This window comes from Apodemus sylvaticus, chromosome 17 (genome assembly GCF_947179515.1).
Source record: "Apodemus sylvaticus chromosome 17, mApoSyl1.1, whole genome shotgun sequence".
In the NCBI taxonomy this organism is placed as follows: Eukaryota; Metazoa; Chordata; class Mammalia; order Rodentia; family Muridae; genus Apodemus; species Apodemus sylvaticus.
This window is the reverse complement of record NC_067488.1, coordinates 72235863-72377454: the sequence shown is the minus strand read 5'-3', so window position 1 is coordinate 72377454 and position 141592 is coordinate 72235863. Positions and strand designations below refer to the sequence as shown.

General features: G+C 51.5%; 3 protein-coding genes, 1 long non-coding RNA gene and 1 pseudogene across 12 annotated transcripts in view; 3 read left to right on the top strand and 2 right to left on the bottom strand.

Annotated features, from left to right (window-relative positions):
* Nucleotides 1–3300, top strand: part of Slc48a1 (solute carrier family 48 member 1) — an 8047-nt gene extending 4747 nt beyond the window's left edge. Inside the window, exons 2-3 of the mRNA XM_052161547.1 lie at nucleotides 1381–1548; nucleotides 2108–3300. Of these exons, the coding sequence (XP_052017507.1) occupies nucleotides 1381–1548; nucleotides 2108–2244 (305 nt within the window). The 3' untranslated portion in view covers nucleotides 2245–3300. The remainder of the gene's footprint in view (nucleotides 1–1380; nucleotides 1549–2107) is intronic.
* Nucleotides 3301–4231: 931 nt separating this feature from the next.
* Nucleotides 4232–56826, bottom strand: Hdac7 (histone deacetylase 7). 9 transcript variants are annotated; one of them, XM_052161540.1, is made up of 26 exons: nucleotides 56340–56826; nucleotides 55309–55453; nucleotides 22654–22844; nucleotides 22479–22569; nucleotides 22069–22180; nucleotides 21134–21249; nucleotides 20616–20741; nucleotides 20206–20297; nucleotides 19903–20013; nucleotides 19590–19770; nucleotides 19207–19403; nucleotides 18812–19006; nucleotides 17866–18067; nucleotides 14886–15019; nucleotides 14632–14752; nucleotides 14286–14335; nucleotides 12906–13013; nucleotides 11517–11572; nucleotides 11307–11394; nucleotides 10082–10201; nucleotides 9635–9732; nucleotides 8030–8148; nucleotides 7289–7422; nucleotides 6941–7025; nucleotides 5334–5469; nucleotides 4232–5141 (listed from the first exon to the last, which is right to left on the bottom strand). In XM_052161540.1, exons 3-26 carry the CDS (start codon nucleotides 22795–22797, stop codon nucleotides 5096–5098), a joined length of 2862 nt encoding a protein of 953 aa, XP_052017500.1. In that variant the 5' UTR covers nucleotides 22798–22844; nucleotides 55309–55453; nucleotides 56340–56826; the 3' UTR covers nucleotides 4232–5095. The 9 variants fall into 9 exon arrangements, with proteins under 9 accessions (XP_052017500.1, XP_052017502.1, XP_052017499.1 ...); XM_052161542.1 differs by having other exon boundaries at nucleotides 55309–55397; XM_052161539.1 differs by lacking the exon at nucleotides 55309–55453.
* LOC127668113 (uncharacterized) lies at nucleotides 37388–39274 on the top strand. The gene is made up of 2 exons (XR_007974010.1): nucleotides 37388–37641; nucleotides 39143–39274. It is a non-coding gene; the product is annotated as an uncharacterized LOC127668113 (long non-coding RNA).
* A 12848-nt stretch (nucleotides 56827–69674) lies between the features above and the next one.
* Vdr (vitamin D receptor) lies at nucleotides 69675–122237 on the bottom strand. Its single transcript, XM_052161004.1, has 10 exons — nucleotides 122163–122237; nucleotides 101137–101214; nucleotides 97444–97591; nucleotides 89562–89692; nucleotides 81928–82112; nucleotides 81579–81684; nucleotides 79748–79925; nucleotides 71522–71673; nucleotides 71208–71324; nucleotides 69675–70064 (listed from the first exon to the last, which is right to left on the bottom strand). Exons 3-10 carry the CDS (start codon nucleotides 97587–97589, stop codon nucleotides 69805–69807), a joined length of 1275 nt encoding a protein of 424 aa, XP_052016964.1. The 5' UTR covers nucleotides 97590–97591; nucleotides 101137–101214; nucleotides 122163–122237; the 3' UTR covers nucleotides 69675–69804.
* Nucleotides 103747–104599, top strand: LOC127667409 (40S ribosomal protein S2-like; annotated as a pseudogene).
* Nucleotides 122238–141592: the final 19355 nt, after the last annotated feature.

Genomic DNA, 141592 nt, shown 5'->3' with positions numbered 1-141592 from the left:
TCCCTCTGTCTGAGAGGTCACAGCTCTTGTGCTGTGCCTCTGATGATTTGAAAAGCCCCCCACCCCCACCCGCACCCCCTTCTGGAGGCAGGAGGCTGCGGGGCCTGCCTGCAGCCCACGGCTGCACTGAGAGCTTACAGCTGGCCTGCTCTCCTCCCTCCAGCTTCCTTGGCTTGGCCCCACAGCTCTGCTCCAAGGCCTTGCCAATGGCACTGGCATCTGTTCCTCCGTTTCTTTGAACTGCACCAACAGGCACTGCCTGGCACGGAGGGTTGCACTGGAATCTATTGTTATAGACTGAGAGCAGCTGGCATCCTAGAAGTGGCCACCGGGCCCAGAAGCATGCCCAGAAGGGTCTGGGATGTCAGGCCACACACCGGAAGAATGGTAGGAGGCCTCGCCCAAAGCAAGTAGGCCACTTGAGTGGTGGGTGGCCCTGGGGGCCTTATGACAGGGCTTCCCTCCCGCCCTTTTTTAAGACCAGTGCAGAAGCCCTGGTGCCCAAGAGTTCAGCTGCAGGCTCCAGGGCCCAGAGGGCATGGTCCCAGGAGAGTAGGCAGAGGAAGAGTGGGAGAAGGCCTTTTTTGCCACACATCTGTGGCTTCAGGTAGGCATCAGGAAGTCTATATGTAAAGTTCTCATAGTGAAACTCCAAACAAATACTGTTTAGGGAGAATTCTATCTATGGACATATGCATATTATAAACTTAAACTGACATTCTTTTAAGCATTTAGGAGAAATATTTAGCATTGTTTTGTATGATTTGGTTTTTGGTTTTTGGAGATAGGGTTTCTCTGTATAGCCCTGGCTGTCCTAGAACTTGCTCTGTGGACCAGGCTAGCCTTGAATTTGGAGATCCACCCTCCTCTGGCTCCCCAGTGTTGGGATTAAAGGTGTGTGCCACTGCTGCCTGGCTACCAGAATTTTCAAGATGGGTGCCGTGGTGCACACCTTTAACTCCAGCATTCAGGAGGCATAGGCAGGTGGATCTCCAATTTTGAGGCAAGCCTCGTTTACACAGAGAAATTAGAAAAACAAAACAAAGACCCCGTTTCTCTCAAAAGAAGAAGAGGAGGGCGGCCGGAGAAGGAGGTGGTAGTGAAAGTAGAAATGACAGAGGTCTGCTGGTTTTGTTTTCCACATCTCTTTAATGTCTGATGTTCTGGAAGGCAGCTGGAGTCTCACGCCCCCAAGTTCAGGTGGTAACATCACATCTCACAGATAACACGTCACGGTCACGAGAGCCGGTCCTGGTGTCATCGTGCGGGTAGATCTGGCCTAGCGGACCTCAAGGGTTCTAGATGGGCGCCACTGGGCTAGATGCCAGGTGACATGTCAGGCAGGTGCCTGGGTCCCGCTGACGGAGTCTGTCCCCGCAGGTGTCCTGGCCCTGTGGGTCTTGGTGACTCACGTGATGTACATGCAGGATTACTGGAGGACCTGGCTGAGAGGGCTGCGCGGCTTCTTCTTCGTGGGCGCTCTCTTCTCGGCAGTCTCCGTTTCCGCCTTCTGCACCTTCCTGGCATTGGCCATCACCCAGCACCAGAGTGAGGACCGTGGCGGGCGGGGAGGAAGGGAGGGGCCTGGGGTAGCTAGCAACCTACCCTGGTTCTGCTAGGGACTGGATGGCTTGCTTGACCTTTCCCCACTGCCGGGGCTCCTTATTGTTAAAACGGGGAGAATGAGAGCCCCCAAGTCCTCCAGGGTAGGAGGGTTCGAGCCTGATATGAGTTGCTGGGGTCCTTTCATCTCTGCGTAGCTTCAGGAGGGCAGCGCCCCCTGGTGGTGGTGGTGGTGGTGGTAAGAAACATCAGAGGCTGTCCCTGTGTGACGTAGGCTGGAAGGGGACCCACCGGGTGTGTGCCACCGAAGCGTAGTGGATAGCAGACCTGCTGGCAACTCTGACCGCCTTTCATGACCCAAGCTTTGTGATCAAACATGCAATGTTACTCTAAACCCGCACTGCCCTCCTGCCTCTATTGATTGGTTGATAGCATTGATTCAGAGGTCAGGAGGCTGGAAGGATATGGAGTGGGGAGAAGGGGGTCCTGGCTGTGGTGCTCTGGGCAGATCTCTCAAGTTACCGTCTGGCTCTTTTCCCTGCAGGTCTCAAAGACCCGAACAGCTACTACCTCTCCTGTGTCTGGAGTTTCATTTCCTTCAAGTGGGCCTTCCTACTCGGCCTCTACGCCCACCGCTACCGGGCCGACTTCGCCGACATCAGCATCCTCAGTGATTTCTAACCCGGGGAATGAGGTCACCACAGCCGGGGGAGGGGCCCTCGGGATCTGGACTCCGCTTCTGAGTCATCAAGGGAGCTCACCCCAACCCCTGGGGACTCCAGGACCATGGCAGAGTATATGGGCCAGTTCAGTTTCCCAGAAATCTGTCTGGTCCCCTTTTGGGGAAGACATGGAGCTGTTAGAGGGGTGCTGCCAATATGCTCACTAGCCCGGCTAGAGGGCAGGGTAGACCTTTCCAAATGGATCTATTTTCTTAGCACGCTGAGGGATCTTTGTAAGTAGGGCCATGACAATGAATTCAGTGGGTAGGATTGGAACTACGGTGAGCGGCAGGGCTGGGACAGGCTTCCTGGCTACCCCGGACTTCATTGAAGCTGTGTGTGGAGGCCTCAAAGGTCCAGGCACGTAAGGAATCTTTAGTACAAATCTCCATCCCAGGTCGCCCACCCTATTGTCCTAAAGGGTTGGGTAGCTAAATTCACCAGTCCTTAGGGAAGTGACAGTTGGCTTTCCCTGAGCAGCACAGTTGGACAGAACCCAGCGTCTGTCCCTCCTACCTTCCCATCCAGAGTTTGTTTCCCATGAGGGTGCTAGCGCTAGCCAACCATTCCCTTGTGTCACACATGACCACATATACCAGAGCAGGACTCCTCGGATGAGGCTCGACTTGAGGACCACAGGAAACACACCCCCTGTACCTAGAAGGGCTTTGGGATCGGGGCAAGCGGGAGCTTCCTTCCCATCAATGTTCAATCTCCAGCTTTGCACCTCACCTGACCCTCGCTGCACAAGACGACCCTGACGCGAGGACCTTCTTCCAGCACCGGACCCCAACTCTGACCTTTCACCTTCTCTCTCTCCTGAAGGAACTCTTCAGGACATGGGCCCAAGGCCGTATCTAAGCGGAGAGGGAGGGCAGGGGCTGCTACATGTATCCTTCTCTGGTAGGTTGCCATTTTGCATGTCTACGTTTCCACCTACTGGGCACTGCCCCCAGCTCTCTGCCTTACTTGTGTCATGGGCACTTAAGCAGAAATACAGTGGCTATTTTAACCAGCCTCAGGGTGTTTCTTTAGGGGTGGGGGGCTCTTCAGAGGGGACAAGAGTGAGCAAGATGGGGGCTCTAGCTATGTTGTCATCTCCCTAAGTTTGGGGGTACTGGGCAGCTCCTCCCCCCATCTCTGGTCCCTCTCAGTATGGGGAGACTACTGGCTCAGATCTCCTTTGGTCTCCCAGCTCTGCCCCAGCGAGGGTTAGGATGCTCACAGACTCTACAACCCTGCCGATTCCATCTCCACACCCTAAGCCAAGGTAGATGGGAAAGGGGATCTTTCTTTTTCTACCCCAGCCAGATTGCTTGGGGCTCCAAGGTGCCTGGTGACCAGGATGTGCAAACTCAGAACCAGAAAGGCTGGAGCCAGCACCTCTCTCTCTCACGCTGGGTACACTTGTCCTGGCCTGTGTTTGCCTCGCCTGTCCTTTACTGCGCTCAAAACATCAGGGTGCTTTAGAGAGGGGAGGGACAAGGAGCGTGTCTACTTCTAGAGCCTTCTGGTAGACGCCCCCACTGGGACAGGAGGCATTCGAATCCCACAGGGCCTAATGTGTAGGGCTCAGCCCCGGGCCCTCTCCTTATTCACCTGGGTTGGCAAGCATGTGTTTGGAGTGGTTTCTCTCTGCATGCAGTAGCCATGGAAGGACAAGGGACTGGAGGGTCCGAGTTAGCCCCAGACTTGTCCCTTCTCCCCAGCCCACCAACAGGATGCTGGATGCACACCCACCCCACTGACGATGTCCCACCGACATCCAGGGGGCGTTCTCCCAGGGACTTTAAAGCAAATAAAAACATATTTTTCAGAAGGTTTTTTTTTCCATTTTTTTTCTTTTTTACAAAAACATGCATACATACACAAGGTATGGTAGGGTTGGGGGAAGACACACACACACTCTTGCACACACTCGCGCTCTCTCTCTCATACTCATACACACACACACACACACACACACACACACACACAAATACTCTTTCTTGATCCCAGGCCTAGACCTCAAAAGCCTCAAAGACTTCTGGGGTGGCCTCCCCTCCCCCATGTCCGTCTACTCTCCCACCTTTTTCCCCTCAGCCAAGGTAGCCCTATGTGGGGCAGCAGCCAGAGCTGAGGGGTGGGGGAACCCCAGAAACAGAAGGCTCATACTGGGGACAGTCAGGCACCCCTGGGATTGTGTTGTGCTTTCGAAGGGAGATGAAGTTTGGCACCGTTGGATTAGGAGACACAGGACTCAGAGAACACCTGTCTGCTGCACCGGGGCACTGACATGGTCCACGTAATGTGCCCTCTGGTGGGACAGTGACTGGTGGGAGACTTGCAGGTGACTACTCACAGGGAGAGAGCAGCTCAGAACGGCTCTCAGAGCCCAGTGCTACCAGAAAGGCATCTGAGGAAGCAGGCGAGAGGAAACTCTCCTGTACTTAGGAATAGGAGACCCTTGGCTCCTCCACTCCCGGCCCTGGGAACCTGGGAAAGGCCACCGTGGCTGAGGCCAAGTTAAGAATAGTGGTTATGGATGTGCCCAGTTGAGCTAGTGCCCCCTCTGTGCCGTCCTGAGGGATGGAGGCCTAATCTGTTCTGGAAGGCCCAAGTGGGCCCCAGTGCCCAGCCTGCCTCCTCCCAGAGTCCTCCCTGCTCCCCATCCCAGACCCAGTGGTCTTCTCAAGTTCCTTGGGATAGCTGTCAGGGTAGGCTGTGTTCTAGACCTGACTTCCTGCCCAGAGGATCTCTGAAGACCCAGGATCAGGGCTGACAACAGAGGTGAGAAGAGCCACGTCTGAAGGGTGATCTGTTCTGAAACCCTAGAGATTCATGGGTTCTTCCTCTTCCACCAGCTGCTCCGGGGGCCTGGGAACAGGACAAGGGTGGAGTGTGGGGGGGCCACAGGTCCGTGGGCAGGTCTTGGTGGGGTTACCCTCATAGTTCCGCCTTAAGGGCCCGAGAGATTAGCCTATGAGAGTCTGAGGTCCTCAACGAGGACCTCTTGGGAGAATCCAAGATTAGATGGCCATGGGCTCAGGACTGGGGACCTGGTATTACCTGTCTTCAGCCAGGATGCCCACAGAAAGGGATGCCAGGGCCGTCACGGCTTCTACTTCTGCATCAGCTCCCGGCACTCTGGGTAGCCAGGAGTCTGGACAGGAAGCCAGGCGCTGCATACAGCCCCAGTATTTCCCTAAAACGAGAAGCTGGGTCAGTTGGGGAAGGCAAGCTGAGTTATACCCTAGACCAATGCCAAAGCTGGGGACTCGGGCCCAGAGCCCAAGAATCACATCATCAGCTTGGGGGTCAGCACCCCTCCTGCCCCCACCTCTCGGCAAAACACCCTCCCATCTCACCCCTTCCCTACAGCCCTGGGCAACAGCAGATTCAATATGGCTATGAGGCCAACTCCACAGATAACTAAGGCCCTTCCCATCCTCCCTGGCTAAAATTCCACTCTAGAGGGTTGGAGAGAGAGATGAGTGGTTAAGAGCACTGGTTGCTCTTCCAGAGGATCTGGGTTTGAGCTACTAAGTAGATGCTGAGAGTCAAGACAGCCAGGACTACAGAGAAAGATCCTGTCTCCAAAAGTCCTCAAAATAAATAATAAAAGGCCGCTTCATAGGTGTGTGGAGGGCTTGTCCCTACGTCTTGGCTTATGTCAAGGTTTGCTCCTATGCCAGTGCCTTAGCTTCCTAGAGCATGGGGTCCCCTCAAGTGGCCACCACACTACCCAGTCTAGCCCTAGGAGCCTGCAGTCCCAGCAGGCAGAGGCTGAGGTAGGAAGATCACAAGTTGGAAGGCAGCCTGGGCTACATAGTGAGACCCGTGATCAAACAAAACCAACTAAAGACCTGGGGCTGTAGCCCACAGTAAAGTAAATGCCTAGCGAGACCCCTGGTTCATCCCCAGTACTGAAGATGGGTGAGGGGTAATGGGTAAGAAAACCAGGGCACAGAGAAGGGGCGAGCATCCCCACAGCCGCTCTGCACAGCCACCTCTGGTCCGTGGGACACTCATCATCCTGTTATTTTGACACAATGAGACATGGACCCACTCAATGCAGAACGTGGCCCACAGGAGGTTCAAAAGTCAGCTCTGTCTGTGGCTTTCTGTCTGGTTCCCCAACCAAGCCCTGAATATGAGGAGTCTACTTTGCCACTGTATCCCAGCAGAGACTCTGGGCCTTCCCAGAAAGTGTTTAACACAGAACAGTGTTTCACTGGCTTTAACCTGGCGGAAGCTGAGTCTTGAACATGCTTTCCAAATGTGGGCTCGTTGAAGTGTTTATATTCTGAGACCCAGGCAGGCCCTTCACACGGCTTTCCAGTCCCTGTTACCAGCACTGAAGAGGTTAAGCCAAGCCTTTTTGGCAAACAAGGCCCCCTGACCCAAGACTGTAGCCAGAGATGGAAAGCCAGACCTTGTCATAGGAAGCCTCTGTTTTGTCCGTGGTACTCCAGCTGGAGGGCTAAGATACTCAACCATGGGTATGCGCCCGCCATTGCTCCTTAGGTGGTAGTACCTGAATATCCTGTTCAAGACTATCAGTGTGCATCTAACCTGGCTGACACTGGAGTCTCTGGGACCCTTGTCCCCAGGATGGTGAACCCTGCAGTTCTCCCGAGTTTGGACCCAGCAAATGCCCCAGGGAAAAAACTCACTGTGCACCCTGACCACAGCTTCCAGAGAGCGGATGGCACTGAGGTTGGGTTTCTGTTTCCAGCTTTCTTCTGAAAGAGGATCCACCTACAGAGACATTCCATCAGGCACCCCAGACTCAGCTTTTGCAAACAGGCATGAGCTGTCAGCTCGCTCTGTGACGTCAGAAGACACTGGCCCTAGGTCTGACCCAGGGAGGTTCCCACTGTGCCACCTACCAAACACTGCCAAAAGAGGCCAGTCCCATCCCTACCCCTTCCCGTGTTGTCTTCCCCGGGGTCTCCCACAGCTGTGGGAGCCAGGCTCACCTGCACTGTTGAAATGTAGCTAGCTGCGGGCCGGGGGCTTACCTTGTTGCCCAGGAGAGCGGCCACACAGGCCTCAGAGGCATCACAGATGGCTGTGAGGTCATGTCCGCCCTCTAAAACCAGCACCACAGCACCTCCTGCCAAGTTCATCAGCTGCTGTGTCATGTACCCAAAACCTAGATGGTTGGGGTGAGAGAGAATGCGGGCTGGAGGCAGGGCAGACCCATTTCTGCCTCCCCCATTCCCCTGCTTGAATCTTCCTTTAGAGACAGTGTCTTAAAGACTAGAACCCTATGCGAAACCCATTCATATACTTCATTCTGAGCTTTGAGAAGCTAAGGGTCTTGTGTGCAAGGTCCCACAGCTGGGAGGTGGCAGGGCTGAGACCTGGATCCCCGCATCACTGCCAGCCCAAGTCTCTCTCCCCGGGCCACAACTACCTCTTTGTCCCCAGGCCCTGGTGCATCGAGGCCTACACAGACAGATCCGTTCTGAGACCGCCGACCTTCACACTTCCTCCCAAGCTCAGTCTGGAAACCTGGCTTCTGCCAATGGGCTTCCATCTGGCCGACCCAGGGTCTGATCGATGAGGTCAGGCCTGCTCTTGAGAAGCAGGTCTGGGCTGCGAGGCTGTGGTAGCCTGCAGGCCTACTCCAGACCTTACCGTTAGCCCTGGACCGTGGCCACTGCCTCCTGCCCCTTTCATTTTGGCAGGGCGTTCCTGTCCCCACACAGTCTGGCTCTTAGACCCCACAACTCCCCCCACAGCTGAGGCCCCCTTACATTTGGCAGAAACATGGTAGCCACCCAGCGGGGCTGGATGACCCTCTGCAGCATCAAACCCAGCAGACACCAGGACCAGGTCTGGAGCAAACTCTCGGGCAATGGGCATCACCACTATCCTGAAGTTGCAAGGAGAGGCGTCATCAACCTGGCCCAACACATGGTGCATGCCAGCCCCTCCCGCCAACTTTGCCGAGGACACCAGCTGGTGGGACACCAAGAAGCACAGTGTCCTAATGGGATTAGTGGTCTGATCTCCGTCACCCTGGCGGTGGCTCTGGTAGCCCAGCCTTGGACTCAGCCATACAGAGAATTTAATGAGCAAGAGGCAGAATGGAGGCAGAGATATCAAGGGCAGGACAAAGACGTGTGGGCTGCCAGCACAGTGTGTGCTCCACACAGCCAGCTCTGCAGGACTTGCTCGGGTCACTAAGCCCTGGGGACTGAGTCACCCAGCACTGTGGCTGAACCTGAGCACACTCTACGTAGAGCTGACCTAGGTGACTTGCTGCCTGAGAGCACACAAGGGTGACTAGACCCTGGTCCCGGGTGGCCAAACTCCATCTTTCCTCTTCCTCCCTTGCCTGCCCCTGGCCCAATGCTGGCATCCATTTAGGCCAGCACAGAACCAGCGAGGCCCACCCAGGGCTCCTGCAGAGTCAGTGTTCATGGAGAGAACCTCCAGAATAGGACTTACGGATCTAACTCTAGGGTTCCATTTTCCTAAACAGTTGTGGGGAACCTGGGTGAAGGAGACATGGACTCCTTACAAGAGCCCAAAGCCCAGGGCAGTTTCCTAGAGTAAACCGATCCCTCCATGTGGACAACATTTAAGGACACCAAGTTTCTACTCTCACCAGAGATCCACCTCCTCCATGCAGCCCTCTTTAACTAAATGTGGCAGGTTTTTGTTGTTGTTGTTGTTTTGGTTTTTTGGATTTGGTTTTTTTCAAGACAGGGTTTCTCTGTATAGCCCTGGCTGTCTTGAAACTCACTCTGTAGACCAGGGTAACCTCGAACTCAGAAATCCACCTGCCTCTGCCTCCCAGAGTGCTGGGATTACAGGCCTGCACCACCAATGTGGCAGTTTTGATCTCCGTAAATGTCCTCAAGATGTATGACTCTGACTCTCTCATTATTATGTGTCCCATTTTGTTGTTGTTGTTTTTGTTTTTTAAGACAGGGTTTCTATGTGTCACCCTGGCTACCTAGAAACCTACTTTGTAAACTAGCTGAAAACTCAGAGATCTGCCTGCCTCTGCCTCCCTTGGATAAAGGCATGTGTCCCCTTTTTTGTTGTTGTTTTTTCGAGACAGGGTTTCTCTGTGTAGCCCTGGCTGTCCTGGAACTCACTCACTCTTTAGACCAGGCTGGCCTTGAACTCAGAAATCTGCCTGCCTCTGCCTCCTGAGTGCTGGCATTAAAGGTGTGCGCCACCACTGTCCATCCCCCCCTTTTTAATTGGATCTTGCCTACAAAGTCTAGCGACCAAATGGGAGCAGGCTGACATGACATCCCAACTGATCACTTCCAACCTAGGGCCATGGGAACAGGAGGAGAGGTCGTCTTGCTGGACTGGCTTCCTTTAGACCCCAGAGGACTCACCTGAAAGCAGCCAGGTACTCAGGATCCCCCATGGGCGGATCCAAGCCCCCAGCCCAAGCCACATTGACGTTGAAACCCTCGCCACTGCCGGTTCCCACCTGGAAAACAGGATGCAAGGCAGCGGTGAGGAGAAGAGTCCCGAGTGACTTTTTCACTTCCAGATCGGGAAGCTGAGGCTCAGGAAGGGTAAGCCACTTGCTCAGAGTCACACAGGACAGGGGCAGAGAGTCGTGTGTGTGTGTGTGTGTGTGTGTGTGTGTGTGTGTGTAGTCAGTGGACTGGAAGACACGGAGCCAGAGCGCACTCACCTCATCCACCGCGCACAGGACAGGGGCAGAGAGTCGTGTGTGTGTGTGCGTGCGTGCGTGCGTGCGTGCGTGTGTGTGTGTGTGTGTGTGTGTGTGTTTAGTCAGTGGACTGGAAGACGCCGAGCCAGAGCGCACTCACCTCATCCACCGCGCCGCTGCCTGGGAAGAAGTTACCATCGTCATGGCGGTGAAGGGAAATGTAGAGCACTCTGGGGTCCTGGTAGAAAGTCTGCTGTGTGCCGTTGCCATGGTGAACGTCCTGTACAACACAGCGGCCAGTGAGGAAGGGAAAGTCCAGACAGATGAAGGTAAGGAAGGGCATGGTGGGAGGATTTCAAGGTCAGTAACCATGCTGCGACTCTAGACCCGTAGGGTCAGGAAACTATGGTTCCTAGGATCACCTAACACGAGATGCCCCAAGTAATCTACTGTCTGGCAGTGATTCCCCATCTCCACATGGAAAGATTCGTCCTGTCTTGTGACAGGCTTGACTGGCCTGGGCTCATGTCCACCAGAGTAGCCAGAGATTTACCATGTAGACCAGAGTGGCCTGGGACTCATTATGTAGACCAGGCTGTCCTTGAGTTCACAGAGACCCACCTATCTCTGACTCCCAAGTACTGGGATTAAAGGTTTGTATACCATACCTAGCAAAGACACTCTCTCTACATAGGTGTAGGTGTAGAGGTGTGTAGGGGTGTGTGTGTGTGTGTGTGTGTGTGTGTGTGTGTGTGTGTGTGTGAGTATCTCTCTGTGGACATATCCTTCTCACTGTCTTGCACAGTCGTGAGGCAGTATACATGGTCAGTGATCAAGCTCAAAGGGACCCAGACCCAGTCCTCTAGGAAGTACTGGGTTTTGTCTGCCCTCAACTCACAAGACCACACTAGGTTCAGATGTGGAAAGCTTCTCCAGTGTCCTCAGGATCTACTTAGAAATATCCCTGCAGGGGAGACCCAGCTTGGTGGTCAGAGGCACACTCCAGAGCTGACTGACCTGGGCTCCCATCTCATGAGAGGACTAATTACAGTAGTAATCTCAGTCGGTGCTTTCCTCATCTGTGAAATGGGCTACATCAGGGCTATAACTGGGCTACTGTCAGGGTCTGGATGGTAGAGCTGTGACGGTAAGTGAACTGCTACCTCCCCCCACGGAAGTGTACACTGTGCACGTCAGCAGCCTCGCACACACCAGCACTGTTTGGGCCTCTTGGAGTTGTATGATGTGGGCGCGGCATCTACCCAAATGTTAATACGGTAGAGGCTAATGCCAAACCCTGACAGGCAGCCACACCTTCAACGGCAGGCTCAGGGTTCTTTCTGCAGGCGGGCCCGGCTCTGACGACGCTGGGAACCAGAACCTACCCAGTCAACAATGAGGATCTTGCTGGCTTTGCCGTGTTGCTGTAGCTGTCGGCAGGCGATGGCCACGGAGTTGAAGAAGCAGAAGCCCCTGGAGGGAGGAAAGAGGGTCCTGCCAGCCTATCCTCATACTTCTCCGCCCGCGGGAGGGCTCCGGAGGCCTGTCCCCGCCTCGCCTCACGCCACCTAGGCCCACCCCCTCGAATGCCTTACATGGCTGTAGAGTGATCTGCATGGTGTCCTGGAGGTCGCACCACAGCAAAGCCGTTCTGAAAGGGGAGAAGCAGTCGTCAGTTCAGTAGCCATCTCTCAGTCCACATTCGCCCCAGCCTGCCTCTCATTCCATCCGCTTTCTCTAAGGATTAAAAGGCAGGAGCCGGGGAGCTGGGGAGATGGCTCAGTGGTTAGGAGCACTGACTGCTCTTCCAGAGGTCCTGAGTTCAATTCCTAGTAACCACATGGTGGCTCACGACCACCTGTAATGGGATTGGATGCCATCTTCTTGTGTGTCTAAAGTCAGTGATGCACTCACATTAAATAAATAAATAAATCTTTATAAAAAAGGGGGGGCAGCATCTCCAGTTGAGATGTTCAGACCGCTCCCTCCACGCTGTTCCCCTCCCTGGTAGGTCCAGGCTGTAATCACAGTGACATCTATTGACTGATAGATAAAACCATGTGCCCAGCCCTGCGCTGAGTACTTCATAGACACTGCCTTTGCTCCTCACGGCATCCCTAGGGCACAAAACCTCATCACCCTCAACTGACGGGTAAGAAAGAAAGCTCGGTGAATTAAACAACCCAAGTTCTGCGGCTGCATGCAGCAGGGCTGGGATTTTCAAATCAGGAGAATTGTCAAGCCCTGCCAAGCGCTTTTGATACATACGGAGGGCAGTGCCTGTCTTGGGCTGTGAGCTCGCAGACGACGGGACTGTACGCTTCAGGGGGGTCATCCCCAGGCCACTATCCGAGAACAATGAGCACAACCCCCAACTTAACAGGCAGGATCCCCCTCTAAACAGCCTGGAGTATTCAAAGAAGGGCCGGGCAGTGGTGGCGCACACCTTTAATCCCAGCACTTGGGAGGCTGAGGCAGGAGGATTTCTGGATTCGAGGCCAGCCTAGTCTACAGAGTGAGTTCCAGGACAGCCAGAGCTACACAGAGAAAGCCTGTCTTGAAAAACCAAATCAGGGGCTGGAGAGATGGCTCAGTGGTTAAGAGTACTGACCACTGTTCCAAAGGTCATGAGTTCAAATCCCAGCAACCACATGGTGGCTCACAACTATCTGTAAAGAGATCTGACGCCCTCTTCTGGTGTCTGTGTACTTAAATATAATAAATAAAATCTTTTAAAAAAAACCACAAAACAGGTCTTAAATGATGCCAAGACTGTCAAACACCCTAAGGTCCAGTGTCTTGATTATGTAACTGACATGAACTTGTGGGTCAAGCCTCACCTCGGTTCCAGCCCTGATTTCCCTTTCAAACCCTTGTGGCAATATCCGCAAGGAGTGGGAAGTGTAAAGCTTAGGACCTGGACTCACTTTTATCACCCCGGCACCAACTCTTTAGCTTACCAGCCTTTAATGTAAAGTTCCTACCTTTAGCTCTCGGGAAGCTACTTTGAAGGCAAGGTCGGTGACGCTGCCTGCCGCCCAGCGGGCTGCATTGGAGGAATGCAGCTCATTCCAGATGGTGTCAGTATCTACCTGTGGGGGCCAGGGTCAGGACTGCATCATCCTGTGCTTCCCATAGGAGCCAGGGCCCAGTGAGGCGGTACCCATCCCATGGCCAGGACCCCAGGGGCAGGGAGCTGGGCAGACAGAGCTGCCTCCCCAGTGCCCCACCGCCCAAAGGCAAGGCCTCCTGTGTCCCCAGTCCCAGGAGGACTTCTTCCCAGAGTCAGTCCCAGCACCAGCTGGTGGGTGGCCAGCACTCTGCCTCCCCAGTCAGGGGAGGGGGCATGGCGTTACCTGGGCGGGATTGGGGTTTGGGCCCGGAGGGGTTTTAAGCCCCAGCTGACTCTGCTCAGGCCCCGCCGGACGGTCGGAGCTGAAGGGGCCGTCTGCACCACTGTCTTCCACTCGGGGCCCCTAGCCCAGGCTGGGAGGCCCCCCAAACCCAGTCCCTGGGCCTCAAGGCTAGGGAGGGGCCGGGGGGCATGATGGGGAGATGGGAAGGGCGAGGCGGACCGAGAGAGGCGAGCGAGGAAGGCAGAAAGAGTCGCAAGAGGCTGGAGAGAGAGAGAGAGAGGAAGGACAGAAAGGGAGAGGAGGGAGGAGAAAACAGAAGCAACAACAGTTGGAAAAACCAGAAAGTGGCAAGAAATGGGGAGTTGTGAACAGGGCGCTGGCTGGCTCCCCAACAGCCCCCCCCCCGTCAGCCCTCCCCCGTGCCCTCCCGGACTCAGCCTCCACCTCACTGCCACACCCCTTGCCGGGCACCATGAAGCGGGCCAAGGCACCAGAAAGCCCTCCGGCGGGTGGGGAGGAGGCGAGCAGAGCGGAAGCTGTGCCCTGGGTAGGGACGTCCTAAAGCTCGGAGTGCGTGGGAGGTACGCGGGGCCCACACGAGGTCTGGAGGTCAGGGGGGGCTCGCCTCGGATTCCCGAGAGAGCCCGCTCCTGGGCAGGCACAGCTGCCAGCTCCTGGAGCGTGGAATGGCCAGTGCTTGCCCACTGGGATCTGACAAAAAGGGGCGTGTCAAGCCCCCGTGTGGCCCTACCTCGAGCCTCACTGAACACCTGCCAAATACCTTCTAACCGCGAGGCACCGGGCTCCGCACTCACGTGGGACATTCACGGGGCCGGGATACACTTGTCACAAGGAGCTTCCGGTTAGAAAAGTGTAAAGGGGAAGGCCCTGCCCAGTCTGGCAGAACCCCAAGTCACAGGTGGCAGAGGGGTGGAAGCGGGCCGAGAGAACGGAACGGAGGCTGAAAGCCCTTGGCAATGCCTACTTGAGATCTCTAGGCATACTTACCCCAACCCCGCCACAGGGTAGCATCACAAACGTCCGTTGTGCCAGGAGTCCTGTGGGGGAAGATCCAGGTCATGTGAGTAAGGGGCACAGATGGCCTAAGAGAAGTAGGTACGGGGGCGGGGGGAGAGGCAATACAGGGAGATATGGAGGTGGAGGCGGGCAGCGCATGGGGGTGAGGGAGGGGGTAACTACGGATGGATGGATGGTGGGGGAGAGGAGACACGACACCAGAGCAGCAACCTGGCATGGGAATATCCAGGAGCTGAGGGGTTCAGCTGGGACAAGCGTACAACGTGGGGTGGGATGGGCAGGCTTGGGGTGATTCAGGGCCAGATGCCTCCCCTACCTGTAAGCTTCCCGTTATCCAGTTTGAGGCGGCTGAGTGGGTTCGTGCCGTAGAGGAGCACGTGCCTTTCAGAGTGGACTGACTGCAGCTCCTCTAGGGAAGCCTTCCGGCCTCGGAGACACTGAGGAAGGGCCCACAGAGCTCCTAAGCCTCGCTCACCCACGCATCTGCCACCCCCAGACCACCCACTCTCCCATCACTTGCTGGCTCGAAGGCCTGCCACCCCTTCTTTTGCATAGCCCCCCCCTCCTTACCTCACACTGGCTGCGGAGACCCCGTTCCTGCAGCCGGGACCAGATGCTCTGGATGCGGCCTGCGTGCTCAGGATGCTTGCTGTTGTCTCCACAGGAACACTGGTGTTTCAGCATCACCGAGTCATAGACCAGCCCTGCAAGAAGCAAACGCCAGGGCTGGAACGCCAGGGAGACCTCCACCCTGCCTACAGATGGAGACCCGCCCTCTGCCAGGGAGCCAGGGAGCCAGGCATGCACATCCATTGCTGTCCTTTCCAGGCATGCGCACGTCCGCATTCCCTTTCCAGCTTTCTGTGGAGAGCTATGTTTCTCTATGCACATGCCTAAATGCTTCTGACAACCTGATATCCACACGAGGACAGTGCCCGCCGCACTGCTGCGCAAGGCCTTCTGGGCACTCTTACTCCTAACAAGGCCAATGCATCTCCTATGCCTTTGAGAGTTCATGCCCTAAACCCAGAGACACTTAACACAAGACATCTCTGTAGTGGGTTGGCTTAAGGCCGCTTGTATTCGAATGATAATTTGGGTCCCCTAAAACTGTTTGACTTAAAGATAGTCCACATGTAAGACACTGAGGGACCCTGCCCCCAGTTAATTCTGATTGGTAAATAATAGCTCGGAAGAAGAGACATAGGTGGGGTTGAGTTTTCATGGGTTTGGAGTGAAGAGATCACTAGGAAAGAGGGACAAAGAAACTGCCATGGAAGGGAAGTTAGAGGAGGAGGGAGGAGAAGGAGGTGGGAGAGGGAGGAGGAGGGAGGAAGAGGAGGGAGGGAGAGGGAGGAGGAGGGAGGAGGAGGGAGAAGGAGGGAGGAAGAAGGAAGAGGGAGGAGGAGGGAAGAGATGAAGATTCGCGAAGGGCTAAGGGCCAAGAGACCCTGTCCCAGAGGGCTGCCCAATAAGAGCAACCAAGATGGAACACAGAAATTAGTTAAGTAGTAATTCGGACTTAGCGGTAGGAAAATGGATTCTAACAGCATGGAGGCTAGGCAGTTGCACGGCTATTGTGCTGACTAAGACATTAAAATATAAAGGCTGATATAAAGGCTGTATGTGTGTCTTTCATCTGGGAACATAAATAGTCAAATGTGGGTAGTAGAAACCACCACTCTCCCCGTGCTGGGAATTTAAATATTTATTACTACACATCTCCCTCTGGGTGTCACAAAGTCAGGGCCTCCCAACACGGAGAGGAAAAACAATTCCAGGTAAGAAAACCTTAAAAAAAAAAAATACTGGGAGAGGGAATCCCCCTATAGTCAGTCACTGGCTGCATGGTTAGTCTCCCAACTGCACATGGAAAACAGCCAGAAAACTATTTTACCTTGTAAACAATATGCTAATAGCATGAAAACTATTTACATAGCATCCACATTGTATTAGGTATTAAGAGCAAAACGAACGTGGTGTAAATATGTGGAGAGATATGTATACTTTAAAGCAAGCACTGTGCTGTTTTACATGAAGAATTTTGAGCATCTGTGGTTTTAATAGGTTTACAAGATGGTGTTGAGGTCCCAGAATCAACCCCTTGGGGTACTCAGGAACTGTGTTTCAGTCTGCACCAAGGGAAGTCTCCAGAAGCCAACCTTATACACACACACATTGCTGCTGGAAGGGTCTGTGTCTATGCATCTCAGGATATCAGGGACTTTCAAAATGCTCACTGTTTTTCCCAGGAATGCTACTCGTTAAGAGTGACCCTGGACACTTGGGAGGCAGAGGCAGGTGGATTTCTGAGTTCAAGGCCAGCCTGGTCTACAGAGTGAGTTCCAGGACAGCCAAGGGCTACACAGAGAAACCCTGTCTCAGGGGGAAAAAGTGACCCTGGAGAGAGACTCCCAGACCAAAGTAAAGCCCTAAAGACCAGGTGTGGTGGTACACACCTTCGATCCCAGCACTCGGGAGGCAGAGGCTGGTGGATCACTCAGGCCTGTGACTTCCAGGCCAGCCAGGGCTTTATAATGAGAGCCTATCTCAAAAACAAATGAAGAAAATTAAGCTAAAGCCTGGTGATGCCCGCCGTGGATCCAGCGCTCCAGAAGCAGAGGCAGGCAGAACTCCTGAGGCTGAAGCCAAGCCTGGTCTATAGAGGGAGTTCCAGGACAGCCGGGACTACGTAGAAAAGATCTGTCTTGTTAAACCAAAACAAAAAATAAAAACTCAACAACAACAACAAAAACAAGAGAAAGAAAATTAAAACTAAAAATGTTTAAACACCCAACTAATAAGAATTAGTTAACAACAACAAAAAAGAATTAGTTAACACTGATCTGGGCATGGTGATTTATACCTGTAATTCTAGCACCTGGGAATCTAAAAGAAAAACAGCTACAAGTTCAAAGCCAGCCTGGGAGGGACAGCCTGGCTCAAAAAGCTAAACTGGGGGGGGAAATGAGACTCTCAGTTTTAAGGATTCAAGAGTTTTTATAATAGCATGCTGTCTGATCAGATAAGCCAGAGTGCAGCACTGGTAGTAGCAGGCTGTCTGGCATAAGCAGGATTCTAAGTCCAATTCCTGACACTATTAAAAAAAATTTTTTTTTTTAAATCAATCAAGTAGGGTGCAAAATCTAGCTTCATGCTTGTGGCGTTAGGTAGGTAGGATGGCTCTCTGAAACTTGGAATGAGGGACAGCAGAGTCTAGGGCACGAAGACGCTTGGTGATTTTCTTATTCTTATATTTTCCTGTATTTCTCCAATGTTTGAAATATTTTCGAGCTCTTTTTACAAGCACAGCAATACTAAGTAACATTCTTGGCTTTTGTTTCCAAGTTTGCTTTTGTTTTTGAACGGCTGGTCACAGTAGGAGACTCAAATTCCTGTCCTGGCCCCGACTGCCTGCTTTTTCCCTCAACCAAAAGCTAGTCACTGTCAACTCAGGTTCCCTAAGTCCTGGTAAGTCTGCAGGCTGCATGGACACCAGGGGGCTCAAACAAGATGGAGGACGCTCTGGAACGATCCTGAAAGGTCTTACCTGTGGCAGGTGTCTCTGAGCTGTTGAGGACTTGGGTCTGACAGGTGGGCTCTGGGCTCAGCAGGGAGACAGGTGCCGCTGGGGAAGACTGGGTTCTGGACAGTGGCCGGTGTCCAACCTGGGCCAGAGGTATCAGCACAGAGTCCCCAGGGCTTCCCTGAGGGAGCCGCCCGGCTAGATGCTGCTGCTCCCAGAGTGGCACCTGAGGGAAACATGGCCACAGGCTCCAGTTTCTCAGACTTGACCACCTGTTCTTACCCAAGGTGGAGGGACCCTCCGAAGAAATTCCAGATGAGAGCTCTTTGACCTTTTAAGCCTTGTACCCAGACGGATATTCTGATTTCACAAGAACTCCTTGGGCCCTGAGTCTACTGTCTGAGATCACCTCTCACCAGATGCTACTAGCCACAAGCGACTGCCTGAGACACTAAATGCATGCTGTCGGTCACTACCAAGTACCTCTGCTGGTGGAATCCCAGTTTCCAATTCATAGAGCCCTAAGGCTCTAGCTCTGGAGACAGGGTCTTTGCAGAGGGGAACCAAGTCGCCCTGACATGACTAGGCAAGTCTTCACGAAAAAGGTTTGCTGTCCTTGTAAAAGGGACTAATGAACTGCCTTGACCCCCATCTATTAATCTCAAGCCAGGGACCTGCTGCCCTCCCTCATCTTGCCCCTGCTACCTTTGGGTACAAGAGAGCCAGCTTCGGAGAGAAGTGTGAAGATGGGATAGGTGTGGTTCTGTGAAGGGCCAAGAAGCAGGTACAGGGTCTACTTGAGAAGGCAGGCTGCTGGGATATATGCATAGACACGCGCACGCGTGTGCGCACATTCACATCAGCACCTTGGTGTGGGTCTTGATTTCCTATCTCCTTCCCTTCCCCATCCTATGTCAAGCCCCAAGCCTTCTGACTGAACTTTCTTCAGGGTCCTTAGGCACAGCCATACCTGTTGGTGGTGCTGCAGAGAAACGGGGCTTCTGCCCTCAGGATGCCCACGGCCTGACTCCCTATGTTCCAGGCCATCATTCGCCACAGGTCCCACTCCCCCACCATCCGTCTCTAGGTCCTCAGCAGAGGGTATCTGGCGCAGCCGGGGCTTCTCGCTGGGCTTGGCAGGCCTCTGGGGAGGGGAGATGACTGGCTGTGAAGTGGGACAGAGAGGAGGGCGGGCGGGCGGCGTGGAGGGTTGGCTGCGGCTACATTCATTCATTTTGCTAAGTCAGCCTCCCGCAGCCATTTCTCTAGCCTTCCACCCTTTCTTCCGCCTAAGTTAGCTTCTTTCAGTCCACAGGGGCTCAGTCAGGCAAGCCCTTAGCACCTCCCCTGGCCGGTCCCCCTCACCTTGATCAGCTGGACATGAGGTTTGAGCCGATCCTGGCGGGGCTGCAGGGGGCCCAGAAGGGGGGAGGCAGTGGCGCTGGGGGGCAGGGGCTCTGAACGGGTCCGGTTAAGCGGCCGATGGAGCCCTGACCCAGAGAGCCGCTCGGTGCTCAGTAAGGGCTGGGCAAAGTGGAAGGGCAGGGGCCCGAGCCCGGGCACTGGAAAGAATGAGATGGATGTAAGGAAGGAACCCGGGGAGCCCCGGAAGGAGACGGGGCGAGTGGAGGCAGGCTTGGCAAGGAGACAGAGACAGCGACGGGTTGGAAGGTGGGCTCTTCCCAGAGCTTGGCCCCTTGTGAGGGCGCACAAATCCTGCCCATTCTGGGAGAGGCAGCAAGGCTCACCAGTCCACAGCGGGGCGTGAGAGGCTGAGGGGTCCAGCAGGAGAATGGGCTGCAGGCGAGAGGGTAAGGTGCCCCCAGCCTCTGGCTCCAGACCGTGGTGCAGGAAGAGGGGGGCATGGGGGTTCCCCAAGACAGGACCCCGAGGGCCCAAAGTTGAATGGGTCCTGCGGTCACCATCAGCCTGAAAGAAAGGTAAAGTCAGAGTTGGAGAGGATTCTGGGAGAGAAAGATGAAGGAAGGTAAGGGAACAGGACACAGGCAGGAAAGAGGCTGGGGAGGCACGGAGTGGGGGCAGGGTGCCCCAGCCACTCACCCTGGCAGGGGCAGGCAGCCCCAGTGTGATTGCGGGCAGCAAGGACACTGTCGGCAAAGCGAACGGGGCCAGAGAACTCTCCTGCAGCCGCAGCCGCTGGCCCAAAAGCGCCTGCCGTGGGGAGCAGGGTGACGGTCACCAGTCCTGGAACTCTACCCCTGGTATGCCGTCCCCAGAACACCCAAGAGGCCCTGCCAGGGACTACCCAGACCCTGAAGCCTCAGGCCAGGCCAGGCCACTGGCTGGAAAAAGGCCGAGACTCAGAACCGGCCCCAGGAGACCCAGTGCCCAGCAAGGCCTTACCTCCGAGCCGAGGGCAGGGTTAGGGCCATGCTCGCTGTCATTGGGGGAGCTGCACCCAGACGCAGGCGTGCTGCTACTACTGGGGGAGGAATCTGAGAGCAGAGGAAAAGGGAAGGCGTGGTCGGGGGTCAGGGGTCACGGCTACTTCCCTTCCGATGTATCTTTGCTTTCTTCCTGGAGGACTAGAAGGCTGGCCCGCAGTACCTTCGAGCCGCTCCCATTTCCCCAGCAAGTGTCAGCTCAGGAGATTCTGCAAGGTCAGGTTTTAGCCTCCCCTCGCCCTCCCGCAGGCAGGTGTGTGAGATGCACCGGGTACGGAGTCGGCAGTCCCGCGTGGGAGGAACCACGTGGCCCAAAGAAGGGACCACACGGTGGATAGCCACTGGGGGTGGGGCTCGCTAGGCTCTTACCTCCAAGCGTCTCAGCAGGCCTCCTCCGAAGGCTGGGCGGGGCACTCTCCTTCCTGAGCAGGGGATTCTTGCGCCTCTCCAGGGATTTTTTCGGTTTGTAGCGCAGCTTCAGGTTGGGCTCAGACACTGCCGAGGAACTAGTGTCACAAAAGGCCAGCCACCCTTCTCCACTTTTTTCCCTCTGTCTCTGTCTCTCTTTCTCTCTGGACAGGTCTCACAATGTAGACCAGGCTGGCCTCAAACTCACAGAGCTCCCCCTGCCTCTGCCTGCTGAGTGCTGCACTACCATGCCAGGTCTCTGCTGTGCCCTTTAGCACCCCTCCTCTATGGGCTAAAGAGAGAAAAGGCAGAGCCAGAGCCAGTGTGTGTGTGTGTGTGTGTGTGTGTGTGTGTGTGTGTGTAAAAGAGATAATCAGTGTGCTAACTGCCCCAACCCTCCTCAACCCCAAACTCCGGACCCGAATCTGAGGCCCTTTGTTCAATCTGAGCCCCTCCGAGGTCTCTCCTGCCCAGCTCACCTGTTTTCCGCAGGGGGAAGTGCTCCGGGGGTTCCGGGGGCAGGCTGGGAACCGGAGGCAGGAAGCTGCTAAGCACGGAGCGGGCAGCACCCTCTGTGTCCAAGGGCTCAAGAGTTCTGCGGGGTGAGTGTCAGGGCTACTTCAGAAGCCCAGGATGCCCCAAGGCCCTGCAATCTCACTCTGCATGGGCACTTTCTGTCCTAAGCATGCCTGCTCAGAAAGCAGCCACCAGCAGGTCTGGGCACTGTGGAGCCACTGACAGGAGTCATCTCCAGGTGGCAGTAGTCGGTCACCCACACTAGTGCAGATGCCAGGCTCCAGGTATAAATCCCAAGCCTTGGAGCTCAGGGCTCCCTGGACACTCAGTGTCTCCTACGCTAGGAGCCCTTTCTAGGAACCAGCATTTCTGTGCTTGTGAAGGGCCTCAGGTGGGATGTGGGAGAAAACTGAAGTGGGGAGGAGGGCAGATATGGGTTGAGGGGGGTTGGAGAGATTGTACTTAGGCACAGAGTAAGAAACAGGTGATGGGGGAGGGGAGGGGCCATGTGTATACCCATATGTGCATACCCACAGGTGCACACCCAGAGGTGCACACCCACAGGTGCACACTCACAGGTGCACACCCACAGGTGTATACCCACAGGTGCACACTCACAGGTGCACACCCACAGGTGTATACCCACAGGTGCACAGTCGCAGGTGCACACCCACAGGTGCACAGTCACAGGTGTACATCCACAGGTGCACACCAACAGGTGCACACTCACAGGTGCATACCCACAGGTGCACACCCACAGGTATATACCCACAGGTGCACAGTCACAGGTGCAGACCCACAGGTGCTCACCAACAGGTGCATGCTCACAGGTGCACACTCACAGGTGAGTATGTAGAGAAGAGGGAGCACAGAAAGGACCCAGGGGACAGCGAGCTACCTGTAGGGGATACTGGGGCTGCTGGGATGGACTGTTCTCTCAAGGGCTGCCTGCTGTTTCTTCAGGATCACTTCAGCCAGCTTCTGCTTGACCACACTGCTGGCTACGGCACCTGTAAAGGCAGAGAAATGGGGAGGCTGGCGACAGGTGGATAGGAAGAAGCCTTTTGGGTACATTCTCTGCAAACTACCAAGGCCACATTTTCAGTACCCGATATCTCAGGGACTCCTCAGGCAAGAGAGCTAGCTAAACCCGAAGCCCCACCCCTCCTGTAAGGCCTCTAGACACTCCCACACCTGCCTCTGTTCAGAGGCAGAACCAACGGAGGGCATCCAAGTAAACGGTGCCCTTCCCACTCATCCCTCCCAGACACCCAGGCACAGGACGGGGGAGAGGAGCCCGACCCTTACTTCGCTTGCTCTTGTCCTTATTGAGAAGTTGCCGAAGTTCTTGCTCCTGCTGTCCCCCCTGCAGCTCCGGCACTGGTGGGTCCATGGAGAGCTGTGTGCAGAGCCAACAGCTCAGAGGGGTCAGGGATACAGGACAGAGCTAAGGTCTAGGGAGGCTGGGGACTCCTGTGTTTACCCTCATGGGCTCAGCTGAGCGCTGTTGCTGTTGCAAGCCTGCCAGGAAGAGATGGCGGTGCAGGCGCTGCGGGTGCTGCAGGGTCAGCAGCGCAGGCTCTGGTGGGGGCTCCACTGTGGGCCGCTGGCCCACTCGCAGGTCCATGGGCTGGGGCTGAGAGCCTGGTGTGTCTGGCTGGAAGGCAGGGTAGCCTGGGGACACAGAGCAGAGTCAGGTGGAAGACTAGTCTGGAGGAACTTGGTCACAGGCTACTGAACCCTCTGGGGCTGATTCAACATCAGTCAAAATACCCTCGGGGCCTCTTCCTCACATAAGCCAGTTGGCGTTGGCGAGCTACAGGTAGGAACTGGACTCTATTCTGTCTGTGTGAAAGGAGGTCTACAGACTACAGACACGCTCCCTTCTAGCTGATGGCTAGAACTGAGGCGTCTGACTGGAAGCATGGTGTCTTCCTCTAGAATGCTTATCCACACTGGCTTCGGGCTAAGGTTACAAGATTTGATGAAATGGTGATGCAGTTCTAGGCTCTATTCCCTCCTTGCCCTCGTCCTTCCAGGAATGTGGCCAGCCTGGCTTAGAGCGGAGCCATCAGGCAGGTAAACAGGCCCACTCCGCTCAGCCCCAAGTTCACGGGTCTCACACACCCTCGGTTATCACCCTCTCGCTCCCATCCTCTGTGTCATTCTGGTCCCGGGATCCAGACATCGTGCCCAGAGTCTACCATCAGCCCTGGCTGGCCCCCTAGGGCCTACTGAACCCTGTTGTCAGGGTAGCCTCCTCAGCTCACCAGGCCCATGAGTGTGTTCTGCCTACTCCAGCCAGCTGTGGGCCTGGTCTGGCAAGGACAGCAGGCTCAGCTGCCTCTTCTCCAGTGTCCTCTGCACCCACACCAGGAGCACCTTGCCAAGGCCGTGGGTGCGGGAGCTATTTATAGCTCACCAGCAGACCAGGGGCTGTGCCAACATAACCAGCTGGCCAGGCTGAGCTGCCAGGGATGCGGAGATGCAGAGAGGCGGGGCTGCTTCAGGGTAGGGGGCGGTCCTACTGAAGGGAAAGGATGGAGATTACAAGGGAGGGGGAACCTCCCCACAGAGGCCTTCCTCAGGCATCCCACACACAGAACACCACAGCTATCCGAGGGGTCTGGCACTGACAGGAATTAGTAAGATCCCCAGCAAACCACTGATGAGAAAGTCCGAAAATGTAGCCTGCAGTCTGACGCGACCATAGAAGTTATAACCTTAACCGTTGTGATATGTGCCTGCAACAAACCCCTCAGCTCCTGGTCCACCTGCCTAGGATGCTAATGATTGCTATCTGTTACCCCAGAGGAGGCAAGTGAAGGCCAGGGTGTGGGCCTGCAGCCACCCAGCCAGGGGCAGAGAGACCTGTCCAGACCAATGCTCTATTTTCCCAGCAACACTCAGGAGATCACCTCCTTTGGAAGGGGTTCCCACTGGGCAAGGAAAGAGCGTGTGGGAAGTTGTCACGAAGGGGTGTCACACCAACAATGACTGTGAGATGGGCGTAAGAGAAGTGTCCAGCATGGCCTACTGTGGCCCTCCAGTTACTACGCACTCTGAGAGGCTGTCTGTGCATCCAGATGCCACCCACAGTAGACAATGCCTGCATTTGCTGCTCTCAGCTCGGTTCACGTGGCTACCCAAGAAATCATTCTGGTTGTGTATAGGCCTCCATCGGCAACATATTCTTGGCCCATGGGAGGCCTTAGCCTTCCCGTTCTGGTGCACCGGCTCCCTGAGGTCACTCCCTTGATGACACAGGGCTTAGGAGAACCCAAGGTGGTTTTCCCACACCTGAGGCCCGTGGTTTCAGTCTCACCAAACTAGGAGCAGCCGCCTAACAGCTGCCACCTAGTTCATTCAGCATGGCTACCGCCAGAGCAAAGGGATGCTGGGAACAGAGGACTGTCTCCAGAACTTCCGCAATGCCTGTTTGGGAATGCACTTGGGGAGGAAGTGCCCATCGGGCAGCCCCGTGGCAGGGTCTAGGAGTGGGAAGGTTCTCTGCAGAAGCTTCCTTTAGGTCTTTCCCCATGAACACCACCCTCAGCTTGGTCTGCCCCACCTGGACAAAGCCACCAACCCCGGCAGTGCCTTTTATCCCCTGGCCTTTGGCTCAACAGTGTCTCCTACCACCGCGTCTGCACCCCTGCACTCCATCTGCCGCTCAGAGCCTGGCTGGACGCAGGCCAGCGTGCAACACCCTTTCCTCCTGGACTCCACGTTGGCTGCTCACAGCACCGCAAGAGCCCCACGGCAGTGCCAGGCCGGGTATGAGCTCCAAAGGCCTCTGGTTTGCCACTGCTCATCACCCAGGATTTAGGTTGTGCCCTGCCTTAAGTCAGACAGTGGGCAGAGCCGCGGGGGGCATCGTGCTAATTCTCCTCAGCAGCCTAGGCTAGAGCTTTGCGGGGGCTGAGGGTCATTAACGATTCCAAGCTGTAGGAAGGATAAACTCAGGTTTCTTTCATTTAGCAGAGGTCACACGTTGCTACCATTTCCACTCCCCACCCCCCACCCCCGCCACCGCCGCCGCCACACACCCACCCTTCTTCTGTGTGTCCTGTCTTCCCAAGCTTTGGGACAACTGAATTAAGGTTAGGATCCTCTGGCCTTCTGGGACTCTGTGCTATGTGGAATCACCGCTCTGTACTCAGTAGATCCTCAGTGGGGGTCATCCATTGGGACGTAAGGAAAAGGGATGCCTCCAACCTCCATTCTAGACCTAGCTCCATGGGCACATTCTAAATCTGGGCGGCAATGGGACTGCAGTCCAGTCTCTCGGGAAGAGTGAGTGGCAGTGGAAGGCCCAGGCCAGCAGGGAGGACCGGGGACAAAGTCGGCTCTCCAATAAGAGACATCTGTCCTCCCTGCAGGGCCCATATGAGGTTGACTTGAAAACAGGAACAGGGGGCTGGAGAGATGGCTCAGCAGTTAAGAGCACTGTCCCAAGGTCCTGAGTTCAAATCCCAGCAACCACATGGTGGCTCACAACCATCGGTGATGAGATCCGACATCTTCTCCTGGAGTGTCTGAAGACAGTGACAGCGTACTCACATATAATAAATAAATGAACCTTTAAAAAAAAGAAGAGGAAGAAGCCGGGGCGGTGGTGACGCACGCCTGTAATCCCAGCACTCTGGGAGGCAGAGGCAGGCAGATTTCTGAGTTTGAGGCCAGCCTGGTCACAGAGTGAGCTCCAGGACAGCCAGAGCTACACAGAGACACCCTGTCTCGAAAAACCCAAAATCCAAAAAACCAAAAAAGAAAGAAAGAAAGAAAGAAAGAAAGAAAGAAAGAAAGAAAGAAAGAAAGAAAGAAAGAAAGAAAGAAAGAAAGAGAGAGAGAGAGGGGGGGGAGGGAGGGAGGGAGGGAGGGAGAGAGAGAGAGAGGAAGGAAGGAAGGAAGGAAGAAAGAAAGAAAGAAAGAAAGAAAGAAAGAAAGAAAGAAAGAAAGAAAGAAAGAAAGGAAGGAAGGAAGGAAGGAAGGAAGGAAGGAAGGAAGGAAGGAAGGAAGGGAAGGAAGAAAGTAAGGAAGAAAGGAAGGAAGGAAAATAGGAACAGGGCTCACCCACTGCCTGACTGGGGCGGTGGGGGGTTGGGGAACGGGAGGCGGGGTCTAACTAGGCGGGGCTGACTGGGGCGGGGCCCGACTGGGGCGGGGCCCGACTGGGGCGGGACCTAACTGGGGTTGGGTGTCTGCGCACAAACAATAGATGGCGGCTAGCTTTCCCTTTGCCGCTGTGCTTCCCTAGCCTGGACCCAAAGATGCCTCTCCCGTTTTTTACCCTTCTGGAGACCTAACTTTGTCCCTTCCCTGGAACCTTCAGCACCCAACTCTCTGGCCAGCTAAATCCCCGCTTGTCAAACCCTCTGGCTCACCTTTCCTAGCCTGTCTGCCACCCTCGTCCTCCCCTCCCCCTCCCCCTCCATCAACCACTGTCTCCCAGCCCTGACCTATACCTGTGCCGGGGAGACTGGGGCAGCAGGCAGGCACCCAGGCTTACCTGGGTCCCATCTGAAGAAAGAGAGGTGAAGGTGTCTGTGGGACGAGGGAGGAGGGCTGCTGCCTGCGGAGGGAGGCAGGCTCCCTGCCGCTCCAGGCTCCTTTTTTGCAGCCAGCTACTGAGTGACTCAAGGAGAACTTCAGGAGACCCGAGCTCACCCAGCAGTGCCCTCAGCCCTCCCTGATGTGGAAGATACCATCTTCCCTGGGCAGCCAAAGCATGCTCCCAGCAGCCTGAGGGGAAAAGGCAGGTTGGGAGGTGCAGTGGGGCCAGAAGCGGGAGCGTGGGGCTGGAGAGGTCAGGAGAGAGCTGGGGAGAGCAGGCCTGGAGAAACATTCAGGGAACGTCATCAGGGAACAGGAATGGCCCTGGCAGCGGGAAGAGGCTGGGCTGTGGCTTCAGGTCAGGAGAGACCTGTTAGGAGCTGTAAAATGCTGGAGATACACACCCCAAGGATCCCAGGGTACGGCCCTCTCCCCTAGCTGCCCATTCTGTGTCTCCCACCTTGATTGTCCAAGAAAAGAGACCCACTAAATCTCAGGCCTCTTTCTGAGATGACCTCAGCTAGAAATACTTTCTTTGGAAATGAAAGGATTTCTTTCTTTTCCCAGGCCCCTAAGCCCACCCAGAATCCACGAAACTACAACAGAACCTTAGGCTGGTTGGCAACACAAAGACCAAGGCGGGCTGGGAGAGGCAGTAGATGTGAGTTCTCACACCACTGTCCACAATGAACACACCCTCCCGCCATCCCAGCTCAGGGCCAAAGGACTGAAGGCCCTCTCAGAAAGATCGAGGAATCGGGCTGTGGTGGCACACACCTTTAATTCCAGCATTTGGGAGGCAGAGGCAGGAGGATTTCTGAGTTCAAGGCCAGCCTGGTCTACAGAGTGAGTTCCAGGACAGCCAGGGCTACACAGAGAAACACTGTCTCCAAAACAAACAAAGAAAGAAAGAGAGAGAGAGAGAGAGAGAGAGAGAGAGAGAGAGAGAGGTCTGGGAACTTCCCATAGGCAGCATTTAAGTGACTCTGCTCCTCAGACGGGAAGGCTACTTTCTGAAGGGAGCTGCTTCCTGGACTTGCAGTGGGCATTGCAGTGGGCAGCTCCAGGCAGAAGAGACATAAGCCAGCGGCCCATCATAAGTTCGCACCGTGCCTCAGTACACAGTTCTGGGCCGACATGCTGCCCTTCCCACTCACCTCTGCAAGTCCGCCCAAGCCCGTATCAGCGAGGGGCTCATCCTGACCAACTCTCTTCACCCCTCACTTACTCACAGGAGCCCACACCTCAGCATGTATCGATGGTAGCGTAGTTTATCCGCCATTATTATCTGCAGGAGCACCTCCTTAGGCCCTTTTGGGAACTAATGAATCACACACAATGATGCTCTCACGACTTCCTGCCTACGACACAAATATTTCTCAAGGTTTCTGATCCTCAGGGAACACCTATGCCAAAAGCAGCTTCCTCTCCCCAGAAATAATCGGCATTCTGGGCATCTTCGGACCCCCTTTCTTCTCTGGGCCCTGGTCTGGAGAGGTTTCTACATTGACTTTTTTTATTTTGGAGACAGGGTTTATGTAACTCTGGCTGTCCCAGAACTAGGCCAGGCTGGCCTCAAACTCACAGAGACCCATTTCTTTCTGCTTCCCGAGCACTGGGATTAAAGGCATGTGCCACAGTCCAGCTCCTGTATAATAACATTTAATCTTGGTTGTCATCTTGACATACCTGGGAAGAAGAAGGGACCTCGATCAAAGAATCGCCTTTATCAGACTAGCAGGTAGACATCTCTGTGAGGCATTTATTGTTGGGTTTTTTTAGTTGCTAATTGTTAGAGAACAGCGCCACCCCTAGGTGCTGGGTTGTAAAAACAGGCTGGTTAAGTAGGAGAGAGCAAGCAGCATTCCTCTGCGGTCTCTCTTCAGTTCCTGCCTCCTGGTTCCTGCTTGAACCAGCTTCCCTCAATGACAGATGCACTGTGACATGGAACCCTCAGCCAAACAAACCCTTCCCTCCCCCAAGTTGCTTTTATTTTTGATCATGGTGTTTATCACAGCAACAGAAAACAAACTTGAATACTCTGCCAGGCCCAGAGTCCTACATCCTGGGACTTGCACTTCCCCTTCATGGTAAGACCTGCCCTGCCTCACACCCCTGCTAACCACAGATCTGGGCGCTGTGCACTACGTGGATGGGAGAGAAATTAATAACCTCGGGGCTTGTGGTTTGTTATGACGACTAGAAGGGATAGTTTGTGGCTGTGACCTATGACAAAAACTCCGTCCAGAAGAGACACGTGGATGGGTGTGCACGCATACTGGCCAAGAGGCTGAATCCAAAAGTACTTTCTAGAAAGGGCCTCTTTGCCCCCTAGCTCTCTGCTAAGTGCCATGGAGTTCAAACACTGGGCCTACTTCTCTATGTGAAGAGGAAAGGCATCTTCCGGTACCTTGATGAGGCTGAGCTGAAGAGAAAAGGGGGATCTTCTGCCCCTCAGTACCATCCTGAAATTGGGGACTCTCCATTCTCAATCCCTTGATGCCTTTCTCAGGAGCTAGCTGTCATTCATCTAGGGTCAAATCACATGAAGAAGAAGGAGGAGAGAACTGACCTGCAGGACCACAGGGCCACCGTCCAGGGCCTGACCCTTTACACTGCACTTGGCTAGGTTTGGGGCTCTCCTTGGGAGCCTGGCTACCCCTCACTTCCACCTCTTTGGGAAGCAACTGCAATCAGGCCTAAACAGGTCACTCAGTGTGGGGAACCTGGATGGTACCTTCAGGAAGTTTCCTTCCTGAACCTGAGCACCGGGCTCACCCAGAACAGAGAGCCCCAGATATCCTGCCCTTGTGGGGACATCTCAGCCCTCAGTAATCCCCAGACTAGAGTCAACACCACACAGCTCCACCCTGAGGCCCCAGTACAAGCTGGGCGTCTGGGCCTTGCATCGAGGTCTCAATCTGGCCCACAAGGTGACAAGAAGCCTGAGCCCCAGGTTACTCCCAGCTCCCTAGTTCTGGATATTATGAGAAGGGAAGCTCCAGGAAGGCCAGGCCTCAGCTGCGAGGGGGAAGCAGCTGGGGGCAGGACGCCAGAGTCCTGGGTTCCAGACAAGCCCCCCACACTCCACCTCAGTCTCTAGCCATGATGCAGGAAGAGCACAGCCTGGTTCCTTGTGGAGACTGGCAGAGGAGGCGAGAGGGCCTCAGGAGAGTCCAAGAATAAACAAGGAGAAGAAGAAATGTCGCGTTTGTCATGGCCTGCAAGAGCCATGGAGAGAGGGCTCTTCTGACTGAACCTAGGACACTAGGAGACGCTGGAGCATCAAGAGACTGAGCACTCAGGCCAGTGCTGTCATGGCGGAGGGAGGTGTGTTGGGGGTGCTAGCTCCTACCCAGCGGGAGCCTAGGCAGACCAGCGTGAGAGGTGACTCCGAATGCAGGTGCTGACCCCGGGGCGAAATGCAGGTGCTGACCCCTCCAGAGGCCACCAGCGGGGGTGAGGGCTGAGGAGGCCGGCAGATAATGACCTGTTTCCTGCTTTCAAACAGCCCTCACCTGTAATCCCAGGCTGAGGCAGGGGAATCGATCCTTTGAGGTTTGACTGTACTACACAGTAAGACCCTCTCTTTCAAAAACAATCAAGCAAGCAAGCAAGCAAGCAGGTAAAGAAACATGAAATGCAGCCCAAAATTTTAAATATGAAGGCAGGGTCTCAATGTATAGCTCAGGCTGACCTCCAGTTTGCAATCCACTTGCTTCCAGTAACTGAGTGATGTGGTATGTGGAACACAAGACACACATCCATCTTTAGTTAATTCTGTTTTTGTTTGTTTGTTTTTGTTTTGTTTGCTTGCTGTTGTTTTGTTTAGGACAGGTTTTGTTGTTGTTGTTGTTTTTGTTTTTGTTTTTTTAATATGCCGCTGAATGTAACCCCGGATGCCCTGGAACTCACCATGTGGCCCTCACTAGCCTCAAACTAAGTAACACACTTCTAGGAGTAAAGTGTGGCTGGCTTTCCAGTGTTTCTTAGGCGCTAGGGCGATGGCGCAGTTGGGGAAGTGTTTGTGGTGTAAGCTCACTCCATGAATCTCCAGCATCCGTTTAAAAAGCTGGGTAAAGGGGCTGGAGAGACAGCTGCATGGCTAAGAGTGCTGGCTGCTCCTCCAGGGGGCCCGAGTTCGAGTCTCAGCACCCACACGGTGGCTCACAACTGTCTGTAACTGTTTTTAGGGGGACAGGACACCCTTACCTCTGACCTCTGGAGGCACTGTACACACATGGTAACAGACTTACGTGCAAGCCACACATTCATACATTTTATTTTTCAAATAAAAAATTCAAAATACATATTTTACCTTATGAATAAAATATACTTATATTCATAAAATAAAATATAACAGCCAGCTGGGTAGAATGGCATGAATTTAGAATTCAGCACTAGGGGGACCCTGACTCAAAACAATGAAATGGATATCTTTTGAGAAATGAAACCCCAGGCTGGCCTCTGGCCTCTACACACACGTGCACCCCCCCAACATGAACACACTCACACACCCACATACATACATACACATGAACACACATACCCACATGTGTACACACGCATGAATACATAATTCCTACATGTGTATACACACATGGATCTATACACATGAACCTATGTACCTGCATGCACATACAATTTTTTAAAAATGTACTACTTCATATTATAATCTAAAAAATTATTAAGTATACATATTTATGGTTAATAAAAAGTCAGTGGGGGCCGGATAGATGGCTCAGCAGTTGGGAGCACTGGCTGCTGTCTAGAGAACTGGGTTCAGTTCCCAGCACCCACAAGGCAGCTCATGACTGTCTGTAACTCTAGTTCCAGGGGATGTGCACATGCATGCAGGCACAATACCCATACATAAAATAAAATAAATACAACTTTTTTGAAAATTTCAAAAGAACCTAAAAACATAAGACAGAATGTAAGTTTCTCATTGAGCGCAGACTCCCTAAAATTTTCCTTGAATCCGACCTTTTTCACGGTTTCTGGTCTCCCCCTCTTCCACAGCTTCATGTCTTCCTTAGCTTTGAACTGCTTCTTGCTCAGATTTATGCATGGCCCAGGGGACAGACAGCGGCCTCCCACATGAAGCCTAGGAGGGGAGTGAGGGGCCACGGTGTTAAGGACTGTGGCTAGGTCGGATGGGGCAAGCCATATCACAGAGGCCGGACAACATCTGCAATCCTGGAGCCTCAGAGATGGCTCAGGCCAGCGCTGTCATGGCAGAGGGCGGTGTGTTGGGGGTGCAGCTCATCACCAGCAGGAGTCTAAGCAGGTGAACGGGCATCTGGTCTTAGTACCCTCCCTCTCCAAACCCAGGCATTTGTCCTGTGTATCTGTATCCCCAGCGACGTCACTTCCTGCCCTGCTCAACAACAATGGCTGCAACAATGACCCTTTCTTTCTTTCTTTCCTTCTTTCCTTCCTTCCTTCCTTCCTTCCTTCCTTCCTTCCTTCCTTCCTTCCTTCCTTCCTTCCTTTCTTTCTTTCTTCTTTTCCAAGACAGGGTTTCTCTGTGTAGCCCTGGCTGTCCTGGAACTCACTCTGTAGACCAGGCTGGCCTCAAACTCAAAAATCCGCCTGCCTCTGCCTCCCAAGTGCTGGGATTAAAGGCGTGTACCACCACTGCCCAGCCACAATGACCCTTTCACCCAAACTGTTGTGTGCTGGGACCAGTTGCTCCAAATGCCTTTCACCTGCTACTACACCCAACAAAGCCCACCAGGTTACTGTTTTTAGCTCTCGTATATTGACCCTGACGCACTAAATAACCCGAGGTTAGGAGCTGGAGAGATGGCTCAGCAGTTAAGAGTACTTGCTGCTCTTGAGGAGGACCAAGGTTTGGTTCCCAGCACCCACTATGACAATTTACCATTACATACAACACCAGTTCCAGGGGGTCCTATGCCTCTTCTGACCTCCATGTGATCCCCAACATGCACACACATACACTCAGGGACATGCAACTCAAAATTAGTAATTAAAAGCCCTGAGTCTCAAAGCATGGTGGCTCTAGAACCCTGCTCTCGACTAACGCATGCCTTGAAGCTGGCCGGCACCGGGCAAACGTAGGCAAAGGAGCTTTTGAGAGAATGCCAGGGGCAGGCTCAGGCCTGTGCAGCCAGAGGCTGTCTCATTTACCTGTGGGTACACATGAAGACCGCCCCAAAGAGTCACCTGGTGAACTGGAGCTGGTAGACACCGAGCGGTAACAGGCCCATCGGCCTGGGAGAGGGATCAGAGGGGTATCTGCTCCATTTTTCTGCTCAGTGGCACCCTGCTGCGTCTTTTCTCCAGAGCGGTGCTTCTCAACCTTCCTAATGCTGTGACCCCTAAACACAGTGCCTCATTTGGTAGTGACCCCCAGCCATAAAATTATTCTCATTGCTACTTCATAACTGTAACGTTGCTACTGTTACGAACCGTAATGTGAATATCCGTGTTGTTTTCCAATGGCCTCAGGTGACCCCTGTGACCCTTGGTGGTCGCGACCCACAGGTTGAGAACTGCTGCTCTAGACGCTCTCAAGCCCTCCCCGAGTCTTTCCCGGAAGCTCAAAACAAGCTGCACCAGGTTCTCTGTAGGTACAGACTCAGCTGACAGGTGGGCAGCTTGGGATACGCACCTGTACAGATGGCGGTCTGGGGTCAGCTACGAGATAGAGGAGACTTCTGGCATGGCAGATGGACATCCAGAGATCTGAGGGCTGGAAGCGCAGCCTCCCACCCCTCCCCCTCATGCCCACTCACTCAGTGAACAGGCCCTTTCCCCTCTAACTCTGGGTGACTGGAGCGCCACAGCAGTTATTTTTAGCTCTTGACACCTGGGTATTTTGCAGCCACAGGATGTCCGGTTTGGAGTCTCTTTCTGGGAATCCCACACGCGGCTGTTGTAAACAGCCCCACACAGTGGTAGCCTGAGCCGCGAGCCAGCCTCCCTCCCCACCCCCACTCCCATTTGAAATTAATCAAACAGGAAGTAGATGTAACCATGACAGTGGCAGTGCAAGCTTCCCAGGAGTGGCAAAGTGTCCCCTGACTCCCGGCACCTACCCAGCTCTTCATGTCACCTGTGGTGACCGCTCTCATGAATCCTAAAGCAGGGGTCCCAGGTCATTTGTGTAAGAGTGTAACACTCAGAGGCCTGGCTGCTCTCTGCTAAAGGACAGATTGTGAGTCACCTCTTGGAGCCTCTCCGCGTGCGCTCAGCCTTTCTGAGCTCTCTCTGCAGAGCAAGGACATGGCTGCCTCCTCAGGGTAGCTCTCTGGGCACACCATCACTTCCTATCTCCAGGGCCTGCCTTGCAGCCTGGCCTGCTCTACACTGTCCTGTCCACCTAAAGAATTCCTGAGCAGACGGGCTTCCCAGGCAGTCCAAACTGCCCTGGTATTTCTAAACATTGAAAGCCCTGGGACACATAAATTCTCCATTCGCCCACAACTCCCTTGCTGTAGGAGCTCCAATCTTATTGGAAGTTCCCTCTAAAGTCTAGTCAGTATCATCGTTTTCCATCACAAGGAAAGCATCCTAAGCAGGCCAGGTCCGAGGGCCTGCCTGTAACGTGGGGGCTATGAGTTCAGAGCTTACCAGCCTCTGCCTTGTCTCTCTCCTCCCCAAGCCCTGGCCCACTTCACCCAGCAGCCAATCCCAGCCAGCCCTTCTCAACGGCTTGCCCCTGTAACAGGAAGCACAGTCACCACCCCGGTGCTGCTTCTGGGGCCGGTGTCTTCACCCTCTTGAGGGTTGCTATGGGGTTGGGCCTACCTGTGCGCCCCACTCCTATTAGCTCAAGAAGTTCTGCCTCTCCCTGTGGCTTGTGTGCCTGGAGAAGTCCCTTCCTTAGCACCTTCCAACTGAGCCACCTAAAGGTCTCTCCCAGTTTGTGCCTGAGATGGCAGGGAACAGGTACGAGTTACTTAGCAGATTATTCTAACCATTAGTTAATAACGTTAATAACGACCAATGGGCATTAGGTTAATGCTGACAAAGTATTCCTACTGCAGAGCCTTATAAATCGGTGCTGTTTCAGAGGAAACTGAGGCTTGAAAGGGTTAGGAACATGCAGAGGGCTGTGTGACTTAGCCATAGAAAGCTTGTCTAACATGAGAGAGGCCCCGCGCTTATCCCCCAATACCACAAAAGACAGACAGAAGGAAGGAGAGGAGAAGAAAGAGAGAGCGAGAGTGAGCACAAGGGGTGGGGGTGTAGTAAGGATGGAGAGGGGAAGGGAGGGGGAAGGAGGAAAGAAACTTGCCTGGCCTTCCAGAGCAGTATACCTCCTAACAGGTGACAAGGCCCCCAACCGACACACAGACCAGTAGAGTAACTCCTAGCACTGGCCTACTTCCACAAAGCACGAGATAGTCCATCCAAAACATACGAAATAACAAAACCCACCATCTCTGCCTGAGCCCCTCACGCCTTTGTCTCCGGGAGGACTCGTCTGTCCCTCCTTGTTCATCTTACATCTTCTCAGGCTCTTCAATGCGCATCTTACCGTTCTACAGGCTTCCTGTAAGGTCCCTCTAGCAGGGTCTAACCAAGCAAGCCGACCTCCCAGGGCTGCCCTGGAGGATCACGTGCTGCGTGTGTGAGAGCACTCTGGGAACTGTCAAGTCCTGTAGAGTGCCAGCTGCATAACCAGAACAAGCCACCCTAAGACTCAGGATACATTCATTCCCTTGGAAGGATGCAGCCTCTCCCCTGGGCAGACCTGGGGCAGGTGGAAGGGTGGAGGGACCCAGAGTGCAGAGAGGAGCACCCTCCTTCCAGACAGCCAAAGTAGCCCTGGGCTTGGGGAAGGTGGAGGACCCTGGCCACAGACCCTGTCCGCCCACTGGCTTAGGGGTAGCAAATGGGTGGCATCTGAAGTCTGAATAGCAGCAAGCTATGAATGCTGGCACTCAGAGATGCCACATTAATATTAATGACAGCAAATACCCCAGACATCCCCAAATCTAGTCATGCCATGGTACCCTCCCCCTTTGCCCGTTATTTTTGGAAAATGGCAGAAGCCTACCGGGCAGATTCTCCGGGTGATCCTGTTCCCTTCTGCAGCCAGGACTGCCCTTGACACCCACCAAAGATCTTTCTAGACCACAGCTCCAGCTAGGGGGGCTTACAGAGCTTTCAGGGAATTCAAGAGCTAGATGCATGGTCCTGAACAAAGCAACGCCGAGAACAAATGGAGACCGGCTGAGACCATGACACTGCCCAGAAGGGTAGAGATCGCTGACCCAGCAAACAGCGCGCACAGTGCAATCTCACTTTAGCAAAAAGGACAGCCCTTTAAAGGAGTCCGTGAGAAGGCGGGAAGGCGTGTGCTCGGGGTCCAGGGTCCTCACACAGCACCTGCTACTTGTTCACGCTTCTGCCCTGCACTCTCAGTCTCTACAGAAGGACCTTTGAGGCAACAGCTCATTGTACACACAGCTTACACATACACACTCTGGGAGCAAAGACAACACACACGACCAAGGGTCTCATGACAACCAGGCTACAGGGCTTTCAAGGACTCCACCTATTCTAGAACCCCACATCCTCAGGGACTCCGTGTTATCTACGTGCTAGGGCCTCTGCCTCTTGTGAATCATGCTAAGGGCCTAGCCCAGGCTAGGCAACGTCAGGCCTTACTTCACGAATGCCTGTCAGCTGAATAATGATATTTCCTGAAAGCAATGTCTCATGTCTCTTCCAGGGCCAGCGCACTGGGAATACAACTGTTGTCACTGACCTGCCACCCCTCCTCTGCTTCACCCTCCTAAGGGCTGCCAGGGAGGAGCTAAAGGAAAGGTCACCAACAGCAGATGTTGGCAAGGTACTACACATAGGAAGCCATTGGGGACTGCCTGCCCAGGGGTGGCAAGGCGATCCCTTTGACAAGCCAGCTGGCTGTGAGGCCTAGGGTCCCCCCTCACCCTGCTCCCCGAGAAAGGGGTGAAGAGAAGCAGGGGTCCACCCTATGACTGTGGGACATACGCTCCTGCTGTTCCAGGCCCACAAGGGCGGAGGAATCTAGAGCAGGGAATTTGGCCTGATTTTTCCTGTGAACTGGGGCTGGGCCTCGTTCTGTCATGGCTCCAACATTCTCTATTCCTGACCTTCAAAAATATGAACAATAACATCAATAATAAGAATGAGTATTCAGTGTGCACTGGGGTCCTCCCAGAGGTGGCATAAGTCACTTACACCATCCCCTCTCATCTCCATAGCAACCCTGTGAGAGTGAAAACATTATTATTTTCACATTAGTGATAAAGAAACCGAGTCACAGAGAAGAAGGTGGCCAAGCTTAGCTTGTGACTGGAGAAAGAAAGATTCTGCCCAGACCACTGTTCTTCCCTCTTGTCCCTTCTGGAAGTGCCTCTTGCTGGGTTTTGTCACTGGCACTGGGCAATGGGACCCAACGTCCCTGGGGCACTTTACACTCCACCAAGAGTTTACACTCCCAGATGTCCGCAGACAAATCTGAAAAAGCCAGGAGGAAACAAACTTCGAGGTCTCAGCATCCTCACAGAAGCCCCCACAGCTACACTTGCACTCGAACCCAGGCCCTGGGCTTCAGTCTTCCCCATTTTACTCAAGCCTTCTGGCCCAGAGCCCCGGGCTCCCTGCGTGCAGCCCTGCAGAGGGTGCTGCCTCACCAACTCTGCACGGTGACTCACTCCCGGGGCGCAGGGGAAGCACAGCCCCATCGGCCGCGCCTCCTGCTCCCCGCCTCCACATTTGCTAACCGAAACCCGACTGCTGCTATTTTTAACCCTCCAGCTCCCCCTTGCTTGGGGCTCCCCCCTTTACCCCCACCCTCTTGCCCCAACCCGGTGGCACCACTCTGTCATTCTGAGAGCACTTCTACAACCTGAAGGCCCCGGAGGGCTCAGCGGATGCCCCGGACATGCAGGTTTGTGGGGCAAGCAAAACAAGTCGGTTACAGCCCAAGTCTCCGAATTCCCCCACCCCGACTCTTTCCGAACCTGTGCCTCCCAGCCCGCCCTGCTGCTCCCCGCCATCCCAAAGGCGGCAGAAGGGGAACCGGACTTCTGGGCCGAGGGCTACCGAAGAAAAGAGGAGTGGGCTCCTAGGATCCAGCTCCGCAGGGAGCTAAGTGGAATGCAAGAGGGAAAGGAGTTTCCTGGTTATTCCCAGCTCATGAAGCCGAGGACTTCGGACCGCCAGGGTTTCCCATCCGGGCATGGCAACATGAGAAGGGAGGTGACCTGGCGATAGGGTGGGGACACTGAGTCCGATCAATCTGCCAACTCCTTTCCCGACCCCCAGTAGGAGCCTGCAGCTGGGGCTGAGAAAGCTGGGAGGCAGGGGCCATGGAATAAAGGCACTTAAAGTGCCTGAAGAGAGGGCGGAGGGGAGGGAAGCAGACCTCACAGACCTCTTCTCTTCCTTCAAGGCTCCTCCAATCCCTCGAGGCTGCACTGTCTCGTGCCAGCTGCCAGTGGAAAGCTCTGGGTCTCCCAGGGAAAACCCTCTACTGAGGAGAGGGAGGAGAAGAGGTCTGGAGGGCTGCAGACCCAGAGTAGGAGGGTTATGCCCAAACTGCTGATGTGAAAGTTAACCTCCAGAGAGGGGTTTAGGGGCAGGCTTGCAGGTGGACCCAAGGGGGCACTTCCTTCTGGCGGAAGTCGAGCAGGTGGCTTGAAGCAGACCCCTCTGCTCCTCTGGTCTGAGAGTCATCTATCTTAGGGAGCAGATGTAAGGGCACACAGAAAGAGCGCCTCCTAAGTTCAGGTCTTCCCCACACCCTCTTCTGAACCAGGCCCTGCTGGGCAGTTTCTCATGAGCTCTGGGGGCCCCCAGCCTTGTTCTGGTTCTGTCACCTCCAGGACACATGTCTTCTCTGAGCCCTGACTCAGCCCCTCTCTTCAGGAGCCCTGAGCTAGATAAATAAATCCTAGTGGCCACAGAGGCAGCCAGCTACACCCAGAGGGGCAGGATCCGGGACAGTGGTGGTGGGTAGGTAGGAAGGTGGAGCTGGAGTGTGGGGTTCAGGACTGGGCGGTGCTTGGGAGCCCCTGACAGAGTCTGCCATGTTCTTAATCTTAGCCTGAGCCATATTTGGCTGCTCCCTTTCTGTCCCTCTGACAACCTGTGTGTGGCTGCCTGTGGAAAGAGTGCTACCCATCAGGCTCCCGGTCCAGCTCCAACCCTCAGCTGGACCGCAGTCAGGTCCCTCACCTGGGTCCAGGGAGCTTTCAGTAAAGGCTTAGCAGGCTGTGGGGACTCACTTCTAGTCTGAGGAGAAAAGGTGTCAACGTCACTGAAACCTCCCATGGCCACCCTGTCCAAGGAAGTCCCGTCTGGTTGTTTATCGCCGGATCCAGTTAGTTTTCTTTGCAGAGCTAATCACCACGTATAACTAACGATTCATCTCTTCTTTCCCACCCAAGCTTTCTTCTTCTCCAGCGGAGGTGTAGCACCCTGAGGTCAGAGGCCTGCCTCTGTGCCCACCGCACGCCTGTGCCCAGTGTATGGCAAGCCTAACAAATGGATGGACCGCTGAGTGGCCAGCTTGGCAAATGACCTTCCCTGCCTGCCAGCGTGGTTCTTTCTGGAGGGTTCCAAGGTTTTCCCACACAGGAAGAAGGAAGGTAACAAGAACAAGGCCAGGAAGGCTGGAACCCCAAAGGAAAAGTTAATGCCACTCAGAGGTCAGGCGTCTACACCACCAGCCAACCCTACCTGGTCCCCTGCACCATGCTGGGTATGAATATACACAGATATATATACAGGTATCCATACTGATTCCTGGGCCAGTCTTAGGAAGCTTACTACACTGCGACTTGAGTTCTTTCTTTAAATAGCCCCGTGACCTCAGACACACCACATACCTTTCTGCAGGTCTATCTCCTCCACACAAATACACAGAAAGGGTCACTGAGGCTTGTGCTCCTCCTGCACAGCTCAGCACCACAGACACCACCATGCAAGTGAGAGCGGAGGTGCCTCCCTGAGTCCTGCAAACTTTAAAAGATGGAGGGGCTGGGGCCTGAGGATGTTCTTTTGCCTTTTTGGTTTCTTTCCCCCCCCCCCCCAAGATAGGTTCTCTGTGTGGCCCTGGCTGTCCTGGAACTCACTCTGTAGATAAGGCTGGCCTCAAACTCAGAAATCTGCCTGCCTCTGCCTCCTAAGTGCAGGGATTAAAGGCGTGCACCACCACTGCCCAGCGAGGATGTTCTTAAATTCTTCACAGGATCCTGAAACAACTGACCCAGTAACTGTCATTAAAGACTGTGGACAGATGCTAGACATGGTGGCGCACACCTTTCATCCCAGCCTTTGGGACGCAGAAGCAAGTAGATCTCTGAGTTCAAGACCAGCCTGGTCTACAGAGTGAGTTCCAGGATGGGCAAGGGTACCTGTATGGATAAACAAACAAATAAAGGAAGGAAGGAAGAAAGAATGAGTGAAAACCATAGACAGTGCTTTTACAGGTTAAGATCTGGGCAAACTCCTACATGGTACATGCGTTAGTCCAGGTTCTCCTCTGGGACAGTACACATCCCCTAAAGCCGGTCCATAGGTTCTATATACCCCACACAGAGCCATGACTTACAAAGGTGCGCATGACACAGAAGACACACATCTGTGCCACATGTGTGCATACCCCCAAACACTCCACAGAGCCAGCACATGGATCACAGATTGTCACAGAACCACCACATTGACACACACACAGCCCTGCGCAAACACAGACACCCACCACACACCCAGTGCATACACACATATCACACGGAGGCTCACACTAAACAGATGCTAGCCTGAATTTATTTTGCCTCTGGGAACAGGTCCAGAACTGAAGGGGCCACGCTATGCTGATGAAAACATCCCTCCTGTCTCTGCCGCCCCCACCCCTTGCCCCGGGCGCACTGCCCACTGCCCCTTGAATGACTGGAGGAGGGTGGTGGAGAGAAAGATGGGAGAAGGGGAGAAAGAGGCCAAAAGTGTTTGCCTCTGCTTCAATCTGCTAGGAGACACCCCCAAATCCAGCCCAGTTTTCTTCCCTTGCCCACCAGGAGACACTGTGGGGCCCTAAGTCAGTGCCTGGTCAGGGCAGTTGACTGGATTCCCAGGCCCAGGTCCTACAGAGCAAAAGGCTTAGGGAGTAGCTGGATGTGGGGGGCTCCCCATACGTGGGCCACTAAGGAAAGGACTGTCTGGAGCGCCTTCCTGCAGCCCTAAGGCCTGAGGCCCCCATGGAATGTTACCACAGAAACAGGGAAAATATTATAAGGAACACAATACCCGGCAGAGTCACCTGCTCACCAGGCTTCCTGCTGTGTTATCCCCCCCCCCCCATCTCATGGCACTTAGAGCCTTCCCTAGCCTCAACCTGGGCCTCCCAGCCAGAGCTCTCCTTCCTGTCTCCCCTGGATTAGGGAAGCTGCTTCAAGCAAAAGCTCTGCCCTTCTGTGGTTCCAAACAACATCAGGGATGGTCCACCGGGCCCCTCACTCCTAGTCCCTACCCACCCCCCAACACAGGAAATCAAGGCTTCCTGCCCCAGAGGAAGTGCCCCATCTAGTGAACAAATCCAACATATACAAATTCAAAGTCCTGGAGCTGGCCCCTCCAAGGGGACATGCCTTCAGGCCCTGCAATACCCCACACTCCTCTGCAGCTTCCAGACCACATCTGATTTAGGAAGCGCTCAGGAAGAACAGGTGCTGGCAGAGGCCAGTCTGGTCGGTGCCACTGCCTCTCTGGGTGACTGTGGGCCTTGCATCATTAGCTCATCTTTCTCTGGGACTTCTGTCAACTTTAAAACTACCCGTTCTTAAAGAAAGGCAGAGGGCAAAGAAGATAGAGTTTAAAAGGTTCTACAGTCTCAGCCCTGGGAAGAGTGTCTACAGCCATAAAAAGGTCCCCACTTCCCACCCCATCCCAGGTGAGCCACCAGGAAGTGTAGGTGAGAGCCATTATCCCTGGGACAAGGACCCAGGAGGTTCTACCTGTTCTCTTACTCCCTGCCAAACACTGACTGGTTGTCTGTGGTTGGCCCCTCCAGTTCTGAGCTTTGGAAAGTGAACTGGGAAGACACCCCCCTCCCCAAAGTCTGCTTAAGCAAGGTGACATGCTTAGAAGAGAAACCTCTGCCACAAAGCTCAGGTTATGACCCTGAGACTCAGAAAAATGCTCCAGCCAAGGGTCCAAACAGAGCAGCAGGGGGTTCAGATGCACCCTGTACCCAGCGTTTCCCACACACAGCACAGCTCTGAGTACCTAGTTTGGAAGGGACATCAGAGAACTAACAACAGAAACACAAGCCCTAGCCCCAGCCGGTTCAGGACCTGGTCCAATCTCAGTTATCTGGGTACCACAAAGTGGAACTGCTCTGTGCCTCAGTTTCCCTCAGGAATCACTGTAAAGAAGAAAAGTGCTTAGTTACTGAGGGGAGACGTCAGGTAGCAGAGGGCAAGGAGGTGAGAGTGAGGGGCGATTTGCAGCAGCTGGAGAACAGGCTCGGAAGGTGCAGGAGGGTTGGTACAGAGGGGACGCACGAAGGCAGCCCATGGGGGTCCTCCCCGGAAGAACTGGGTCACCAAGTACAAGGTAAGAGCAGAGAAACCAACCAAAATCAGTCTGCAACGGCTGGGCCAGGAATCTGAGCAAAGTCTCACAAGTCTAGGTAAGAGTCTGGAAGACTAGCTCCTGATTCCAGATGCTGAGCTCCCTCCAGGGCCACTGAGGGCCAATGTCCTATTATCGCCCTAAAAATTTGGCAGGCAGAACTGGGCCTCAAGCAGATGCTGAATTGGGATGTGGGAAGGGATAGTTAGCACCAAGCCAACTCGCGCCAGATGATGCAGGATGATTTGGGGAATGCTGGACAGCCAGCAAGGGCAGTTAAGGGAACCAATGGTCAGCCCCAAGTCAGCCCCAAACCGGCAGCCGGTGAGAAGGAAGTTGGACTCATTAGGTGACCTGCAGGACCTAGGTTTTTCTTCCAACTTACTAGCCGAGAAATCGTGGTGGTGAAAAGACAGCTCAGTTGCCAGATTTGCCCAGGTTCTCATACTTCTCAGCACTATCAGGCCGGGGACTTAGGGGGAGGACATCCAGCTCCCCACCTTCCTACCTCTCAGTACTCAGCCTACGGGCCCCCACTTCCCCACACCTTTAAGGGCACTGCCCTCACCGCTCAGTTGGGCAAGGTGTCTGTCTTTTCTCTGTGATGGGTGATCAAGGATAAGAGGTGATGCTCAGAGAAATCTCCCAGTCCAGTACCCCTCCAGGGGACGTTTCCCCCAGCTACGGGATCTGAGTAGGGCCCTGCCCAGTTCTACGAGATGGGGGCGCTGATGTCCAGCCCCGCAAGTGCTGCCCCAGTGTCCTAGCCTTTGCCCTCCCGCTTCCAAACCTTCCGCCCCGGAGCACCGCCCCCTCCCGGGCCTCGGTGGCCGGCCGTGCCTCCGGGATCCCGGAGAAGAGGGTGACGGGACGCCCGGCCCATGCACGGGCGGCCCCGGGCCTCCCACTGCCTCCCCGGGGCCTGTCGCTGCCCGGGAGCGGGCGGATGTGGGCGCCCCGCAGGAGGCCGGAGCCCTTCGGCCCCGGAATCAGCCCGGGCCGCGAGCGGACCAGAGCCCGGGCGAGCGGGCGCGGTCCAGGGCGCGCGGGGGACCCGGGCAGCCGGCCGGCCGGAGACCCAGCCGCAGCCGGAGCCGGAGCTGGAGCCGGAGCCGGGCCGGGGCCGGGGCGGGCAGCGCAGGGTGCCGCGCGCAGGGCGGGGCGGGCGGGGAGGGGGTGGCCGCCCGGTACTCACCCGCGCCGGGGCTGTGCATCCAGGGGCTGGGGCCCTCAGAGCCGGGGGCTCATGGCGGGCGGGGGGCCGGGGCGCCGGCCTCACATCCCCCCCGGTCGCCGGAGGCTGCAGAGCGACTGTGAGACGGCGAGAGGAAGGGAGGGGGCCGGGAGGGGGAGGGCCCTGGCAGCCTGGCCGGCCGGGTAGGATGACAATGGAAGGAAATGCTTTATCTGAGTCTGAGAGCGGGCCAAGGGGGAGGGGAGGGAGGGGGCCGGCGCTGGCGGCCCTGGGACACACCACCCGGGCTTCGCTCAGCCGCACACAGGCTGGCGGCAGACACCGATCGCGGCGGGGCGCGGCTCACCGCCCCGGAGGCAGCGCCGAACCCGGAACGCGGGACGCGGCCGCCGAAGCCCCGGCCGCCGCCGCCGCGCGGCGCTGCTCTGCGCCCCGCGCACAATTCCCGGAAACCCAGATACCTGAGTGCACGCACCCGTGCATACACAGCGTACACGAGCCTGCATCCATGTTTACACAAACCGGGGTGGTTTGCGCTTCGGGGAAGGACTCCTGTGCACACATCTACACACTTAAGTCAACGAGAGCAGCGCTACACACGGGGAGAGCAGGGCACGCTTGAAGTCCCGAGCAAGGAATCCCAGACGGACACCCCCGCCCCATCCTACCCCTCACACACAAGCGGGACTCGCCTCAGGATCTGATTTGAACCACTGCCCAGTCCAACCCCACTGGCACCCCCCACACTGTCTGCTGAGGGGAACAGAAGGGTCCAGTCTATTCCTATTAAAAGAAAAGGAGGGTGGGGGTGATGCAGTTTTTGACACTTTTTAAAAAGAAATTTCTCAAGGGATTTTCTTCTATCCTCTCCTCTTCCTCTTCCATTCCTCTCCCTCCACAATGACCCTCCTTTGCCCCCCCTCCTAGTCCCTATGAGTCAAACTTCAGCAATGTGCCCAGTGTCCCCCAGTGCATTACAGCGGATCACAGAAATGTTCCAGTCTGTGAGTCGGAATGCAGACGCCTCCAGCCCTCCCTCAGCTAATAAACTCAGCTGAGGGCTGGCTTTGCACTGGAGCCCTCCCTGCCTCTCCCCCAATCTCCTCTTAGATGGGGGAGGTCAGATTCAAGGGTCAGGGGCTGAGGACCTTCCCACTGTGTGTGTTTCCTGGCTTGGTCTGTCAGCCCCGTTGCCTCCAGCAATTTGGCAGGTCAGAAAACTGGGAAGGCAGAGAGGTCATTCACCAGGAACACCACGCTCCCCTGCCCGCGAGGTGCCAGCCACCAAAAGGCAGCTTCCTTCTGGCCCCAGTCTACTCTCTGAGTCTTAGGAACTCCAAGAACCTTTAAGAAAGGGAAACTGGGGTAGACCTAGAGATGTGTTGGAAGCAGAGTCTTGAGTGGTCTAGAGGGACATTAGCCATGTTGCTGGATCACAGGTCTAGGCTCAGGCTCCCTTGTCCAGTTTAACTCCTCTGGACCTGTTAATGGGCACTACAGACTTTCCCTAGCATCCATGGCCTCTTGCTCTGTGCCCTGCCTGGCCTGCGTTTCCTGGTACTTTGCTCAGAGGTAGTTACTGTTATTACTGCTGCAGCCAGCCCTGTCAGCTAGTTGTTCCCATCACATCCCCAGAGTCTGAATCTCTTCTTTCTCACCAGCAGCCGACAAAAGGTATCAAGCTTGGAAGCAAGCACTCCCTCAGTGTGGCTTTGATTCTCACAGAGCAGCACAGAATTCAAACTCTTGAGTTCTTTGTTGACTCATGAATATTCATGGCCTTCTGAGATCTTCCTCCACATCCTCCCTAGGCATCTCTAATAGACTCTCTGTCCAGCGATTTGTCCATTCTGGCTCTGCCAGGCACTTGCTCATCTACTGAGCGTCTTTCCAAACCAGAACATTCTACTTCCAATGCCTTCCATGAGAGCTATAGACTTCAAGGCGGGAAAACCCTGTTTACAGAAGACCCCCAATCTCTTTTGTTCTCTCTCTCCTTCTGTAACTGTACATTGCCCCCAGTACCTGCCTTCTATTTCTAAAGCTGTTTCTGTGCTAAATTTCTCTCTTCTCTCTCTCTCTCTCTCTCTCTCTCTCTCTCTCTCTCTCTCTCTCTCTCATTTATTTTATACACATGAGTACACCACCATTGCTTTCTTCAGATACGCCAGAAGAGGGGGTCAGGTCTCATTATGGGTGGTTGTGAGCCACCATGTTGTTGCTGGGAACTGAACTCAGGACCTCTGGAAGAGCAGTCGGTAGCGCTCTTAACCGCTGAGCCGTCTTCTCTCCAGCCCCTGTGGGAATTTCTTGTTCGCTCATTTCTACTGGTGCGACATTCATGTATCTGTTCGTGAAGCTGCCTTTTCTCTTCAATCTAACCACTGACTGGAATAAAGACGTGTGACCACCTTGCCTGAGCTCACCACCCGTCTGTGCTCACTACCCAGCGCTCACAGTGGTCACCTGTGGCTTTCAGCTCACACTAGGACTCACTGCCTGCAAAACATAGGCAGAGAGGAAACCAGCACATGCAATCTGTTTCTGGGATGCTGAACTGGGTCCTTCCTGCTGCCAGAGTTACCTACAACTCCAGCATCCCCTGCCTCACAATGGATTCCCAAGCCAATGCTAAGTCCCATGGTCGCTAGTGGCATATGTTAGCCTCTGGGAACCCCTAGAGATACACGACAGAAAAATGTAGGCTACCTCCTTCTTGTTATGGTGGCTACCACAGGAGATTTCTCAATAGCTCTTGAATCCAGATTTCTTACAGACAGCTCAGCTGAACACCAGGTATAAGAGACAGGCCCTGAGCCTGGCAGTGGAGGGGTTAACACCTTTCATCCCAACACTAGGGAGGCAGAAGCAGGTGGATCTTCACGAGTTCAATACCAGCCTGGTCTACAGAGTTAGTTCCAGGAGAGCCAGGGCTACATAGAGAAACTCTGTCTGGGAACCCACCCCCAAAAGGGTGTGGGGAGACTTGCCCTGTAGGATCTGCCATGTGTTCTTCAAAGCTCTCCCCCACCAAGGGGTCTCTGGAACAAAAAGCCTGCATGTATACCTCTTTCTGCCGCCACATTCTTTTCTTTTCTTTTTTTGTTTTCTTTTGGTTTTGGTTTTGGTTTTTTTTGAGACAGACTTTCTCTGTGTAGCCCTGGCTGTCCTGGAACTCACTCTGTAGACGCTGGCCTCGAACTCAGAAATCCGCCTGCCTCTGCCTCCCAAGTGCTGGGATTACAGGCGTGCGCCACCACCGCCTGGCACCACACCCTCTTCTTTTCCTCTTGCCTTGGTCGGTTACCTTTTACCACATGTTTACAAACAGCCCTGGTCTGGCCTCCGGACAAGTGTCAGGTCACTCATTCTTCCTTTATGTTCTGAAGGTTTGTTTGTTTTTATATTATGCGTATGAGTATTTGGTCTGCGTGCGTGTATGCATATATGGTGTTCAAAGAGGACAGTAGCAGTTGTCTGCCCTCCTGGGACTAGGGAGGTTTGTCAGATCCACTTAAACTGTAGTTAATCTACCACTGGTTGTGAACTTTTATGTGGATATTAGGGACTGAACCTGGTTCTCTGCAAGAGTAGCGAGTGTTCTCAGCCACTGAGCCAACTCTCCAGCTGCTACCCTCCCCCATCTCTTATTCTTAATTATCCTTGTTATGCTCATAAATTGAGTATGGCCCATAAAGGTGAAGAAACCTCACCAAAGTTGCTCAACAACTTATAGGCCATTAGCTCATTCAACAAATGCTGTTGGGAGCCTACTTAAGGCGGGGATTCAAAGGTGCAGAAAAGTATCCAGTCTTGAGTGTCAGGGCCCTAGAGACCACACCTGTGCGTGCCTTCCACAAGTGCTGACTGTGGCTACCCCAACCTTCGCTTATTCTCACACATGCCTCACAAAGCCAGCCGGGGTGTGTTCACTGCTTAAGGCCCCCGGAGTCCTCAGGGGACAGCCTTGCATGGAATTAGGTTGAGCCCAACTAGAAATAAAAAGTAGAAGGAACAGGTCTGGGAGATGGGATTGCTCAGTGGCTAGCTTGATGTGCAGACATGAGGAGCAGAGTTCGAGTCCCCACAACCCATATAAAAGCTGGCAGATGGGGCAGTTGCCTGTACTCCTAGCATTCTGGAGGCAGAGTCGGGATTCTTACAGGAGGGTGGTCATCGAGCTGGCTGGCTAGCTCCAGGTTCAAGAAGAGACCTGCCTCCGTAAACAGAAGCGAAGAGCAGGTCAGGGAAGACATCGTGCCAACTTCAGGCCCCCACACACACCTGCGGATGTGTATACAGGCACCTGTACACAGATGCACCTACGACATCCAAACACCAAGAATTCACACACATGTGCTGACTGCAGGTCTCTCTCTCTATCTCTCTCTCTCTCTCTCTCTCTCTCACACACACACACACACACACACACACAAACGCGTGCGCACATGTGAGCAAAAATACAAAATAAAATAAAATAAAAATAAGAGGCCGAAGAGATGGTTCAGTAGTTAAGAGTGCTCAGTGTCCTTGCAAAGGACTTGAGCTCAGTTCCCAGAATCCGCTTAGGTGACTCATAACTGCCTGTAACCCCAGGTCCAGGGGCTCAGACACACACTTCTGAGGGTACTCTACAAAAATAGACACACACACACACACTCTCACACATATTATCTCACACACATTCTCTCTTTCTCTCACACACACATACAAACACACACTCACACACACACACACACATACACACACACACACACACACACACACACACACACAAATAAATACAAATAAACCTCCTGAGTATCCTGTGCTTTTCAGGAACTCTTCCTTTACATCTCACTCTGCACCAATACGTTAGAGAGCAGAGGAGAGGACAGAAAGAGCAAACAATTTGCCCAAGGCCACAGAGCCAGCAAGTGGCTTGATCCTGGTGTATCTGACGCAGAGCCCGTGTAACTGCTCCAGACTGTAGGGAAGCTATGCCAGGGTCTCCAGCTCCTGTGTAGCCTGGTTACTTGAGGTTTCTACTGATCTCTGGACATCACTCCAGATAACCAGTTTCTGGAATCACTGAACCCAGACACATGGACTCATCTTTGTCCTCCGTCTTTCTCTGTTACATCACACAGGAGGGGTTAACAGGCTGTATAAATATTCTGGGTAAAGTTGGGGGTGTGGTTTAGGGGTGCCAGCATGCTGGCAGACCCCACTCTATGAGTTCACCTTCTGAGACAAGGAGACTTATGTGTCCCTAAACTAGGATGGAGTGGTTGAATTACAAAGACTGTGTGGCCATGGCTATCCATCCAGACAGCTCAGGCTGGGAGAGCTAAGGACTGTGGGAAACGGAACAGGCTGAGAACTACCCAAGTCTCTTCCCTCTTCACCTCACCTCCCTCCAGAGTCAACAAAGGTGATGCGGTTTCTCTTGTGGTCTGTTGCCCTAGACACCTGCAGCTCTGAATGTACGTGTGTGTCTGTGTGCTGGCAAAGTGGTGGGGAGACTCAGGGAGAAAACACTGGGACAGGATGGGGAGGGGCAGGAAGCCAGGGACAGGCTCTTCAACCCTAAGGTGAAGGGGAAATTAGTGTAAATGACAGCAGAGGCCACCCTTGATGACCCCCACATAAAGCACAAGGCAACAGCACCGTGGATATCAGGATCCTGGGCGGAGAGCAGGAAAACATCAGTTCTAGGTCAGTTCAGCTCCGAACTTCTAGGGTGCTGTCTAAGCCTGTTTCCTGCTCTGTAACACAGCAAGATCTTAGCTACCTGCATCACACAGCTCTCATCAGAAATCACATGAATAATAGATGCTAACGTTCACACCACCGAGCTTGGCGTTTGTGTCAGTGGGTGGCTTGAACAGTGCCTGTGTAAGCTAGAGTGTATGAGCTAGTATAGTTGTTTATGGTAGTTCCTGGATAAACCACACACACACACACACACACACACACACAGAGGAATGTGGAGATAAAGAACATTAAATATAAAAACAAAAACACAATGTGTTGAAGAAACCAAACACACATAGCATGCTTGAGAACCTCTCACAAAGCCAGCTATGTGAAATAGCTCTTCGTTTACAGGACCCTGGCTTAGTCCCAGCCACTCGGGTCTCAGTTTCCCCCTCTGCCGAATGAGCGCCTCGCTCTGGATCATTGCTCCGTTTCAGACTCTGTTATCCCAAGTGTTAAAGAGTACGTGGCAGGGAGGAGAGGCTTCAGGTCTGAGGAGATCAGAGCTGAAAGCAGCCGGGATACAGGAAGCAAGTCCTGAGCTGAGCTGCGTTTTGAGGGAGCCTAGGAGTGTGAATCAGTGGGGGTGGGGGTGGGGGGTGACATTCCAGGTAGGGAGAATGGCATGTGCAAGGGCGAGGCTAGGCAGCCGAAGGGTGGCAAACAGATTAGCGAGGCTCAAGAATGAGGTTGGCAAGGGCTTGGCTGGCAGGAGCCTGGGGAGGAAGTCGGGAAGGGGCAGTCCCCAGGCTGAGCAGCTAAGCTGGGAAAGTGGGGGAGGAAGGTGGGTGGGGGAAGAGACTTTCTCAGCCCAGAAATTGATGCCAAAGCACATCTAGCCAAACTCCAGTCACCCTTGCCAAGAGGACTCACCCACCAGAGAAGGCCCTTCCCACCCATCCCTGCTTTGCTAGCTCAGCCCCACCCCCAGCCCCCGAGGTGAGCCAGGACCCCTGAGGCCAGGGCCTCCTTCACCAAGAAGCAGATGGGGCGCCACCCCATCCTCAGGGCAATAATGCAGCAATAAAATAATAATCACGGGTAGGAACTATGACAAAATAAATTGTCTTCTACCCGCCCTCTGATAAAGTAGGTCCCACAGCAGCAAAACTTCACAGTGTGACTATTCTATTTACTAAAATCTGCTTCTTTGAGCTACAGGAGATTTATAAGGTCACCTAATGTACAAAGTCTCCTGACCGGACATGACCTTAAAGCTATGAAATCCTCCCAGTCCCTTTGGTATGCTCTGAAACTCCATTGGGCCATTGGAAGGTCTGGCTCAGTTTGGGGCTCCCTGATCTCCCACGCCATCCCTTGCAGATGAAAAAACTGAGGCCTGAGGGGAGATAGCTTGCCAGGGGTGACATGGTTAACAGGCGGTGGGGCAGGGAGAGGACTTCTGCTCCAGCCTTCTAGGTCAGTACTCCTTCTATGAGCCAGCAGCCCAGCCCCAGCCACCAGTGCCAGCAGAGATTACGGTCAGGGAGGCAGCCACTGGGCCATACTCTAATCATGAGAAGAAATCCATCTGAGTTGCAAAATACCTTTCTGCATCCAGTTTGCAATTACTCGCTCCAGTGGGCCCCTGCAGGGACACTGTGGTCCACCCACTGGCCTGTTTGACATTGGCCTTGTCATATCTCCCAGCACGAATCTAGTGGTTCGTTCCTAGTGGTTGCACTGACTGGAGAAAGAGCCTATTCTGTACACATCTCCTCTTTGTGGGCCATGGCCTCAGAATGTCAGTAGAGAAGAGAGGAGGTCTTGCCCAGAGGGGCACTCTTCCCCTCCCCCAAGTGTCTTTTAAAATGAATTTGGGTTGTGTTTGTGTGTGTCAGTATAGTGGGGGCTGCAAAGAGAGCATGGTGTTAAAAGTCTGGGGGAGACGCTGAGCTCTTAAGGCACCCTACTCGAGCAGACTCTTCATCTGCCCACTGGAACATCGACTGTCGCATAGTTCAGGAAACCCTCCTAGAGGCAGAATAAGCTGCCATCTATCATAGAGGAAGGCATCTTCACCCAAAGAAAGTAAAGAATAGTCTCAGAAGAGAACTTGTAGCTCAGAAGGATACCCACACAATGGACATCAGTAGTGTGGGCTACAGAGGAGGTAATGGCTTACAGAGAGAGCTCCACCAGGTCATCAGGCCATTGTGGGTTAGATCAGGGAAAGTTGGATGAGAATCACTTGCCCATTGGGACCTGATTATCAGAGGGAAACTTAACAACAGTAAGTCTACCAGTCTCTACCCCGCCAGGTCCCTCTCTCCTGCTGGGCCCAGGGGGTCACAGTCAGAGGGCAGGGAAGACTTGGTATAGAGAACAACTCTTTAGGATCTAGAGCTCCAGAGTTTTGCCTGAGTGTTTGAAGATACACAGAGGACTGTGGAAATACACGGAGGTGCTGCACCATAGCTAAGATTAAAGGTTTGAAGGCTGAAATTGGTCTCTTCTCCAATGTGTTTAACCTGGAGGAGGCCTGGCTCCGGCTCTGTAGACCGGGGCCAGAAGTGCTGCCATATTAGGGCTACGGAAGATCAGGACATGCAGTGCTGAGCACAGTGCCTGACGCATGCTGTGCTTTGCTAGCTGGGGCTGGAGTGTGGATGCCACCATCAGGACCAGAGGCAAGCTTCTTGTTTCTTCTGTCTCCCTCAGTCTGGGGCTCCCCACAAAGTCAGTCTCAGATGAGTACTGAACTGATGTTTGCAAGTGAATCACGCGGAGTCTGTGGTAGGATCTTTACTGTTAACACAATTCTGGGGTATACAAGGCAGCCTAGGAAGGTTAGCGAAATAGAAAAATTGATAAAATGTTTCTGACCCTCCTGAGATACTCAAGGGTTTTCTTGGCCTTGAAGAGAGCCTGGGACAACTCAGAGGATACCTTATGAACTGTAGAAGGCGCCTAGCTTCTCCTCCAAATGTGGCACTGCACATCTGGAGTGATCTGAGCATCTGGCCGCATCCCTGGGGCAATGGCCACAGCTGCTGACATTTGAGGGAGGAGAGGGCCAGTTCCTCAGCAGGGCCTAGGGGGCTATAAATAACCAGCTAAGAGGGCCAAGGGAACCAGGTTGACCTTTGGGGGGCAGGAGCTACAGGCCATGTCCCCCTCCTACTTGGGTCCAGAGCCAAAGTTTTAGCAAAACAGGAAGAGGCAGTGGCAGTTGCTGGGAAAGTAGGAGTGGCTTCCCTTCCCCCACTTGCCTGGAGCCTTAGGATTCCAGCCAGGACCTGGGAGAGGTGGAGTCAGCTTGGCTGGAGGGTGGAGGGAGGGGCAGACTGCGCAGGCAGATGGGCCTAGTCCCTGCCCTCCCGTGGCTCAGCTGGGCACGGGCAGGAACGAGGAGAAGGGAAGACTAATGGATCATGTCTGTCTCCTCCGTACCTCTGTCTGTTCCTTTTCTATTCCCGACCGGTGGACAAATAGGTTAGGCATGGAGCACAAAATGTGCCTAAGATGTTAAGTACTGTATTTGGAGGCCCAGGGTCAAGGTCACATCCATCTCCATCCCCAACCAGCACGTAGGTAGGCTGAGACTAATTTCAAGTGGGTGGGAACGGGGACTCCAGACAGAAGGAAAGACACCTCCAGCCTTCTGGAAGGGAGGCTGAAGAGGGGCAGGACCTGGTCCCAGAGGAATGGCAGAGAAAGCTAAGGTAGTCCTTGGAGCTGTCCCCAGGGCAGACTCCTGGAAGCTAAGCTCCAGCTCAGAAGCAGGCCAGGCTTAGAGGAATTTTCCAGCAAATGTTTTGCCTGTTGGGGAGGTTAGACACTGAGAGTCTTCAGACACCTAGTAGGTGCTTTGCCTGGCCTACCTCTTTAGGGAGCTTGGTACTCAAATCCATTGGGTCATCACTGGCTCCTTAGCCTTTAGCCCATGGTCCCCTGCTGGACAGTCTAGACCAGAAGCATCCAGAAGAAGGCCAGTAACAGCAGTGTGCACGACCCTAGTTGCCAGGCCTACTCAGAAGCAGATGCTTAGTAGTATATTTACTTAACATATATCATTTCGTATCATCATAATAGAAAATTATTGTCTTCTTCTTTTGTGCCAAGTCCTTGAAATCCAGGGTGTCTATTTCACTTACAACATATTTCAGTTCCGACTGGCCCTTATGTCTGTGGCTACTGTAGGGAGAGCACAGGTTTATGACTTTGAGCATAAGTCCTTTGTCCCTTAGAAAGAACCCAGGAGGTAGGCAGCGATGTCACTGTCGTAGGTGTATTTACTTTAGTAGGCTGGCTGCTCCTCTCTCTACTCCTGAGATCAGTTCTAATACATATGCAAGCAGAGAAACTGAGTCACGCAGCAGCAGCAGCAGCAGCAGCAGCAGCCGAACAACCTAAACCCCTTCCCAGGCCTCTTCCTCCTGACTGAAGATTGGGAGGATCGCACTTTCTCTTTAAGAATTTGAGCCTGGCTCTGGAGAGATGGCTCATCTGTTCAGAGTTCTTGCTGCATTTCCTGCTCTTCCAGAGGACCCTGGTTCAGTTCCCAGCACCCACATGACTGCTAACCACCACCTATAATTTCAGGTCCAGGGATCCAATGTCTTCTTCTTAATCTCACAGGCACCAGACATACCCGTGTTGCAGGCAAACTAATACACAAAGAAAATACACAAATCTTTAAAGAGGAATCATAGTCTCCACTTCCTATTTCCCAACTCCAAATAGCCCCAAACTAAAGGCACTCAGGTGGAATTAAGGATTTTGGGTGTGGGGAGACAAATTCTTGGGGGAATGTGGAATCAAGCTATGGACAGGTTGAGGTGCTTAGAAGACGACTAGAAGATACAGAGGGGACAGCTGTTCTCTGGAGCTCAGAAGAGGTAATGAATAAACCAAGAGACTTAGGAATGGAAGCTGCAGTGGGCAAGGGTGGGGGCTGGGGGTGCTGAGAGGGACAGGCAGAAACTGAAATAAAGCTAGTGCCGTGTTAGCATCCAGAGCCGGGGAGAATGCACGGGAGAGATTTGCAGTCATTCAGCTGTGGGCTTTTAGCCCTTCACACACACACACACACACACACACACACACACAGAGACAGAGACAGAGAGACACAGAGAGAGAGAGACAGAGAGAGAGCACAAATTGATAGGCAGCCCCAAAGCATTAGTAGACCGAAGTTCAAAGCACAGAAAAAGACTCTTCAGGGAAAGAGGAAACACTTAAGGTTAGGGGGATGCTCGGCCCAAAGGCGCTCGAAATAATGACAGCCAAACAAAGAGAAGGCGGGTGCCATTTGAAATGCCAGTGAGGTCTGAGGCATGTGCTCGCTGTTAGCTAGCGGTGGCAGGCCGCCTTTGAAGTCAGTTTGGCAGTCTATGGTGAGAACTATGAGATGTTCCCCCACCCTCCTGGTTGCTGAGTTACCCCACCCAAGTGTACTCTAAACCAAGTATCTCTTGTCAGGGATGGAGGCACAAAAGGTACACAGGGTCGGCCACTGTCAAGCTATTCGTAATACGGAAAATTAGAAGTAATTTGAATACGCAGTTGGAAAATGATGAAGTAGAGGATGGTATTTCCACTTAGCAGAAAATTATAAAGCTGTTAAAAAGATGTTTATGAATGTGATGCAGCATCGTGGGAGTGTGCAGAGCCGTGGGTGCCTGTGATGGAAACTGTATACAAGCGGAGGAACAGAACAAGCGGTTAAGAGGGTCCCCTCAGAGCCGGACGCGGTCGGTGCACACCTGGGGCATTTGCACCCAGGAGCCCCAGTCAGAAAGGTTCCAAGTTCAAGGCCAGCCTTGGCTACATGGAGAGACCCTTTCTGGAATGGAAAGGGGTAAATAAATAAAAAGTAGAAAGAGGGAGCAGTTAGTGGGGCTGCGGGGTGATGTGGGCATGCGTTTTCTCATCCGTTAATACGGGTTAACACCGAAGGCTCGCCAAAGCCTGCATGCGGCTATAAAACTTATGAGTCCATTTCTTCTGAAAGTCCATCTCTTCAGCTCAGTCCTCATAGCCTAGGATCATGGGCATGAGCTTCACATGCAGAAAGCCCACAACAAGGCGGGTTGGCCCAGAACTCACCCAGACTCCCTGTTGGGTCCTAGGATGTCGGCAGAAAATGTATCTTCGTTGTCCCCCTGCTACTGTTGAGGACAGGGCGATGGTGTGAGCTGAGAGAGTCAGGGCAGAACAGGTATTGAGGAAGGCGGGTGTGTCCAAGTAGTGGCTACAGCGAGATTAGGGAAGGGTTGGGGGATTTACCAAGGAGCTGAGGGGATAGGAGGGCTACAGGCTCTGGGGGAAGGGCTGGCTGGTTGTGGTTGACCACCTGCTGTTTCAATATCACCCTGAAGGTGACAGGAGATGTGTGTGTGTGAGCCGTCACCTCACTGTTCCCCACAGGAACTCTACCTGGGCCCCCACCTACAGACACCATCCGGCTTGAGAAGCCTTGGGTTCCTCCCCGCTCAGCTGCCTTCTTACGAAAGGCACATTGGCGCCTTGATATAACACATCTTTAGTTCTGCTGCCCTTTCCACATCATTTGCCTGTGATTCATTTGTTGTCAAGAAGTATTAAAACCTCCAACCCCCAGTTCCCAGGCGCCCACTGGTCCCGGTCCCCCCCCCCCACCCTTCTTCCCGCTAGTCCCGATCTCCCGCTAATCCCGATCCCCCGATCCGCCCCCCCAGTCCTGGTTGCCCCCTACCGCCCCCGCTAGTCCTGGTCCCCTGTTAGTCCCAGTCGCCTATTCTCAAGTACCAATGCTCCCCCCTTACAATGCATTGCAGCCGCCAGCACACTCCATGGGAGCCCTTCTTTCCAACATACAGATGTGGCCTCCCCTCGGGGTTGGGGTGAAGGGGCTGAGGCTGCTCCACAATACATTCCCCTATTTCTCGGCCCAAGACTCTGGGCCTCAACCCTGGTCTCGCAGCTTGGATGGGAAGACCTCTAGCCTTTGAGTTTGAGATAACCTCAGAAATACAGGAATCCCCGGAAAAGGGAGTAAAATTTCTTTACTTAGAAGCAGAAGATGTAGAAACCCCGGCTCGCTCGCCCCACACCCCGTTCCCGCCCCCTCAATGTAACTGGGTGGTTCTTCTTCGTACCTTAAGGCCTGGGCTGGGGTCCCTTCCGCATCACTGTTTCCGACTGGCACAGAGTGTACACGTCCATCCTGTGTACCACGTGCACAGGCAGAGCACGGTCGACTCTCACACTCTCACACCATCTCCTCCCCCCCCCCCCCCCAGGGCTTTGAGTCTCCTTGACCCTGTTTAGGTCTCTCTAGGTGCGCCAGAAGCTAGAGGGTAGAGCAGAAGGGGGAGGAAGAGGGTGAGGGGTGAGAAGAGGGTGGGAGCGGGTCGGGTGAGGGGAGCCACTGTGGTTGGGTTATCTGATGTGGGAGCCAGGTGCGCAGCTTCGGGGCTTCAGGGTGGGGGAGAGCAGCCTGAGAAAGGAGACATTGCAGAAGCAACAGCAGAAAGGCTGAGTTGAGAACCCTGAATGAAGGAGCAGACTTCTGTCAGAGGACCTGGCCATCCTGGCCCTTGGTCTCCTAGATACTAGGGTTTCTCCTTTCTCGCCAGCTTCTTCCCAGAGAGACAGGCGACCCTTTCTTAATAAATGTGGCAGAGGGAGGGGGGCATGGAGTCTGCGGCAGTGGGCACAGGGTCTAGCCTTATCCCGAATCAGAGCGGTTGGAGACAGTTGCTGGTCTGTCCTCTCCGTTGGGGGTTCTGGGTGGAGAAGGCACTGTGGGGGGAGATAACGGCACTCAGATGATAGCGCCCAGGGCCAGATACACCTCGGCAAGTTCTCCACTGCCAGCTCCTCCAGCCTCTGCAGAGCCTGCCCCTGCTCTGGTTCTGAAGTGCACAAGGCACAGTACCAGATGTGTCCAGCTTCCAGGCTGGGTTACAAATGAGTCTTAGAGGGTCTTAGAAGTGAGTTTCAGCTTCTGCCTCCTCCAAGCCTGGTTAGGGGGAGGAGGAAAACATCGTCTTTGTAATAATGGCTGGAGTCTCTCAGGCGTTACCGACAGCCTAGGCACAGTTCTCAGAGCAATGCTTTTAGTTATAGAGGTAGCTTTCTTCAGAGAACAGTGACAGTTTTTACAGAAGAGACAGAGAACATCTCAGAGTACAGGTGGGGCTGGGTCCCATCTTGCCCCTGTAAGCCGTTGATGCTGCCTTAGACAAAGCTACCAGACATCATGTCACAATTCTTCCTTATGTTGTCTTTGTAGAGACTGTGTTGACATTCACAGGTAAGCAAATCGAGGCTCAGTCAGCCCAAGCCATTTCCCCAAGGCCACTTAGAGGCTACCAAGATGGCCACCGATTTTTTCTTTTTTTTTTTTCTTCCTGAGTCAGAGTTTCTCTGTATAACAGCCCTGGCTGTCCTGGACTTGCTTTATAGAGAAGGCTGGGCCTCAAACTCATAGAGATCTGCCTGCCTCTGCCTCCTGAGTGCTGGGATTAATGGCATATGCACAGCCATCTTTTAAAACAAAATATTATTATTATTATTGTTATTTTTTTTTTGATACAGGGTCTCACTGTAGGCCGAGAGCTCAATATATAGACAGGTTGGCCTGGAACTCACAGTAATCCTCCTGCCTTTGCTTCTCAAGTGCTGGGATTTATTTTTGTGGGAGCAGAAGAAAATTGGGGGCAGGTGGCATGCATGCTTATAGTGCAAGTGTGGCAGAGAATGACTGGCGAGATTCTGTTCTCTTCTTCTACCATGTAAGCCCCAGGGACTGGCCTCAGGTCTTCAGGCTCGAGGGCCATCTTGTTGGCCCAGGAAGACCAACTCTTGAAGCCCATGACCTCATTCACTAATTGGCTTTTCTGACCAAGACTGGGGAAACAGGTGGAGAAAGAGCTGATAAGACCACAGAGCTAACTGGGCAGTGGGGGGCGCACGCCTTTAATCCCAGCACTTCGGAGGCAGAGGCAGGTGGATTTCTGAGTTCGAGGTCAGCCTGGTCTACAGAGTGAGCTCCAGGACAGCCAGGGCTACACAGAGAAACCCTGTCTCAAAAAACCAAAACCAACCAACCAACCAGCCAACCAAACAACAACAACAACAAAACCTCAGAGCTTATCTGCCTAAGTGGACTCATGGCCCAGTACAACCTTCAGTCTAGTGTAGTGTAGCTATAGTGGGCATTTACCAGGTAAACCAGCAAACATCCAAACAATGGCTGGAGATCTTCCAGGATAACAGATCGTGCAGGTGTCGTATATCAGTCTCCTCCAAGACTAAAACATTCCATTCTCCAGGGGAGCGCCTTAAGAAGGGAAGTAAACAACAACAAAACAGCCTCAGGAAATCCCCGAAACTGACCAGATTCATCCCACGCCTCTCCCTGTCAGGGTTCAAAGAGGACTCTCAGGTAAGAAAGGCTACCAGGAAGAGGCAATAACCAGGAGAGTTGCCTAGGAATGGTTCAGACCAACTGAGGCACCCAGAAAGGACATTCTCCAGCTTGTTGGGTTGCCTGCACGTGCTCCAGGTTCCCAGCTTTGTAAACTGTCACCTGTGCTAAGGTGGACTTTGGTGACACAGCTGTCTTTGAGTCATTTCTGCTACTGTAAGTAACCCTTCCTTCACCCATACTCCTGTAAGTAATTTGAGTAAAACTCATTGGTTTACCAAGTTGGACTTGGGTGATATCTGGACTTGGTCTGTTGTGGGTTCCTTATCTGGGGTGAGTAGATGTATGTGGGGCATCTCCCCAGGAAAAGTTTTGCAACACAGCAGAGCCACTAATACTCTATCTGCCACCCTTTCTCAGTCTTTGCTACAGCCCCTCCAGCCCTTCTCTGTAAGCACAGCAGAAAGCAGCGAGTCCCTCAGGGTGGGGTTCTTATCAGGGGGAAGTGGAGCTGGCTTCCCCCATCTCTCTTTATTTTTATCATTTCCCCCACCCCCCTTTTTTACCACCCAGGGGTGTTCAAAATCTACTCCCTTGAGCCTCTGGGACTCCTGGGTGGGAGAGGGCACTGGGGGAAGGGCAAGCACAAAGGGCCCCAGCCTTTCATGCCTGATCCTGTTGCCTTCAGTTCTCGGGCCTTGTCAGGACAGACTTTGGGGTCCAATATCAGGATCGCTTGATCTGTCTGGCCTTGCTAGAAGGTTCCAGCTTTGTAAACTGTCACTTGTGCTAAGGTGGACTTTGGTGATACCGAGAGGGAGAACGGGCAGCCAGGTTCTGACCAGCACTTGTTCTTTGAGCTGGCCAATTGCCACAGGTTTTCACAGATGGTTGTTCGGATTTCAATTAAATGGGTTTGGGCGGGGGAGACAAGAGTCCTGGGACTGGGTATCAGTGCAAACGGAAGAAAGGAGAGCTCTCCTCCTCCTCTGGGGTCTGGATGAGAACTCTGCCCAGCACCCCAGGGCTGCCTGGGATCTCCCTCCATCTTCCTTTCTCAGCAGGTGAGGACCTAGGAGGCTGGACCCTTCTCCTGGAGTCTAGCACAGAGGCGATTGGCAGCTTGCAACTGAATAGTTGACTTTCTCTTCTTGAGTGTCCTGGATACCATAAGCCTGGATTCTGACCCTGGGCTCAGACCTGGTGTAATTTCACAGGTATCTGTATGGACGTAGGGTCTAATAGAAGGCCCCGAGAGCGTTAACAAGCCCCCACTTCCTGCAGAGGATCTAATCTTTCCAAACATTCTCTTTACCCACCTCTCCCTCACCATTGCTATCTTCAACACTGAACCAAAGAGTTCCCAGCTAATGCCCACAGGCTGACCCGCAGGCGAGTTAGCCCCAGCTCTGTGTCCTTCCACACCCACCTACATTTTGGAAGAGTCAAGGTCAGGAGAGGTATCGCGGATATTAGATGGGGCTGGAGAACTAACTTAGAGGTTAAGAACACTTGATCCTGCAGAGAAGCTATCTTTGATTCCCAGGACCCACATGGTAGCTCACAGCCATTTGTAAACTCCCCAGTATCAAGAGATGCCACGCCCTCTTTTGACTTCCCTGGGCACCAGGCATGTGCATGGTACACATAGGCACATGCCGACAAAATATGCATACATGTAAAACAAATCCAAAACAGAAATAGAAAATACTGGAAGGTAAAAAGAGGAGTCAATGGATTGGAGCAGCCTAAGGTAAATTGTCAGATCAATGTGAATATTTGGATACTGGAAGTTTCAAACGCCAATCGGGCTAAATAGGGAAGAAAGGAGATACGCCAGAGGTTTGATGAACCGGTAGTGGGCGTGTTGGATTAGGCACTTAACTCTCTACTTTCTCAAGTTCGGGGGAAGGATTGACATCTGCATAAACATTTCCATTTCATTTTCTTGCAGGGGCCCCAGCAAAGCGTCTGTTGGTTGGTTGGTTGGTTTTGAGAAAGTCTCTAGATACGAAGCTCCAGCTATCCTGGCCTTTGGAATCTTCCTGTCCCTGCCCCTGGAGCACTGGAATTACAGACCTGTGACACCAAAACCCTTAAAACTGGATGTTTATTGTGGGGAAGGAGATCTTTCCAGTGCTCCCAGAAGCAGGCAGCCCATTGCGTTATGTTCACCCATCCACACATTCAGCTGGCTCTATGGAAGCCCTACTTTGTCCCAGTCTGTTAAACAAGCTCGAAACACACGGTGCGCTTCCTTCTACAGCACAGTGAAAGTGTGATTTTTACCCAAAGCGGGTAGGTGGGGTGGGGCTGGGATACAGGATAGCAAAGGTCAGGAGAGAATCTGGGAAAACCATAAAGTCTGAGTTGGAGATTTAAGGAGCAAAAGGAACTTGTCCTATTAGGAAACTATAAGGGTAAATAAAGGGCAAGGAGGGTTCTTCAGGGGACAGTGCACAGAAAGCATATAGCAGTAGTCTCGGGGCCCCTGTGGGTCTTGTAGATTCTGCAATCGCAACTGTTTTTAGTGTTGTATAATACTACAAAGACACCACTTACCTTTTTATTCCTATTCCTAAACATACAGTGCCTCCCCTCCCCCAAAGATGCTTCTGTGACTACTTGGGATATCATACCAGGTTGAATGCAGAAGCTGATAGAGTCCAACTGGCTTCTGTTAAGTCCGACACTAAAGTGCTTTGGAAAACAGTATTCTTTGTCATTAAACAAGTGCTGCTCCAAAGAATGGTCATTTTAATAACAATTGCTTAAATTATGTCAAATGGAAGAATTTTATAATATTCGGAAAGGTAATGATATTTATTTTAGACTCCTCAGTTTTGAATTCTAGTATAGATATCACCATATTTTGGGGTTTTTTTTCCTTTTTTTTCCCCAATACAGGGTTTCTCTCTGTAGCCCTGGCTGTCCTGGAACTCACTCTGTAGACCAGGCTGGCCTCAAACTCAGAAGTCTACCTGCCTCTGCCTCCCAAGTGCTGGGATTACAGGCATGTGCCACCACCGCCTGGCTCTTTTTCTTTTTCTTTTTTTTAAAGATTTATTTATTATATGTAAGTACACTATAGCTGTCTTCAGACTCCAGAAGAGAGAATCAGATCTCATTAGGGATGGTTGTGACAGTGTCTCATGTAACTCAGGCTGGTCTCAGACTCTCAATGTAGCTTAGGCTGGCCTTGAACTCTTGATCTTTCTGTTTCCATTTCCTGCATGCTGGGATTGCAGCTATATACCATCACACCTAGCAGCTAGATATAATTTATATAAGCAAAAGTTCTTGGGGCTCCTTTTCTTTAGGAGGCGAGAGAGTCCTCTGGCCGAGCATCTGAGAACCGCTGGACCATAGGCTCCAACATGCACAAGTAGAGAACTAGAACCTGTTGGACTCAGCAGAGGCCTGATCAGTTTCAACATCTGGTGCAGGGTCACAAGGACCCTGGGGAGCTGAGGTGGGATTTACACTACACGCTGGGATATGTGAGCATGAAAACATGGCACAACCAAAGCCAACAAATTGGCTCTGATTCTTGAAACTTGTGCATTGTCTTCTTTCTTTGAGCACGTGTTACCTACGGTTCACCTCCACCTCTGGTAAGGGTGCGATCCAGTGCTGTCTGTTCTTTTCCTTCGTTTATTGTTTTATGGAGATGAAGTTGGAAAAGAAAGGACCGAGCTGGAAGAAGTTGGTGATAGCAGTAACCATAGTCCTCTATCTCGATTTAGATTCCACCCGGGGCACCAGCAGTCTGGTTCCGTTGAGTCCCATTTGTCTTATTAAGTGGCTCACTCGCCCTCTGGTGGCCAGATGTCTGAATGACACTTTCTTTAGACGCTGATAATTAGGAAATCGAAGCCCCTAGCAAGAGGCTGAGATCTGAAGAAGAAGAAGCCAGAAAACATCAGTTTGGGGACAATCAAGCCACCAAGAAAGAATCAGTGGTCAGAGCATGTGAGCGATGCCATCTCTTTTAGAACATATTTATTCAGCCACCCTGCAGCCCAACAATGCTGCGGGCAGGTCTTTATGTGCCACATACTGTGATGAATTTTTTTAAAAATTTATTTATTTTATGTGTTTGACTACCCTGTCGCTGTCTTCATACACACCAGAAGAGGGCATCAGATCCCTTCACAGATGGTTGTGGGTCACCATGTGGCTGCTGAGAATTTAACTCAGGACCTCTGGAAGAGCAATTGGTGCTCTTAGCCACTGAGTCATCTCTCCAGCCCTTGTGATGAATTCTTTACACAGGTTGTCATATAGCTACAGTAACCCTTCAAGGTGGCTACTGTTACTGCTGCCATTTTATAGAGGAAGAAACCAGGGCTCAAAAACATCATGTAGGACTGGAGAGATGGCTCAGTGGTTAAGAGCACTGACTGCTCTTCTAAAGGTCTTGAGTTCAATTCCCAGCAACCACATGGTGGGTCACAACCATCTCTAATAGAATACGACGCCCCCCTTCTGGTGTGTCTGAAGACAGCGACAGTGCACTAAAAATCATGCAACAACCTCAGGACTGGGTGTAGTTTCCATCTTTCTGTTACTGTGGCTTCCGCTGCTAGTGTCGTAAATGGTCTGTTTGTGGGTCTGTGCTTAGAAACATTGGAAAGAACACACAATCAGCCTTATGGGAAGCTTGAGGATTTGCTCGCTCTCAGCACAAGTAGGTTTCAGAGGCCACAAATACAAGAACTTCACCCTGGGAGGCCCCTGTTTGAGGTGTCCAATGTGCTGGGCTAAGGGGAGGGGGACACCTTCAGGTGCCTTCAGCAGAAGGGCCTTGATGTAGGGTGGAGCTCCCCCTAGTGGTAGAGCTCAAGATAATCTCCAGCTCTGATTTCTCTGCTGGGAGAGGCTCAAGGAACCCTGTGGAGAGGGATATCTCCTTCCCCAGATCCACAGGGAAGCCACTGGAATTCCTTTACCTTCTCCTCAAGCTCGGACAGTCCTCTGAAAAAGGTCTTGCTGGGTTAGATAAAACATCAAGAAATATCCTCCACTCCTACCAGCCCGTGGCCTATCTCAAGGTCATGTCAAGGTCACCCCTAATTCTGGAGATAGCCTGTACCCAATGTCTCTTTTTGATGTAAAAGTGAAAAATCCATCTTTCTCAACTGGGTGTCATCCAAAGGCCAGCCACACCCCAGGTTTCCATCGAGAGGCATTAGGAACTCCAATGGGATGTTTCTCAGCCCAGCTTCTCCCTCTCTCCCAAGCTGCTTCTCGAGACTTCTCTCCAGTATGGAGAAGACCTCTCTGGCTTTCAAACCACAGCTGAGGGTATGACAGGTGCGTATACAGAGACTCGGCTGTCGTCTAAAGCAGCGAGCCCAGCCCACAACATCTCCTCTGTCACACTACCAGGAGGATTGAGCTTGAAATTAGTCTGTGCTGTATAGTAAGTTCCAGGCCAGCCTGTGCTGCGTGGTGAGACTCTGTCTCCAAAATTACAACACCAGGGAAGACTGCTTGGGACAGACCATCCCTGCCTGATGGGACAGTTAAAGGGTTGAATGCTTACTTCGTTTTTAAATTTTTTCACACTTATGACACTCTTCCCCTCCCCCCGAAATGTCTAGTAGAAATGCCTTTATTGTTTGTTTATTTTCTGTGGTTTTGAGACAGGGTCTCTCTACATAGCCCTGGCTGTCCTGGAACTTACTTTCTAGACTAGGCTGGCCTTGAACCCATAGAAATCTGCCTGCCTCTGCCTCCCAAGTGCTGGGGTTATAGGTGTGTGCTGCCACTTCTGGCCTTTGGTTCAATTTTCTTTTTTCTTCTTTCTTCTTTCCTCTCTCTCTCTCTCTCTCTCTCTCTCTCTCTCTCTCTCTCTCTCTCTCTCTCCTCTCATTCTCCTTTTGTGAGTTGCTTTTGTTTTTTAACTTTTAGCTTTGATTCTTTGTGCATTGCACATCATACACCCAGATCCAACTCATTTTCACATCCCTTCATATCTGCCCTCTCCCCTTGTAATCTACCCCTTAAAAGAAACAAACAAATAACAACAAATTCTCACTGTGGAAGTTGTAGTGTGTTCCAATATATCACACTGTATACCCTTTTGCCCCAAACAGGTTTACTTCAAATGTTCATTGCAATGAGTCAGGTCTGGCTCAGGGCCTCTGGCTTCTGCTGCACTATCACTACAGACCCCTCACTGGGACTTGGCTACCCTGTTGTAGCCCTGTGTCAGGGAGATCCTGCAGCTTTGGGTCTTCAGGACCACCTCCTTTCACACACTCCAGCACTTCATAGATGGCGTGTATGTTGGTGTGGGCCAGCTCAGGGCTCTGGATCTGGGCCTTGGTGGAAGCTAAGTTGGCCAGCCCACCAGCTCTACTGCACCCACACCACCAGGGCCAGCTTTTCTGCTTTGCCTGGGTGAGGACAGCTCTCCCAAGTGTCACAGCCAGTGTGGTGGTTGGTGAGGGCACAGAACTTGAACATCAACATGGCTTCAGGCAGTAGCTTAGACCAGTGGCATCTATATGACCTTTGGTGGTAACAAGGGCCTGGCTGGATAGGTCCACAGACCCAGACATGGTCCCCTTGTGGCAGCATGGGCCTGGATGTCACCATGGCTTCAGGTGGCACCATAGGACACTCAGATCAGTATGTTCCTGAGGCCACATGGCCCTCAGACATCCACATGGTCTCTGATGGCAGCTCACACCACAGACATTTGAGTGTCCTTTGGTGGTAACTCGGGCTACGGACATTGACAGAGACCCCACCTGCAGCAGGACCGTGGACCCAGACATGGTCCTCAGCAGTCACCCAGACCAGGATATCACCATAGCCTCATGTGGCAGCACAGGCCACTCAGATCAGTTTGGCTCCGGGTGTCAATACAGCCTCCAGTTATTAACATGGTCTCAGGCAGCCGCCCAGGCCACTGATATCCACATGGCCTTCGGTGACAGCATGGGCCATGTACATCAGTCCAGATCCCAGCTGCTGCGGTAGGGCCATGGACCCAGGCATGGCCTTGACGGCAGCAGGTGCTGGGACCTCACCTCGCTCCTCATGCCTGCTGCTCCTCCTCACCACCACCACATCTCCAGTTCCGCCTCTCTCCACAGTGCTCGAACCTCTCCACGTGGCTTTCTCTCCCTTCTCTCCATCGTGTGTCCCATCTTTCCATCACATATTTGCTTACTGTAATGGCGCCCACCACAGGGCCAGGGCAGGCGCTTGGGTGTCGTCTTCCTTCCTTTGCTTTTCATGATTTGAAGCGGTTCAGCAGGGCATAGTGATACATGGCAGGCCGATCTCTGAGTTCAAGGCCAACCTAGCCTGCAGAGTGAGTTCGGTATAGCCAGAGCTACACAGAAAAAAACTTGTCTTGAAAAACCAAAAAGCATAAGAGAAATCATGTGGCTCAACAGTGCAGGTATGATGGAGGAGGAGCTCACGGTGTGAAAACTCAAAATCACTTTGTCTGACTTTAAGACATTTCCCAGACTGTGTGTTCTCCTGCTTCACGTCTGAGAACGCTCCGGCTTCGTCGAGCTGTTTCTCAGTCTCACATTCCCACAGGCGGAGACAAGCCCACCTCAGGCAGCTATGGGTTTCTTTCTCTAAGTCAACTTATTTTTCATGACAAAGGCCCCCAGCCCTGACACCCGACTCCTCTCCTCCCATCTCATTCCGCTGGGACATCTCAGCTTGTGGCTTGAAACCTTTTCACATGTTTCTGCAAATTAAATCACACCCCCAGGTTTCTGAACCAACTTAAAAAAACATGGGTGGGACAAGGCAGTGACATTTGCGATTCTCTGATTCTTTATTCTGAGTCCTGGCCTGAGAATCCATGCGTTTACCTCACCTACTGGGGTTAGTCACTGTAACACTCTTGGCCAGCAGCTGTTCCTAACTAGCTACTGTCACCAGAAATCGCTTGCTTTCTTTCCTTCTCAATGTTCTTTGGCAAGTGCCTCACCTGGTTGTGTCTTAACACATTAGGCCAAATACTTCTGGGGGCAGAATGCTGTGTGCTCCAGCACCTCCAGCCTCCCCATCTCTGAATGGAAACCTCCCTCATGTCATCCTTAGGGTGGCAGCAAGAGTGCCTATCATTTGCCACACCACCTAACACCTAGAGGGCAGTAGACCATTACAATTAATTAGACCACTGCAATTAATTAAGGCTTCCAGAGAGAGGTGCCCGCATCTAAGTCCCACCCCTCACTCACAGCCAGTGAGCTTTGGGCGACAGGATCCCCTCCGCCATGTGCAGACAACAGAAACGCATCTCTCACGGGGTCTTTATAAAGATCAAGCAAGCTGGTTTTCCTGAGGCATTTATTTACAGCGGTACTTGTCACGTAGCAAGCGCCATGAGTATGAGCATCTTTTATTATGATTGGCAAAGCTTTTTCATTGGTTTATTTGACAAGCTCCTGAAAAAAACAACACTTTTTGCTTTCCCCCTGGAAATCGCTCGGGTAGCTCTTTAGAGCAGCGATGTCTGACTTCAACCAGATTTGTTATTATCTCAACCATCTCCGTCGGCCTGGTTTCGACTCCCTGCTTTCTCCCGTGTAGGCAGCAGGAGGACTCCCCTGTCTTGGGAAATCTTGCTGGTCTCTTTTTGGTACCCATCTCCACCTCAGAAGTATGAGCTCTCTCAAGGCCCAGCCTTTGTACATTCAGAATAAAACTAGATAATGCTATTTCCTCTCAGTTCAGCTTCTTGAACCTACAGCATCCTATTGTCTCTTCCTCTCAGTCCCCAGACTTCCCTATGGGTGCTTCAGTGACGGGCCCTTGGGCTGAGAAAATGGTATTCTCTGGAGGCCTTTGGAATTTGCTGGAGAGGCCAGGGCTGGGAAGTCGAAAGCCTGATGCGTGTTATTGACAAAACAACCGTAACACACAGGCTGATGCAGAGACTCCTAAAGCCAAGTCTCACTCAGGGAGGCCGAGTGTCTGCCCTCCTCAGGGTAGGTGAGTTATTACCCAGGGAAAAGGGAAAGCCCCTGACATATGTGTGCTTTAATATCCAGGGCTTCCTCGTACCCTGGTTCAACTACCAGAGCAGTGGAAACAGGCTCAATACAAAGCAGCCCAGGACCGTAAGTTCACATTTTCTCCAGGCCTGGGGAAGAGCCCAGGCAAACCACACCCTCCTCGGATGTCAGGTTCTGTTATAAAGGAGTCAAACTAGCTTATCAACTTTCAGATGTTCCCTCCTATTGAGTAGTAAGCAGGATCAATGTGTTCTGCAGCTAAAAATCAAAGGTCCCTTTCTAGTTTTTCTGTGTAGCAACAATAATCATTAATATACAGTATTTTCACATACACAGATACACACATACATCACTCTGAGTCAGGTGCTGTCACTCTCAGTGTTAGGTATGTGGTACATGTGGGGTCTAAAATCTAAGGACTTTAAAACAAAGCCTTCTGTATGCCATAATGCAATACGGGAAAACTGCTTTCAGATGTTTTCCACTTGAATTCTGGGAAACACAGGGCCAGGTAGACATTAATGGTTCTTTCGATGTTAAGTCTGTTTCATCCCAGGCTTTTCAGAGGATGAAAAATATAGGCAGGAAGGGACACATCTGAGGCTCCTGGGGCCATTGTTCCCTCTGACATTAGCCTTCCAATAGTGCTTCCAATCTGGCTGCCTTCCCTAGGTCAAGCATACACTTGAAGGACCTTCTGCAAGTCCCCCTATAAAAAGAATCTCCTCTGTATGGGTCCCCCACACCCACAACCCGTGATCAGCAAGGCGCGTATTTGGGGTGAATGAGACCAGGGTTCCAACTTCCTGGGCTGGGCTGCTACAGAGGAAGAAATGGAGTTCGAAGATATGTCTCTAGCCCGTCACCTGACCATTTCGTAGGTCTACATTGACTTTTGGGTGGTAGAGGGGGAGTCAGGGAGGAACCGGCCCCATATCACTACTGCAAGTTCTGACCACCCCCTCCACCTTCCCCCTGAGGTCGGGAGCGCTCATGTCTGGCTGCGCATCTTAAAAGCAGGCTTGGAGGCCCATCTGGGCAGCGGTTGGTCTTCCTCATCCCGTTCGTTCTATTGGGTGGGGAAGGTAAGTGGGGCGGGGGTGGGGCACTACTGCTCCAAGTGGGAGTGATGGAGAAGCTGAGATGACTTTTGGGCTACTCTTGGTGATCAAATTGAGAGGCCCTGGGAGGCCAAAGGACCTGCTGTGCTGGGTAGGTGGTAAGGCACTGGTGGGGTAAGGGATGACGACAGGGCTAGGGACTTTCTGGAAGTAGGGGACAACTTTGTCCTGACACATCTAATAGCTACAGAGGAGAGGCGAGGTCCCAGTAGCTCCAGGCTTCAGAACCCTCAGCTTGGTGACAAAGATAGATGGGCCTCCCTTCACTGTCCCGCTGGGAAGCTGGCTTTGTCTGTTCTTTATGAATTGGGCCCTATTGGGGCCTTTCCAATGGTGGGTTCTAGGTCCCTGGTTCCGGGATGGGGAAGAAGCCCACTGTGCCAGAGGTACTGGCCCTGGGGGATTACCATGGCAAAACCTCAAAGGTGGGACTGCAGGGCTAGGTCAGGGCTCCTTGGTTAGTGTATTTGGTCATCTTGGCAGTGAATGAATGAGTCCATGAGTATAAAGGCAGAGGAAGGAGGCCCCCACAGTGACCGACTCCCCTGGGTCAGAATAACACAGACAGGCTGCAGGGTGAGACGGGACACAATAAGGACGATGTTCCCTTTGCAGGCAGGGGCGGGATTTCTCACTAGGCTCTGGGCAGGTATGGCTGGAGTGGGGGTGAGGTATAGGTACCTGTCCCCGTGGAGTGGACACATCTCTTCTGCCTGCCTCCCTTGACACAAGCAGCGCCCCCTTGTGGTGGAGACACCCTCAGGCAGAGCTCTCTGCCTCCAGCCTCTGCCCTCTACCCCAACTTGAGTTTCTTTGTCAAATAATCAGCAGCCTCTCCTAATGGAGGTCTCAAGAGATGGGAGCCACCTGCGGTCTACAGGAAAGGGAGACCAGGTGTTAGGCTGGGCAGGAGAAAGACTGAGCCAGACAGACACAGGCCACGGCAGAGGAAGGACTGAATTCCAGAAGGGGCAGGCAGGAGGCACTGCTGGGCTGCAACCAGCCCAGGGCCTGGGCACAGGGCCCTGGAGGAGCAGCCCTACCCAGGCACCACTACAGGCCACCCTGGTCAGGAGATCTCGTTGCCAAAGACCTCCAGCACAAGGGGTGTGAGCTTCATGCTATTCTCCGGCTGGAAGGAGAGGGACCGGTACTGTTTGGAGTGCTCCTCGTTGAGGCTTCGCAGGTCAGCCAACTTCTGGATCATCTTGGCGTAGAGCTGGTGGCTGCCCGGGGGTGGGTGGCGGCAGCGGATGTAGGTCTGCAGCGTGTTGGAGAGGCGGTCCTGAATGGCTTCAACCAGCTTGGCGTCCTGTACACCAGGTCGGTCTGTGTCACAGGGGATGGAGCGAGACACAGGAAGCTCACTGTTCAGTCTCGCAGTATCAATCACCCAGGTACCCCCTGTCAGCACCTTCCCCTCCCCCTCCCCCTCCCCCATGATGTCCCCTGCATTTGGCACCGAGTCCTTTTGTGGGCTCATCTGGTCCTGTCCCCACCTCATCCCACTCCTTCTGTCTCTAGGTTCAGTCCTTGTTTTGGTGTTCAGCTACCTCCCACTCTGGCTAACCGAGTTTGCCTGGAAACCGCCTCTTGTCTTTTCCCTTACCCACTGGTTATCACGGAATGGACTTGAAGCTCTTCCTGAAGAAGGCTGTTCCCGATAACCCTCCATCTCCATGCCCCAAGATCTCTCCCTCTGGTAGCATCTTCATATTCAAAACTCTCATTATAGTGCAGACGGCTCCATGCTGGGATTTGTTTTCCCCTAGCTCACATGGGAGAGAAGTCTATCTTTTTTCCCATGACTCCCTGTGCCTTGCCCAATGTCTGGCCATAGTAGGTGCTCAGTAAATCGTTACTGGACAGCAGGAGGGAAGCCGATGTCTGTCCCTTGGGCCTTCAACCGTGGCATTCTTGGCTATAGGCCACTAGTTTGTCCCCTGTGTGCACATGGTCCAGGCTGAGTCAGGGTGCTGTCCTTTGGGCGTTATCATCAATACAACATCTCCAAGACCACAACAACTTCCTTCTCGGTCTTTCCCCCTTTGGGTCACATCCCACAGCCTCCAAAGCCAACCCAGGCAGAAGCATCTATTACTCCCCGAGGATCTGCGCCCCGCCTCCGAGGAACCTCAGGAGACTGGAAAGTTCGTCTGAGGTCACACAAGAAGCGAGCCTGAGCATTGGGAACACCCAAGTCCTATGAATGGCTGTGGAACCCTGCTCATCTGGTTCCTCAAAGTCCCATGAATCACCTCAGCCTCCATAAGACAAAGCCACATGTGTTGGGCGACCCCGCCACATGCCTCCTGGGCTACATGAACCCAGCAAAGTGAGCATTTCCTTGTTTCCTTATCACTTCTCTGGTTCGCTCCTCCTCAGACTGCCCTGTTGACTCCGAGCAGATCTCTGTCACTCACAGTCCCCACTGTCTCCCAGGTCTCTCAGCCTCCCCCTTCTCCCCCGTACCTGGGGAGACAATGCAGATGGCCATGAGAAGGACGTGCTCTTCCTCGTGTAAGTTCAGCTTCTTCAGCCCCACCTGGAACTTTATGAGGGGCTCAATCAGCTCCAGGGTGTGCCCAGCTGTGAGAGAGAACGGCCAGGGTGAGGTAGAGACATCCGCCCTACCCGAAACCACCCCTGGCACTACCCCTTCCGCCCTCTGTTGAGGCCAGGCCCACTCCCCTTCCAGGTATCTAGTCAAACCCCCACAAGTCTAGAGGCAGGAGAGAGGCAGCGTCTGGGAGCTGGAGGAAGTATAGATGGAGTCCCCCCCTCACCTTTGGCGACATCAGTGACGTCATACTTGTATTCTTGGCTGCCACAGTCCCAGGACATGTCATCCATGGTGAAAGACTGGTTGGATCGCAACATGATCACCTCAATGGCACTTGACTTAAGCAGGACAATCTGGTCATCGGAGGTGAGATCCCTGTTAGGGAAGGCGGGCAGGGAGAAGTCAGGCAACCAGGTAGTGTTTGGACAGGGCTACACCAGATGGCTGACCAGCGTGTGTCTGGCTCTTCCATCAAGGGCTCCAGCCTGGATGGAACGGGAAAGAAGGTATTTGGAGGGAGAGACCCCAAGGCTGTCCCAGTAGCTCAGTGACGGACGGACAACTGAAGCTATCACGGACGGGGTGGGGGATGGGGGGACAGCCAAAGGAAGTTCCCTGTGTTGTAGCACACAGCACAGGTTTGCAAAAGGTATAGCTAGAGCCACAGTCAACACCTCTGTGTTTCCAGTTGTGTAGTCCTCCTCAATAGCAATCTTAGACAATTCTGTCTCCAGGACACCTCATGAGCCCTTGGCTTCTTCTTCTTTAAGATTTATTTATTATTATATGTAAGTACACTGTAGCTGTCTTCAGACACCCCAGAAGAGAGAGTCAGATCTCATTATGAATGGTTGTGAGCCACCATGTGGTTGCTGGGATTTGAACTCAGGACCTTCAGAAGAGCAGTCAGTGCTCTTAACCACTGAGCCATCTCTCCAGCCCGAGCCCTTGGCTTCTTAACCTCCATGATCACACTAGGACTACTCTGTCTCAGAGCTCCATTACGCTTTGGTTTGGGTGTACGTGTATGTGCGAAGGCCAGAAGTTGATGTCCAATGTCTTCGACTGAACGTTGTGTTTGGAGATAGGGTCTCTTGCTGAAGCCAGAGCGGACTGTTTCAGATCGACTACCTGGGCAGTGAGGTGAGCCGTGGGCCTCTACTTGCCTCTCTAAGCTAGCGCTGGGGTTATAGATGCAAACGGCCACATTTGGCCTTAAGTGGGGTTCGGGGATCTGAACTCAGGTCCTCACAAATACAAAACACACACTTGATCTCCTGAGCTGTCTCCACAGCTGAGGTGGCTTGAAGGAGAGCGACCCCCACAGGTCATATGTTTGAATGCTTAGTCCCCAGGCGTGGGGCTGTTTGGGAAGGATGAGGGGTGTGGCCCTGGTGGAGTTAGTGTGGTCTTGTCGGAGGGTGTGTATCCCTGGGCAGGTGGGCACTGAGGTTTAAAGAGCCCAAAGCAGACTCAGTGGTTCGCTCCTGTTGCCTGTGCATCGGGATGTGAAGCTCTTAGCGGCTTCTCGGGTGCCGCCCACGTCTGCTTCCTGCCACGATGATCATGGACTGGCCTCTGAAACTGTAAGCCAGCCCCGCCTCCCCAGTCAAATGCAAGAGTTGTCCTGCTCATGGAGTCTCTTCGCAGGAACAGAGCAGTAAGACAATGGCCCTCCATGGTTTGTGCAGCTGGAATCCCAGAGTCTCAAGTCTTTCACTGGCTTTCCTATTGCCGCCGCCACAGGGCAATGTTAGTCTTGAGCCCGAGATCCTCCCGGGAAGCAAACGACCCAAGATCAAGTCGACTCTATAGTGTGGCTGGGGCGCTCTGCATCCAATCTCGAGTACTCCTCCACATCACGCCTCCGATGGTGCAGAGCCTCAGCTGGGAACAAGTCTTCCCTTCAATTTTTTTTAAAATTACATTATTTGTCTTGTGTTCATGTGGAGGTGCGTGTGCGTGAGCCACAGCATGTGGGTGGATGCCAAAGAACAGCTTGGGAGAAACTGCTCTTCCTCAGCCGCGTGGGACCCATGGATTACTTAGGTGTCCCGGTTGACGGCAGCAAGATCCTTTATCTTTTAAAGCATCTCACTGGGCTTAGAAACACCTTCTTTTAACACCCCATCACATCTTGCCGGCCTGAAACCGGAGCCCTGGCCTGCGGCATCCCAGCCTCCAGAGATCTGATTTTCTTCCCATCACCAGTGCGAATGGATGGTGCCCGCTCACCTTTGACCTCTCCCTTCTGGTCCTTGCCTCTGTCTCTGCCTGTTTTGTGCTCTGAACACCTGTGTTCTATGTAGCCCAGCTCGGCTGGAGATTCCTCTGCCTCCTGAGGGCTGGGGCTGCAGATCCTAGTTCTAACTTTTGTTTGTAGACTACTAAGAGCCAGCACCAAGTCCTAACTGCCTTATTGTTTTCCCCACAATGCTTACTGAATACTGGATACAAGATCAATAAACAGGTTGGTGTGACAAGAGGCCAATCTTGTGAGTCAGGAGCTGGGCTAGTCTGAGCACAGCTGGGGGTGGGGAGCCAGCTGATGGGCCAACTTGCTTCTGGCTTTCCCTCCTTTCCTTTCCCGACTGTCTAGACTCCTCCGTAGGAGTCTCCTGGAGACAGAGTAAGACACTTTCTGCAGCACCTCAGTATGTAAATGCAGGAAACAGTTGACGGTAGGAAGCGGACGGCTTCCACGGCTAGAGGAAGGGCCAAGGGTCAGGACTGGGAAAGGGCACAGATACGCGACATTCGGGAGGCTCCGACCAAAGACTTGGTGGACGACTGTGCCTGGAAAGCTGTACATTTCTCCAAGAGCCAAGCTCACAGCCTCTGGACCCAACTGTGAGGCTGTTCTATAGCCCCTGGTTCACAGCCTGTCCTGCCTGTCCCTATCCCATAGGATTGTACACTTGTGAATGTTCTAGCAGCACACTAAACCTCTACTCACTCTGTAGACCAGGCTGGACTCAAACTCAGAAATCTGCCTGCCTCTGCCTCCCAAGAGCTGGGAATAAAGGTGTGCGCCACCACTGCCCGGCTGATTTATTTATTTTATGTATGTGAGTACTCCGTCACTCTTTTCAGACACACGGTTTTCAGAAGAGGGCATTGGGCTCCATTACGGATGGTTGTGAGCCACCATGTGGTTCCTGGGAATTAAACTCAGGACCTCAGGAAGAGCAGTTAGTGCTCTTAACCACAGAGCCATCAAAATAATTTGATTTTTTTCAAAAATGTATTTGTTATTACTATTACTGTTGTGAGGGGGTGTGTGCACATGTGCTATGGCATTCTTGTAGAGGTCAGAGGGACACTGTTGGAGAATCAGTTCTCTCTTCTCTCCTTCCACCACGGATTCTGGGAAATTGACCCCAGGGCACCAGGCTTGGCTGAGAAGCACTTTTACCGCTGAGCCAGCTCACCAGTCCTGACTTTTTTTTTTTAAGAGAACTACAGTGTCCTACTTTTATTGTTGCCAAACAGATTAACAATATGGTATCTAAATACTCAATGCACATTAAAAAAGTAAAAACTAACTGGTGTAGTGATAGCATTCAGGAGACTGAAATAGGGGGAGTTTGAGTCCAGCTTGGGCTACGTAGTAAGTTCCAGACCAGCCAGAGCATCAAAGTGAGATGCCCTGACGCAAGCAGGCAGCAGGCAGGCAGCAGACAGGCAGCAGGCAGGCAGGCAGCAGGCAGGCAGGCAGGCAGGCAGCAGGCAGGCAGCAGACAGGCAGCAGGCAGGCAGGCAGCAGGCAGGCAGGCAGGCAGCAGGCAGGCAGGCAGCAGGCAGGCAGGCAGGCAGCAGGCAGGCAGGCAGCAGGCAGGCAGGCAGGCAGGCAGGCAGGTAGCAGGCAGCAGGCAGGCAAGCAGCAAGCAAGCAATAAACCTAGCCAACAATAAACGAAGCTATTGCGGCTTCCATCTGAGCTTTTATGAAATCTCGCGGGAATGGAAAAAGCTTAGTTCGTGGTGGGTAGGCTGTATCCTGTTGCAACACACGAGGCATCTTGGCCTCTTCTCATTTCTGCACCTCCATCTGACTGCGAGCAAGGGCTTTGTTCTACTTAGAACTGATGAGCAGTCAGGCCTGCTCCTTGAAAGGAGATTTCAATAGAAGCAGTGTCTCTTGTGATCCAGGCTACCGCTGCGAGAGAAACCTACCAGGACCCCACATTACACCCACAGCTGGGAAATGCAGGGACCCCACATTACACCCACAGCTGGGAAATGCAGGGACTTTCTAACCATGGTTCCAAGAAACTGGGAAGGGAGCCAGCCCTGCTATGGCAAGTAGTAAGGCAGGGCTCAGCTGCGGGCTGGCTCTTCCAGTAGTATTCACAGCTATAGCCACTTCTGGGTACCTGAGGTCCTCCCTGGAACTCTGTGGCTGTCTGGCCAGCCCCTCCCTGCCTGTCTTCCCACGGTATTGTACCTCCAGCAAATTTCCAGCAGAGTTCTTATCTCTTGACAGTCATTGTTTACAAGTCTATCTCTCCCATCAGTCCCTGAATCCCTGGAGGCCAGCGATGATCTTCTAATCAACTTCAATCCCCCACGGTTTATACAAGAAAGCTGCTGAACGGAAGGATAAACCACTGTGCGGAAAGAGCCTAGGGTGAGGGAGCATCACGATCTCCAGCCTGTGAGTGGAGGAGTCCTCAGAAATGGAAGTGGGCTGCAGGAATTTAGCTTACGAGGGGGGCTTAAACAGCTGCTATCATGTGCCCTACTGCGCATGCTCCGCCAGTATCCGCGGCTGCGCATCCTGCCAACACCACATCCTCCACGCACTTCTTTTGAAGCACTAAGAGAGAGGTTTGTGGGTGAGCTGGAGTAGACTGGAGGGTGGGAGGTAGGATTGGGGAGTAGAGCCAAGGGTGCGCTGCTGTGCCGTGCAAGCCCAGAAGAGTCTATCGAGTCGTGCCCTGGCTTGGTCCTGTGCCCATGCTGGAGTCTCATCCCATCCCCACTCCCCTCACCCACACAGAAGTCTCATCCCGCCTCTCCCCACCTGTCTCCCTCGCCTTCGGGCAACAAGATCAAAGTTGCCAGGGATGCAACTCCTGTTCTCAGAAAAACACAATTCCTTTAGTGTGGAAACCGCAGACCCGGAGAGCTGCCGGGCTGGCTCCAGTCCAGGGCCAGCAGCCCTTCTGTCTGGTCTGGGTATCTACATTTCTACACTTCCAGAGCTCCCGGCAGGGCCTGGTCCATTTTTGTTACAAAACAGCTTGCTCTGAAACTTCTCAGGCCACGCTGAAGAAAGCGAAGCCAATCTAAGGGGGTTTAGCATGCCTTTAGCCCACGTTGCATCAATACCTGGGTGGCTTTAGCCATAATTACAGTGCTAAGCTAGTGAACCCTGTGGGGACGTGGAGCCTGAAAGGAAAGGAAGGAGTAGATTGCTCGGCCTTGGAGAGAGAGTGGAGGAGAGCTGAGGTATGGGAAGGAAACAAGCCGGGGTGCTCGGGAAGGGTGGGCGTTGGGTGGCCTGAGGTAAAGATGTTTTTCTGTGTATTAAATAATGGCTGCCTCTACCTCTTCCAAACTGCAAACTTTGGCATATAGAGGGGGTCTCAGGGGCCACCTGTCTGCCCTCTCCCACACTACAGTGAGGAAAGATGAGTGAGAGGAGAGGAGAGCTCCTCAGAATCAGGTGGAAGCCAGCTGCTGCCAGACGGACTTCAGTACCTTGGAGTGTTTTGATTCCAATTATTTACACAAAACACAACTTTGGAAGACATGGAGTTTGCAGATAGCAGCAAGAAGGAGCTGGAACTCGTGCTAAATAAAATGTGTTGACTGTTCCACAGCAAGGCTCTGAGGGCAAACCAGGCCTCATCCCACAAAGGAGCCTTGGTGGGCCCAGCTGCCTGATAGCAGATCCTGTTGCCACAGCTGAAGGTGCAGTGTGCGTGTGCCTGTGTGTGTGTGAGACTGTGTATCTCTGTGTATGTGTAACTGTGTGTCTGTCTGTATGACTGTGTGTCTCTGTGTGTCTGTGTCTATATGTCTGTGTGTGTGTGTGTCACTGTGTCTGTGTGACTGTATGTCTATGTGTCTCTGTGTGTCTGTGTCTCAGTATGTGTGTCTCTGTGTGCATGTGTGTCTCTGTGTGTGTCTGTGTGACTGTGTCTCTCTCTATGTGTGTCTGTATGTATCTGTGTGACTGTGTGTCTCTATGTGTGTGACTGTGTCTGTGTGACTGTATATATCTGTGTGTCTGTGTGTCTCTCTGTGTGTGTGACTGTGTCTGTATGGCTGTATATGTCTGTGTGTCTGTGTGACTATGTGTCTCTGTGTGCATGTCTGTGTGACTGCGTGTCTCAGCACTGCTTGTCATGTTTCTCTTCCAGTGTCAGTCACTGATCCCTTCGGAGTTGGTGAGAGGTATAAAGCAACACTCAGGCAGTTGTCTCCTGTCAGACACCTGCTGGGAGGTGCTGTGTTAGCTCTGTGGTAATCATTGTTGAGAGGATGGTTGTGGTACTTTAGACAAGAATTAACTGCTTTCCCTCACAGTGGGGGCAGAACCATGAAAGTTACCTCCTCTTAGTTTCTATCCAGAGGTGGCCATTGTTAAATCACTTCCAACTCCCAGGACCCAAGCCCAGGCCCTAGTTCAGTGTTTGGGAAGTAGTCTGGTCTCAGCTATTGCTACCATGGGAAGTGATAACCACATTGCTCTGTGTTGACTGACTTCTGACTTCTTCCTATTTCTTGACCACATTATGTATGGGTTTTATAGAAATGTACCTAATGAACTTTTGGAAACAGTGGAGATATTAAGTATACATAAGTATAGACCTAACCATATTTCGATATATATTAAAAGTGATAATATTGCATTGTTTTAAGAATATTTAACACTGCATGGATATTCAGATATAAATAACATGCATGCCATTATCTTTTATATGATATATGTTTATTTTATTTATATTATATTTATTATATTTTTATAGTTATATATTACATATAATATATAATTAATAATATAAAATATTGTATATTGTTATATTATTATGACATATTTGTGTTATATATGTATATACACATATATAAACACACATATAATTATATTCTTATAATATATAATATTTAATAATATAAATATAAGTGCATGCATATATATACATATGTATATATATATATATATATATATACACATATATATATATGGTGTCTGTGTGTGTGCAGGTCTCTGTGTGTATGCTCATATGTGTATAGACATATGTGTGGGCATGTGTATGGAGGTCAGAGGTCATCACTATGTACCCCACTTGACTGCTCATAACTTTATATATTGAAGCAAGGTTCCCTGAGCCCCAGAGCTGGCTAATGTAGCTAATCCAGGTAGCCAGCTTACCCTGAGGATCCCCTCTGCCTCTGAATGCTGGAATTTGTACCATGCTAGCCTGGATTTTTTTTTTTAATCTTTATGTCTGGGTATTTTTGCCTGGGTGTACATGTTTACCACATGCATGCAGCACCTGTGGAGGCCAAAAGAGGGCACTGGACATCCTGAAACTGGAGTTACAGACAGTTGTAAGCTATCCTGTAGGTGCTGGGAACTGAACTTGGGTCCTTCAGAAGAATGGTCTCAAGCCAGCTCTGCAGTCCTGACCTGGATTTCTTTATGTGGGCATTCAGGATCTGGACTCTGGTCTTCATGCTTATACAGCGAGCGCTCTTAACCACGGAGCCATCTCCCCAGCCCAAATGCAATTATTATTGAAACAAACTGACAAAATGGGGAAATCTGTGTGAATGAGTCCATACAGCAAGGTGCCTACTGTAGTAGATTCTTAGTATCTACCTATTTTGGTAAGAAGGCTTAGCATGATCAGGACATGGTAAGAAGGCTTAGTATGATCAGGACATGGTAAGAAGGCTTAGTATGATCAGGACATGGTATTTTGCTACAAATTTGAGGAAAGAATGTCCTGGTCACGTATGCCAGTGAACTTGCCGCCATTTTTCTAGGATTCCTGATTTATTTCATAAGTCCAGAAGTCCTATACGTTGTTTTCACTGTTACTTCATCCTGGCCTCAGAAGTGTGTGTGCAGGATAGAAACTAAAGGGATAATGTAAGGACTGCAAGCCAGAGGAATCAGGTGGGAGCCAGCTTTGAGGAGCCAGGGGTCCTTGGGCTGGTTCTGACATCATAAAAAGATCTTAGGTGGGGCCATGAGACCTCAGTGGGATTTCATTTCATCATCCAGGAAGTGAGCAGTGGAGTTCCTCTCAGGATTAGCTCTCCACACAACCCTGGGCAGCTAAAGCATCCCCTGGCCTGGCCCAGGGGTTCCCGCTAGGCACTCGGGGTCGGCCTGAGGCTGTGTGTGGAGGAAGCCGTGGAAAGCTGACAAGCACCTTCCAGGTCCGTGTAGGATTCCCACAGTTCTCCACACCAGAGCAAGAGCTTCTTACCTGAATCCTGGGATCATCTTGGCAAAGCCGATGACCTTTTGGATGCTGTAACTGACCAGGTCAGCCAGGTGGGGCAGCATTGAGAGAGGAGACAGGTCCAGGGTCACAGCCGGATCATCAGAATCCTCTTCATTCAGGTCCAGATTCAGGCTGGAAAAGCTGGCTGGTTCCATCATGTCTGGGCATGAGGAGGAAAGACGGGGAGCTACTGAAGGACACGGGGCCAGGCCCTACTGTGAGAACCCTGTGTGCCTTAGAGGCTGTCAGCTGAGGAGCCAATGGTTACTGCCTTCTCAGGGTCTGTTCCTCCCCAAGTTCCCTCAGGGTCTCCCCCCACCTCTTATTTTGGATGTTTTAGGCAGTCAATTCAAGGAGCCAGAGATACTCAGGGAAAATAAAATCCTACATAGCTATAACTTTGTAAAGCATGCAGTTCCCACTAATCTCAATTTAAAAATGTGTTTGGGACCCTTCACCCCACAGGGCAGCACGCTCCCCTCTGTTATAATCAAGTAAATACAAGGGAGAGGATGTCTATATTTTTCCAACCATACTCTGGGAGCAAACATAAACTTGATGCTGGTATTGTAAAGACTGAAGCATCAGAAGCTCTTTTGCAGTGATGGATGCTACTGAAGACATATAGTGGTGCAGGTAATCTAAAAAGCAATTTGAAACTTGGAGTGAAAAGCCTCTATCTGCTGGTGTGCGTGCCTGTAACATTGTAACATTGGTTCTCAGGAGGTGGAGACAAGAGAGATGGGTGGATGGACCAGACTGTCAAAGCCTTTCTTTCTTTCTTTCTTTCTTTCTTTCTTTCTTTCTTTCTTTCTTTCTTTCTTTCTTTCTTTCTTTCTTTCTTTCTTTCTTTTTTTTTGACAGTCTTAATCTATAGCCCTGGCTGACCTAGAACTCACTATGTAAACTAGGCTGACCTTGAACTCACAGGGATCTGCCTCCTACCTCTAGCATCTAGGTGCCATGATTGTGTGTCCAAACACATGCGCGCACGCGCACACACACACACAGAGACTTTTTTGATGCTTCAATCTTTACAAATACCAGCATCAAGTTTATATTTGGTTCTAATGTATAGCTGGAAAATGTAATTATCCTCTTTCTTGTAGTTACTTGATCATGACAGAGGGGAGCTCGGTGCCCCATGGGTTAAGGGGTCCCAAACACACACAGAGGGAGACAGAGAGACACACAGAAACACACACACACACACACACACAGAAAGCGGGTGGCTGGCAGACAGGCAGACAGACAGAGGGGGGAAGAGAGAAAGAGTGCTAGCAATATCACAGTTGTGTAGAGTAATCCAAGTTCCGTGCATTCATTATAAGAAAAAAAAAAGGGAATAAATATTTACCCAAGAGAAAAACTAAAAGACTAGGAACCAATCTAGATATTCAACAGTAGGGGCTTTCGACTTATTATTATATTTTACAGTACTATTCAGTCTTTTAAAACTTTAGTTTATAAAGTTTTAAAAATGTTAGTGTGTTTGTGCACATGTGTGCATCAATTTCACTTTCCAGAGAGTCCAAGAGCAAAACATTGAATACTGACGTCTAGGACCCTCCAGGGAGGCTAGAGTCTGGCTCAGAGGCTGAGCTGGGCCTATGAAGGTCCATCTATGGGCAGACCCGGCTTGGTCTCTTCCCAGCATGCATAGCCAGCCCCTTCCGGTGAAAGATGAGCAGTGTGGAGGACCCTATGCCTCACACGGAATGCAAATGGAAGATTTCTGTCACTTCCCCTACAGCCTCAGGGCGAGCCAGCCGACCACTCCCAAGCCGGTTTTCTTGACAGAAGTGCCCCTTACCTAGAGAGGTGGTGTACAGATCAGAGCTGGAGGAGGAGTCTCCGGAGAAGCTGAGCGTGGGCCTTGGAGAATAGCTCCCTGTACTTTTGTCCACACGAACAGGAGGCTGGAAGGAGAAGATGGGCTGTCTTGGGCAAAGAGGTCCCTATTGGAGGCCCGTTGCCGCCTCTGAGGGCAAAGGCTGCAGCGAAGGTCTGCAGGGAGAGGAAGGGCCTGCAGCGGGCAGCTCAGCCTCCCTCAGAACCTTCCCTGGTTCCCAGCCCCATCCCCCTCCCCGTGTCTGGGCTGTTCCTGATTCTGCACGAGCCTGTTTCAAGCCCCGGGCGGGCGGACTGACGGATGGCCATACCCGGAAGTCCTTGAAGTAAGCATAGGTGGGGTCGAAGGTCTTGTGGTGGGCATCCAGCAGGATGGATATGATGTGCTGCTGCTCCTCAGACAGCTTGGGCCTCAGACTGTCCTTCAAGGCCTCTTCCTCCTTCCTCTTCATGATCATCTCCCTCTTACGCTGCACTTCCTCGTCTGTTAGGATGACTGCAGAGGCAAGACAGCGAGTCCAGAGTCACGGCCCCAAACCCAGGACCCTTCCTCCAGGACCCTCCCCCCAGGACCCTTCCCCCAGGACCCTCCCTCCAGGACCCTTCCTCCAGGACCCTTCCCCCAGGACCCTTCCCCCAGGACCCTCCCTCCAGGACCCTTCCCCCAGGACCCTTCCCCCAGGACCCTTCCCCCAGGACCCTCCCTCCAGGACCCTTCCCCCAGGACCCTTCCCCCAGGACCCTCCCTCCAGGACCCTCCCTCCAGGACCCTTCCCCCAGGACCCTTCCCCCAGGACCCTCCCTCCAGGACCCTCCCTCCAGGACCCTTCCCCCAGGACCCTTCCCCCAGGACCCTTCCCCCAGGACCCTCCCTCCAGGACCCTTCCCCCAGGACCCTCCCTCTAGGACCCCCTCCTCCAGGACCCCCTCCTCCAGGACCCTCCCTCTAGGACCCTCCCTCCAGGACCCCCTCCTCCAGGACCCTCCCTCCAGGACCCTCCCTCCAGGACCCTCCCTCCAGGACCCCCTCCTCCAGGACCCCCTCCTCCAGGACCCTCCCTCCAGGACCCTCCCTCCAGGACCCCCTCCTCCAGGACCCCTTCTGCTACTACAGAAGAACCAGGATGGAAGGGGCCGGCCGGCTCCTCACACTGAGGCTCCTTGGGACCCAGCTGCCATGGAAGCTCCGATGTCTCACCATGGAAAACACTGGGTTTTCTACAGCGAGGGGGCGGGTGTGGGGTGGAGAAGAGGGTTTGAGAGGAATGATGTCGGGTGCTCAGAAGTCTAGCTTCTCAAGGACGGGTTGTGGGACCCTGGGAAAACAGCAGGCTTTCTGGACGGTTTTTTTTTTTTTTTTTTTTTTTTTTTGCTTGTAGAAAGTGAGCAGTTTGGAGCATATGGTCTCTTCCAAGGTCTCTGTCTGTCTCTCAACAATGTGAAGGAATTTCTTTCTTTCTTTCTTTCTTTCTTTCTTTCTTTCTTTCTTTCTTTCATTTATTTAATTTTTTCAAGACAGGGTTTCTCTGTGTAGCCCTGGCTGTCCTGGAACTCACTCTGTAGACCAGGCTGGCCTTTTTTTTTTTTTTTTTTTTTTTTTTTTTAAAGATTTATTTATTTATATGTAACTACACTTTAGCTGTCTTCAGACACACCAGAAGAGGGTGTCAGATCTTGTTACAGATGGTTGTGAGCCACCATGTGGTTGCTGGGATTTGAACTCAGGACCTTTGGAAGAGCAGTTGGTGCTCTTAACTGCTAAGCCATCTCTTCAGCCCCAGGCTGGCCTTGAACTCAGAAATCTGCCTGCCTCTGCCTCCCAAGTGCTGGGATTAAAGGTGTGGGCCACCACTGCCCAGCTTTTTTCTTTATTTTTTAAAGATTTATTTATTTTTATTTATATGAATACACTGCAACTGTCTTCAGACACACACCAGAAGAATGCATCGGATCCCCTTGTGGTTGCTGGGATTTGAACTCAGGACCTCTAGAAGAGCAGTCAGTGCTCTTAACCCCTGAGCCATCTCTCTGTTCCCCCACCCCCCACCCGGCCCCAAGGTCTCTTTATTGGAGAGGATGGGAAGGGAGGAAGAGAAGTCAGAGATGGAGAGGGAGAAAAACCATCCCGGAAGACTACCGGCCTGGAGAACTGGATGTGCGCCTGGCTCAATGCCAAATGCCGGTCCCTGCCCATGCCTCAGGGCCCATAACTAGACTTTCCCTGTGTGGAGGTGAGACACTCCGCAGACCCTCGTGAAGGAGCCATTTTCGTGTGGAAGTCAGCCAACTGCTCTATTCTAAACACCGTGAAAAGATGTTGCTCCGTTGATTCTCTGCAAACCATCTCTGTCCTCCAGTATTGGCACGCGGCATGTTCTGAGCCCCCTTGCGGTCCCCTGAAACTGAAGCCCCAGAACCCTAGTCTGGGGCACCCTTTCCACTGGGAGCAGGTAGCTGACTGTTCGTGGAAGCTCTCCTGTCACCTGCAGGCTGGTACAGGGGCTTCCGCACTGGCGCCTGACTCCCCGTGTTGGGCAGCTGCTTGCAAGGGCAGGTGGGAGCAGGACGCCTGGCACAGGCGCCAGGCAAGCAGAGCCCTGGCCAGGGCTTGCAGAGCCTGACGGTAGGAGTGGGCACTGGGGCTCAGCCTGTGCCTACTCGCTCGGTTCTCAAGCTGCCAGGGCATCTGCCTACGGAACTGAGGAGTTTCACAAGAGCAGGAGAAGGAACTGGAACCAGAGAGTAAACGGGTTCTGGGCTTTGAGAAAAGTCTACTGACCTCAGCCCCTCTTGGAGAGAGAGGATGAGAACAGTCAGTGGGGGGTGGAGCTGAGGAAGTACCTACGGTAGGCTAGAGGGGACAATCAAAGCTACAGGTATAGCAGGAAAGCGAAGTATTTGGGAAAGACGGAGGAGTCGTCTTTCCCAAGGTATACACAGACTGGGAACATGGCTGGGAGGAAGCCACGCCCAGGTGCCTGACGCATGCATCTGCCCAAAGAGCTGCCAACCCTCTTCCCACTGAAGGCATTCGCACAACTCCCGGGAGGTCAGGCAGGGTTGGGGGGGTGGAGGGAGGAGCTAGGAATCTAAGAGCACCCCAAGGAAAGAAAGGACGAGAGGTCATGGCCCGTGGAACCATTATGGTGAGGTCTCCCCTGCCCATGCGAAGGGTAGGCAGAGGGAGAGACGGGTGCTCAGGAGACAGGGCTCTTCTGTCCCACAGTGAGCGTCCGCAGGCATGTTGATGAGCCTGACACATTCTGGCAGCCCTTCTAGGATCCTGTGATGTCATTCTCCCTAGAACCTTCGGCATCTTCACCATTCGCCAAGATGCAATCGAATCAAGGCTTTTCATGATCTGGCTTCTTCCTACCTCACCCCAACCTCGTCTCTCGCACCCTTGGACACAGCTTCTGTCCCAGGCAATGTTGGCTTTGCTGAGCTGTAAACACGACCTGCTTACACTTGTTCTGGAATTCTGTCCCCTGGGTCTTCTCTACCCAACAGCTATTTCTTTCTTTTGCCCTCTCGTCCAGGAAGCCTTCCTTGACTGCCCCAAGTGGCTCTGAGCCGTTCTCACTCCTGCATAATTAGTGTTTTGCAGACTCGCGGGCACCGAAGTCTCCCACTCTGTGAGACTCGTAGCTACTACAGGTTCTAATAAACGCGGACAGAGAAACAAGAAGCCCGAGGCTTTCTTTTTTTAGAGCCTAGGATGCTAAGGACGGGGGATTATGGCATACAATTCTTTTGTCCCATTACAGAGATTCGTCGGGGATGCCCGCCGCAGAGCCTGCCAAGTAGCATGATACCAACTGTGAGGCACAGCAGCACAGAGTATGCCCGTGACTCTGAGTGAGACTCTGTCTCAAAAGGAGAAGGACACATGGGGCTGGAGGGATGACTCCGTGGCTAGAGCCACTCCAGAAAATGACTGCATAAGTCATTTCCTAGTCGCAGAGAAGTCCAGAGAGGACTGCACCAGGCTGACTGTGCTCTGTGGCGTCAGGAACAGCACCCACAGCACACAGGTTCACTGAATAACCCATCGAAGCCACCTCTTTGACTTAAACAATTGTGATTGAAATGTTTCCGAGACAAACTGATCTGTAAGGGGCCACTCGAACAACCATAAGCTTTTCTCAGGTGACGCCTTCAAACTCGGCGTGGGGATGACCCCAGAATTGTATGCTCCGTGGTCTCTGCGTGACGACGTGGCTTCTGTTGACATCTCTGCTAGGTTATGCATTGTCTCTGTTTACTGGTGATACCTAGAAGTATGGCTTCCTTTCTTTTTAAAATTATTATTATTATTATTTAAATTTTAGGAGTGATTTTTCTTGCACTGTGCATCACACATATGCCTGCAGCCTGTAGAGGCCAGAAGAGGGTGTCAGATCCCCTGGAACTGTAGTTAGAGGCAGTCCTGTACTGAGTGCTGAGAATTGAACCTGTCCTCAGGAAGAGCTGCCAGTGCTCTAACCACTGAGACATCTCTCCAGCCCCATGTCTTTTCCTTTTGTGACAGAGTCTGTGCTGGGACGTACTATGTAGACCAGGCTGGCCTCAGACTCACAAAGATCTGCCTGCCCCTGCCTCCTGAGTGCTGGGTGAGCATCCCCACACCTGGCTTGGAGTTACTTTTGACCTTTTGGCACCTAGAATTTCTGGTGATCGAGTCTGACATAGTGAGAAGAGAAGAAGAATGAATGACTTGTGTGTTTAATGTACTAGGAGTTGCTGTGAGTACTGGCTCACATAGAACAGTCCTGCAAGGTAAGCATGACCTTTATCCCTACTTTGCAGAAGAGGAAACGGAGGCCCAGAGATGTGTGTGGCTTGCTCAGGGTAACACAGCTAACAGTGGTACAGCCAGCATTCAGACCTGGGCAGTCTGGTTCTGGGACGAGAGGCGATGCCCACAGTCCATCTGCCTCCGACTGAACCCAGCCGAACTGCTCAGGGGGATTTTTTCTCGCAGACTTGGAGTCCTGACGCGATGCCCCAGGTGAACTTTAGAGTATGAACCGTTAAAGGAACAAAGCTTGCCAGAGGCTCGCGGAGGAGGCGAAGGAGAGTCAGTGAACCTTCAGAGGCAGCGGCCCGGCCCAGAGTGAACGGCCAGGGCTGGCGTGCCAAGCCTGAAGACCTGGGCTCAGTTCTTGGGACCCACATTGTGGAAGGAGAGAACTGACCCTCCCAAGTTGTTCTCTGACCTCCCATGTGTGCCATGGCACACGCCCCTGCTTAAATAAATAAACGAATGAATAATTTAAAGTTCAAAGATAGTCTGTAAGATCTGTCTTCCCAATTGCTTGCACTGCCTAGCAGCCGCGGCCAGTCTGCTGGGGAAGAGCCGTGAAATCTGAGACCTGCCAGGTCCCGTCCAGGGCCCCTGAAGGCAACACAGCCTTGGGACAACCATGCACCATTCCCATGTTCCCCTACACTGTCATCCATCCGTGAAATAATTTACTTTGAGGGTTTATTAACCTCTTAGGCATTTTAGAAATAATTTTCTTGGTGAGTTGACACTTAGATGTCACTACGGCTGGTTGGAGGATGTGCTTTTGACGTGAAGCCAGAAACCTAGTAACCAGCTTCTGGTGAACTCTGCAACAGGGAAATTGAACGGTCAGTATTGGACACTGTCTCCACTCTCTTTCAGATTCCTTGGGGGACACGGCATAGCCTTGTATAGTTATTTGCATGTCAAATATATTCCCCACCCAATGAAGTCAAGGCTCAAGTGGGGAAGCCAAGATCTGCAAACATGAACAGTTTTAAAACGTGCCATGATGTCACTGGTGACCTCAAAACACCAGGGGAGAGGACATGACATTTTCTTCCCAAATGAATAACACAGACAATATCAGAACTAGGCTAAGCTTACTGGTCTATATAGACCGATGAGGCTCTGGAGATAGAAGCGCAGTAAGAACTGATATTCAATCATTTGTCACATTTACTGAGCACCTGCTATGTCCCAGCTACTGGCCAGATGTAGCAAGACGCAAGACCTCCAACTCCATATTGAAGAGCCTGAAGCAGAGGGTGGAGCTGGCCTGAGTCTGCATAGCGTGACCCTACCTCAAAAACAACAAGAATAAGAAACAGACTTCAATAGGAAATGTCTTGGATTCTAAGAGCACGAACCACCTAGGACTTAAAGACAGAGGAAGGAGCCTTTGGAGGGGCAAAGCTCTCTTCTGTCTATTCCTTAGGGGTCCAGGCAGAGCAGGGGGAGAAATGAGCTCTGACTGACTGGAACCGCCTAAGGGGCTTCCCAAGGATGGAGCCCACAGGCCAGGCCTAGGGCAGAATAGATGCTGATATCATGTTAACCAGAGGCATAACTGGTAAATCCTCTTGTTTTTCCTTAGCTGCTAAATAAAAGTAATATTCACATGCTTAGGGGCTGTGAGAATTTAAGAAGAAAATTTGTGTTCTCTTTGCAGTAGGTTGTCTGTAAACACTAGTTCCTGCCCTTGTCACCTGTCTGCTCCTCCACTTCCCATGCTCCCCTAGGAAGGGCCGGGTCCCTGCTCTGGCAGGAAGGGAGACTGGGTATATAGTGTCCTTCCTAGTGTTGGAATATAGTGATTGTTTCTGGGAGGAGAGGCAAAGCCTTGAGGATGAAAGCCAGTGCAGGGGTTGGCTCTGGAGGGCTCTGAGCTAAGGACCTCCAGCCCAGATGACAAAGCTGGGCTAGCTAAGACAGGAATTGTAGCTCTTGGGAACAGAGCTGTGAGAGATGGGTCCATTCTCATTGGCTCTCTGGCCTCTCCCCCTTTCCATCTGTGGCCCCACATAGCTCCCTGACAGGAACACCAGACTGAGGGCAAGACAGGGCATGTGAGCCTTCATGGAGTATCTAGATGAGACCCAAAGTTGCTTTGGAGGAGGCCATCTACTTCTGTCTGTCTGGCAACATCGTGAGATATCATGTGTCTTGGACAGGGGCTCTTGATTGGGCACTTGAGGGCTGGGGGGCTACTTGTAGAGTTCCTGGGGGTTTTAGAAAAGGGTCCTGAGTTGGACTGTCATTTGAGGTAACCACTGGCTTGCTATCCGGCCTCCTTCCTGGTGTTTGTCCTTCCTGGGTCTCAGAGGATCTTAAAGAGTAAGCAACAGCACCCCCAACAAGGGAACCCAGAGCCATTCTTGGATGGTGTGGGACCTTAGGACACAAAGGAACCTTCTCTGAAGGGGTATCCTGCTCTACAGAGGCAGGGCACTTCTGTGTGCTCAGCTGAGCACAAGGCACAGACCAGGCCCCACTAGGAGTGTTTGAGAGCTCCTAGGCAGCCCTGGGCCTCTGAGGCTCGCTCTCCAGTGTAAACACAGGAGCTGGGGTGGGGCAGTGACTAGGTAGCAGCAATGACATGTCCAGACCTGCATGCTCCTGTGGTATGAGCAGCAACCAAGGTCTGGAAACTCTGGGGCTGCCAGTGTTTGGCTGGAAGCTGGGATCAGGACGGAGGAGCCTTAGCAATGGAGGAGGGGTGAGGTGATTCTGCCTCTGCTTCCCAGCAACAGTGCGGTTTATTTCTCCCATGAAATATTCTCTCTATTCTCTGACTTTGGTCTATTCCTGATGTGTATTCTTGGCTCCTTGACTTCTTCTTCCTTTCTTACATTCCCACAGCCCCCCAGAGGGCCCAGAGTGACTGCAGGCCCACAGCTTAGCAGCCTAGATGCGCCTCCCCTCCCCAAGCATCTGCTGAATTAAACAGGATCTCTCTTTACCCTCAACTCCTTAATGTGTTCCAAAGGGCAGTCACCAGCTTTGCCTCACCCATACCCTGCCCTGCTCGGGGTCCTTGGGGCTACATGGTAGAGACGGTCAGAGCTCTGTGGAGAAACCCGAATGACGGTAACCACCGCCATCTTGTGACTACAGTTCGGCACTCCACTCCCACCTGACCCCCCGGACACTTACACTCCTTCATCATGCCGATGTCCACGCAGCGTTTGAGCCGGCAGGCCTGGCAGTGTCGCCGGTTGTCCTTGGTGATTCGGCAGTCTCCGTTGAAAGGACAGGTGAACAGAGCCTTGCGCTTCATGCTCCGCCTGCAGAGACAGCACAGTTCAGCACTGAGTTGCTGACCTTCTGGATCCTTAGTCCTAAGAACAGCCTTCAGTGGCTGTAACTGTGGAGATCTGGCTACAAGGTCCTCAGATGTCCATTTCCTATTCCCTTGGGCCACCCTCAGTGACCCTGAGTCCCACCCTGCACTAGGTATACCAACCGAAATCTAGCAGTTCCCAGTCATTGGAATGTGGGGGTTAAAACAGCTACAGCCCTCAGACAGCTGGACTCGCCCAAGGTGGGGGAAAGGACACCAGACTTAACTTGCTGAATGTCATCAAAGCAAATGTCTAGGCACCATCGGATTATGCCTACCTGAATGGTATCATTAGTTCTTTTCTCTTCTGACTGGAAATCATTCTCTATAAGGGCATCTCTTCATGAGGAGAACTTGCATGAATACAGTACCAATATTCACAGACCCCTGGGATCCACTCGAAAGACTGTTGGTATGACCACCTCACTCAATAGATGGGGTCACTAATGTTAAGAAACTATTCAGTAAGAAATTAAGGCTTCAGACCAGAGAGTCTTGGGGATCTGAGGCTCAACTTCTATCTCCTAGGCCTGCTTTCAATGCTAGAAACTCAAAGTGCTCAATAAAGTTGAGCCCTCGATCAAACAGCCCCAGGCAGCAGGTCCCTGAGCGCAGCTCAAGGCCAAGCAGGCCCAGGATGAAGGAAGTCCCGTCTATTGGCTTTGGACTTTGGCTCTAGAACCCTCCGCTGATAACACATCTTACCCAAGGGGACAACAATAGAGCTAGGGTTGTGACGAAAGTGGATAGTAGCAGACTGTTAGGGCTTTAAGTCCAGGCCCCGTCTCTCCTTGCAAATGCTAGGAGAGACACTGAGTGGTGTGCCAATGTCTGCCTTTGTCGGGACAAGAAGCTTTCAGCCTTTGCATGTATGCCTCTACCACAAGGACAGTCCTTTTCACCAGCAGAATACAAAAGCAACTTGGGAACCATCAGGGTTACCCAGGAATGAGGTCAGAGTGGCCACATTGCTCCATTCCAGGGTACGAGTCATGTCCCTCCCCTCCCCTCCTTCCCGCCGTGGTTCTTGAGGTTTCACCTGTTACCACAAATGCCCACGAGTCTCTAAACCTCCTGGAAGACCAGATGTTTCCAATTCAGAGCAAATTCTCATTTCCTTTTCGTTCCCAACTAGGCATTTTGTTTGAGGTCTTAGTGGGGCCGCCCTCTTCTCCACCCACCGTGGTGTCTAGCTGAGAGTCCTGGCTGTGAACCCTCCCAGACCAATGGGTGCCAGGACACACTCAGACATGTGTCTTTCAAAGTGGCACGGCAAAGCCGCGAGCAGTCTCTGGTGGCGCAGAGGGCTTCGTGCACACCAGGCAGAGTGTCCAGAGCCCTTCACAGGCCTGTGCGCTTCCTCAGGCACCAGGGATCTTGCCTCGATCCTCCGTGAGGCACTGTGATAGAACACTGTGACAAAAGTGGCTTCAGAGAGAAAGGTCCAGGTCACAGACCATCATAACAGGGAAGTCACGGAGTCGGAAGTGTGACAGAGTTGCTCGTAGCACATCTGTCCCCTAGTGTTGTCACAATTCCCCGAACATAAGAAGTGGTCCATACCTCTATGAAGCTTTTAAGTTATAATTATTACTTTAAGGTCTGGTAGCCAGCTCTTCCTGAGTGCCTATAAATATGGAGGCAGGAGAAAGGAATGGTGTCTGGGAAGATGACATTTTGACTTCACGCTCTAGGAACCCCAGAGAGTTCACTGGCTGCCTCATTCTCCAAATCAGGACCCAGCCTGGAGCTGACCTTTTACGTTTGTCTTCTTTAATATGGACATTTTCTGGGTCATAGGCCCTGTTGGCTTGGAGACCAATTTATTCTCTGTCCTCCCACCTTCTAAGGGCACTTAGACATGTGGCTGTCATCTAGTCTCAGCCCACAAGGAATCAGGGCAGCTAGGCCACCCAGCCCTGGCTCTGTGCTTTGTCCTAAAGATCCACGCCCTACCCTGCCTTCCTCCCAAAGCTAATTGCCTATGAGCTGGTTTGGTTTTGAGAAACAAGGGCCTTCTCATTCCACGGGAGCCCAGTGCCTCTGCTGCTTCTGAGTCTGAACCCTGTCATTCTCTGGCTGGCTGGCAATTATACCCTAGTTCAGGAAGGGGGACGGGGGAGGTGCAACCAGGCTAAAAATAGAGGCAGTTTCTAGAAAGCCAGGGGTTAGAGAGGACGTTGACCAGTTCTCATGCCAGAGACCAATTCATCAAAATGTAAAAGAGACAAGAAGTTCACAAAAACATAAAGTGCCAGGGGCTAGGGCCTCGGGCTGAGAAGTGGGTGGCTTCTGCCAGGAACATGGTGTCAAGTGCCCTCTCATTTCTGACTGTGGCTAAGTTTCAGAGATCTCAGTGCCTGGGCAGGACACAGGAGCTGCGTGGAGTCTTAGACAGGGAGAGTGTGTGAGATCAGGAACATATTACCTAAGTTGATTGTTGTAGTTACCTCATCTCAGTGTGTGTGTGAGAGAGAGAGAGAGAGAACAATGCATTGTGTACCTCAAATACAGACCAGTTCTCTTTGTCAAATACAGCCCAGTAAATCTGGGCCAAGCAAAGCAAGTGACATGCCTGATACTGACATTTGCAGCAATACTGATGGATTCTCAGCTGGTGCTGGTCAGAACTTTCAAGGTTACCACTAGTCAAGACCATAGCACTGCTTTCTGGAAGGCATGAACCCTTAAACGCCCAGGCTAGAGATCTATCCTGTGGGTAGATCAGGAATGTGAAGGAGATTGAAGACTGTCAATTTCACTCGTTTCCTTGCAATCCCGAGATGCTGGAATTGCCAGCCATTGCCAGAGATCCCTGCTAACCCATGTCACACACACCTGAGTCAACACAGTAAAAGACAGAGAGAAAAGGGTCTCAGAAAGCGAGATATTACAAGAGACCCACAGTAGCTATTATCTCAAGAATCTTCTTCACCAACAATCGACATTTCTTCCCAATACCCCTAGTGCCTTGGCAGAATACTTATTATCTTTGTTCTATAAGCAATGCCAGGAGGCACAGGGAAGGCAAGTAAGCTTGGTTAGTGCCCATAGCTAATAAGGATGACAACTTACTATAGTTAGGATTTGTGGGACTCCAAAGCTTCTGGTCTTACACTCTAGGCTCTCTCTGTCTTGAATCTATCACCTCTCATCCAAAAGAGAGCAACAATCAAACACATGCCTTCCCAACACAAGAGCAGAAGCAGGGGCTGTCTGAAGGACACTTCTGAAGTGAAGGAGATTGGGTGGCTGGCAGTCCCTGGCTGGCTGGGTCGGAAGTGAAGGAGCAGCATCCAGCCTTGAAAGCCTCCTGCTCTATTTTGCCTATACACAGACTGGATCCCTGGGGTATGAGGATGAATTCATGCAGATAGTTCAGATTAGCACCCCAGTTCCTATAGTCTCAATTCCTAAAGATGCTGGCAACAGTGGCCAAAGGGAATGGAAGCTTCTCTCTATTGGCGTGCCTGTCTCTCTTGACAGTCCTACTGACCTCCCTTCCATGTTTTGGTCTCTTTCCTTTAAGTACATGACTCTTGGTGCCCTCTGTCATGTACAACCTGTAGCATAGGTAGAGGGAGAGTTGGCCTGGATAAAGTTCTCTTCAGCAGCAATGACTTTCCAGTGAGTCACTTGGGCCCACAGAAGGCCATCTTTTCTCTCCACTCGACTTCATCTACATACTTTGTGTCTGAATCAGCGGAACAGTTTCCCGTTTCTCTGCTTCCTTCTCAACAGATTCTTAGAAGAGCTAGAAAGAACGGGGGATGTTCCTGAAAGCAGCACCACTCCCCATGTCCCTGGATCCTCACCCACCCGCCTTCCGCCCACTGTGCTCTGGGAGACCTATAATCAACAAGACCCCGGGGGATAATTGGGCCAGCAAATGGAATACATTTCTTTCCTTATATTTTGGAGCTCACAGAGCTTAGCTTTGCATTACTTTTGTTTGTTGGCTTGTTCAATTGCAGGATCAAGGTTTAATCTAGGGTCTCATACAAGATATTCAAACACTCTTCCTTTGAGCTACACCACCAGCCTATGAGGTTTTTGTCAACAGATATTAATAGAATGGGGGAAGGCAAAAAGGAAACAATGAACTGTCTCTCAGTCTAGCTTTCAGGACCCCCTCTTGAATATCTTCATCAAGCTTGATTTCGTTCTGGGGCAATCTTCTTTGTCTTTTACGCCTTTGTTTTTACAACAGACCTTAGACAGAGCCATTCACGACCAGAAACTCATCTACATCAACCTATAGATTATCCATTATTATTTTATGGGACAGCTCTACACATTTGTCACCTTTTGGAACTTTCTTAGGCTCTACTTGTTGAAGACACGGTCAAGACGCTTTGGGTATCCACGAGTTTGCTTCGCTGGACTTTTGGTTACACCAGAAATATCTGTGGTGTTCATGTTCTCTAGGAGAACAGGAAGCGCACAGAACATGGGACAGTCCATGGGGTGGGGGGGACTGACCAGTACTGGCCTCTTAACTCCTGACCACAGAACGACTGAACCACGACCCAGACTTCAAACTTCATAATCACCCTTGGACTTGATTGAGCTTGGAGCTTCCCAGACTCACCGTGACTACTTGTCTTGGTAGTTAGAAACCAAACCAAACACTAATGGCTGAAGAAGACAGCCTGTCCCTGGGCTTAGAAGTAGCCCAAGGCAAAAATCCTCCCCAGAGCTGTCAGGATGGGATAGAGGGAGCTTCTGAAGAACTGTATCTTGGCCTCACGAATCTCTGTGGTCCCTAGGAGGCTGTGTCTAACATGGAGAAGGTACCAGCCACCTGTTGGGGTATAGCACATATAAGTCTATGGAGTCCTTGGGCAACTCTGTGAGCTGGGTGAGGGGAGGAGGGAGGCAGTCGATTCTTGTTACCACAGGAGCGGTGATCTATCTCTGAAGCCACTGTAAACCCTGGAGTCCTGAATGCTGCACTGTCACCTGTGAGCCTTGAGTTACGACGCTTTTCACCATCTCGATTTATGTGTGTTTTCTATCTAGTCTTCCTGTTGAAATACACACAGGGCTGGTTTATTAGCAATGAGCTACCAACAAACTACATGGCTCACAGAGGGGATGAAACTTACCTCACACGTGTGGTTTCTCCACAAGGCACACCACGGCTTCTCGAATTTTAACAGTACACAACACTTTAGTACTAAACTTAGGAGCCATTTTAAGTAACAAAACCACCAATAACTATAAAAAAAAATTCCAAAAAAAGACAACACAGCGGTAAGTCAGTAGACAGTCAACAGGACACTGTGGAGAAAGAGGCAGCTCAGAGGAAGAACCTTGCCTAGGAGCTTGCTCTCCAGGTCTGCGGGATGGGGGGTTGGGGAGTGGGGATGACAAAAACACAAAGACGTTTGTGTAGATCGAGAACCAGAGCAGAAAGCAGCACGGTGTCCCTGCCCAGCCTTTCCCCCGAGGGTGTGTGCCGGTGACTCAACTCTGTACCGTCCACAAATGACAACCCAGGTGTGGCAAGGATTGATTCTGGTAAATTTTGGCAGCTGGGAATGTTTTCAAACACGGAACTCACACACTTACAAACGAGTATCACCTGCATCTAAATGAATTTATTTATGTTTATTTAGAGACAATAAGTAATTGAAGGAAAGCCACGGTGACCTCTCTGGGGGCATCATTCAAACACACTGGAGTTAGGTCTCGTCCAGCAAGAAATGGACCTTCACTGTGTCCTGATTGCCAAGTCGCCCCTTAGGGTTCCATTTTCCACAGCTGGGTACCAGGGGAAAAGGCAGATAGAAATATCAAAGGTGACTTGGGGGTAGGAGCTCCGTCAGTGAACGAAACGGTTCCAAGAACGGTTGGAGCATCGTAGTTAAAGACTGGCAAGCTGGGATCTCTAGTGAGTCTCAAGTGCGGCAGCTCCTAGGTTTGTGTCCATTCAAATTGGGTGGGTGGGTGCTTAGAAGAAAATATACCAGAATGGGTATTGGGAGATGGCTACAGAAACTTTTACTGGGCAGAATTCCACCAAGGGGGATAGCGTTAGCCCGTGTGGCTGAAAAGTCATACGCCACCCTGTATTCTGTGTTTTCCAAAGTTCTTTTCTGCATATCATCTCATTAAATCTCAGATGTGGGCACACATATAGACTTAGTTAGCTGAAACACGGGCCCATTCAAAATGATTAAAGGAGGTTGGCATTAAATTAATGGCATGGACAAGGTACTCCTGACCAGTTTTACGACAGCGTGTACCCAGACTCTCCTTCGTCTCTCCATAGGTGGCTGCCCTACCTGCCCTGGCAGCAAGCTGTCCAGGTGGCACCTGGCACATAGGACTTGAACTCTGGAAGACCTACCCCCACCCCCCAGCAGTATGGGCTTCACACTGCCGTGAGGTCTGACAGATGTGACTAGGAGACAATAGCCGGTGACACTCTTGGTCTGATTCCCTAACTAGGGAGCAGCTTTCTGGGAAGCCGAGAGGGGAGCCTGTGCCAGGCCAAATAGGTAATTAGCACCAACAGAAACCCCAGTGCCCAGAGATCAGAATTGCTCCAGGCCGTGGAACACTGGCTCCCGAGGAAAGGGTTGGTGAGTCAGACCCTGTGATGGAGGAGTCTCCCACACCAGGGACCTGCATGTGGGCTGTCTCCCCAGCCAGGCGAGCCTACCTACCACTTCCTGCCACTTGGGCTGGCCAGGCTGGGCTTTGTCACTTGGTTCTGAACTTGATTTGCTCTTACCTTTCCCGACAGAACCCTGTTCTTCTGTCTACCCCCTGCAGTCACTGGTTATTTCCCAGGGAGTAACTTCTGGAACATTCTCTTTCCAATATATGCTGAACGCCAACTTTTCAAACCTCCTGCTTCCCGAATCCCCTCCTCCCAGCCTTTCTAACCCTCCATCTCTGGCTTTGCGGAAGGCCATCTTTGGACCTTCCCAATACTGTCACAATCCTGTGCCTGCAATCCTGGGCTCACACACAAAGACTACTAGAACTTGGTATGCCATGTTTGGTAGATATCCCTGGGAGGCCTGTCATTTTCTGAAGGGAACCAGAGGAGGAGTGCAGGGGGGGAAGAAAAGGGGGATAGGGTTGGGAGGAGAGGGGGAGGGGGAAACTTTGGTCTGGATGTAATAGATGAGAGAAGAATAAACAATATATTCCAAAAGAAAGAAAGAAAAGGGAGTGCCAGAGGATACACTAGCCCTGACTGACCTAACAGCAATGACATACACCCCGGGACACTGACTGCCAAGCTGCCGCTGGGTCACCTGGGAAGAGCCGGCACAGATTGGGTTCGGTAACCATTGGAGGCTAGAGTCTCTCTCGTTCCATGGAAGAGTTTAGAGGAACGAAGAGGCAAGCAGAAAGGCCAAATTTGGGGCTTCCCCAAAGACACGCATGGCTATTAAATGATGAAGCCGTAGCTCTCAGCAAGGAGGAGGCTCATTCGGAAGGACACACACATGCGGCTCAGTGCAGCGGGTCAAGGGCTAGTGAAAAGAAAGAACCACCTCAGGAAGGCGATTTCTGAGGGCTCAGAGGACACAGTGGGACTGAGGGGATCTGGAGAAAAGACCCTGCTGCTCGCAGTGACTGCGAGAACCACCATGTTTCCCAGAAAGCATAGGGGCCCTCTTGGGGGGAAAGGCTCACCTCTCTTTTTTCCTTCCCTCTGGAGAGGGGACTCACCTGAAGAAACCTTTGCAGCCTTCACAGGTCATAGCATTGAAGTGGAAGCCCGTGGCCCGGTCTCCACACACTCCACAGATCCGAGGCACATTCCGGTCAAAGTCGCCAGGGTCAGGCAGGGAAGTGCTGGCTGCCGTCGCCTCCATCCCTGTAAGAACAGCAGGCAGAGCACAGCTGTGGTGAGAGCCAGATGCAGCTGGTGCCTTCAGCACAGCCACCATGTAGCCACCGCCACCCTTCCCTTCCTGATGGAAAGTGGGCGGCAGTTCTTTGGTGGAGAGATTTCCTGGAGACAGAGTAAAGTGGGAGTTCTTCGGAGCCCTCGCTGCACTGCCAAGATAGAAAGAACAAGGCTCAGTATCACACCACATTCAAACCCTATGCCCGCCAGCTCCTTTGGGAGAGGCAGTGGGCATCACTGTACCCCACTGTCCTCATCAGGAGGGATGGTCTGCTTTTGGGGGGTGATCTGAAGAAATGTGTGCACACGCCCCTGGCACAGGATCCTGCCCAGCAGACTTGAACAGGCAGATCAGAGCCAGTGTCTCATTCAGTGTGGCCTCCCATAGGAACGGGGGAAGAGAAGGGTGTGTAAATCCAAGCTCTTGTCTTCAGAGAGCCTGCTCCTTGCCGCCAGGCAGCCCAGGGCCTCGTGTCCTTAGTGACATCTGTCTTTGTTTCCCATGCACTTTGTGTGAGTTTGGATGTCCTTCCGAGCGATGTGAGTCATGACCAATTAGCTCATTTTGTTTTCGGAGATGGATTCTCTAAGTGGGCATTATCAGCCTGACATGGATTTTGCACTTTGAGGAACTGGAGAGCCAGGGAGAGCTGGTACGCCCTTCTCGAGAAACGGCTGGCCTTTCTTTTCCATTAGTAAATTTGGCCCTGGCTTTGCTTACTGCCTCTGACTGTTGTGAGGCTCAGAGCTGACTCTAGGGCACCTCAGGTCTCCCTAAAATGCTCTCGGACTCAATGTCTCAGCTCTTGTGAACCCTCTCATTACACATCTGAGTGGCCTCTCTGACCCAAGGCAACGTCGGGAGGAAAATAGCAGAGAGATAGGGATGAGGGATGAGCACCTGCTTCTCAGATAGGGATGAGGGATGAGCACCTGCTTCTCAGATAGGGATGAGGGATGAGCACATGCTTCTCAGATAGGGATGAGGGATGAGCAATGCTTCTCAGAGAGGGATGAGGGATGAACACCTGCTTCTCAGATAGGAATGAGCACCTGCTTCTCAGATAGGGATGAGGGATAAGAACATGCTCCTCAGATAGGGATGAGGGATGAATACCTGCTTCTCAGAGAGGGATGAGCACCTGCTTCTCAGAGAGGGATGAGGGATGAGCACCTGCTTCTCAGATAGGGATGAGGGATGAGCAATGCTTCTCAGATAGGGATGAGGGGATGCATGTCTGCTTCTGACCCTGGCTCAGGCACAGTAGGTGAGAGAGGGGGGTTCTGAGGCCTGTGGAATCTCAGAGCTCATTAGTCTGATTTCACAGCACCCCAACACTAGCTGTAAGGTAGTACGGATGTGAGGGCTCCCTGAGGGAGCCTGAGGCCTTGAGAAATCCCCACCTTGAGGCATGCTGACAGCTATGGCTACTGGCAATGTACGGTGCCATCACTTGTTTGTAATATCATGAAGAGCTTTGTGACAAAGGAAGAATGGGAGCAGGTAAGCAGGATATGACATTGTCACCACCCCCTCAAAGAAAGCCACACATATGGCTGTTCTGTGCCTCTATCCCTGGGAACTATTACACAACAGGAGTGAGGTTAGTGGTACGTCCTTTGCAGCTTGTCTCGGACTTCTGAATTACAATAGCTGCAGGCGCATACACACACATAAATATACCGCATACACATATTTTATTAAAAGAAAAAGAAAACAAAGAACACCCCGAAGAGATGAAGCTGTTGGTGGGCAGGAACACAGCATCACGTAGGAGAAATAGTCTGTCTCTGAGTGGCAGGGATCTATCCCATTTCTATTAAAACATACATAATGCTTCATGCGCATGTCTCTATATATCTGAAAGCTCTCTTTGTAAGTTTTCAAATTTACATTAACTTACTTACTTTGCGTGCCTCTGTGGGGAGGTTATGTGCGCTGCACACACACCATGGAAGTCAGATGACAGCGTGAAGGGTGGGCTGGCTGTCGCCTGCCACCAAGCGGGTCCCAGAGAGTGACCCCAGATCACCAGGCTTCACAGCCAGGGTCTTTACCCACTGAGCCGTCCCAACAGCTCCCAGAATACTTAATTTTTTAAAGATTTATTTATTTATTTATTTATTTATTTATTTATTCATTTATTTAATGTATGTGAGCACACCATTGCTGTCTTCAGACACACCAGAAGAGGGCATCAAGTCCCTATTACAGTTGGTTGTGAGCCACCATGTGGTTGCTGGGAATTGAACTCAGGACCTCTGGAAGTACAGTCAGTGCTCTTAACCGCTGAGGCATCTCTCCAGCCCCCGAAATACTTATTAATCTCAAAACAATTAAAAATAAAAGGGAAAGTAACTCTTGTCTGGCAGCATTATCTCTACACAGATGTGTGCAGCCTGCTGCCCATGCACCACATGTGGCCAAAGGTCGCCGTAAACGTAGCTCCACACAAAACTGTAAACTTACTTAAAACCTAAGCTATGTGCATACATGTGTGTCTGTGTCTATGTGTGCTTGTGTATTTGTTGGGTTTTATTAGCTTAATTGTGTGTCTCTCAAGCATGAACTTTGTGGCTGTAATGCTGCGCTGCAATGCCAAAAGGCTGAACATGCCTACGGGATGACCCCAGGTCCAGGGTGACGCCTACAAGACTCTAGAACATAGCAGGCATCTAAGATGTGGGCAAGAATCTCAGGGCCCAGTGTCATTATGGGGTAACAAGGGATGCTTGTGGTTTCACCCCAGGTCACTGGAGACGCTGCTGCACCATAGAGTTGCTACAGAGCTGGGGTCAGCTGGGCCCCCAGCATCTTGTGGAGTTGGTGGGAAAAGAGAATTGAATGGGAGCTGGGGAAGAAGACCAGTTAGTTCAGTCCAATAAGACGAGCCCAACACCACATGACCTCATTGAAGAGATTGTGATGTAAGCCGGCTGGAGCCACAGAGCCACGGAACCACAGCGTGGCACAGTGCAGTTATACCACAGGAGAGGCACTGCCTTCACATTGGGGGGCGGGCGTCTTCTGGCATGGGGCTGTGAGCCATTGCACTTGGCTGGACAGAAAGGCCAGATCTGGCAGCAAGAGACGCAGAGCGAACAGAGTCACTGCAGGAGAGCAGAGAGAACACCCAGCTCTGCCTGGGGTTATTACTGCAACTAGGAAGCCAGCTCTTCACCAGAATCCAGCTAGAGAGAGGAGGCTCGGGACTCAAGGTTCTAGCCGCTAGACGTTCTAGGAGGCACAGGTGGAGAACAGGGTGTGGAGAAGGAACAAAGAGATGACGGGACACACATCCAGGAAGAGCAAACACACCGGAGGACCCCACAGATCGGGAGGGAGCTCTCCCTCTCACCCATCCCCACAGGTTTCGCTGCTGTGGGTCCCACATGTGTAAGGGTGGCCAGCACTCCTGCCCTTCCTCTGCCTGTGACTCTGCGGTGACCTCTCCTTGCCACGCAAACACAGAGGTGGCTAGGGAGCTTGTAGTTGTTGAGGACACACCTACCTGAAGGAGCAGGGGTGTGAGCAGAGCCCAAGGGTCTTCTCCTGGGAAGTCTCACAAATCTGTCCGACCGAAAGAACTCTGAAATGAACAAGGGGAGACATTTTACCTAAGGTATCTTCAATCTCCCAGCCAGTCCTTTATATATCCCAACATGGCGCACAAGACTTGCCAGGGGAATTAGGTCCTGAGATAAAAACAGGAAGGAAGTGACTTTGGGGACACCGGGTTGTTGAGGCCAGGGATGAGGAGGAGGGAACTGGAGAGCAATCAGAATGGCTGTCTCTCAAGGCAGAGGGAAAGCAGCATGCGACTTGTGAGAAGTGAGGGCAGCAATTAGACCGGGGGAGAGCGCGCGAGCGAGCGAGAGCTCCCTCCTGGTCAGCGGGGTCGTCCAGCCTGCTTGCTCTTTCTGGATGTGTGCCCTGTCTTCTCTTTCTCCCTTCTGCATCCTCCCTCAAGGCTCCCCTGTTGGAGGGAGAACTGACGCCCTACTGCCCCCTTGCAGATTTGGGGGATACTCTGGGAAGTAGAACATAGAGCAGCCTAGAATGCGGCCAAGTGCTAGATGGCGAGCCAGAAGAGACTGCTCAGCAGTTAAGAGCACCAAGTGCTCTTCTGAAGGTCCTGAGTTCAAATCCCAGCAACCACATGGTGGCTCACAACAATCTGTAATGAGATCTGACTCCCTCTTCTGGGGTGTCTGAAGACAGCTACAGTGTACTTACATATAATAATAAATGAATGAATAAATCTTCCAGTGCTTGGAACTATGACAGTTGTGACTGCAGCCCGGGGCCCTGGCCTCTGGGGAGCGGCCACTAGCAGGCATCTCTTTGTGGAGAGTGGGATTGGGAGTGGAAGATGCTGCTGGGGAGAGGGGAGAGGGCTTAAAAACACCGCACCACACAGCCTTCAAACAGGATGTTTCCTCCAGTCACTTACAGCTCACTTCCAGACATGCAAGGCATGAATGAGACAGGACCGATTCTGGGTCCTATAGAGGCATGACAGGTTTTCAAGGTAGGTTTGGAAAATTTTCACTCTCCCTTCATCTGTCCACTATGAGGCAGACAGATTCATACACATAATTCTCACACCACACTTCCTCCCTGATAGAACTAGGAGGTGAGTGTGGAAATACACACACATGAGGGTTCTGGTACCCAAACCCTAAAAAGGTCCTTTAAGCCACACCCCAAGTGGAGAAGATCCAGTCTACCTGCTGTTGCTGCTCTCTGGAGATCTCTGTTTCACAGTGGCCTGACTAGGTAAGGGAGGGGACAGCCTAGGAGGCCTCTAAGACCTGGGCCCAACCCTAGAATCCCCAGCTCCCATGCCTTGGCTACGTCTTGGGTACCACCAGCCCCTTAGGAACAACACAGGTAACGGTGGTGGGTGGGGAGCTTAGCTGACCGATCTGACTGATCCAGGCTGGCCCACAGAGGCTGTGAGTGATGAGAAGGGTGCGTGCTGGGGAAACCCAGGCCACTGGCCTCAGACAGCTGCTCCCGCTGTTCTGGTGGCTCAGGGGCCTGCGACCACACCACACAGCAGTGTATGGATTTGCGAGGCTTCCTTCCTGCTTCTTAGGAAGTCTGGGGTGAGAACAATGAGTAAAAGGGGCCACTGCTTTCCTGTCTTCAATCCCTAAGGCTTACAGAGGTTATAGTTCATCCAGGTAGGCCATCACCCTTGAACTTAGAAAAAAAATAAGTCTGGAGACCATCTAACATTTTTCTAGGACTGCTAAGGGATACTCACTGTATTAGTTTAATCTTCACAATGGTCTGTTTGTTTGTTTTTCGAGACAGGGTTTCTCTGTGTCGCCCTGGCTGTCCTGGAACTCACTCTGTAGACCAGGCTGGCCTCGAACTCAGAAATCTGTCTGCCTCTGCCTCCCAAGTGCTGGGATTAAAGGTGTGTGCCACCACTGCCTGTCTCAGAATGGTCTTTGAGTTGAGGGTCATGGGGAGAACCCTCATTTTATAGATACCCAAACCAAAGTTCAGAGCATCTTCAGTGACTTGCACAGTGTCGGTTGTCGGGTGGTACCAGCAAGGGCAAACCAGGGCAAGCTGATTCGAGGGCCAGAGCTGCTTTCTGCAAACCCCTCCCATTCCTAGTGACAGTCACCTAGTGAGCAGACACCTATGGCTCTGGGCTGGGCTCTGCTCCAAGACTGTCACAGGCCTCACCACTTAAGCCTAACCGCAGCCTCCTTCGCAGCCTCCTTCAGTAGCTCCCTGTTTCAGGGATGGGAAAACCGAGGGAAGCTGATTGTATTTGGAGCTTAGCTGAGTCTCCACCCACCTTACCACACTCCCAGTGGGAAATCGCTCAGCCGCTTCCCCAGCCCTTAAATCCTGGACAGCCTTCTTATCCACTAAGTCTGGAGACAATGCAGACAATCACCCCCTGGTCCTGAGGGAAGAATTGATGCCAACTCCCTCGTCTGGGAAATTCTGTCCACCACAGTCATCCACCATCCAATCAAACATTGGATGGGCCTTTCAGGAGAAATTATGTTGGAGTCAGATTCTGGGTCCAAGGTCAAGTTGATATGAAAGTGGGTCAAAGCTTCTTCTTCGGGAAAACACCAAATGGCGGATGATGGCTGGTGCAGCGGGAGGGCCCGGAGGACCCGGGGGCCTAGGATTAGGAGGCTGCGGCTGCTTCTGTGAAGGATTTGGCAGCGGTCTTAGGGGCAGGGGCCGTGGTCGAGGCCGCGGGGCTCGTGGAGGTAAAACTGAAGACAAGGAGTGAATCCCCGTCACCAAGCTGGGCCACCTGATTAAGGACATGAAGATCAAGTCCTTGAAGGAGATCTACCTGTTCTCCCTGCCCATTAAGGAGTCTGGGATCATTGACTTTTTCCTGGGCGCATCCCTAAAGGATGAGGTTCTGAAAATAATGCCAGTGCAGAAGCAGACTCGGGCTGGCCAGAGGACCAGGTTCAAGGCATTCGCTACTATTGGGGACTACAATGGTCACGTTGGTCTTGGTGTTAAGTGCTCCAAGGAGGTCGCCACTGCCATCCGAGGGGCCATCATCTTGGCCAAGCTCTCCATCGTCCCTGTGCGGAGAGGCCACTGGGGAAACACGATTGGCAAGCCCCACAGGGTTCCATGCAAGGTGACAGGCCGCTGTGGCTCTGTGCTGGTGCGTCTCATCCCTGCCCCCAGAGGTACTGGCATTGCCTCTCTGCTTGTGCCCAAGAAGCTCCTGATGATGCCTGGTATAAACGACTGCTACACATCAGCCAGGGGCTGCACTGCCACCCTGGGCAACTTTGCCAAGGCCACCTTTGATGTCAAGACCTACAGCTACCTGACCCCTGACCTCTGGAAAGAGACTGTTCACCAAGTCTCCTTATCAGGAATTCACTGATCATCTTGTGAAAACCCACACCAGAGTCTCTGTTCAGAGGACCCAGACTCCAGCTGTGGCTACCACATAGGGGTTTTTATACAAGAAAAATGAACTAAGTCTGCTATTTGTCAAAAAAAAAAAAAAAAAAAAAGCGGGTCAGAGACACAGCCTTAAAATGGGGACCAGTGGAAAAAACACTTCATGTCTCCTGTCCCATAAATCTACTCACTAGCAATCATGTTCTGAGCACAGAGAACACCCTATTGCTTCTGCTGGGGCTGTCCCCAGAGCAACCTGCTCCTGCTCCTGACCTAGCCCTGACCTTGCCTTAGCAAGAAATGAGATCATACAGTTCCTCCTGCCCAACACCGATGTCACAACTGTTGTCTCCCCGACGCCCCCCACTTGTGCGGTTCACACTACAGGTGCCATGTTCCGGCAGCAAAGACCCTGAACTCAGATTAAGTCCTGGATTCACACAAGAACCTCCCCTTGGGGCTCTGAGGGTGCCTGAGCTGAGTGTGCAGGTGACCTGGAGCTGGAAAGGGGCTGGCCACTGAAGTCTTCTCCAGCTCCAAGAAAGTCCCATCACAACAAGGTTGTCACTGAAATTGACCCCTGACCCCTGATGAGCCACAGCATACTTGGGCAGCACGGTCATCTTTAGATGCTAATGAACAGAAAGAGTATAATGAACAGTGTGACCCTGATATACCCCAAGTAGACAGTGAGTGTCCAGAGAGGGGTCTTCAGCCAGCTTGGGACCACAGTGATCAAAACTTGGCTTTTTAATGGTTGATACTCACTCAAAGCCCTCAACTCTTTCTAGAAGAAAACCAGAAACCAAGTTGTTTCCCCAGAGGGGAGAGAATCCCTCTTCCTGACATTCACACTTACAGAGAGAACCGCATGGCGCACTCCTGTGGGGTAAGCAGGCCTATATGCTTGCTAAGAACTCTGCACATGGACTTGTGTTTTTCCCATTTTCTTAATTTTAATTTTTACCATCTTTCTGTGTCCAGGATGAGCTGTGTATGTCCTTTCTAACTTGTCACCTAGGTAGGCTTAGCAGTATCAGGGCCAGTCACTGTGACACTCTTACTTCTGCCTTACCCCCCCCACACCCCACTTTCTTTGTCTAGACCCATCTCAGCATTACCTCCTAGAAGAAGCAGGGTCAGGGTTGGGGTGCAGAGTGAGATAGGGGAAAAGAAGGTGCTGTCCAAGTGGACCGCATCTAAGTTACCTCTTGCTCACTGCCCCTCCCCTACGTGTGTAGACTGACTGAGAATGAAAAAGACTGCAAAATACCTTATGGAGGCTGCAATTGTCAACATGGAGCCCCCATGGTTACCAGTTGTGCCAGAAAAATCTCAGCATTGAAAGGTGAGCTACTGCTGGACAGTGGTGGTGCACGCCTGTAATCCCAGCACTTGGAAGGCAGAGGCAGGAGGATTTCTGAGTTTGAGGCCAGCCTGGTCTACAGAGTGAGTTCCAGGACAGCCAGGACTACACAGAGAAACCCTGTCTCGAAAAAACTAAAAAAAAAAAAAAAAAAAGAAAGAGAAAGAAAGAAAGAAAGAAAGAAAGAAAGAAAGAAAGAAAGAAAAAGAAAGAGAAAAGAAAAGAAAGAAAGAAAGAAAAGAAAGGAATAGAAAGCAAAGGTGAGCTACTACCACCTAACCCAACCATCTTAGTGCCTTTCTAGAACATTCCAGTCGGTTTTAGTGAAAAAGAAGATACGTCTCTCATGCTAATTTGCTCTCTGGATGAGTTTTAGAAAGCTCATTATGCACAGAAGCCACGTAGGTTTCAACTGCCATGCTGGGTCAGCGTCTTTCAGAGGGTTTAGAGGGGCCGCCACATGGGATCATTGTGCAATTAGAAGAGGTGACTTTTCTGCCAACCAGACAGCAAACAACACAACCTACAGTGTAATGGTGTGAATGGGGCAGCTGAGGGGTGGAGAGGTAGGAAACTCTAGGCTGATTTCAATTTCATCGATCCTGGGTAAGCTCATGATTTCTACAAGGGCGAGGCTGTGAGACTGTGTCTGCCTCTGTGGGAGGGAAGGAGCTGGCAAAAGTGTGTGCAGTGCGGCTGCCTGTGCTCCAACCACAACAGTCTGCTGCCTCTGTTCTCAGCACAGCAGCACCTAAGCACATTTATTATGCTTACTAAACATATTTAACCTCTAACTGAAGAATAGTAAATCCAGTGGCTGACGGCCCCAGCAGCTGACAGGAAGTCTACCCTTCGAGGTGGTTCCTAATCAGCCATTTTGAGAACATCTATCTCTGATATACATCTCTGAGAACCTTTCACAGTCATGACCTGGTACCCGACAGCATCAACGGTTAGAGAGTCAGGCCATAGAAACTAGGCACAAATTCTCATTTTCCAAGAATCTCTTGGCTGATAGTCCTATCACGCCGAGTTGTCTCAGAATGGGGCAAAATTCAGAGCTGGGAGGCCCCAGGCGATGCCACAGGAGACACACAGCTTGCTAGGTGGATTTCCACTTCTTATCAGCAACAATTATTCCTGCAAGCTGCTTTTTTTTTTCCAGTGGAAATGCTGCCCTCAGCTTTGTCAACAAGATTTCTGGGCTGATTACTGCTCTCCGGGTAACAAGCAGGAGGCCCCATTACTGCTGGAGAGCGTGGGCAGCCCCCCCCCCCCCGGGGGCTGGCAGAGCACACAGGGAGTCAGACAAGACGCAAAGCCAATCTCTGGGGTTTGACAGCTGAGGGAAACTAAGGCCCTCAGAAGGAAAGAGACTTATTTATAGCACCAGAGTGTGTTTCCTCACTACCCCCCTGTAAGGCCTAAGGATAATGAGCCATTGGATGGGGTTCGTTCTTTGAAGGTTCCTCTAAAAGCCCAGATAACAATGTCGTGACCGATCAATATCAATCAATATCAATCCCGCTCGCACAACAAATACTGTGAAATAGAAAGTGCATGAGGTCTACGCACTTGCTACTGCCTTCGTAGCCAGAGGACGAGGAATCAATATTGCTAGAAGCCACTGAGATGGAAAGAAAGTACACCTGGCCTGATCTTCCTCCATGTGGGCGGGCCTTCCTGGAATATCAATGGGAGCGTTGCTCAGGGATATCTAGTATAGTTGGTGGGACAAGGGGGATTTCTTCCCAGTGACTTGGAGGTCAAGAAATAAAAATTGGGATAACCCCAAGCATATAGGGAAATCCAGACTCCTGTGAGTATCCAAGCCTGCAATTGCTGATATAGCTGAGAGCTAAATGGGCCTTTGTTTTTTTGAAAAATTCACCGGCAAGTAGATACAATGTTTTTTCACGGTAGATACAATGTTTTTTCTTTTGAGACATCCCCTGGTGGGGTGAAGGCCGCTGTGCACTCCTTTAATCCCTGCAGTTGGGAGGCAGAGGAAGGTGGTTATCTGTAAGTTTGAGGATAGCCTGGTCTATAGAGCCAGTTCAGGACAGCCAGGGCTACACAAGGCGTCTCCAAGCCCGGCTTTCGGTGCCCTGTGCCTCTCTCTCCAGGCTGGGATGCTGGCGAAGTCCTGGAGGCTGGGTCACCGGAGCTCAGGAAGAGTGCTTGAATGCTTGGAGGTCCTACGCTCCCTGCCCTAGTTGACCCTGGCCAGGTTTCTTATTCTTATTTCCTGCTGAGACTGATGCCTTTTCTGTCACTCAGATCCTCTTTACATCAGTGACAAGGTAATACTGCAGGTCCTTGTGAGTTCTAAGACACTGGCAGTCTGGCCTCTAAAGTCAGCTCGACATGACTGTTCACGATTCAATCCCTGTCCCTCAGTGACCTCTCCTGGTTGCTCGTCCACAAACAGTGGACGTTGGGTCTGCTGTGAGGACCAGAGGAGAGGCCCGAGAGGCCATCACCACAGAGCTGTGCTTGCCAGATCAGTCAGAAGAATGAGAGGGCTGCAGGCCTAAACTGGGGAGGGCAGGAATCCTACCTCCATCCTAACATCTCCATCCCAGATGGTGCTCAGGAAGTCACGCATTTGCCGGGCTACATAGACAACCAGCCAGTCCATGCACTTGCCACGGCTTACAGAACACTAGCTTCTCAGAGTGGAGGGAAATGGGTCATTTCTCTCTCTCTAAATCAGCAGAGAAACTGGCCTGCATGTCTAGGCTCTCTCCATAAGGAAGATAATGCTTGTGGTTTCCCGGTTGTTACTCATGACTAACCCCTGGCCTATAATGTGCCATCTGTCCCCTTTCACACCTCTGTCCTCACTGCAGAGGGTCTGAGTTCATGGCAGTCCCACAGCTGTCCTCCTATCTGTTAAGAGGACACAGGAGGCCTTCACCCTGCTCATGCTCACCACTGTGTATAGGAACACAGGGGAGGCAGGTGCCAGGGCCTGGAACTGGGAGATGACAGTCAGAGATGTGGTACCCTGAAACCCTGGCTTCCTCAGGTCTTGGAAGGTCCTGTAAGAGGACCTGTAGTGAGACCCTCACTGGCTTTCCATTAATTCTAGGTGGGACAGGTTCTGAGGCTGTGCTGGAATCAGTGAGAGGCTCTAGGCTTCTCTGAGATAAGCAGGGTTGACAAGGTCCAGTTCTCACAAGGGACCAACTTACCATAAGGCGTCCTCTCTATCTTCTGGGTTCTTAGGGAAGAGAGGTGTCCCCATGTGTCCATGCTGCTTCTCAAGGCCTAGGCCAAGTGGGAGAGCCTCAGCCTCAGAGGACACAAGCAGTCACCCCAGCAGCACCAACTGAGAACCCAGTGTTGGTCAGAACCCCCTCCTGTGCTGGCTGGTTTTATGAGTCAACTCGACGCAGGCTGGGGTTATCACAGAGAAAGGAGCCTCCCTTGATGAAATGCTTCCATGAGATCCAGCTCTCAGACCTTTTCTCAATTATTGATCAAGTGGAGAGGGCGCCTTATGGGTGGTACCATCCCTGGGCTGGTGGTCTTCGGTTCTATAAGAGAGCAGGCTGAGCAAGCCAATAAGCAGCACCCCTCCATGGCCTCTGCATCAGCTCCTGCTTCCTGACCTGCTTGAGTCCCAGTCCTGACTTCCTTTGGTGATGCGCAGCTGTGTGGAAATGTAAGTTGAATAAACCCTTTCCTCCCCAACTTGCTTCTTGGTCATGATGTTTGCGCAGGAATAGCAACCCTGACCGAGGCACCCACTGTACGTTCGTTTGCTTGGGCCCTTGTCACCCCTGTGTGTAGATCCCTTTGGGCACCTATGGTATTGGGGGCAGTGGCATCTCTTCTTGGCCTCACAGTGGTGGACGCCGGCTTCCATTACCTGACGTCTGGACTGAGGCCTGAACTTGAGCAGGCCACACAATCATTCCACCGCTGAGCCATCTCCCCAGCTGCTGCTCAGTCTTTGATGGTGACCTCTGCCTAGCCTTAGCACCCACTACAAAGCAAAGCTCGCCCTAGAAGCTGGAAGTGTATGATGAACAAGATGTAGCTCTGGGCCTTCTTGAAGCTTATGGTCCTCAGGGGATGACAAACAGGACCCCTTGGTTGAGGGTGACATGCTGCAGGTGGTAAGTACAAGAAAGGACAAAACCACTCAGGGGAGGCCCTGGCCTCGTCTCCACGGGATGTGGTACAGACCCAGAGCCCTGGGGGAATTCTCATAGAGACGTTAGTCACTGAGCTTCGAGGGTGAGGCAAAGGAGAGAGAGTGCTAGAACATCGCAGCCCGGCTCGAGGCCAAAAAAAAAAAAAAAAAAAAAAAAAGGTTTCATGAGAGATTATCGAAAGAACAAATGATTTAACAAGGGTGGACAGAAGCTAGAGAAAAGGCAGCTCCACATCCCAGTCAACTCTTCTTCCATTCATAAAGTTGTCCAGGGTGGCAAGATATGGTTGCCAGGCACAGTACGGGCAGCGACCTCCCAGTTTCCAGAACTCCAAATCTGCCTTTGCTAGGCCTCTCAGCCTACCCTGTCCTCTTGGCCAACAAGGCACCTCCTTGTTGCCAGGATCACATTAAGGAAGGGGCTGGGTGTGAAAATATACAGCGTTCACAAACAACTGACGTCACGGGGTGGAAGGGGTGGAAGCTGTCTAAAAGCAAATGCCAACCCGCATTGAGACCAGATGTCCAAACTCACTGGCGGTCCGCACCCAAACCTCACCTTACCCTCCAAGTTCCAAGGGAAAACAATGCTTGAACTTAATGTATTGGGCCAAACACTATTGGGGTGGATCCCAAGGCCACTAGGTGGTAGGAAAGATCCTTGCCCAGCTCCTGCCCATTGGGCATCATCTTCTTTGGTTTTCTCTGGTAAACCCTGGCAGAGGGAGATGGAGTAGATTTGACTCATAGGACAGCTTTTTTTTTTTCTTTTTTAAGATTTATTTATTTATATGAGTACACTGTAGCTGTCTTCAGACACAAAAGAGAGCATCAGACCCATTACAGATGGTTGTGAGCCACCATGTGGTTGTTGGGAGTCGAACTCAGGACCTTTGGAAGAGCACTCAGTGCTCTTAACCGCTGACCCATCTCTCCTGCCCAGGACAGCTTTTAATAAATGCTGCCTCAGGAGAGAGGAGGAGTTAACCCCTGGGTCTTGGAAGAAGGGTTGAGAGGTTTTTCTCTCTTCTGGTAGTCAGGAACCTGCAGCCCACAGGCAGGGTCCTAAGCAGAAGGTGGCTCAGTGGTCAGCTTCCCCCTGAGCAGTAGACACCCCCCCCCATGAGGCGGAACGCCCCCAGTCTTCAATTTGCCATCAAAACAAAGAGCTCAGGACCTGAATCCATAAAGGCCTAGAGCCAAAAGCAAGGTGTGCTTAGCCACGCCCCCGCCACGCCCCTATGCCCGCTGTCCCCCGGAAGCAGGGTCTGCAGATCGGAGGTGATGACGAGCAACCATGCTCTCCCACTACCAGCTTCCCTACCCAGGCCAGCTTCACTGTGTACCTGGAGCCGCTGCCAACTGAGCATCCGGTGTGCAGCTTTCCACACTAGGCCAGTGGCCACGGCCCTTGCTGCCCCTGGGAGGAGAGGTGGGTGACCCCTCCATCCACTGCTTTCCCCTTCTGTCCCAGAACTCCTCCTGACCTGAAAAACAGCCCTGCAGCCGGATTCTGGATTGAAGTTTAACAGGGACAAAAATAATTTCCCCGAGTGAGCTATTTTCTGCCCGGCTTTTAGCTCAGGGTGACAGGCAGTGGGGGTAGAAGCTGGCCATGGGCCACCAACCTCTTAAGAGCTTTTCATTTGCCCCCTGCCTACTGCCTCCGGAACCAGGCTTTAAAGAGACGTAGCAACTCAGTAATCAGCAGAACTCAGTCACGACTGTCTATCAGCGCCTGCTGCCACCTGCCACCACCTGACGGCAGGGTGGAAAGTGACAGTCCGGCCCGGCCGTGTGAGGGCCAGGGATGGCAGGTCTCCATGCGTAGCTCTTGTTCTACATCGAGTCTCAAGAAAACTATACAAATCTCACGCGACCGTTGAATTGGCTGAGATAAAACACTTCCAAACGTGTAATAAAAATTGTCATGCTCCATCGGTAGAAACATTAGCTGTTGCGTTTAAAAAACTTTCTCTTAGTGACTTTCTCTCTAATGCTCGCGGGGGATCACTGAGTGGAGAGATAGCAGAGGGGAGGTTGAAAGACAGGGAGGGGGAAATGGAGGAACTCTGGGTGTCGCCTGAATTCTCTCTTGATCACTCACCACCCGGGGTTCCAGCCTCTACTCCTCCAGGGAGAGGTTTCCCTCACCTTACTCTGTGCAGCACACACCTGCTAAAATAAAGTAGCAGAGCGCGCCAGAGAGCCTAGAAGGCCTCAGGAGGCCCTGTGCTCTGTTGCCTACCCCTCACCATCAGAGACTGCAAGTTTTAAAAATTCATTATCAGCTGGGTGACCGCGACGCACTTCCTTAATCCCAGAAACAGGCAGATCTCTGTGAGTTCGAGGCCAGCCTGGTCTACAGATTGAGTTCTAGGACAGCCAGGGCTACATGGTGAAACCCTGTCTTGAACCCTGCCTCCAACTCCCCCTACTAAACAAAACAAAACAAAACAAATATTATTTTTAAAAACAGATTTCAACTGATATAAAATAGGCGTAAGTACCAACGTTTGGATCCTTAGCTCTCACATAAAGCCAGCATGGCGGGTGTTGAGCTTGTAATCCTGGAGAGTCAGAGATAACGTCTCAACAAAGCAGGTGTAGGAGGGACAGAGGAAGACATTTGAGATTGACCTCTGACCCACACACATGCACGCGCACGTGCACACACACACACACACAGACGCATAACCTCATTCCCCACGTGCATTAAAGAAAATAAGAAAGAGGGGCGGGGAGAGGTGGGTAGATTTCACTTAAAAACAGGACAAACAAAACTCTACATGTTTAGCATGTCCAGCTTGCTATCAAAACCTGACTGGGTCATGAGGGCACTCTGGCCTGGAGCTCCGGCAGCGCCCTCGCAGGCCTACAGTGGGCCCATCTGAATGTTATCCGGAAGTCCTTCAGTCCATCTCACCTGACCCCCTCCAGCTTTACTCTCCAGCCTTGGCCCCTGCACCAGCCCTCAACACAGCTGGAAGAGCAGCGGCTCGGCTCTGGGACCAGCCTACGGCTGGCTACCTGGCTGGGCCCAGTCCCTGGTCCCTCCCTTGTACTGGTTGCCCTCACAATTGCCCGCACTCTCTCTCGGCTTCTGTTTCCTTATCTGTGAGAAGAGAGAAATCACAGCCCACACCTTCTAAGCCTGTGAGGAGTCCATGGGCTAATTTGGGACAATTGCTCGGTCCCGTGTCTGGCACACGGCACCTGACCAGTCAATTTAGGTGCTGGTGACTGTGCCCAATGGGTATAATCACTGTGGGGGATTCACCTAAACTTCAGCCCAGCTTTTAAAGATAATGTAATCGTGTAAACAGCTATCCTTCACCATGCCTTTGTGGCTTGGCATACTCGATCTGTCTACACACAAAGGTGTTTGTATCTCACAAGCCTTATCTGGGTGACTCTGGGATGCTCTAGGACCCTGTGTTGAGTCCAGACTTTTCTGGGATGGGATCTGTTATTGGGGCTCATAGTAGAGAGAAGGAATACGCATCTGAACACATAGTCCCCACACCGTAAGGTCCACGACCTCCTCACCCAGGCCTGCCCTCAACTCCTCAGCCGTTTGCCATTCGAGGGGATTCTGTTATGGATTTAATTCTTTCTCTTTTCCCAGAATCAGGACATCCGGGAACCTTCTTAGGAGACACCTAACTTGAATTATTTCCCTTCACCTCCAGTTTCCCAGGGTGCAGTGGGGCTGTAACAAAGGCCTCAGATCTCAGGTGGAGTTCATTAAGATGGAATTTTACCTGAGGCAGCCCCCCCCTCCACTCCTCAACATCGTGGCACCCAAGATATGCATGTGCTTGCCAAATAGGCTGGGCAAAGGTAACTTCCCATCCCTGGCACAAGGCCGGAAATTCAGAGCCATTTGGAACAAAGAACTCTGCCCCGAAGGTGTTTTGCAGCACCTCCCAGCCAGCTTGAAGCTGCCCTGCTCACCCTGGCCAGACCCCACCGGCCATCTCCCCATCCTGTTTCCAGCCCTCTCGTGAACAAGAAGGGGAGGGGAATCTGAGGTCTGAGCTGAACGACCTCCTCTACAGAAGAGAGCTGCCGTGGGAAGAGGCTCCTCTAGAGTTTAGTAAGGCCATAATTGAAGTACTGGTTCTTTCGTAGTAACTTAATGACTTTGGGCAGGAAAGCCAACCTCTTAATCCCTTTGAATCTCCATTTCCTCTTCATAAATCAGGGAGTCATAAGCAAGGGGGGGAAAAGGTATAAAAAACATTTGATATAGTGCCTGGGACATGCTAAGTTTTACTAACCTTTGGTTACCATGACTTTCAGCTATTATATAATAGGCTAACCTCATAAGGGTCAAAGGTTGCTGTCGGGAGAGACAGTGGGTGGAGTCGGGGGTGTGGGCAGCATGGGGAGAAGATAGTCAGGACCTGGCTTTAGTTAAGCCTGGCTTGGGCCTGGCATCCAAGGTGAGGGAGGCTCAAGGCACAGGTACTTGTCTGCCCTGGGACTCGACAGGCACGGACTGGCTGCTGTAATTACAGACTTGACTGACAGCTAGGGTGGCCCTTGCAACTGCCCAGCCAGCCACATTCTTTAGTCGGGTGGGCAGGTGGGTGGGTGTCTAGGTGGGCAGCTGACTGCTTATGTATCTACCGGGATGCTGGGCTCTCAATAACCCCTTCCCTCAGTATCCCCGGGCAGGCTGGTCAACACTGAGAAAGAACACTGGGCCCCTTTCCCTGTGGCAACTAACTTCTCAGCACCCCCACCTCAGCCCTCCGGCAACTAACTTCTCAGCACCCCCACCTCAGCCCTCTGGCAACTAACTTCTCAGCACCCCCACCTCAGCCCTCCGGCTGCTTCCGAGACTAGACAAGTCGAGAAAGCTAAAGAAACAAGGTCAGACTCTGCACAATTGACCAGTGGAGTGTCTCTCTTTCCTGGCGTCTCGAGGAGCTTAGAAGCCCTCTAAGGAATCCCATCGTAACCCCAGCCTCAGTGCTGCGTACAAGTAGCTAAGGCAGATGGTTCACACATTCTGTGTCTCTGTGTAAAAATTTACATCCAAGGAACAATGTGTGCTTTCCCCAAACCATTTGACAAAAATGCAACTCTGTAGGTATTGCTCGAGCATCTAGCATAGGCTTGGAGCTAGCGCTAGACTCTGGGATGAACTGAAAAGTCGTGAAGTGCTGGCAAGCAGGCAGACTTGGGAGGGATTCCTCGTCTGTTGCTGACCAAAGGCCAGAAAGATAAGATTTCAATCATACTTAGAGGTCAGGCACAGAGGTCATAGAATGCCTGGTCCACCTATCCACAGTGCCTCGGACAAGCACACCCACCAGCCAGAAGCCAGGACCATGATGATACCACGGTAGCTAACAGTGACTGCATAAACTTGTCTAGAACAGTTCTGTCATTTTGGAGACAAAGTCAATATTGAGTATTGAAAACCAGGAGGAAGAAAGGGACTTGTCTGGGCTGGAGAGATGGCTCAGGGGTTAAGAGCACTGACTGCTCTTCCCCTGAGTTCAAGTCCCAGCAACCACACAATGGCTCACAACCATCCATACTGAGATCTGATGCCCTCTTCTGGTGTGTCTGAAAACAGTTACAGTGTGCTTATATATAATAAATAAACAAACCTTTGGGGGGGGAAAGGGACCTTTCATCTACAACCAGAGGGAATTTTGAGTTCTGTTCTGTTTGCTTTTTAATATTGACTATAAACATGGGATCCTATGTGAACCAGGGATAGCATTAGACGAAACAGGAGACGAGCATGGTGTCATTCACAGTAGCCCTGAGTTGGAAACAATGCGGAGGGCTGTCCACAAGAGGGGGGACATACAAAGTGTGGCATTTCCCCAATGGAATGCTTGATCGCAGTGCTAACTAGTGTGTGTCAACGTGGAAGAGCTCATAGGTCCCTCGGAAAAGCATGTGACAGAGAATGGTGTGTAAAAACCTTGACGCCGTGCGACCCAGCACCACACACTATCTCAAAAAACACATGTGAAAATGTATAAAAGAAAGCAAGGAATAACAAGACCTAACTTACCTTGCCCTGGGGGAGAACGAGAGGGCTCTGGTAACCACAGCAAGGCCAGGGGCTGTTTAAGAGACTGTATGGTCTGGAGAGAAGGCACAGTTGGTAAACTGCTTGCCCCACCAAGCAGGAAGACCTAGTTGGATCTCTGAGTGTCGGGGAGCTGTAATCCCAAAGTCGGAGGTACAGACAGGCAGACCCCTGAGGCTCACTGCCAGTCTAACTTAACTGATGAGCTCCCAGGAGTGGATGGTGTTCCCAAGGTTAACACCTAAGGTCGTCCCGTGGCCTACACGCCTACACATAGACACACAGCACACAGACATAGGCACAGACACACACATACACACAGGTACACACATTAAATCTTTTTTCATTATTAATTAATTGTGTGTGCATGTGTGTTCACCACAGCAACATAAATGTGCATGCCAGTGGACTGCTCACGGGAATCACTTGTCCCCTTCTGCCATATGGATTCTGCCATATGAACTCAGTTTGTCAGTCCTGGCAGCAAGCGCCGTTTTCCCGTGATCCTTCTTGTCAGCCCAGACACACCACATATATACTTTAAAAAAATAAATGCTCTACTCCTAACTTGGGTGGTTAGTATAGTTGCATAACATCTGAAAGCATGTTTTATACTCTTAAATGATATATTATTTCTCAATTAAAAAAAAACAGAACAAACAAAACAAAAGACAATAGAAGGATGGCAGTCAACAGAGGCTCTGCAGCGCCCAGGTTCCTTGTCTCACCCACGGCAGAATGAGAAACCAGTTTGCCAAATCTGCATTTAGCCAGATGCTAGGACAGCCATTCCTGAGGTCCCACAGGATCTTTCCTAATGGGTTTCTGTGCTATCAATTTGGATTGTTGTTGTTTTACATCCCTGCCTCAGTTTCTCCTCCCTCCTCCCATGTGCTATCAACTTAGAAACATTCATGATAATCTTTCTTTTTGCTGTTAAGTTTCCAGTGTAAGTCTTAGCCCATGTCTACTGAGTGACTGTAGGAGCCTTTCAGAAGTCTTTTCCGCGCTGGGCACTTGACTTTACTCTGCTAATTCTGAACAACTCTGCAGCTCAGTTTACTGATAAAAAACAGGAGTTTGGAGGGATTAAGAAATTTGCCCCCGGGTCCCAAACAACTGGAATGGTAGCTATCCCAGAGGCTGTTGCCTGTACTATACATGGAATATGTTCTAGCTGGGCTGCCTTCAGTGGGAGAGGAAGTTCCAAGTCTTGCAGAGCCTTGAAGTGCCAGGCTAGGGGGATACCCAGGGGACCCCCACCCACTCAGAGAAGAGGATGTGGATGGGGAAAGGGGTTGTGGGAGGGGGTGACCGGGTAGGGCCAGTTAGCTGGATGTAAATTGAATAAATAAAAAAATAAATTAATTAAATTTAAAAAAGAATTAATCTGCCCCCAAGGTCATTACTTAAAATGTGACAAATCCATTCTTCCCAGCTGCTAGCCCAGCCTCAAAGCCTCTACTGCATGCTGGAGGACACTGTCACGTGTTAACGTCAAGAGGAAACGTGTAAAGGAACTCAGGAGCTCAGCACAGGGCCTGACTGGAGACCTCAGAACAGGCAAGAGTCCATTTCTGTAGGAAAGCTAGCTGGGGTCAGGAGCCTAAAACAGACAGACGAGCAGGGTAGGGCCAGATAAGGGAGAGGAGCTCAGATGAGCTGGTGGGACAGTGGCCTCTTCAACCAATTCACCTAGCACAGCACGGGAAACAGTAAGAGAATTTCTCTTGCCTTCGAAGCCGTCTAAGCATTGCTGCATTCTGTGCAATGTCTGATGATGCTAAGCTTCTTTGATGCTTCTAAGATGGAATTTGTCTCCAAGACCACAACAGAGGCATAGAAGTCAGAAGGCGCCTTCTGAGACACTACCGTCCCCAGAACAACCTTTGGCCAAAGGGAACTTAACTTTCAGGTCAGCTTGTTCAAACTAGTGAGTAAATCTGACCCCACAGCTCACAAACACTGATTACGAGCCTATAACACGGAAGCCACCGCACTAAGTGTCTGCAGCTGCCCTGGGAACACGGAGGTGTAGAGTTCCCGGGGGTTACTACTGTGGTTTCAGCAGTTCTGACTCTCCGTCATCAGGTGGCAACTCCACTAGGCCTCAGTTTTTCCATTTATAGAATGGGCACAGGAGTCCTTCCTTCTTAACACCAGGAGGCTGTACCTATTAAGTCCATAGTATCTGGTATCTAGTGTCCAGTGAACCACTGTTCCTAGAGTTATGGTTCCAGCACCAGTAGGTGGCACACACTGCTCCTGTCACCAGCAAAGGCTTGAGAGCTCCACACTGTCTGGAATGTCACACCATGCAGAATACCTTAAAGGTTCAGCTTGGCATCAGAAGGCCAGCAAGAGGCAGTATCTTCCCAGGAACCGGAGCTTGGTGCTGCGCAAACTCCACTTTCCCACCGGTACAGCTGCCTACACCCTGTAAAGACAGGACTCTCCCCTGTGCAGAATGAAGACTTTGTGTGGCATCTGGTTCTGGGAACACTGCTTACTTTATTCGTTGGCACGAGACCTGCAGGGCAGGTTCACAGAAGCGTGGCACACACTGAGACTCTCACGGCGCCCTCCGCTTCTTCCTCCCACCACCTCCACACTCGGCGTGCGCGGGCAGGCGGGACTTCCCGAGAGGGCCCTCCTGCTCTTTTCATTAGTGGAGATGAGCAGGAATGACTTCCCGCTTGCCAGAGTGAACAGTCACTCCACTGTCATGGAGGCTCCACTGCCCGGTGTCCTACACCCTAATCACTCACACGCCCGACCTCTGGGAACTCTCCAGAGAGGCTGCCCTGAGTATCTGAAGCACGAGGCCCAGGACTCAGAGGGGAGGGCAGTTTCTCTTCCACTTGTCGCTACCGTAGGATGCTGTCTCTGCCACCAACGCCTATAGCTTAGGTTGAGCAAGATGTGTCTGTCCCCACCCTGGACCATTTCTCCAACAGTCAGAGACAGGAAACTCAAATGCTAGCATCCAAGGGTGGCAGTTCTATGCCAGACTCAGTAGCCTCTCCCCAGTTCCGCTTCCTGTCTTGGTTGTCATTTTCCTGGATGTTGATTCTAATTGACCTGTGCCCTTTGTCTAAGGACGAGATCTAAATACTCTTCCCTTCCTGGCTGTTTACCCACATTAGAATGGGACTTCTTTTGGACATGCGAGAGTCCCCAGAGGTCTGGGAAGCTGGCGGGACCAAGAAAGCAGCTGCAGGAACCAGGGAAGAGGGAGCAGGCGGCCGGAGTCTTAGCTTACTCTATCCCAGTTCTCCTGGGGAAGCTAAAGAACAGCTGCCATGTCTTCTTGTCCCTTTCTGAGCTGTGGTGGCACGGGAAAAACCAAAGGTAAGGACAATCACAAGTAAAGGACAAAAGAAAGTCACTTCGAGTGGGCTGACTCAGGACAAGGTGGCCAGGGGCAATTCTACCCTTAAGGAAGGACTGGGATTGGCCGAGTACTCCAGAGAGCAGGCTGGGGTGTCGGGGCTATCCGGATCAGGTTGCCCACCTTCACCTCAGCATTAAGTCTCTTCCGACCCGCTTGTCTCTTTATCACTCCGTGTGACCTCTCCTGGATTTGGATGATTAGGTATCCAGCTGACCCTGGCTTAGATTTATGTCTTGACATAGCCAAGCACAAAACCCCCTTCGCTCATGAGAATCCCAGTTCGGATAATAAATCATAAGTAACTTTATTTCCCTGTATCCACCGGGCACTGACATGAGACAAGGTTAAGGGCAAACCGAAGAGAAGTGTAATTAAAAGTGAGGTCCTGGTAGTCTAGAGCTGCTGCCAGGCTGGTTTCAGCGCAGTCGGAGCCTCCTGAACAGCAGCGTGGGGGTGGGGGTGGGGAACAGCGCCAGGGCTGCCGGTCCATTCCTCCTGGAGCTTGATTTGGAGGCTGAGACCTAGTCTGCTGGGATCTGCTTTGCTGGCATCCCTTGGGGGAGGGGGCTGCCACCATGCTGGGACACAGAAGGCTCTTGAATACGGCCATGTCTTTATTCCCTCTACCTGCATCCCAAAGGAACTCACAGCAGTGGCGAGCAGAAGCTTGACCCCCGCCCCCCCCAACCCATTATCCAACTACAAATTAGAATGGAATCCTAGCATCCCGCCTTGCCCTGCTGCTGCCTAGACCATAGCAGCCGAGAGGCTGCTGGCCTCTTGATCTCGGCCAATTCCTAAGGTGTAGGGTGAAAAGCCCTCCCCTGTCTTGGGACTTCTTGGTCTAGCTCTTTAGACCCAAGGCCTCCCTCTAGTGAAAGCCGAGGCTTGCACACCTAATGCTGAAGGCGGAGCTCCAGGGGGTCTCGGGGAGTTCCCAAGGGACTCGGTCCCTCCAAGAGATCAGTGCAGAGGTGGACGTGGGGAAGGGGTGAAACTGAGAGACCATGTTATAAATAAGTAGAGCCCAATGCACCAGGGCCACTGGGGTAGGCACACACTTAGGATTGTACCTGGAAAAGAGTGAGGGTCGGCTAAGCTGCCTGGCTCTCTCCCTTTCTCTCCTTTCCCAGTCCCTCCTCCATCTTGGTCAGGAACCAAGTCACAGCTGACCAGGAGCACTGACTGGGCATTCCTGCTCTTTGCAGTTTGAGGCAATGTCACTGTGGCCTCAGACAAGATAGAAAAGGCTACGGGGTGAGGCCCCAGCTCACCTATTTCTGCTCAAGGGGTCCCCCAAATATAAAATACCCTTAGTTCACAGAGTTGAGGGTTCTGGGTCCAGACAACCCCTCTCTGCCCCTCAGAAGTCCACTCTTACTGCCTAGCCTGGGGAAGGCATTCCTTGCGTTTTCTGCTCCCTGAACCTTCTGATTTCTCTTGTATGTCTGCCTTAGGAGGCAGGATGGGTACCTGACAAGGTAGACGGGGAACCAGTACCTGGTAAGTCCACAGTACTGGGATGTGCTTCTAGTTCTTAAGAATAGGAAGAGGTACAGATTTACCACAAAACCACTGTCTCTTCATGGCCATCTCCCGGAATCATCTCTTGCCCATCAGACAGCCACTGCGGACACCCCACCCCCACCCCCACCCCCACCCCCTGCTGTCATGAAGAAGACACGTCTTGCCTTCCTCAGGGCATTGGGGCAGACCTGAACTCTGTCCAAGGGAACTTTTGCAATGCCCAGAAAATGCCTGCCCAACTGCTTGCCTGGGCTCCGGCCCCTCTCACTGCTGCTGAGCTCAGACAGGAGGCTGACTCACTCACCACAAAGAGGAGGAGGAGGAGGAAGAGGAGGAGTAGCACGAGGAGGAGCAGCGGGAGGAGGGTGGCTTCGGCTCAGAGAGCCAAGGCTCCCAGAGCCCAGGCAGATTCAGCCTCGGGTCGGGGATAGTCATAGCGGAGAGAGGGGACCTGGAGGTCACATGCAGATCACCTAGATTCTCATCCTGGATCCAAGTCCCTTCACGCTCCAAACAGAAACTATAAAAACCCCTTTCTCAATTTCCATGCTCGCCCCTGAGTCCCTCTGGACATCTGTGGACAGGCTCTCCGGAAAGAGAAACCCAGCTTTAGAAAGGCAAGCGAAGAAAACTCCATTTAAAAGATTCCACTCCACTCTCACAGGTGATCACACATGGGCTCCGCGGGGTAATAAACAGGCTCCACACACTCCACCTCGAAAGACCTTAGCACCTGCGACAGCCAGTCACTCCCTTCTCACTCCTCCACTCCAAGCCAAAGCGCCCGTCCAAGGAAAGAAACAAACGCGTCTTGTCCAGTGCTGAGCGCCCTCCTAGCGAAGGATTCCTGTGCCGAGTCGCCTGAGCACCGCGGAGGTGGCTGTCCCCTCGCCAGCCTCGTACGAACTTAGCTTTCTCAGAATTGGGTTCCCTCTCAGAGTCCCAACCTCATGGCACCGCAGCCCGGATCTCAGTCGCCAACTTTGTTTTCTGAGTCTCGGACTCCACTGCTTGCACCCAGACGCTCAGACCTCTAGACCCCAGACGCCCGCCCCGGGTCTAACCGCTCACCCAGGACCTCCTTCCCTCTGCTCCCCAATCCGCACCTGGTCTGGCGGTGGACACGCTGCTCGGCGCTCCCGGTGCTTCGGGCTCGGCAGCAGCCTTTTGACAAGCAGAGACTGCTCAGCACCTGGCCCCGCCCCCACAAGGCCCCGCCCCGGACCGCCCTGCCCCTCGACCACGCCCACTAAGTCCAGTCCTCTGCAATTCTGAAACTTTTCTTGCCTTGGAATGAACCACTGCACTGTCGCCTTGGAGGCTCTGCCTTGTGAGAGGCTCCAGGACCCCCGGCCACAGCGCAGCACAGGCGTCTGCCTTCTGTGGGACAGTCTTTGATGAAGTCGTGTGTGCAAATCCACGTTTCTGCCTATGGTGATCCTTGATGTATCCACCACCCACCCCCGCCGCCGTGGTTCTACCCAATCTACTGCAGACGTCTCCGCCAGGTGTGTCACCGGTACCTGAGTTGACCCGGGACCCCGACGCCCGCGGCGCGCTGCAGGGAGCCGTTCTCTGCGCGCCGGTGGGAACTCTCCTGCGAGTTTCTCCTGCGGCGCGCTCAACCGGACTCCGCTGGTTAGGATTAGCAAAAGGGAACCGGAATGGAGGCTGGAGTTGCGTCCTCTCTCCTACCAGACGTTCCTCTGTTAACTACAGCGTCGGAGCAAGTTCCTGGCTAATCGCATCTCATTCCGGCGAGCTTTGTCTTAGTTTCTGAGGTCTCTGCCTCCCAGATCAGCCCTTGCCACCAGGACCCTGGTGTGAAGGAATGAAACAGGCACAAAGTACACCTCAAGACCTAGAGCTGTGGATAGCTACTGAGAACTCATTGAGAAAAATTTGGATAAAGATTACTCTCTACTCATTCGCTCCGTGCGCTGCACCGCACCAGAGGCAGAAAGAAATGGGTCTATAGGCCTCCCCTTTTTTGAGTATGCATAAATAAACATAAGAGTGTTCTAGAAAACAGATACCCACAATGTCTCCGGAGAGTTGGTGACCTTCTTTAGTCAGGGAAGATAATGCTGAGGAGGCTCCGTGGGGACAGGGAGGTGGAGAACCTAGTGATTTGCCCAGACGAAGCTGGTGGGCCAGTGAAGGACGTGAGAGCCCAGTCTGCAGCTAGTGCACTTACCATTCCGCAGACAAGGCTATTAAAGTGGAAGAAATGCTGCCCCTTCCAGCGCTTGATGACAACCCCGAGAAACCAACAGAGGCTAAACAGAAGGATGAGCTTCCAAGGACTGGGGTCTGAGGGGAAGCTGTGAGGCAGTTCTTTAAGAGACTGTCGTGGAAACATTCTGGAAACGCTTTACCAGTTTCGGAAAACACGCAACACACAGTGTTTAAACTCAGGCACGACAATCTCTATCAAAAGAATGAATGGAAGAGGCCTTTTGAGAGCCCTACCAGTCTGGTATTCGTCCTAAATGAAAAAAAAAAAAATCTAAATGAAAGAATCACTTTCCAGAGCATCATGGGAAAGCTGACTCTCTTGAGAAGAAAAGCATAGCTGGAAACCTCAACAGCCAACACCGTAGGACATTCTGAAGCCCTGTGAGCCTCTGCAGGAGGCTATGGAAGATGGACTCCTACGCGGTCCATAATACTGGACTGTGACTCTTCCTCACAGCCTCACTGGAAGTTCATCCACATCGGCAGCATGTTCTAGAGTATGAAGAGAATTCTCTGGACATTTTATTCAACCTTCATGTCAATCTTTCAAGACAGAGCAGCAAAAACTCTCCCCATCTTAAAACTTGGCATTTTTACAGCAGGGCAATGACAGAGCCACTTCAAACCCGTCTTCTTTCTGACTAATGGACACCATATCACACTGCCTCTCAAAAAAATATTTCATGTACTTTTCACCTATTGGATCACAGTCTAGAAAACAAAACAAAACAACAACAACAAAACCCCCAACGTCTATGTGCAGGGAGGGGCGGAGAGATGGCTTAGCCTTTAAGAGCATTGTCTGCTCTTCCAGAGGATCTGGGTTCAATTCCCAACATGTACCTGGCAGCTCACAACCGTCTGTAACTCTTGTTCCAGAGGATGTGACACCCTCACACAGATATCCATTCAGTCACGGTCACCAAAGTACATAAAATAAAAGTAAATAAATAAATACCCTCAGTGTTTCTTAACAAAACAGCCAGGAAGAACTCAGATGTTCCAGGATTAGCAAGGTTCTAGATGTCATTGCTGTGTTTAACACACTCCATGACTGGGCCAATAACCATGGCCCTAGTGATGTCCTCCTCGTCCTCCCCCCAGTTCCTGGACCACCTCCTCTCGCCTGGCTCTCCAGACTCCCCTCCCCTTCACATCTCTGTCCATCAAACCCTTGTCCCCGTCTCCAGGCAACCATGATCCTCTGTTGCTCTATTCTAAGGTTTATTGCCTTATAACAAGAATCTTTGTATTTAGATTGAGTAAGAACTCGTTCTCCCTCAGCTTTGTTCTCAGAAAAGTAATTTTGTAACCGTGGAAAAAGCAAGGTTTGTTTCTCCCTTTCTTCTTCTGGAACCTCCCACTGTCTCCTGACCTCACTCATACCTGGGTAGGTCCTGGAAGGGAGGCTGCGTTCGCAGACTTCTTTTCCTGGAAGCCCTGAGAGCAGACAACACTCCCTGGTAACTCTACTTCCGAGCCAGTAGCTTTAAATTCCTTTAGAAGCAGGTAGATCTGTGAGTTTCAGGCCTGCCTGGTCTCAGAGTGAGTTCCAGGACAGGCAGGGCTACACAAAAAAGTCTCAAAACATAACACAAAATTCCTCTAGATTGTTGCAGGAACCACAGGCCAGATTCTCTGTGTAAAGTATGAATTTTCTTTTCTCTTTTTCTTTCTAAAGATACCATTCTCTGTTGTCCTCAGAAGGGTGGTGTTGGCCACTTGGTGAGATTGCCTCTGTTCAGTGTGTCTGATTAGGTTTACCAGGAACGGCATAGGACTTCTTCTTCTTCTTCTTCTTCTTCTTCTTCTTCTTCTTCTTCTTCTTCTTCTTCTTCTTCTTCTTCTTCTTCTTCTTCTTCTTCTTTTTTGAGACAGGGTTTCTCTGTATAGTCCTGGCTGTCCTGGAACTCACTCTGTAGATCAGGCTGACCTTGAACTCAGAAATCTGCCTGCCTCTGCCTCCCAAGTGCTAGGATTAAAGGCGTGCGCCACCACTGCCCTTACACAGGAGTTCTGTAACTCAGCCATTTGTTTGTTTGTTTTTAAAGATTTATTTATTATATATATATGAGTACACTGTAGCTGTCTTCAAACACACCAGAAGAGGGCATCAGATCTCATTACAGATGGTTGTGAATCACCATGCTGTTGCTGGGTATTGAACTTAGAACATATGGAAGAACACTCATGCTCTTAACCACTGAGCCATCTCTCCAGCCCCTAACTCAGCCATTTGTATATTAGCAGAGGACTCCTGCCAGGGCATGCTCTTTGCAGGAGGGACTTGAGGGCTTGAGACTGCCTTGTGCATCCCATAAGACAAAGCCTGGTCTCTGGTCATCTCTACTAAGGCCTGGGTGCCTATGGATGGTGTGGGCAGATGTGGTCTGTCATCAGCGTCTGCATCCTGGGCAATGTCTCAGAGGTTGCCTGGCCCTCTCTGAGTTCCTGGCCATGATGTAAGATCTGAAGCAGATCCTTTTGTCTCTGACATTCCTACAGACCCTGTGCTTATGACAGAGGGGTTTCCCCCACTAAAAAAGTGGTGCGCTTTCTGCTCTCAATGGACAGCTTCCCTCTGACCACGTGCTTTCTCCTGCCTTAGGTCTCTTTCTCCCTCCTTAATATTTGATTGTTGTGGGCATGTGGGAAGACCGACAGCAAACCTCTCAATCAGCAGATGCTGGAGGAAAGATGCCCTGAGAGCCACCGAGCTGCAGGGTCATGGTGGCAGAAGGGACCAAACCCTGCTCACTTAGCTCCTCCTTTAGAAGCTTTTATGAAATTAAACGTTTGGAGAGGTTAACTCATCCATCTTTTAGGACCGTTCGTGTTTGTGTTCAGGTGATGCAAATGAAATGAATAAATGGAGGAGCTGCAAGCAGGGAAAGCAACTCCACGGAAAGGGCCTTCCAGGGAGAACAACTCAACTCCACGGAAAGGGCCTTCCAGGGCGACGGCTTTCAAGCTGCCAACTGGTGTCCAGTGAAGACACACATTCACCATGACCAGAATACACACAGAAAAGTTCTCATGAAACAGGAGCTTCCCTGAGATGGGTTCTCTGGGTGGAAAAAAAGAAATTTTAAAAAAAGGAAAGACATGACGGCCCCTAGGTGTCCTGGAGGAGAAGGTTTATTGTAGACAAAAGGGAGAGCAAAGCCAGGGGCAGGGACCTCTGGGAGAGTCCAGGGTGGACATGACCCTGAGCTATGGAGAGGGGTGAGGGAAGGAAGGTGAGCAGAGGGGAAGAAGGGGGCAGAAAGAAAGGAGAGGGGAGAGAGGAGGGAGGAGAGGGGAGAGGGGAGGGAGGAGAGGGGAGAGGGGAAAGGGAAGAGGGGAGGGAGGAGAGGGGAGAGGAGATCGGAGAGAGGGGAGGGAGGAGAGGGGAGAGGGAGGGAGAAGGTAGGGGGAAGGGAGGAGAAGGAGGAGGGAGAAGCCAGAGGGGGGGAAGAGAACCACCAGCCAAGAGGTGCAGCCGGGGCCAAGAGGATGACCAAGAGCCTAGGAAGGTGAAGGTAGATTAAAATGGCAGGGTTCTATAGGGAAGAGGGGCCCAGCCCCTGGACTGAAGAAGTTTAATGTATGGAGGCAGGGCATGCCTGTTATACCGTGTAACAAGTAGGGACTGAGGAATGCTGGGAGAACCTGGTGTCTAGGACTGTTTTGATGTGTTAATGGGTTAATTAGGTTTGAGATCTCCTCTCTCTTTCTCTTCCTCTCCCTCCTCCCTCTCTATATCCACACTTTCTAGCTCTCTCCCTGCCTCTAGCTCTCTGTCTCTCTCTGTCTCTGTCTCTGTCTCTCTCTCTCTCTCTCTCTCTCTCTCTCTCTCTCTCACACACACACACACACACACACACACACGATTGTAGACTCCAATCGGGATTTGTTTGAATTTTGCCTTTCTGAGTTTAGCACACCATGGGACACTCTCCCAAGAGCCTGGAACCTGAGACCAGCATAGAATACAGGGGACACCATCAAGAATCCCACAGGGCTCCGTGGTGTCATCAGGGCTTTGGGGATTTCTTCTCCTATGTTGAGCATGAGGTCCCTGAGGCAACCTGTGGCTACCAAGGTTTGCTTTTGTTGCCTTAGGTCAAGTGTTACCTTCCTACTGTCCTGAGTTTCTAGCTGTGGGCCTTCCAGCTTCAGGAAGCCCTGGCTGGCCCATGATAGGACAGCTCTGGGGACAGTCACGAGTGAGAGCTGCAGACCCTGCCTGCCCTAGAAACACCCAGGTGCTGCCAGGTATCCTCCTGCCTCTAAATCCTTCTGGCTCCACAGCTCCATTCCCAGCTCATGTCTCATGTCTCATGTCTCATGTCTCATGTCTGTATCCGTGAGGGTTTGGAGCATCTGTATCTCATCTGTTGCCACATCCTCAAGCCCAGGTTGTCAATCCGCTGGCCCGCACACGGTGTCCGTTGGCATGTCCTGGGAGGGGGCAGATGGTGAGGTGCAGACTTCTACCCGGAGGCAGCGCGGAGCCCTCCCAACTCCCAGGTATTTGCCAGGCTCCTGTCCAAATCTGCAGCAGACAGTGATGACACTTCCCCAACCCCCGTAGTAAACCGTTAATACCATTGGAGCAAGTCAGAGGCTCGGAGCGGACTCCTCTCCCATCCGGTACTGTCTGTTCTCCAAGGATCAGGAATAGTCTTGCAGGAGGTGAAGAAAACCACACTTACAGCCCACCTGGGGATTTGGTTTTGTTCCTCTAAGGAAGAAGGTCGTGTGGAAGAGCCAAGTGAAGGGGGTAAGTGGAGAGGCTCTGTGGTTCAGGAATGACACAGATGGTAACGGAGTTACTGCGTTGTCATCGTGCTGCCGGAGAAGTCAGCAGGCGAAAGCTGGCTACCCTCTAAAATCCCTCCTTGTGTAAAACAGCGTCTCCAGGGAGGGTGCTTGGGCAACCATCGCCCTTCCTTCATACCAGTGGGCAGAAGCCCCGCAGCCCAGGTCCTGGACACGCCTACGTGTTTCTTCAGAACAGGGAGGACATTCCGTCAGCAGCCCAGGAATGCGTTAAACATCTCTCCCTTGGGGCCCCGACTCCAGAAAGATATGTCCATTGACAGCTCCTCTTTCTTCACCTTTGGCCTTCAGTCTGGGATAAGCACACCACAAATCCCGCTGCCCCCCTCTGTGGTACTCACTTCATTGTTCTTAGCTGTCAGAGACGTCAGCAGGGTTAAAGCTGGTGTGTCTGCTGCCCACCTCCCTTTCCAGCTGGAGGTACTGCGGACAGGGTGGCAGAGATGTCTCGTGCTGTGCACTGCCAGAATGTCCTGCAGCCCAGACGTGACCTCCAGATGCTTTTTTTTTTTAGATTTATTTATTTATTATATATGAGTACACACCAGAAGAAAGCATCAGATGTCTTTTCTCTTTTCGGATGGTTGCAAGCCACCATGTGGGTGCTAGGATTTGAACTCATGACCTTTTGGAAGAACAGTCGGTGCTCTTACCCACTGAGCCATCTCTCCAGCCCCCTCCAGATGCTTCTATCGTGAAAAACCTACTGGCAAATGAGAAACTGTCATGCCTGAGTGGAAAAAAGAAATAAAAAAGGGAAAGTCATGATTGCTCCTATGTATGGCCAAAGAGAACATTTATTGTAAACAAAGGGCAGGGCATAGCCAGAGGCAGAGGCATCTGGGAGAGTCCAGAGTGCACAGGACCCTGAGCTGTGTGAGGAGAGGGGGGAGGGCAAGGGGAGGGGAGAGCAGGGCAGGCAGGTGCACCAGCCTGGAGACCCAAGAGAGTGGATGGAAAAAGACCAGGTACCCAAATGGTTATTCTGTTCTATAGGGAAGGACAGCTGGGCAGCCCCTGGGTAGCTAGAAGTTTAGGGTAGAGGGTGAGATAAGACAGCCAGGGGGGCCCTGGAGAGCCAGGGGGAGCCAGGGAGAGCCAGGGGAGCCAGGGGAGCCAGGGAGAGCCAGGGGAGCCAGGGGAGCCAGGGGAGCCAGGGGAGCCAGGGGAGCCAGGGAGAGCCAGGGAGAGCCAGGGAGAGCCTGGGGAGCCAGGGAGAGCCAGGGAGAGCCAGGGAGAGCCAGGGAGAGCCAGGGAGAGCCAGGGAGAGCCAGGGAGAGCCAGGGAGAGCCAGGGAGAGCCAGGGAGAGCCAGGGAGAGCCAGGGAGAGCCAGGGAGAGCCAGGGAGAGCCAGGGAGAGCCAGGGAGAGCCAGGGAGAGCCAGGGAGAGCCAGGGGAGCCAGGGGAGCCAGGGAGAGCCAGGGAGAGCCAGGAGAGCCAGGGGAACCAGGGAGAGCCTGGCAGCCAGATGCGTTTTGATATGTTAAATAGGTACCTATCACCAAAGCCATGTGGTGGTGCATGCCTTTAATCCCAGCACTTGGGAGGCAGAGGCAGGCAGATTTCTGAGTTTGAGGCCAACCTGGTCTACAGAGTGAGTTCCAGGACAGCTAGGGCTAATCAGAGAAGCCCTGTCTCAAAAAAAAAAAACAAAAACAAAAACAAAAACAAAAACAAAACAAAACAAAACCAAAACAACAACAACAAAACCAACCTATCACCAGTAGTTAATAGCTCTAGTCACACTATACCTCTGGGTGGGACTCCACACAGCAGTAGCGACTGTCAGCTCTAACTTCAAATGATATTCTTGATATTTTTAGACCTGTTCCGACTCCTCTGGTGGCTCCTCTTTGCACTGAGATATTTCACAGAGCAGATTTGATGCTCTGGATAAGAGGGCCAGAAGGTTGTGCTATTGATGTCTTTCTAACATAACCAACACATTAAAACTTGATTTTTTTTTCTTCAGTGATTTATTTTCCAGGAATTCAGAGTGTGAAGCAGCAGGAGTTCGAGGCTATACACAGAAAGTTGAAGACCAGCTCGGGTCACATGAATCCTGTCTCAAACCAACCAGCAAAGAAAAGTCAAAAACAATTTAAAAAAGAAAGTCAGAATATTGCCTCTCTGTGCCTAGGGGGCCACACAGAGCATCTTCTCCTAGAGTCATTGCTTTAGAAAGGAGAGAGGTAGCATTTGGACCCAGAAGTCTCCACATGTTAGACATCTTCAAAGCTTTATGCTTAGTGAGCTATGAAGCAACAACTCATTGGATGAGTCTGCTGTCTGGTTTTTACATGGCTCCGCCCCTTTTCTCCACGCTGCTTTTTGGAGCGATGGAGTCACTGGTTTTGGGAAAGGGAGACATACTGTCTTCTATCACCTTCGTGGACATTCTCCCTCTGAAAGTTAAAGCTTCTAATACATAGGGTGATTTAACTGGAGTCTTCGGTTTGGGCCATTCTCAGTTGTGCTTGAAAGAGTTTTTAACTTTGGAACATACTACATTTTATATCTGTGATCTCTGTATGCCTAGAGAGCTCCCTGACACACTTCTATAAGGTCCTGAGAATAGAGAGTGCAGCGAGAGACACCCTTGGGTGGCGTCTCTTTTATTGGCTGAGTAACTTGGGGCGATGACTGGGTCTCTCTGAGCATGTGATTTGCCATCAATAGACTAAGAATAAATCCCAGTCACGGGGCTGCTGGCTCCAGGGGGCTGCCGAGGGGGACGTGCAGTATTAACTTAGTAGCTAATTGCAGTCATTAGCAGAGCCCCTTAAAACTGTGCTGGTCTTGGAGTCTCAATAGTATATTTCCTTGATCTTTATAGGTGGTTGGTTTTTAGATAGAACCCAGGCTGGTCTGAAACTTACTAGATAGCCCTGTCTGGACTCAAACTCAAGATCTTTTACTTTAAACTCCTCAGTACTAAGATTATATGCTTTTTAAAATAATGATAATGATAATAATATATCACATAAATATATAAGGTATATAATAAATTATTTTTATTATTGACAACAAATCTTTTTATTTTCAGACAGAGTCTCTCTATAGGCCTGGCTGTCCTGGAACTCATTATGTAGATGAGGCTAGCCTCAAACTCAGAGATCTGCCTGGCTCTGCCTCCAGAGTGCTTGATTTATTTTTAAATTTATTTATTTGTAATATTATGTCTGTGGTGTGTGTGTGTGTGTGTGTGTGTGTGGACATACATGCATGTGTGAATGGACGTAGGTGTGTGTGTGTGTGTGTGTGTGTACATATGTGCATGTGTGAATGGACGTAGGTGTGTGTGTATGTGTGTGTGTGTGTGTGTGTGTGTGTGTGGACATATGTGCATGTGTGAATGGACGTAGGTGTGTACCACAGCTCATACACAGAGGTCATGGGATGAATTTCGGAATGAGTTCTCTCCTTCTACCATAAGCTCTGGGGATCAAACTGGGGACATCAGGCTTAGGAGTCTAAGATAAAAGATCTTGAACTTGAGTCCAGACTGGGCCCCCTAATAAGTTTCAGACCAACTTGGGTTCTAAATGGCTTGATTCTGTGCTGCTGTGAGCAGCTTCCATTTCTGAGTTTAATTTTCACTCTTGCAACAACCTTAGGAAGCCCAAGTCTCAGACATATTGCACTCCTCCTAAGATGCACATGGGCAGCACTCTGGACAATTTCTCTCCAGCTGGCTCTGTTCCCATGGTTGGTTCCCCATGGGAGATACCTTGGCAAGGAGGTTGGAGGTCTTGACATAGGATGAGATAGATAGTCTGGGTCTTCCCTGCTGTGGGACCTGGCTATTTATTGACCTAGGTAGCAATTAATTGTATGAATTTTCTTTATGAGAACTCACCACGTTCTTCACTTGAGATGGCTGGTCTTACCTCTGTGGATGTCATAACTCAGTAAAAAGTCTACTTAAAACCTAGTTCCGGTGGCGTTCTCGAGAGACCACCTTCATGGTGTGTTCTTTATCGTGTTCCTTTTGCAGATGGCAAACTGATGCTCAGAGTGACTCCGTTCCCAGATGTAGTGTGAAATGCTGAGATTCCTCCCGTGAATGTAACCAACAGCCTGGCGGTGGTGGCACACGCCTTTAATCGCAGCACTTGACAGGCAGAGGCAGGCGGATTTCTGAGTTTGAGGTCAGCCTGGTCTACAGAGTGAGTTCCAGGACAGCCAGGGCTACACACCCTGTAGGTTTCGAGAAACCCTGTCTCGAAAAACCAAAAACCAAACCAAAAAAATAAAGTAGCCAGCAGGTAATAAACAGGGAAGTTACATAGTTACATTGGGGCCAGGAGTTCCTTTGGGGGCAAAGAACCCTGCTTTTGTGTGCTCCAGAACCTGGCGCAGTGACCTGTGTGCAAACCAGCTCCATACAATTAAGGTTCTTAAAGAGCTGGGACAGAGCTTCTGAACAGTGTGCCCAGCCGAGAGCCATGAGCCCTAACAACTGGATCCTTGGTGCTATTTTCGCTCCTAGAAACTTATGATTCATTAAGGTGGGAATGGAAGGGAATCTCAAAGGTGAAAGTAAAAAACAAAACCCCCTATGTTTTCTTAAGATGATTGGGTCGAATTAATGTTGTCCTCTATGTTGGGTGGTGACAGGGTGTCTCTGTCATCCTACCCGCCACCTTTACCCTGATTCCTTGGATCTTAGACTTTGAACTGATACCACATCTCCTGCAGGGTGGGCCAGGGCACTCAGCCCCAACAGTAGGAAGGTTCCTTTCATATTTATAGCGCATTTACTTCCTTTTCAAAAACACTTCTTGTGACTAGACACAATCCCTGCTTTGTGGTTAGTCACAGTCCCTCCTGGGGTCACTTGTTATCTTACTTCATTAGATGATTGATTGACATTTGATCCCTAGCAATTACAAATTTATTGCTGTGTTTTTTTTTACTTCTTCTTCCAAACACCACGTACCCTTTAAGGACAGAGCCTTTGAGAGACACTGTGCCAAAGTTGAAAAAGACAGTTTGGTTCTCATTGTTGAAAGGGTTAGACACCTCCTGATTGAAAAAACAACCTTCTAAAATTCCTAAGTTAATCACCAAACTAGCACTAATGAAAGACATCCATGGAGATCAAAAGAAAGGGAGCCTGTAGTCCCAGGTATTTAGGAGGCAGAAGCAGGTAGGTCCTAAGTCGAGGTCTTAGCAAAAGCCCATGTCAAAACACAAATAAGCCAGGCAGTGGTGGCACACCCTGTAATCCCAGCACTCTGGGAGGCAGAGGCAGGCGGATTTCTGAGTTTGAGGCCAGCCTGGTCTACAGAGTAAGTTCCAGGACAGCCAGGGCTACACAGAGAAACCCTGTCTCAAAAAAAAAAAAAAAAAAAAAAAAAAAAAAAAAAAAAAAAAAACTTAAAAAAACACAACAACAACAAACAAACTGTATTGAATCTTAAAACTCTTTGGGTAGATTAGCAGTTTGGCAATAACTGAGGGGAAAGTGAGTGAAGTGGAACTTGTAGCCATCCGCCACCGCTGTGACTGGAATGTAAAGAGGAAGGCGGAGACAAGGAACCGTGAGAAGGTAAAGGATATGGCAGAGAGGGAAGAAAGTGCGTTGTGCTCGGTCAGGGACAGTTGGGGTTCTAGAAAGACCAGGTCATATGCCAAGAGACAATGGGTAAGGTGGTTCCAGCACTGGGGAACCACGAAGCCCAGTGGATGTCAGGAGAACTGGGTTTTAAAGTTCATATCCAGGAAAGTCACCAAAAGCTGTGAGAGAAAGGACGCCTACAACGTCCTCTGACAGGGCTTGAGGTTGACTTTTCAGCCATAGGGGCAAAAGCAGCGTAAAGCACTTAATATGTCAAGTTGACACCACCGATAACCGCAGTGTCCGTCACTCAGTAGACAACCTAGGGAAAGAAGGAGAGTGACTCAAGGTTTCAGATGCCTGTGAGGAGTCTGCAGGGATTCTCAAATGGTTCTAAGCTTGTGTACGCGCAAGCCACAGACACGGACCGCCAAAGGACAGGTTAAAAGGATGAAAGATTCGCAGTCACACTGAGAAATGTCTCAATGCCAGGGAGAGTGAGTGGGCAGAAGGACAAGAGAGGGAGACACGGAGGTGGCTCAGTGATTAAGGACGTTGGCTGTGTAACCTTGAGGACTGTAGTTCAGACCCTGACATCCGAGTCATGCAACTCACACCCACCCGTGACTCCGCATCCAAGGGCTCCCACACACCCTCTTCCGGACTCTGTATATACATTCACCCAGACATATAAATAAAATGAAATAAAAAATAAAATTTGAAATAAGTGAAGATACAAACAACAATGAACAAAAAGTTCCAAGTACGGAATGTTCCAGCCAGTAATTAAGGGAATATGTGTTGTTTGCGAACACAGGTAGGCTGTTTGTGAAAACTGGCCATGTTAGGGCATAAACCTAGTCTCAGTATTCAAAGAATCACTTTCATACTAATTGCATTCTCTGACCACAATCCAACTGAGAAGAAGCAAGATCAAGCAGGATAGGGGAGGTTGCTCCGGCAACACCAAATGAGCGATTTACACGGGGCACAGCGGGCACGCTTGTAATCCAGCACTCGGGAGTCAGACAGGAGGCTCAAGGTCAAGTCCGGAAGACAGCTCACTGAGTAACAGGACTTGGTGTGCACACTTGAGAATCTGATCTGAACTCTCAGCTCCTGGAAGCACCCATAACCCCTAGCACTGTGCACTGGGGTACGGGTGGGGTGGAGACAGGAGGATGACTGAAGCTTACTGGCTGCCAGCCTAGCTCCAGGGGGAGATGGGTATAAGAAAGAACAGTCTGTGCTCTCCTCTGGCTTTGACTTGTACACACACACACACACACACACACACACACACACACACACCACACTCACACACACCACACACCACATATATACACACCACACATACACACACACACCACATACACACACACCACACACCACATATATACACACCACACATACACACACACACCACATACACACTCACACACACACACATACACCACACACTCACATACACCACACACCACATATACACACACCACACATACACACACACACACTACACACACACCACATACACACACACCACACTCACACACACCACACACCACATATATACACACCACACATACACACACACACCACATACACACTCACACACACACACATACACCACACACTCACATACACCACACACCACATATACACACACCACACTCACATATACCACACACCACATATACACACACCACACATACATACACGCACCATACATACACATACCACACACACACACCACACACATACCACATACACACACCACACAGACACACACACCACACACCACATATACACACACCGCACATACACACACACACCACACACACCACACATACACACACCACACACACACACACACACCACACATACTACACACACACCACACACACCACACACACCACACACACCACACACACCACACATACACACACCACACACATACACACACACCACATACTACACACACACCACACACACCACACCCCACACACACACACCACACACACACCACACATACACACACACCTCACCACACACACCACACATACACACACACACCACACACACACCACACATACACACACACACCACACACACACCACACATACACACACCACATACACACACCACATACACACACCACATACACACACCACATACAAACACCACACAGACACACATACCACACACCACATATACACACACCGCACATACACACACACACCACACACACACCACATACACACACCACACATATACACACACACACCACACACACTACACACACACACCACATACACCACACACCACACCACATACACACACACACCACACATACACCACACATACACACGCACACCTCACCACACCACACACATCACACATACACACACACCACACATACACACACACAACACACACCACACACCATACACACCACATACCACACACACCACACACCACACACACTCTACCCCACAACACACAAAGTTCAAGATCATCCATAGCTACATAAGCATTTGCAGATCCGCCTAAGACACAAGATACACTGTTTCACAGCAGCAAACAAAAGGGGAGGGAGGGCTCAGCATGTAAGAGAATGGACGGCTCTAGCAGAAGACTTGAGATTGGTTCCAGCACACACATTGGTGGCTCACAACCACTGTAACTCTGGCTCAAGGGAACCTGACACCTCTGGCCCCTGTGGCCCCTGCACACAAGTTCACACACCCAACCCTTTCACCACACATACACATTATTAAAAATAAATCAAAATGAAACAAAAGAAATTCCCAAGAACAATAACAACAAAACTACCTTGGAACTTTTTTTTTTTTTACCTTGGAACTTTTGACCTAACAGACATTTCATCTTTTATTTTATAAGTTTGTTCAAGGTATCAACAGGCAGCCGGGCAGCCCTCACTAGCTGTAGAGGCCAAGGTTCTAAGTGGCTCTGGGCTGTATTTTGCCTGTTTTGGCAGGAGTTATTTATTTCTATTTGATGTGAGTGCTTTGTCTGCATGTATACATATGCACCGCATGCATGCCTGGTGTCCCGGGAGGCCCCTGGGACTGGAGTTACAGAACTGCCATGTGGGTGCTGGGAACGGGACCTGGGTCCTCTGCAAGAGCAGCCAGTGCTCTTAACTGCTGAGCCATCTTTTCCGTCCTCACGACTGTGCTTTAAAAGTCCACTTCACTTAAGGGTCAAAACAAGTCTCAGGATCTTGACTTAACTTCTGACCTCTTGCAAGACAATCCTCCGACTGGCCCAGGAAAGGAGGAGGGGTGGGAGATAGCCCTGAAGTCCACAGTAGGCAACATCAAAGCCTGCAAGAAAGTGCTCTACAAAGTCAAGTTTTAAAAGCTCGCTTTGGGAAAACAAACTATTGTGTGAAAGAAGAAACTATATAAAATTAGTAAGTGCATGGAAACATTGAAACTTTCAATACGACTAACATAGTACTTGCATGATAACTTATATTACATATTATATAGTTTATATATGTGATAATTTATATTACACAGTATACAGTTGCTTGGCAGGGACTCCTGCTTTGCAGATAGCTGCTCTCTTGTGACAACCCATGAGGCAGGTACAAACGATGTGCCGGCTACTGGCTACTTTTATATCAGCTTGGTACGGGTTAGAGTTGTTTTTTAAAAGGGAACCCCAATTGAAATGGTACCCCCACCAGATTGCCCTGTGGGCAAGCCTGTGCTGTATATTCCTGATTAATGATGGATGTGCGAGGGACCAGCTGCTCACTGTGGATGGCGCCACACCTAGGCTGGTGGTCCTGGGTTCTATAAGAAAGCAGGCTGAGCAAGTCATGACGAGCAGGCCAGTCACCTGCATTCTTCCACGGCCTCTGCATCAGCTCCTGTCTCCAGGTTCCTGCTCTGATTTCCTTTCAAGGAGACTGCGTTTGGGATGCGGAAGTTGAAACAAATCCTTTCCTCTCCAAGTTGCTTTTGGTCACAATATTTTATCACAGCCAAGGGAATTCTGCCCAAGACAAACAGGCAAGCTGAATTGTAAAGCTGTTGGCTGTAGTCCTGCGGATGGTGATGGTAGAGTTTTACGGTCCATGAGCTATAGGTGAAAAAGCGTTGCATTGGGGCTGGAGAGATGGCTCCGCGGTTAAGAGCACTGACTGTTCTTCCAAAGCTCCTGAGTTCAAATCCCAGCAACCACATGGTGGCTCACAACCATCCGTAATGAGATCTGATGCCCTCTTCTGGTGTGTCTGAAGACAGCTACAGTGTACTTACATATAATAAATAAATCTTTAGAAAAAGAAAAAGAAAAAGAAAAAGGGTTGCATTAAAATATTCCTAAATTTCAAAATTAGTACAATGAGTGTACTGTGTAATAAGGGGGGGGGGGGAGGAAGTAATGAGTTATTTTAAAATCACAAGAAATTAAGTTAACAGACCAAACATTTTAAAAATTTAAACTATGTAATGCAGAAATGTAAAAGTTGAATCTTTAGTAATATAGACGAGCCCATGTCAAGATGGATCAACGCAGGAAGCAAAAAGAAGCAACTAACTGATTAGGAGCGTGAGCGGATTTAGCTAAAGATGCTGTAGAAATTAAGTGGTCAAAAAGCCAGAATAAACAACTCAATGCTTTTTTAGAAAGCATTAAGATTTAAGAAGTGGCTAGGTTCCTGGAATGGAATTTTTTAAAAGCTGACTAAGAAACGGCAGTCTGAAGGGTCTTACGTCCACTGGAGAGGAAAATTGAATTAGCGTTTCAAACTTTGTGGAAAAGAGACCACCAGGCCAAATAGCTGAATAAAAGATAAGGGTCATAGCTGGTGCCCCAGAGAGCAGAACCTGGAGGCAACGGCTCGGGTGTGGGCGATTCATTTGGGAAAGTAAAGTGTTTTTATAGGGGGCAGGAGGAACCAGGAAGGAAAAGAAACAGAATAAAAATGGACAACACAGTGAAGGCCGAGCCGTCTGGGTCCGGTGTGCCAGGGCTAGGGGGAGGAGGGCAGGAACCACGTCTCTCTCCCTCCTTGGCCAAGAGTTGCCCTACGGGCTATACCTTGTCTTGAACTTCTAGATTTCCAGACCCTGAGCACCAGGCCTTGAGGTTGGAGCCTGGGAGAGAGAAGCGGATGAGGGAGCTGAGGAGTGAGGCTTCAAGTAACACCCGTGCAAAGCTGCGTGCCACAGCGTTGGCTGCAGTAAGCGGGAGGGTGGGGGATGGGAGCTCTGCTTCACACTGAGCACAGAAAGTAGTGTATACAGCAAATTACAGCAAGTCCCCGAGACCGCCTTCCTTTTGCTTTTAGTTATGGAAGGTCTTAAGCAAAATATTAGTCAAATAAATCCACCAACAAGAAATATATTAGCAAGTTCAAAAGGGGAGATGGCCACATAATTATCTAAACAGGTGCAATACACACACACACACACACACACACATCCATGTGTGTGTGTGTGTGTGTGTGTGTGTGTGTATGCATGTCTATGTCTACGTCTATGTCTACATCTACATCTATGCCTACATCTATGTCTAAAGCTGGCCTGGAACTCACTATGCAGACTAGGCTGGCCTTGAACTCACAGAGTTCAGCTTGCCTCTGCCTTCTGAGTGCTGAGATTACAGGTGGCTGCCACAGCTGCTTGGCATTTACAGGGATTCTAGGGATCCAAACTCACATCCTCAAATTTGTGTGGCAAGGGCTTAATCCAATGAACTTTCTCCCCAGTCCAGGTAATAATAATAATAAATAATAGTAAAATAACGCATTTAGGAAGTTGAGGCAGGAGGATTGTGAGTTTGAGATAAGCCTTAAATGCATATAGTGAGAGCCCATCTCCATACATAAATAAATAGTAATCGGCACACAGCCCACAGAAAGTACTAGAACGTTGTGGAAATGTAGGGAACACCCGTGAACTTTTTTTTTTATATTGACTTTGATAGCTGAGTTTGCCACGAAAGTAAAATCATTTCTTAACACTCCTAGACCATGGAACGAGCCTTTCCCTCAACTTCTTACCCTCTTAGTTTCAGTTCCACTACTTGAATGAAAATGAGATTTCAGAAAATTAACCAAAGATCTCCCCAGACAGAGGAAGAAGCCATGCCCGTGTCCTGACTGGCTCCTGAGAGGCCGGAACATGCTATACCATTTCCCACAATGGCTCACAGAACCACCTTCTTCTGCTAGTCCTGTGGTTCTTTCCGGATTTGGGATTTCAATTCCTTTACCAGGCTCTACTCTTTCCCTCACATAAATAAACACTAAAGTTTATTTGTAGAACAGTTGCTGAAAACAGTTACCTTGTATATAAACGGACAACGGGACTACTCCAAAGTGAGGTTAAAGGGTCCTGGCCATGAAAGGAGAGGGAGAGAGTGGGAGAGGAGCGGGAGATTACACAGCTGAAGTTATAGCAGGGTTAAAAGGAGGAGCTAGGGACCATGGTGGGGGGCGGGATGCCAGCACGGCCTCTGAAATGTGAAACAGGTAGGTATCCATGATACGGAGGTAACCTGGAGGCCAGCACGGACTCTGGCAAGCAAGTACCTGCCACCTATAGCTATGTGTCCTTTCTGCCAGTGATAAATGGGAAAGGGCTCCTTTGGGCCCAACACACCTTTAAGCCACATAAAAGGATCTTCATTTTATTGACCGCCTGTCACTCAGTCCCATGATTTTTCAAACTTTCTAGGAAGTAATAAAAAAAAAAAAATCCAACAGTAAAAAAACCAGGTAGGCAATAACACATCTAAAATTTATAAAAATAATCTGCAGGAATAACCTTTACAAACTTGGGAGAAAATCCATTGACTGCGAGGCATGTTTCACAATGTAAAATAAAAATCTGAGGCAGAAGAGAACTCTCCCACCTGCTAGCTGAGGCCTGTGGTTCTCTGTTAGGGTTTCAGGCCATTGGGATGCAAAATCCCCCCAAAGGAACCCAATAACCTGAGAATGGAAACAGTGTGGGCCCACTTAGTATTGATAGAATTTTGCTCTTTTATTTTATGTTTATGGGCATTTTGCCTGCTTGAACGTCTGTATACCACATGCTTACTGGGCATCCATGAAGGCCAGAAGAAGGTGTCTGAGTCCCTGGAACTGGAGTTACAGAGAGGTGTGAGCTGCCACACAGGTACTGGGAATCTGCAGTTGCAGCTCCTTTGGAAAGTAGCTGCAACCTCTGAGCAGTCCCCGCAGCCAGTGCTCTTAAGCCCTGAGCTATCTCCCCAGCCATACCACATCACTCTTTATGTCAATCATTTTACTTGTGGATTCTCTTCTAATTACAGCTGAACACCAGATATCTAGTCTATTTGTTGACATTGCTCTGGTACTTAGGATAGCACATGTCATGTGGCAGGAACTCAATAAACATGGTGGTGAGCTACATTGCATTAAATACAGGACATTTTAAGACCTTTAATGTGTGGATCTACTAAATCTCTCCAACTGGAGGAAATAGTACAACAGTGTTTTCCAAGCCAATTGCAGTATTTCCTGAAGCATCCAGTGGGAACGTTTACAGTTCCCATACTTCTGGAGACACGAGATTCAGCTGTTCAGTTAAGTAATCCTAGATGCTGTCTGGAAGCCAGGGTAGTGAGGGGATAGAGTCCGGAGCATAGGATAAAGGTGTGCGACATGGGAATGATCCTAGGAGTGCACAGGAGCAAGGAGATGGAGACCTCTGCCCTAATTCGGGAGAGAGTCGCTCCCAGGATGTCTCTGAATTAAAGTCTTTCTTAGACCACCTGTTCTGCTCATTGGATTTAGTTCTGCCTGTTGAAGCTTCCTTATAAACAGAAAACTTGTTGCCATCAATACACACACACACACACACACACACACACACACACACACAGTGTATACAACTTCAATAAATG

Bases quoted from the DNA above. Each gene is read 5' to 3' on its own strand.
- Hdac7 (XM_052161537.1), bottom strand. The intron at 19,404-19,589 runs GTGAGCCTTGCT...CATTCTTTCCAG, and splicing joins TCACGCCCCGCTGTGGACTG to TGCCCGGGCTCGGGCCCCTG. The intron at 11,395-11,516 runs GTAAGGCATTCG...TCCTCCCTCCAG, and splicing joins GCAGATCACTCTACAGCCAT to GGGCTTCTGCTTCTTCAACT.
- Vdr (XM_052161004.1), bottom strand. From the start codon at position 97,589: ATGGAGGCGACGGCAGCCAGCACTTCCCTGCCTGACCCTGGCGACTTT. The intron at 79,926-81,578 runs GTAAGGGGCACT...CCTCATGCCCAG, and splicing joins TCTGTACACCACCTCTCTAG to ACATGATGGAACCAGCCAGC. The intron at 71,325-71,521 runs GTGAGGGGGGGA...TCTCTCTCACAG, and splicing joins CGTCACTGATGTCGCCAAAG to CTGGGCACACCCTGGAGCTG.